Raw genomic sequence first — 104,917 nt, forward strand, 5'->3', positions numbered from 1 at the left:
TATCTAGCAAGAAAGCACTTAAGTCTACGAGTAGCTATGTGTTTGCATTAGCCGGAGCGGCAATATCATGGAAATTCTCAAAATAAACGGTGATAACTCATTCCATGATGGAAGCTGAGTTTGTGGCACTAGATAAATGCGCCGAAGAGGCTGAATATCTACGTCAGTTTATGGAGGATATTCCAAGATGGCCAAAGCCTGTAACTGCAATAGGGATTCACTGTGATAGTCAATCCGCTATTGGCAGAGCATAAAGCACGATGTATAATGGAAAGTCTCGTCATATACGATGACGACACAGTTCCATTGGATAATTGATCTCAACCGGAATTATCACTATTGACTATATACTGTCAAAAGATAATATCGCGGATCCCCTAACCAAAGGGTTATCAAGAGAAGTGGTTGAGAAATCATCGAGAGGGAAAATGGGTTCCCATTGCTTTACATGGCACAACACTTTAGTAGTGTTTAAAAGTGTTAGTAAGGTGTTGCTCCATCTCCTACGTGCGCGTGCAGGGAGGGTGCAAATTGTGGGATTTCGAGGGGTAATCTGAGGCTTGCGAAGCCTTCGGGCTTGCCCGCGTGTGCGACGTGCGGACACGAATGTAGCATAAAATTGGCCCGAATAATCACAGAGTAGTTTTGCTTATTTAATTTCCATTGGGCTCTTAAATAAATAATCATTATTCGGTATTTATTTTTATAAATATGAATTGATTTGACAATTATAATTCAATTCAATTACGGATAATAATTGACTCTTGTAAGGCATATGTCATAGGCCTATTTGTATATTCGAAGACTCAACTTAACTCAAATAAGAATGTAATAAGTAAATAGTGGATCTACCGTCAGAGAGATCTCGCAAAGTAACATCTGTCAGAGGATTCAGAAACAAGGTTCATCTACAGACTTGAGGAGTTAATTCACTGGAAGAAGCTCAAGGAATTGATCAAGCCTCAGTGATACAAATCAACATTGTGGATTTAATCAAGTGACAGAGATCTCGTTATAGTATCATTAATTACAAGGATTTAATCTGAAGAAAATCAAAGTATCAAAGTCAAGACATGAAGAAACGTCACGGAAGTTAGTCACTCATGAACCAGACAGTACATCGAGTGTCAACGTTGAAGTGGTGGAATTGATTCATATATTTCAGTGATTTTCAGAAGATATTCAGAAGAATGGATGCTGCTCAAGATTAGTATTAATTCTCTATTAATTAATTAAGTCATATAATTTAATTAAGAGAATAAATTATATCTGCAAAGATTAATTTATTTTATTAATTGAATTAATTGATTAATTAATTCATAATTAATATTAAGGTTTTTCAGAATTTTTAATTGGTTAAAATCTGTTTTAATTCCAAAAAGACAACTGATTGTATTAGTATGACAATCGGTATGACAATCAATAGTCATACCGAAAGTCATGCTAATTCAGTTGATTGTCTTACCAGAATTATTATTAGATTAAAATCACTTATTAATTCAGCAAAAACAATCTGTTTGAACTACTATGACAATCGGTATGACAATTGATTGTCATACCGAAAGTCTAGCTAGTTCATTCTGATTGTCTTGCCAGTTCTAAACAATAGTCCTACCGATAGTCTTGCTGAGCCAAAGAGATTGTCATGCCAGTTCATTCTATTCGGCTGTTGGATTAAATAGAAGCAGAAGTCATTCATTCATTATTAAATCCAGAACACAGAAGTCAAGAACAAAGCAGAAAAGAAAAACAAGCAGTAATATTTCATTTTTTTCATCTGCAAACTTCAAGATCAAATTTCTAGTTTATAAAGTTAAATCCAAACCACTAGAAATCTTTATCTTGTTCTTGCGTAACAATCTAGCGGATCAAAATCCCTAGAACTTAATCTCAAATCGCTTTTAGCATTTGATTCTAATTATTGCAAAAATAGAAAAAGTTCATGTCGAATTTATTCTAGATTTGTAATAATTAATTTGAGATTAATTCCTTGTAATCGATACAGTTGTTGTAACACCTTTCAAGTTTAATAATATTTTTATTTAACTTAAATTTTATTTCAATTTTTTATTTCGCATTTAATTCGATTATTCGATACTGTTTGTATTCAACCCCCCCTTCTACAAACACATTGGGACCTAACAACTCTCGAATTAAATTTAATTAACGGTTAATTAAATAAGAGAAGTAGTGCACACGTTTCTCTGAGCCTATATATTTTCGCTATAGGATTTAGGGTTAACTCACTCAACCTATACAACCGTCCTCCTAAACACAAACCCCTCCTCTCTCTCTCGGTCGGTGATAGTTTCGTGCTCGTTCAAGCTCGCTGAAGGTGCTCGTTATCCGTAACGCCGCTGCTATCTCGTTTTATCCTGAGAGGCTATCTGCTCGCACATACGGTGAGAGGCGAAATAACTTTAAGGAGACAGTTTTAACTGAACTCGAGGATCTCTCTTCTGTTTATATCTTTTCTTTCTCTTTTTGATTTCGTTTACTCACCCACACGCTTGTTTGATTTATATATATTAATCGCATATTGTATTCACAATATTTGGTTTGAAGATGGTTTAAATGAGTCAAACTATTAATGAAATAATTATTTTTGTCTCGTAATTTTTTTTGAATTCAATTTGATAATAATCAATGGCATTGAGCTATTCGAATTCTTTAAAGAGCCGAACTCTAAATAACTATGTTCGTTAGGTTTGCGAGCTTTATCGAATGATTATTTTTATTTATTTTTTAAATAAAAACACTATATTATATATATTAAATTGAACTTGACTCGAACCGATCTTAATTGGAGTTTTTTTCAATATTTGGTAAAATTAATTTAAATTTTCGAGCCGAACTCGAGAATATCCAACGTTTTACGAGTCGAGTTTCGAAAATGTATTTAGAAGTTCGATAAAAAATTAAGTGCGATTCCAAAAATTTTAATCGAGTTTGAGCAGAGTCTCGTGATGTTCGTCCCGACTCGCACGTACAGGAGAAACTATCTTTTTTCGAAAAAATTAAATAAAAGTTGGGTAGATATAACGATTGGGCCAAAAGCCTGATACAGTGGCAGTGAGGTTTAGCCTTCTAACAGTAATCTTCTTTTCTACGAGGCCTAGTTAAGTTTTGGTAACTTGTGTGTTGGTTTGAGTATATTGAGGGCCTATACATTATGCATTTCGATTAGAACCTTGATAAGAAAAGAGTTTCAGTTGAATATACGAGTTCTGGTGAGGAATAATGAGAAAAGAACAAAATATCAAATTTTGATGACTAGGGAGAATGTTTACTAAAAAAAGCGTACAAACAAACAAGCACACACGCTAATGATACAAATTTGATTATAAATTTGGTAGAAATCTTGTCTCTGTATAAATTTAATCCATTAACTGTTTTTTTGGCAAAATACGAAATCGAAGTTGCATAAATTACAAATGAAAATCAGAACGAAAACGAAAATAATCTATTATGAGATTCCTTTGAAATTTCTTAAAAAATATAACTTTTAACTTAAAGTTAAAAAATGTTATATAAGTAATATTAATATCATAATTTATAAATTATTTAGATGTTTGTATAAATTTATATATAAGTTGGCGATGTGTTTTGGATCATACTTATTAGCTAAAATAAATAAACAAAGAAATTAATATTAACTTAAACAAATAAAAGATAAAATTTGAATTTAAACATAATCATTTTAATATATTGATATAATAGGATAAGATTTTAAATAAATAACTTATTTATGGTTTAAATTGAATAACTAATTTAAAAGTAATATGTGGATAAATACTTATAAGTTATATAAATGTGTTTGGATAATTTTATATAAAAGTCGGAATTTTTAACTTAAATAAAGTAAAATAAATAATTTTTAAATACAATTATCTTAATTACAAATGAAAATCAAAAGGAAAAATTAAATTTTGATTCGGGTTGTGAAAATATTTAATTTGGATTGAGTTTAATTGAGTCGAGTTAAGCCGACTCGTTTAATTAATTGAGTCTAAACCTCTATCCATATTTAATTCGTTTAATATCACGAGTCGAGTCGACTTTAAACGAATAACGAGTCGGGGCTCATTCAATTTTATACTAAATCAGTAGCCGAACTCGAATCATTAATTTCACGCAAGTTTCGTTTAAAGACTACAAGTAGACATGACAATTCGTTCGTGTCGTATACTTTTGTGTCGTGTATTTTCGTGTACTTGAAGGTTAAACACAAAACCGACATGTTTAGAGTTCGTGTATTTTCGTGTTCGTGTACTTCCGTTTCGTGTCGTGTTTTTTTGTGTAAAATCGAATATTAATATTAATTAAAATAAATTAATAAAGAATTAAAAATATAAGATTTTTAGGTAAATTTTTTACAAAATATATTGAAAAAATATATTTACATCAAATATATATACATATTATAAGATTAAGTAATTATTTTAAAAATGAATATGCATATATCTATTATAAATATACATATATACATTATAAATATTAATATTTAATTATAATATTTATTTATGTCGTATATTTCGTGTCGTGTCGTGTACTCGAAGAAAAAATACAAAACCGACACTAAATCTCGGTCGTGTATTTTCGTGTTGTGTACCAAAATGGCAAATATAAATACTGAATTTTCGTGTCGTGTCGTGTAAGTCGTATCGTGTCCAAAATTGTCGGGTCTAACTACAAAGACACATACACGAGTTGTGTATGCGTCTTGTGAAGTATATACCTGACATTAAGAAAACACAAACACGGAAGATTTGAGAATTTAGCATCTCTTTTCCCTCCGATAAAAATTGATGCTATATTTCCATGATAATACAAATAAATTTAATTCAGTGTTGCCGAAATTTTAAAGAAAAATAAGTAATTGAATGTAGGAAGAAATGATTCCCACAAGAACTTGTTTGTTTCATGTACTTGCTCGGAATTTAAAAAATTACTTCTTTTTAACCTGTTCTTAATTTTGAAGAAAAAAATAAACTATACAGGTGGGCAGACGAGTACAAGGAGAGCTAGTTCGTTTAATGTGCTCCTGAATTTTAAAAATTATTTTCGCTGATATGTACCCGACTTTGAAGAAAAATATATAAACTCGGTAACTGGTATACGTGTATAGTATAAAAAATACCTCTTTTATTCGCTTAGAGCATTTTCAACTATTTCGCATTTCAAACTCCCATGTTAAATTTTGAGTAGAATATTTGAAAAATAAGTTCCAAGAATCTCCTAGCTCTTCCTCAAATATTGAGGAGTTCATTTTTCCTCCTATTTTTTAAGAGTCTTTCTTCTTTTCTCTTCTATTTCTTTACTCATACACATCATTTATATTAATATTTTTACTAACATCATATTTCTCTCCCCCAATATGATGAGTACATTTATTAGTAAAATTTAAATTATTAGTAAAATTTAAATTAAAAGACAGGAATAGAAATATTGTCGAATATGATAAGAAACGTCCTATCTTAAATGATTAGGAGGTTATTGAATAATATATTATTTTTAGAGAAAACTCAAGAGCTTGTTCGAATTACTCTTAATTTTTATTTAAAATTTCGTACTCAGGTATATAATAGGATATGTCCCTAAAAAAAAGTATATAATAGGATATCCTCCCCTTTCTTATATGTTTATCGTTTAACTTTGTAGCATTTTGGAATATTGTAACAATATATCTCTAAGTATTTTTTATAAAAAAATCATTTATAAATATTGCCCGAGTAACATATGTTTTTTTTTGCTAATTCCGAGTAATATATGTTCATTCCAAATAATTAGAAGTTAACACCATTTTTGTTGATATTATAAACTAAAAAAAAGAAGATTTTCTTTTTTAAAAACAGTTCATTCATAAAAAGAAGGCAGGTTCACGTGTGCTTGTGCCGACGTTGTGTTTTTATATGAGTGGTGTATTTAAGAAAGACATTGTATCTGGATGGGTCTCCATATATTTTAAACCGAATTTTCCAGAAGCGGCTTCTCAGACCGTGAGGTGTCATCAATAGGTTTGTCAGTCGCTTGGCAGTACTGTAATACAGGGCGGTTCCTTGAATATTGTGCATGTCCTGGTTACAGCAAATACTTACTCCATTTAATATACAGGGTTTCCACTTGATGAGCAAATGGCATTGCTGTCCGCTACATCGACATCCTCTGTTACTTCTCCTCCCAAATAACCCGCCTAAACTTAAAATTTTTCTTATGACTTAAAGTTGCGTTTAAAATTAAAAGCTTAATGTACTACGAATTTTATTATCTCGTATAATTCATGAGTTATTAAAAATAATAATATTGAAAAGAGTAAATCTTACCAAATTCTAGCCAAGCTTTGTATTTTTAAATTTGATGTTATTCCTTCCGTCTCAGTCATTTGTATATAAATGGGGACAAAAAAAAATTATAAAAAATATTATTTTTATTAAGATGGTGGGATGAGAGATAAAGAAAAAAATGTAATTTAATGAAAAAAATTGTGAGATTTGGGTAAAGTGGTGAGACCGATCAATATTTAATATATAAAGTGAGTGTAGTGAGACTGTATGAGAAAGTAATGGATGTAATTAATTTTTATATTAATAATGTTTATTATTTTTGGTAATTTTTGAAATTTATAGAATTGATGAGACATCCAAAAAAGGAAAAAATATAAAAATGTATAAAATTAGATGAGACACCAAAAAGGAAAATTGTATAAAAATAATGGGTACAGATATTTGGCAAGCTTATCGAATTATCATACTTAATAATATATTTTCCCCCTTAATTTTATATAAATTGTAAACATTCTATTCCAATATAATTAGTAATATTTAAAAATTATCTACATGATCCCTAAATTAAATTATGTATTTTAACAAATTCCGAAAATTACCAAATTTTAGCAATTTTTGTGAACAACATCATAACCATACAATTTTAATAAATTAGCAATCAAGATTTACGTTTCTGGGACAACCTCTATCAGAGATGCTCACCCCTTGGCCCCTGCCAAGCACCCATAGTCTTGGAGATCTAATCTCAAAACTTAAACCTTAAATTTCATTTTAAATTTTCTTTAACATGCCTTCAACCTTAAGGTGTTATGCCCTAATGTTTGCTCCATTGGCCTATATATACCAAGTAATTATGTGCGTTGTGTTCATTGTAACACCACATAACAATACTCAATACTCAACAACATACTTATTTCATATTTTGTGTCGCCTATTTGTGTAGTTAGAGGAGAAGAACACTTGCAAACAACAAACAGCAAATCTGCAAGTCCAAGCTAATGTTCATAAAATCCTGTATGCCTCTTTCTTTTCTTATTTTACCAAAATATTTGCATTGTTCATATGGTTTGTTGGATGTGCAGTAACCTATGTTCACTTTTGAGTATGAACTGCGCATTCTTAGAGATTAAGACCACATATATTAAGCATGTTTCACAACTATCTTGCAATATTTATCCATCAACTTCTGCACTTTCATAACCCTTGTCAATACTTGAGCCAACCCAGTTTGGGAAATGAGAAATGATGGATTAATATGCAGCTTAATCAGTTGCAATGCTCAATGGAACTATTTTGTTTAGACTAACAGGCAATTTCAAAGTCTCCCGTATAGTAAGATTTTTAAACTAATCACATTTTCCCAGTTGTAGACTAGTACAAAGACTAATTAGATGTACAATGCCATTTGTTAATAGATCGACTAATTAGATGTACAATACCATCTGTTTGCCTAGATAATTAATGTATAATCCATTTATAACACAAAATACAGACAAGCCCCAATAATTAATAACTTACTAATCCATCTGCAATTACAGAAAGCTGCAATGGTACAAGAAAACTTAGCTGCAAAGGAGTAGGACATGTCGCGATAACAAAAAAGAAAGATATGGACTTGTTCAACCTTGCAAACAACGAGACGGATCATGCAATTGTTGCAAAGAACAGCCAGCAAAATTTGTAAGTCCGTTTAGTCTATAATAATGTTCATAAAATCCTATGTGACTTTTTTTTTGTGCACGACACATAATTTACCATATAGATAGTCCAACTAATACACACATCTTTGCTGTAAATAATAAAGCACCATGATAATTTTGTTATCTCACATACAAAAACTGAAAATCTCACAGAACAATGCATAAATTGAACATTGTATGTATTTTTCAGAATTTGATGTGTGTGAGCATTTGCATTTTCCCCTTCTTCCATAGATCCTTTGGTTTGTTGGAAGGTGCAATTATGACCATGAGCTATATGTTTCTGGTATTTTTTTTTACAAATTTAGCACTCAAATATCATCTAGCAATGGTTCCCCATCAACTATTTGCACTTCTATAACCAACAATACAATAAAAGCTTTAGAAGTAAGATTTTGGAAACAATCACAATTTTAGAGGCGTACATCAATAGATAGGCCTCCTATGACACTTTCGCTCTGCTGCAAGTTGCAAGTTAGGCTTTACTTGTTGCAAGTTAAGCAAAGAAATGACCAAAGGCAAATTAGGCTTTACTTTAACAACTTGAAAGTTGCAAGTAAGATTTTGTCGCCAAAATTTAAAAATAAAGATTAACTACTTCTCTACAATGTTGGGTACAAATTTAATATAACGCAAACATGTTATATGTTATAGCAGAATCGGCCAACTTCGCGAGGTTAGGGGTTCAAAACAAAATCATATTCAGAAACAAAACATATATATACGATTCAGATGCTTTATTATTCAATATATTGTAAAATATGGAAACAAAACAAAGAGAGGTCCACTATTGGAAAAACCAAGTAAACTCTAACTAGAGATAAAACAAACAGTGCCTTATTATTGTTGAGTCCAGGAGAGTTATTATGGAAAATGGACCCATATTGCCAAATAATCTCCTAACAACAGTGTTCAATAAAAATAAAAGCTCTCTCATATCTTCTCTTTTTTTCCAAAATAGAAATTTAAAACGTAAGACCGTATACAGTGCTTAGTCGTGCCAACAATGGACATGTATACGCAGCATAAGGTAAATTGGGTAACACGTTCAAACAACCATATCGAACAATTGCAACATGCTTTCATTGTGTGTGAGATTCAGATCAGATGTCTACCTGCAGGCGGTCCTTGATTGATGGATGTAAAATTCTACTAACAAAGCAACATAAGTGTTTCCTTCCCTGGCGCATGATCTGTCTCATCACCTGCAAGGTTGAAAAAGTCTATATTGTCTTTCTCCTTTGCAGCTATGTTTTCCTGTCCCATTTCAGCTATCTGTAACGGCAAAAAGGTTAGTAAATTATAGAGTACTATTGCTGCTTGTCTGTTTTTCTGTTATATATAGATGACGCAATAATGATCTAGGCAAAAAATTGGCTCTGTATATCTACCTGCTGCATCAGGAGCTCGTTTCCTTCTCTCAGCGACTTCTCCTACAGATGGCAGCTACTAATTATATAAGAATTACTTATGTTGTTTAAGCTTAACATTATGATGTCAATATCCACTTTCTGGTGGCTTGTAGCAGCTTCTGTAGGTACTTGGTTAACGCTGTGTTTTGTTAGCATTTTCTAAAACAATAATTTTAGCTCGGAAATACATAAGATCTACCAACAGGTCAGACACTAGTGCATTAATGTCATAATTGTTACATATAACAGAAAATTCAACCAATTACCACAACACTTACTACCTACACCCTATGTCCCAGTTTAAATGGTCTAACATGGCTTTCATAGAAAAACTTTCTACTTCAAAAATTTATGATTAAGAAAATATATGTTTGTCTATGGAAAAAAAACAGAAAATATATGTTTGCTAATATATTAATTAATAGGATCTTTAATAAATATTATAAATAAGATATGTACAAATTGAATCTGTATACTTTTTTATTATGGTCATCATTTTCGGAACTGTATCGCAATAGAATAAATTGCATGTAACAAGAATTAAATTACTAAACTCAAGTTGAGGAGTGAACTAGGGCTCAGTGTAAGTAAGACGGAAGACGACGGAGAAAGTAGAACACAGGAGTTGTTTTGTGACATATATGGCAGATGCTATGGGTGATTGGTAACATGGGAGAAAAGGATGTTCAACAGTTCAGGCAATTCACTAAATATAGTTTCCTGAATGTTGTATGCCAAGAAGCTTTGGAAGACCATTTGAAACCAACAATATTGAGTAACCTTACTCCTAGTATAAACATATCATATGTAGATCAACCATAAGAGGTACCTTTTCTTGGAGAGTTGTTATTGTTTCCATCATCAGCTGTGTCTGCAAAATAAAATACATAAAATCAAATGATTTAACTAGATCTTTCCATCATTAGATGTACTTGCATTAGTATTCTGTAGGCACATTACACATGTTGAACGTACCCGGAAATGGACCAAGAAATAATACTGTGTTTGCTTGGGGTAAATTAAACTTGGAGGGCATGAAATTAAATTTCTACTTACACAAATGTTTAGAATTTTCATTCTTACTCCATTATATTCCTGCCACCTAAACTAAGACATCTAAGAGCACAATCCACCAATTTGAGAAATGATCCATTTTCTTTTGAACTCATGTCCTTGTAAAAATCATCTTAAAAATGCCTGCAGTCTTTGTTTTCGTTCACTCTTCCCAGGTGCATCCTTTTTTGTCCTTGAATTTTTATTATTATTTAATTAATTTCATTTTCACCAACCAGACATAGCATTTACTCTTTTATAAATGACTCGAGTATTTCCTATCCTATCTAGATATTAAAAAACAGGTGCACCTATGAAGTGACACACCAACACCATAATATGAAATCAGAAGGCCTGATGATAGTGTAAACCCCAAGTGAATCACCAACACCATAGGTTAAACAATCCACCCCAATAAGTGGTGCTACTTTAGGTCTCCTACAATTTTTTTTATTCTAATCTTAAAAATATGACAACAGCCAGCTTGCAAAATTCTCAAGATTAGAAATGCCCGGTTCAACAAAGGCTAATAGTGGAAATAAAAAACTACTAGTTCAGAGACTTAACATTTTAGGAGTATGAACCTAAGCCTTAACATATTAGCTTAGCTAGAAAGTGAATTTAAGGAAATGTAGAAATCGCATATTTAAGGAAGAAGATTTTCAATTACGGTATCATATTGGCCTTTTTTGGATGTTGCGAAGATGGTTAGGAATCTTTCAGAGTGGAATAGAAGAATAGAAGCTCATACATTGACAGAGACCATTGCTGCTCTTGTTTGAACTAGGGCTGTCTCCAGTTCTGTCTCCAATTGCATCAGGTTTGCCACATTTAGCTGGTCTGGATTTATTTCTGCAAGGTCCCTAAAAAATTAACGCCCAAACAATGAGTATAAAATCCACATTTTAACTACCTTTAAACATTCAGGTAAGAGGGGGCTTGCCTTTCAACTCCTTGCAAGAGATCTCCTTCCGCCCGATTACTTGCATATTTTAGATTCTATTATTAATAAACACGCCACATTGTAAAATTTAATGAAAGATGAATTATTGACATTTTAGTATATCAGTCATGTCAATTACCATTTACCACTAAACCCAAGTTACAAATTATTACTCAAAAAGACAAGAATAAGAAGCTGCATAAGGCTAAAGCCATGCTCCATGTCAGCACAAAATACATTAGTAGTAGTGGCAAATCCATCAGTTTATCCTACAACATGTTTTTGGTTCTTAGGGCTACCCGCATCATAAACACGAGAAAGAATGTATAAATATATGTCTAGGACTACCCACAGGTATACGGAAGTACCTAGGGCCTATGTTGCATGGGGACGCCTACTAGGTGCCGTACCGAAGTTTGGGGACGTCCCAGGAGAGGGGACGCCACAGGAACGGCTTAGGGCCCTAAGCCGTTCCAAAAAGTTGGGGATGGCGGGTTGATATTAGGGACATTTCCTGGACTACAATGGCAAATATACTTTTGTGGATGGCAGATTGATATTGGGGACGTTTCATGAACTAAAATGGCAAATATACCCGTCCCCAGTTAAATAAAACATACAAAACCGTAATCTAAGCCGCTTCTAATGAGTTATATGCACATGTTCTTCATATAAACATACAACTCTAACGCTTCTCCGGGAATTCTGAACAATATGAAACAGAGAAGAACAAGATGTAAGATGTTGGTGTGGAGATAATTTGATTCTTTAGGAGATGCTGGATTCTTGGATTTTGCATAATTTTCCTTTGACGAGTCCGAAATGGAGAATGAGTTGATCTCCGACGATTTTAATATTTGAGAATGTTGGATCTATCCTATTTATATAAAAATTTTAATATTTATTAATATATTACTTGCCGTCCCGGTACCCTTTAATTTTAAAATTGCAGTTTCATGCCCCCGTCCCCGTATCGGTAGATGTTCCCGTACCTGTCTCCGTGCAACATAGCCTAGGGCTACCCCAATCATAAATACTAGAAAGAAGGTATACATATGTGAAAGAAAAAATAAGAGAAGAGAAAGCAAAAATAAGAATTTTACCAACGATCCAATACCATTAAAGAGAGAGAAACAAAGAGCTTGTGTGAGGGTTCAAATAAGACAAAATCTAAACCAATGGAAACGAATTAACCAAAATCTATTATTACCCCAAAAAATACAACCAATTCAAAGCAAAAAAAACCATGAGGGGAAAAACAACAATCGCGATTAAAACTCAAAACCATCCAAAGAAAAAATATATAACCGATTTGGAGAAGAAGTCAAGGAGAAACAATAATCGAACACATGTTTTAAATCGAACATGTGTAACTATTAATCAATCCCGAATCGTACCTTGAGCACCCTTTTTCTTTATCATTCGGAAGAGCTCTTTTTTAATAAAAAATACGGCGTCTCTTCTCTTATGCAATTTATGACTCCGGCAGTAAGTTAGCCGGAATAAGAGGTTTCGGCGTATCAGGGCTGCTAAACCATCATAAAGTAAAGAGAAGAGAAAAAAATGGTTTTATAATAATACAACTTGTTGTCAATTAAAATAAAAGAGTGACTTATATAGCCAACAATCAAACAATAACAAAGAAAAACAATCTAACAAAAAAACTACTATAATAACTGAACTATCTAATAAAAAAATATTATACATGTTAACACTAACCAAGTAACCTAGAAAATCTTTCGATCAAGAAGGGACACTTGTGATATACTGGTATTTAGAATTAGATCTAGAGGAAACGCGGGCAATGAAGTAAATTAATAATCTGTATATGGTTACCTCATTTTCATGAATTCCATTGGCTTCCTTTTGGTCTGCATTAGAAACGGCTTGATATTGTTGAAGTATTGCAGTAAAACTGTCGCAGTTTCAAGGAAACTTAATAAATTAACCGAGTATACAAAGAAGTAAAATAAAATTTTCGCAAATAAAATATATAATCTTGTTAATATAGAAGTACAAAGTAAATAAAATGCCTGCCAAGTAATAAATTATTATTCGTTGCTCAAACTGGCGCGAAAGTTCCCATCATGGGTACATGTCGAAGTTTTGGACCTGGCGTAGATGGAAAGATACATACGGTGTGGCCTATAAGAAGTGCATGTGCCCTATCTTAACACGGGCATTAGAGGTTAAATTTGGCGGGGGTATTGGGTGTTTAACTAAATGCAAAAACTGCTGGCAGACAATATTTTTTTTTGTGTTGCGGTTGCGGATTGAATTCATAATAAACGACACTATGCGGGGAAGAATATGGTTGGAAATTATTGTGCCCAACTATTTCAAAAAAATATAATTGTACTTTTTTGTCATCAATTTGTGGCAAATTATTATTATTATTATTATTAATCCATGAACTTAGTTTTTTCGTATTATTGCCGGATATGAGCTTAGCTTAATAAATATATCAGTTGATTCACACAACTAGTTCATTAACCTCCCTTCGGTTATACTGCAATTTTCTCCCTTTACTAGTTCGGGATTATTGTTAAGTTGTAGTTCTTAGTAACTAGCTAAGCATTGTTATGTACAAAATCTATATTAGTTGTGTACATAAAATTTTCATTTTTGTAAAAAAAAAATTAAGTAAATTTTAATTGCAAGTTGAGAAGAAGTTTTATCTAAATTTTTGATAACATATTAATTTAGTAAATAAGTATTTTCTAACAGCTCACCACATTGCACCACACCATATTTTTACGGTTTAATTTATGTGGTTTTAGTATTATGTAGCGGTGACATGCGGTTTCAAAAATTGTCCACACCACCACATATGCATGTTGGTTAGCGATTTTACCATTTTGGGTGGGTTACGATTTTACCAAAAAATCTTACCACTCATAAAGCAATCACCCTTTTACCCACCTTGTTATATTCCTTAACTTTATAACATTTTTTATAAGCTTAATTAACTCCCAAATTTGTCATGTTACAAGTTTCTTACAAAAAAACATTTTTCCATGTTTATATTGCTAGTTATTAGTTAATTTAAGCATTATTATCATGAGGACGACTAGTTGACACGAAGGTACTCACGAGCCGAGAGTCTCCCCGCTTGTCGTCGACTAGTTGACGTGAAGGTTGCCAAAAATCTCGAAACCCGACTAAGAGCCTTCATAACCGTAGTTGTGGTGTATCATGAACCAAATGACAGTACACAAGAACAAATGATATTAAAATCGATGACTTTGCTTGATATTCATAATATTTATGTTTTTGTTTGTTTGGATATGTTTGATATTTGGAAAATTAATGTTATTATGCACTACTTATGCTTATTTTGAACTTATTATTCTATTACTTTTGATTTAAATTATGAAATTGACGTGTTTAGTTATATTATATATAAAATCTAGTATTATATGTATAATGAATTCTTTGTCGACTTTTTACGACTAGTGGGGCTACTTGTCGACTAGTCTTCACGAAGGTACTCAAGCGTCGGGTTTAACCCACGTATGTGGCAAAATACGGGGATCAAACTAAAAGGGTACTGGTATATGTTTGCGTTAATGTTCGAAATGGATGTATTGAGCACCAAATACATTTGTAAAAAGAAATGAAATTCTAACAATTTATATGTGCTTACTACACCTAAAAATTCTATCGTAAACCATAAATATGTGCTTAGTGCATCTCCTAAGATGATCTCCAATATAATTTTGGTTAACTTTTTATATATATGTGTGCATCTCCAATTTCAATGTACTTTGAAGTACCTTTAATCAAAAAAAACCACAATAAGAAGAGTAGAGAGGAAGAATGTGATTACAAATGATACACTGTGTAATTTATTAGTGTGATGCCTCACTGGAGTCACATATACCCTTTTTGTAGTAACATTTTCAATACAATTTGACTTATTAGTAACATTTTCAATACAATGTGACTTATTAGTGTGATGCCCAGTCGCATATACCCTTTTGCAATAACATTTTTAATACTTCTCTCAAATTTTCAATTAAAGAGTTTAAATAGAGATTGTATCATTGCTTTTAAAATAATTGACTTTGTCATAAACTTATTTAATTTTTTACAAATACACATCCTTATGATTATTAATTCTCTCGATATTATTAATGAACTTTTTGTGATATTTGTTAAAATTCAAGAATATATATACTTGCATATTTTTACGATTACTATAGAAGAATTGTTCAGCTTTGGTGGAGTTTTAAAGAATTATTATTAAAAATCATGCAGATAATTCAAACTACAATTATGCATTCATATATATATATATATATATATCATAAACCAACTACTAAATGTCCTTTTAGCTTCCACCGTTCCAAGTAGGAATCAAGCAAGGCATAGGAACCGACTTTGATAGTAATCATGATAGACAACATGTGGTTTTCAATACGTGTCAATTTTATTCAAGTGAAGGGAGAGAGAAAGCTACAAGGATATATTTTATTTGAGTGAAAGGAGAGATAAAACTACAAGGATATCTTATTAGTTAATCGATAGGCAAACGCAAAGTGGTTGTCATATTGAAAATACGAATTTTGTCCACAAAATGTATGAATACACATAAGTATATAGTAAATGGAAATGGGAAATGTAGAAATTAACTAATGTTGCTCTACAAAATATAATAGGAGGATATTGAATGCAAAAAAAAAATGAGCATATGCAATTATTAAAATAATTTTTTTGAAAGAAAAATGGGGATGTTCAATATAAGAAGGGAATACCAAAACAAATAAACATTTTTTCTAGGATTGTTGCTTAGTCAGCTTAGCTTTACGTAATTGTTATTCTCTTCTACATTTGCGCATCATTTTTTTCATAATACTAGAAAAACAAAAGTGACTAAGAGCCTTTGGCCTTCACAAAGATAGAAATCAAATCTCAATTGCCAAGGGTGATATATAGCCTGTTTTAGTAAAGAAGTAAAAAGAATTTATGGCCTAAACTTTGTACATACTAAAATTGTAAACTATAACAAAACAACACTAACCTGTTCTGCATTTTTTCTACACAGGATTTTTTTTACTTTTAGATAAATTGTTGAGATAATAACCATTGAGTAATAAAAAAGAGTGGATAAATTGATAATTTTATGTATTTCCTCTTTGGCATAATCCAAAATTTTGATAAAATTACATGTGACAATATAAGCCTTTAGTTATGTTATGTAGTATATACACAGCATCAAAATTAAAAATTTTGTGGGTGTGAAGTTCACACAAGCTTTAAGGCTTTTTCTTACTAAACACTAAAATTCACATGCAAAGTAATGCCTTCGTGCAGTGCTTCCAGCTCAATTTGATTGTACTAGATTTTTTATTGTACTAGATTGCAAGTAAAACAAAAAAATATCCATATATAGCAATTTCTGGCCTGGATGTAATTCTTTTTTTATTTGTAGCCCCTTTGTAACTCCGCAACTACTTAGCCAAGCAAATATCTGAAATGATGGCCTGGATAATACGAATCCAGGTGAGGCTCCACCTCAATTCAGGACCAAATGAACCTTTTAAAAAGTACAGAGAATAATTCTAAATCTATAATTACAGAAAGGTTTTGTAGCTATCAAATTACATATATAGAATTCACCGAAGACAAACAAAATTAACACATTTTGTAGCTCTTGGGCCAAATTCATTTGTAGTATATAATGTCAATTTTCGATAAAACTAATATTAGTACAAAAAATCCTATAATCGTCAATTTACCGATTAGAGTATCAAACACCACCAATTACAATAATACAGATCTATCAATAGTCGTAATAGCACATATCATAGTCATAATGTTACAAAATTCATCGATTAGAGTAGCGCAAATCACTGGTCATAATAATGCATATCGATAGTAGCACGTATTATGGCACAAACCATTGAATAAAACATAGGTATTAATAACCATAGTAGCACATATCATGGTCATAAATCATAATGGTACAACTACAAAGCATGGAATTATGAATAACTGAATCAACAAAATCGTATGGAAACATATAACTTAGCTATAAGACAAGAAATGTAACAACCAAATAAACAAGTTTACCTATTGGAGTTGGAAAATTGATAGAGTTTGCCAGTGTTGGAGAAAATAAGAGCAGCAACTGGAACGTCACAAAGAATAGAAAGTTGTTTAGCTTTCTTAAAAAGACCACTTCTTCTCTTGGAGAAAGTCACTTGTCGATTGCTCTTGTCTTCGATCCGTTTTATTTCCAGCTTCTTCCTTCCCATCTGAACCTCCACGTTAACCCTGGCCTCCTCCCTTGTTCATATATTCATCCCCCTTCCCCTTTTAATTATTATTATAGATAAGGTTTTAAATAGATGTGCAGAGTAGCTAGGAGTATAATGACTATACACAATTTGCTTACGGAGGCGAATCAACACTTTATACTCCCTCAGTCCCAAAATACAATTATTTTAGACTTAATTTTAGGTGAATAAAAAAAATATATTTCACAAATTATTTTTTAAATTTTCCTATTTTAAATAAAAGTATATATAATAAATTTTAATAAAAATACTTTTAATAAAAATACATGAAATTATGATTTTTATACACCTTCAAATACGCGTAAAAATCAAAAAACTTGTATTTTAGAATGGAAGAAGTATTTATTAAATATCAACACTTTGTTCTTGGAATTGGATATTAACATAATGATAATAGAAATAATCATCATAATAATAAAAATTAAAATTAAAATAATCGTAATGTTAGGAATATTTCTCACAATTCTATGTTTGTATGGCAGTAAAATTAAGGACAAATAGAATGTGATTTTAATTTACATAATCGCGAAAATTTATAACGGAGAAAAAAGATTGGACACGTCCTCAACTCTTATCTTTTGACAACTTTTAAATAACTATACTATCTAGATTAGGTCTGTAATTCTAGGAGTCATCCAGAGTTTCTCAGTAGGAAGTGATTAATGATCATGAGCAGATATTTTGTAAGGCTGGCAATCAGATATTTTGTGCATTAAATTAAAATCATACTTCCTCCATCCCTAAAAACTAGAAACGAGAAACGGTTTTAGTTAATGTTGAACACATTTGCATTTCTCTGTACTTAAAAACGTTTTCTCTTGTGTTGAACACGTTTGTTAATGCACATTTTTAATTGTAAATATCTTTAATTTCGTATTAATATTAAATATAAAAATTTCATTGTATTAAAGTACTCATAAATACGAATTTAACAAAATCACTAATTACCATGTTTAATCTTATAAATTAGACGTACATTAGTAGTGAATTACTTATCATGAACAGTACAAAAAGTCAAAATATAAACATCATTTTAGGACGGAGGGAGTACTGTATACAAAATGACTAATGAGTCGATTCATCAACGGCTCTACGCTATTCATCCAAGGAGCTGGCCAGTTGTGCGGTCCGGACGGGCCGGGCCGGGCTAATTACGGGTTGAGCACGCAAATTATAAACACTGAACCGACACGCGGGATAAGCGAGCCGGGCCGGGCCGGGTTCGAACAGAAAAATAGAGACTCGTAACCGGCACATGACTAGCGAGCCGTGCGGGCCGAATCATACGAGCTTCGCGGGCTGCTGATATTTTTTAAAGGGGCTAGTAAGTGGGAGAGTGACAGGTGTCTCTAATTTTTATCTATGCAAAAGTAGCACACAGACATGCATAATTTATGTTCCTCGATAATTATAATTAGTCCAACTAAAACTTGCATTGTTTTGAAATAATTTTCTTTTGATTTTTGTCTCGATTTTAATTTAAAAAATCAATAGCAGTAATTATATTAAATGAATTTAATTTTAATTGATAAATTCTATTGTTTTGATTTTTTATTACAAGAGGATAACACCTCTTATAAAGTTTAATAATTTAAAAAAAACTTACAATTGTAGTAGGGATTGAATCTTGTGAAAACAAGATACCAATATTTAGAGGTTACAAATAATAAATAAATAGGTGTATGTGTGAACAAGCACCAAACCTGAATACATGTGAATTTAATAATTAATTAGATAAGCACCTAGCAACTCAACAATAACAAGGTGCAACTTAGTGTCGGCTGTGCGGGTTAGGCGGGTAATGTTGTAAATCTCACTAACAAATATATCAACATAGAAGCAAGTGTATAAAGAATTTAGCAAGTTTAGGCCAAGACCACAGTTAACAAAACAAAACATGCAAGTAAACAAAATCAGTAACTGAAATAACGAGGAGAGAAAGAAAGATGTACTCGAAACCATAGCTTTTAACAGTGACTGAAATAAAGGTTCACAGATACAAAATGCCAAGAAAATTGATCACAGCTGAGTCACCGGGCCTTGCTCGAAGTCCTGGCTGCTCTTGAAGAGAATATTGCCCCTACCTGCTGCGTTTGGGATGCGCACAATATCTCCACCAGGATAAAACAGCTCGGAGTTTATGTTAACAGCAGCAACAAAAACTCCACTTCGACCAGCACCTCAGTCGCCGGAAAATATCAGCACTTCAGGACTTTTGGGAGAGAAATGCAGAGAGGTTGAAGAGAAGAGAAGAGAATGTAGTGTATTCTAATACATTCACTTTAACCTCTATTTATAGGAGAGGAGAAAATGAAACTGTCCACACACTTAATGTCTGAATTAAACTGCTTCATTAATAAAAAATCAAAACTAATCAGATTTTGAATTTAAATTATTTGTAACAGCTTTTCACATTAACACCCACATTATTATCAGAACTTAAGTTAAGTTCTGATTTGATTCATCAGTACTTAAGTTTTGATTCTGATATCAGAACTTGTTAAGTTCTGATTTTATTCATCAGTTCTTAAGTTCTGATTCTGATATCAGAACTTGTTACAGATCAGATTATTTGCAGGTTCAATGTTTAGACTAAGCCCACTAACAAAGTGACTTAGCCTATTTCAGTACCCAGCCCAATAATCCAGTCAGCGATAAATAAATTCGAATTAAAATAATTCTCAAATAAATAAAATCCTCGCCCAGGTCGCCTCGCGTACGCGAGACGCCGAGACATTCGCCCAAATCGCCCTTCGACCCGACCCGGTCCGGTCCGGTGCGGTACGTGGCGTGGCGGGGCGGCGGCGCGCATGTGTGTGTGCGCGCGTGAAGCACACAACAACACAATGGACCATCACACACCTTAGTAGTTGTATACTACTCATGTGGGTAATACCATATAAAGCACACAACCCTCTTTATTTATTTCAATGTGGGACAAATATTCTCAAATTTTCCAAGTTTTTCCAAGCTACTTTCAACTCTCATTTCATATGGATTTCATTAAGAAAATTCTTAAAACCATACATGAAAATTTAAGTTTAAATATCATTGAACAATTTCCAATCATTAGATTTTAGGATTACCATCAAGAACATAATTAAATTAAGCTCTAAAATCCTAATTTTCTAACAGGTTCGTGCAACTCAACTCGTATGGATTGTGGCTTGTGCGGGTTCGTGCAGCTCAACCCGTATGGATTGTGGCTTGTGCGGGTTCGTGCGGGCCGGGTTCAGTCCCGAATTTTCAACTTTATATTCGTAACCGGTTCGTAAATGGTTAACGTCTTGTGCGGTTTTGAACCGGCCCGGTTCGAGCCGAATAAAATCGGGTTTTGTACGTGCCGGTCCCGAACGGGCTGTTCAAACCTGCACAAGTGACCGGCTAAGGAAGTAAAAAACACAGATTTTATCTTTTAAAAAAAAAATTGAACTGAGTAGGATTAAAAGCCTGATACAGTGGGAGATGGGTTTAGCCTGCTAAAAGAATAATTTTGTTTGTACTAGGCCCGATTAACTTTGTGAGTTGGAGCTGGGCTGGATTTTTGTGGGCCTCTACATGATGCATAATATGACAATATATGGATTTAATGTTACAATATATACTGTAAGATTTCAAACACACAAAGCAAGCAGGGTTGTATAATTATGGATTTAATCCATTAACAGTTTCTTACACAAACCATATTTATATGTCTTTTGGCAAAATGCGAAATCAAAGTTGCATAAATTACAAACGGAAATCGAAATGAAATCAAAAACAAAAACAATTTATTATGGTTTTTACCAGCAGATACATATATAAGATTAATGCACGCATGCATGCATGTCTGTCTGTCTTCTTGAGATTGACCATTTCATCACAACTGCCATCCTCCCAAGTAATTATTCACACTGGGGCCTGCCACGGCGGCAGCTGCAGCCGCAGTCATTGCCTCATGAGTCTGATATCTGCAAGTTTTCGAATTGATCACATGTTTGTTTTAGCCTATATATAGATGGTCTAATATATTGTGTTTGTGGACACATGTTTATAGAATGGGAAAGATTCACAAGGGAGCTAATTAGCTTACCCCATCTGTAAAGTCGGTTCGCAATCGATGAGAGGATGGTAGAAGGCATCCCCTTGAGGCTGACCATGTGACTGTCTGCCATACCCCATATCTTGTGCATTTCCTTGTGTCCACTGGAATGGGCTCATCTGGTGTCCTTCCATCAACTGCATTTATATTTTTTTAATTGGCCAAACAGATTATTAATATATTTGTAGAGATCGGTGTCATGCTCTTATTTGCTTTCTTATCTCTATCTGAGGCAAGATTAATCTGATTTTGTTTAATCAATGTATGTCTAATTGTCAATATCTATATGTACCTTAGCTTCAAGTCAAGTTATAACTATAACAGCTTTCTAATTGTTAAAAAAAATGAGTGTACAGCAAACCGAGTGTTGACTGGGATAGAATGTAGAATTATAGCAAGCAGTGCAGCATATACTTACCCTTTGTTTCAGGGTCCTATTTGCTTCATTTAGTGCATGTTCCTGAAGATATAACATAGTAAAACCAAAAATTATATTGAGCCTGAAGAAATTCTATCATTAAAATTAATTATGCTTGAAATGTTAGTAGTCCCTCCGGCTCATTTTTAAGTGTCGTGTTTTGACTAAGTTTGAATTTCAATTTAAATGTTGTTTTTAATTTTTCAAGACAAGTACACTTCTTTTTCACCTAAATACCCTCGTTTAATATTAACTTTACACATTTCTAATGATAGTAGGTGTAGATGAAGGATAAAGTTGAAGAATTAAATTACACTAATGATAGAAAAGCCTAATTCCTACATTTCTTAAGATCTGTGCACGGTCAAAAAACGACACTTAAAAAGAAATGGAAGGAGTACCTTCCTTTGAAGATCCGTGAGTGTGTCCAGCATGTATTGGGTCTGCATACGAGGTAGCAGAGCTTACATAATATATACTGTATATATATATAATCTAAAAAACTGGTAAATAATTAAGTTCTATGTTTTTTATAAAGCTGCAATATTATGTACCCGTGTGGATCTTATCTGTTTGAGTGACATGTCAAGTTGCCTCTCTAGCTGCTCCAGCTCCTTGCTGTTTAGAGGACCAAGATCCTCTCCCAGAAGATTTCTTTTGTAATTCAAATACACCAAGTTTTTGAGATAAGTAAATAGAATTGTATCTATGTACTTGATGTGATGAGTAATTATTAGTTAGATCATTAAGAATTACTACCTCTGAGATCTCTGTAGGGCTTCATAACGTGCTTTGAGTTTCAAGTACTCCTGCTGACTAGCTACCTCCTGCTAAACATATATAGAGTGATGCAATATTCAACCTTTAATTTCATAGAAATAAGAAGTAGAGGACCATGTACATATATAGTCGGAGACTTGTAGTCATTGTACTGTTTTGTTTATGCATAACTATTGCTAATGTACATTCTTTATAAAATATCGATTACTCTAAAACAGATATTTACAGCAACAATCAAAGTACAAGGTCCTGGAGACTATATAGACTTTCAATTTCAAACTGCAAGACCTGTCTATCTCATCCACACAAGGTCCCGGCTGGTCGGCTGAAGATACACATTATTTGTTTAAAAGCTGAACGTAGAAGCATCGAACAACTACCAAATACAAAGTGACGCGTACCAATGGAAGGGGGCGCACAAATTTACTTAGCACACAAAAGTATGGCTCAGGACATGTAAATCAAAGTACATAGAGGAGGTCAGGAGTCAGGACTTATGACAAATGCTGTCATTAAATTAATTTTGAGGAAATGATTTCTATCGAAACATGACTCAAGTATTGAATATTATAATTCGGAGGGCATTTTAAAACAAATATAGTGAGCATATACGAAGTTCAGGAGATGATAAAGAATGGATTCAACTCATCAAAATATGCTGCAGGTGACATAAATAGCTAATTAAGATGATCTGTGATTTAGGAAGCTCACCAGCCTATTTTTAGTATAAAAATTACCGACCTTTCTAGTTAATGTCTTATCTGCAATCGATTTATATGCATATTTCTTTCTGAGTGCTAGCATTGTGGTTTGTATAAAACACAGGGCTGTCATCTTCTTTCTTTTTCTCAATTTATATCACCAACTGATTAGGTCTGCATATAATGCTGAGCCACGCTATTCATGAGAAGTATAGACTGTTTAAAATTTTAGAGTTGCCCTGGACCTACTTGTTTTTGGGACTAGCAGCAAAAATACGTATTCAAAACAGTAGCTTAATAGAAACAGAATCAAATTTTGGAACAGATTGGTAAATAAATTTGCTGGGATAAAAATTACCAGTGCTTCCCTTGCAGATACATTTGTCTCTGGTGCTCCATAGTTGCACTTCTGATACCTTTCAAGGGTTTTGAGCATGCTGCTAAAATAATTTACAGATTTGTTTTTAGATGCGCAATAGAATTATATAGATATGTACTACACGGTAAATAAAAACAGAAAAGGCTATAACTAGTATGTTTAATTTACATGAATTATTTAAAAAACAGTCAATCCTTCTATATATTAACAAGCTATACACAAAAAACAGGAACAGCATATTTTAATCTTGCTTCACTCTCCTCCTTCACCATCTACCACTTTTAGAGCAGGCTAATTAAATATTAATAACTACAAAATGATAAAAATGATATATTAGCTATATTTATCATTATTAGTATAACATATTGACATACATAAAAATGATGTCTTTATATGTAGTGAGAAAATATTAGCTTTATTAATAAACTTCTAATGATCAGATATGCCATAATTGTGTGAAAAAATCATTAACTGGCAACATCAAGATGTGGGTAATTCTTGATTTCTTCTTGCTGGTGTTGTGGTTGCTTTTCCATATATCAAATGACCCTTATGACAAGTCTTTTGTCTATTCTTTTTTTAAAAAAATCTCATGGGGGATTAAATTAAGTTAGTCGAGTATATTTCTTGAAAAGACAATTGAGTGTACTATATAGTTTGATATGAAGCAGCTGATATAAACAAGATGTTAATACAAAAGCTATGGTACATCATCTATCTCTTGGATAATTTAAATGACCTGCTCAGTTGCATATACATATCCAACATAAACATTGAGCATTTGAGTTTGAGATGGAAGATTCAATCGGTGCTGTGGAGTACAACTCATAAGATCCAATTATTTTGGTTTTCACCAAGTGGCTGACAGAGATTGATTGACAAATTTGTAAAAAAGAGATAAAAGTAAAATCAAACTCAGCAGAAGATAACTAAGGACAGTCCTTTTAGAAAAATAGATCAGTAATTATTAGAGATGGAGAAACCCTAATATCCACAGTACAAATTGAAGCCCTAGATAAAACAGATGTATGAAAAAGAGGGAGTAAGAGCACTGTATGTCCCTCAAGATTCAAACATAAACTTTGGGATCAAAGAAGGTAATGAATAGTACCTGCATCACAGATCAAATGTCTTTGAAATAAACAAAGTTGAAAAATCACATCTTTTTTTCAAGAACCCTTTAATTAAGTCCAAAAATCAAGATTTTTATTCAAAAAATCTAAGCTTTATGATATTACTGAACCAAAAATGGGTGTATATATATGGGGATAATGTATATTTTGGGTGGAAAGAGTATAAAAAATAAAATTGGAAAATAGGATGTGATATTGCAAATCAGAACAAGAGGGGGATGAACAAAAGGGGGAAAGGTGAATTTAAGACTTAATATGGTTTGTACAAGTATATATAAACAAAACAATTGATTAAAGATGAAAGGAAAGGAAGAAAATATGTTGGAAAGAGTGAGATGAGATCCTAATTACTAGGACAAAACTAAGCAAGGCAGAAAAGCCAGAAAAAACCCTAAAAATTCAATCTTTACTTAAAATATGAACATGTACATGTGTATCAAACCAAACTAAGAAAAACAGGCACAGTAATATTATGTAAAATTCAAAAAAAGAATCAAAACAAGGAGGGGGAATGACATAAATAAATAAAATTATAGGGTGGCATTACTACTGATGTAAGTATTAAAAATGATGTGTGTTCTTTTCCAGGTTTCCTCTTGCAGATCTAACAAAAAAACAAGCACAAAGTTCTAAAAGCACTGAAACATTCATGAAAATGGTAAAAAACCCATCAACTAAAGGAGAGAAAGTAAAAAAAAAATCAAATTTCTTAAAAAATGAAAATCCCCAAGCAATCTGGATCTACAGTCCAAAGGCAAGGAAAGAAAAGAATACCTAGAACTGCTGCAGAACTCATAGAGCTTGCCTCTATTAGAGAAGATGATAAGAGCAACCTCAGCATCACAAAGCACAGAAAGCTCATAAGCTTTCTTCAAAAGCCCACTCCTACGCTTTGCAAATGTTACTTGACGGTTGATTTTGTTCTCTATTCTCTTCAGTTCAACCCTACCTCTACCCATCTCTTCCCTTCTTTTTTATACTAGATTTTATATTATCTTATCTATCTATCTATCTATATTTATATATGTTGTTTCTTCTTTTATATATCACTGCAACATACACTGATGAATAATGATCTTTTATATGTATATTTGTGCTTTGCTTACCTAGCTAGCTCTCTTACTTTTATGTTTTTCTGCTTTCAGCTTTCCATAACCTTGAATCACTCTTTATATGTATAAGGGGGTGAATGTATGTATGTTCATGTACACTTCATATATAGACATCACATTATACTCATTATCAAACTAGTCGTCGTCTGTGTAAGAAAATGGTGATTTTATTCGTGTGTTTGTGAGGTGTAGGTTTAACTAGGTCTCTTTTTCTGATTTTGGACGGCTGAGATTGGATGATGGGATTTTACTCATCGTAGATATTTGCATGTGTGGTGGTTGAAGATGGGGTAAAAAAGTAAACACGGTTGATGATGATTAATCCATTTACTCTACTTTTCTTTTGCAGCTGTCATTTTTCTTTTTCCATTTCTATTTTTGTGTTTCAGCAATTATTCTCCCCGGATTACCGTATTTTTATTTGCACCCAAATTCACCGCACAACTTGTACATTGCAAGATTTTTTCTAGCAGAAATCTAAGGTCCGAGCAAGATTGGATAATTCTAGTATTAAGGAGTTTATCATGTCTCTCCTAGTTTCAGCTGCGTTAGATTATGACTTATTCGAAAATGTTTTTAGATATATTTTCAATTTTAAGACTAAAAGTCATATTAGTAAAAAGAATTGAATTTTATAAACCGTGCATAATCATGTACTCAACATAGAGATGTTTATTTTATTAAAATTGAAGTCCAATAATCAAGAATCACTCGATTTTATATGTTATCATTATTATTTCCGGGTCAAGCATATATTGCCATCAACCAAATTTCATTTTCTTAAAATTGAATACATGTACACATTAAAAGTTGATTCTTGCTTTTAGAGAAATAAAAACTTCAACCACTATGATAATAATCATTTGTTTGTCCATCCTGATTAAATTACATATATTTTATTATAAGAATAGAACATTTACAAAATTATTCGCAAACAAAATTCTGATTTCGGATTTTTTATTTAATTCGGGCGGGTTCGTAAATCTTAGGCTCCGTTGCAGCCCTAATTTATCACATTTAGCCCTTTTCTTGAGTTTAGATGATCAAATATGCATCTATCTTATCAATTCACTGTAATATTTTGTACGGCCTTTAGCAAGTAGAAGTTGAACGATCCTTGTCAGCGTTAATATTCTAATAATATTGATTCTTTTTTTGGGTTTGAATCGTGAAAACAGAAAAAAAATGATGGAAGTTTGTAGCTGATAATGAGAGATGCTGATTCAAGTCTGGAAGCTATAAATTGTTAAATTAGTATGGTTTATGTATTTCCGTGAATTCAATATGTCTGTAGAATTAATGGTATAATTACCAGGGCATTTCTATACTCACTCCTCACTCCTGTTTATGTACAATAATGCATGTATATGTCATCAAATTTACAAACCAAGTAAACATTTATTGATTAATTCCTATATTAACATTAAATATATACTCCCTTTCGTCCCTCCACGTTCTTTATATTGGGGATACAGATCGGTACACATTTTAAAATTTTCGTAAAATATGATTTCTAAAATAATTTTAAATATTTTTTTTATTTTAATTTAAAATATAATATTTAACTTTTTATACAGAAAAAAATAAAAATATATTATAAAAATATATTATAAAATAGTCTTAAAATATGTGTCAAATAATATAAGGAATAAGAAATAAGTAAAAAATATGTAAAGAAATGAGTGTTAGTGTGTGGCCGGTGAACTATTTTAAACACACTAGCCAAATTTACTTTTAAAGTATTTTTATATTGTTAATATCAATATAAGATAGGTTTAAGAAAGTATCTTAGTCCAAAAATGAAATTAAAGAAATACTCTAATTTTAGCCCAACCTTTTTGAATAAAAGGGTCAAAGGGGTTATTTAGAGTACGTATAACATAAAATCTCTGAACACGATGCGGTCAAGTGCAAACAATGTTCAACTGTAAAAGGAAATCTAATTGATTAGTTTTTTTATTCAATCAAACACTTCTAATCCGGTCACCGTTGGTCTCTTTTCGTTATTAAAAATAAATTGGCCGAATTTAACATAAAAATATGTAACATTCCAGTCCACATCGAAAAAATTTGGGACTTCTGTTCAGTTTATAAGGCAAAGTCATACTACTAATTACACCAATAAATTATGATCTTTTGGGGGCTTATGATGGGCTAGTCATTATCCAAGTTGGCTACATTTGGAAGAGTAGGCTTCGGCTTATTTCGGATTCGGAATCGGGACTTGACCCGATTTTCGAAAAGGGCTCGGCATTTGATCCACGTTGTCACAAAATATCTATACTTGTTTGATGGAGCTAGAAGTGTAATCATTCTCGACAAATAAATTTACCAGCAAAATATTTTTTATGATCGTATTTAAATTTTAAAATTAAAATTAGAGAAATGCGAGAGACCCAAAATTAGGTTTAAAAAATAGTTGAAAATTGATATGACATGGATAATGTATTTATTTGAGCTATTTTAATTGATAAAAATGTACAAAAAGTCTATCTTATGAATTATATAATAACCGTTCAGAAAAAGACACGTGATTACCATTAGAGATGACTTATTCATCGGTTTGAGACCTCACAAACAAGTGATGAAGATATTGAGAAATCTGGGTAAGATTACTCTCCAAAAAGTTTAAGAACATTACTTAACTACTGTCGTCAAATGATGAAAATAGGGAATTTAAGAAATATAGTAATAGTTTTCCAAATTCAGAAAAGTATTTTAACATAAAATTAGAAAGAAAAAAGAAGAAGAGATTGATCTGATTTCGAAGGTGACTTGCTTTACATTTCAATTCAACACCATTTTCAGTTCTGCAAACATATATAAAAATGGATACTTAAAACCTTCCTCAGACAAGCAAAATAAACAACATAGCAGAAGAATGTGCATAGTATATAATAGGATAAAGCCGCCATCAACATGCGAAAAGTACATTCATCCAAAATTAGAACTCCTGGTATAAATTTACAGATTTTGAAATAAATTTGATACATTCATCTTGTTTGTGGGTTAATGGGAGCTTTGCAGTTCCGCAAAACTTTGTGTGGCTTTTTTGATTTTTGGGGTTCTAAACCTATGCGCGTTCGACACGTTTCCTTAGTCATGAGTTGATAGACTGTGATGTGATTAGATAGGTGAAATAGGGTTCATCTTTGATGATTTTGGACAGGTTTTTACGCAAGCTAGCTTTACTTTTTTGACATTTGCCTTCACTAATCTGCACACATGTTATGTGGCCTGCCCTAAATTAATCCCAATACAATAATTTTCAGAATTGATTTTAAATTTATATCAGATTTTAAATTATCATCATAACATCGTTTGTTATTTTTTATAAATGAAAATAAAAATAGATTATTTTTTATAAAAAATTAATGTCAGGAATAAAATTACGCACATGTCATATGTTATCTGTGACCATTGAGTTTTTTTTGCAAAAAAATAATATTTTTGAAATTTTTTTTGCAAAATAACAGGCTTTCTGTAATTCGATACAATTGGATGCAAACTCCCCTTGAAATATAAATGTTGGTTGATTCACATATGCAATTACATGCAACCTCAAATTCAATCTGAAAAAACCCGATGCAACTAATTATATATTTGATTGATTTTGATTAAACCATATTTTTGTAAATATTTTCAGGATATAGCAAAATTGCAATTTTTGTAAAAAAAGTTAGACGTTTTTGATAATTTCTTAAAAAATTATAAAATAAGCTCTTTTAAACTTGTGAACTAAACGAGATGGGTTTAGACTAGACGAGACAAGTTGGTTCACAAAATCAGCCGTTTTTAAAAAATTAAAAATTATTCAAATTAAACTAATAAGTAATATAACTAAATTTCAAAATAATTTATATACATGTAAATTTTAAACAAGTTCAAGGCCACCCCTAATTGAGTATACATGAATGACTCTACTCGTTTTAATTAAATAAGTTCAAATTAGTGTTCGAGCTCAGTTCAAATACGAGCTCGATTCAAGCATAACTCATTTAAAATAGTACTTTAAAAGAGTACAAACGCAGGAGTTCGGCTCGAATTACAACCTCGGAGCGAAAAGACTCAAATATGACTATTCATGGAATATAACTTTTCTATTTACCACCAATATAAGTAATAGGATATGACATGATCTTTAACGGTTTAGCGCAAGAAAATGGAGGGTAGCGTTTATACTTAAAATAGGCTGCTTGCACCAACCAAATATTTACATAAATGGTTTTAAAACTAATGAGATTCATATGCAAAACAATGAAATCATAATCAAGCCCTAACAATTCAATTATAGAGTCGACAGCACAAGATTCAGGTCTCCAAAAGTGTGTGCCCGTGTAAACTCCACTAGTTTATAAGCCAGCTAGTGTACCTAAGCAGAAAAGAAAGCCAAACGTATGTGTGTCCAAAGTGTAATATTACTTAATTGTATGCCCGTTAATCACATAAAAATTTAAAATTTACACTCAAATATCAGAGGTGAATTGAGTTCTTATACTTGTCTTCAATTTCTTTTAATTATATAATTTAATATAATTTATTTAATTATTTTAATATGTATTTCATACAAAAAATTTTAAAATTTATTTTTATGCAAATAATAAATTGATATTATTTTTAATCTCGGTCATATACTTCATACCAGTCAATAACTACTAAACTCAGCGCAAGTATTTTAAGAGTGAAAGTGAGTACTCGGATATCCGAACGATACATCAAATACAACCGATTATTTAAATTTCGACGATACAATCATATACAACAGTTTTCAGCTTTTCTAATCTTGTTCCTAAGCATACATAATAAATGGCTAGATATATTATGAAATATATATGGTATACAGTAGTTCTGTAATGGAGTGTAAAACTCTGATAATTTAAATTAAGATCGTGGTTAGTTGTTCTAGTTCATGCATGTAGACAAAGCTAAGCCAGTGCAAGAATTTTCTTTGTGCTGCTGAGTGCTGATAGCTAGAACTTTACCCTTTACATTGGGGGTAGATATTTCAGATTATTGCAAACAGATGCTTTGCTTTGCATTGCACTTGCAGCTAGATCTTGTAAAATGCTAGTAGATCTTTACTTATTTGGTTCCTCAAAACAATTGGTAGTTTTGTAGCGATTAACTATACATAACCACACATATATATACAGCGAACCAGCCAACTTTAACTGAGATATATCAACCGTAATGTTCAATATTTTATTATGAATGTTCTTACCTGACGAATGTTTCATTGCGATAGCAATAATTAACTGTGGATAATTTACCATATATATATATCAATAATCAATGGATTTCATGTATGATACTTTTGTGCAAACGTTACATCTTATAAATTGAAAGGCTAATTTGAAAAAATGAGTGAAAAACACATATTCAAAGGAGTATATTACAACAAAAATGGTGGTGGTAGAACAGGTAAAGCACATGGGGGGTTGCTATAAAAACCCAGGACGATTCTGATATATATGGTCCCTTCTGAGTTCTCTCTGTTAGAGTTTGTAGAAAAGTGGACCCTACTACCACATCCCTTAGATCAACAACTAATTACCAACCCAACTAACTACAATTACTTCTTACATTTTGGGTCCAAATTCCATGTCCAACTTTACGGGTCGTTAATAAATGCCTTTTAATTACTTGTCTAATTGACACTTGACAGTATATAAGCATATTAAGGGGAGTTATTGTATTAATCAGAGTTATATTTATTTTAGGTTAAGATAAACACATTTTAAGATTATTATTATGATCAGGTCATGCAACTCAATTAATGCACGTGTAAGATAATAGACATTGTACGGAATTAACATAGACAAAGTTCTGGGTACTCCTTTACCGTTACGTAAAGAAAAAGAACTTTGTTTTGCAAAAGTTGAGATTTTGAAAGAACTCAATTAACGCAGATGTAATGTATTATAGGCGAAGCTGAATTAATCGAATAATGGTTGTTATAATTAATTAATCAGGGTTTGGTGAAATTGAGTAAATTGTTGAATCTTTGTTTTTAAGTGGAAGGTTTAAGGTTATAATGCAGCTCATCATCCATAGCTTGCTTTAATTTTTACACTAATCCTAGTGTCTAGCCTACTTGTGTGCTTTAAAAGTTTATAACCCAAAAACCATATCTTCAAATAAATATGTACACAAATAGGTTGAACAAATGCGCCGGCAAAGTTTAATGTCTACTCTGTTAAAATGATTCGGTTAAACTCGACATGATTCAATTAAACTCGGTTCGAATTATGTTCGATTTTTCCTGATCGAATTACAGCCCTACTACTGATCGACGGGAGAGCTAGGCAAACTAAAAATGTTTAAGAAAAGAGTTAAGAAAGAAGGGTGTAAAATTTGGGTGAAACATAAATGACATTAGTCTGAGAAAGCAATTGAAGTGTGGAAGGGAGAATTTGAAAAGGAACTAAAAATAGATGAGAATAATTGGAATATAGAAGCAGATGTAATAAAAAATGAACCGAACTGATTGGTAGGGGACCAATGAATAAATATACATCAATTAAAAAATTCGGTTGTGAAATGATGGAATAGAGTTGAATAAGAGGGGGCCAGCCAACAACAGGTCAGATAATTAACCTTAAAAAACATAAGCAGCATCAACGTCAATCAACTTGACACGTGGACCAGTTGCTAAATAAGGAAAGATGTCTTTAAGGTAAGTCACGTCTATAATGGGCCTCAGCCTACTAACTCTCAATATTCAATTCACTACACAGTTCATTCATTTCAGTCCAATCAATGGGGACTATTGCATCTTGCTCTTTACCCAGCAATTTTTGTTTGTGGGACAGGTAATCAATCCCCCACTATCTCCTTCTTTGATTCTCCCTTCTCCTTTCCCTTTTTTCTTTTCATTTTTTGCAATATTTAAGAAAAGAATTATGCAACTTTGGATGATGACTGTGATGTCCATTCTATTATCTATTTGTGTTTTTAATATATAATGTTAAATTTTCTGGTACACAATGTATAAAAGATTTGACAATTAGTTAATATTACTTTACACAAAAAAAAAATGTGAATAATGTTTTGATCTAGTAATTTTATTCTATAAAAGAATTTTTTTGATATAATAATTATAAATATATGATCAAACCTCCAAAACATATATTGGCAGAAAGTCAAATATCATATATTAAAAAATAGAAAAAATGATAATTTTACTCGGCTCACTCTTTACGAGATGTTAATGATTCGAAATTTGTGAAAAACAAAATTGATGTGTGTATTTTTTATAATTTAAAATGAATTACAAAACAAGTATTCAGATTGTCATACAAAACCATATTACAAGTTATATAATCAATTCTAAACTACATTTGACCTTAAACCCACACGAAGAATGATGCAAAAATTGGAAAATCTTATGGAATCCTAATCTTAGTTACAAATTGTGGTGCAATTGGTGTTGCACAATAATACTTGTAGAAAAAAAAGAGAAAATTCAAATTCAAAAGTTACAAGATTTCTTATATTTCCGGCTCACAGCCACAAATCATACCTATTCATTGCTTTATATACACACACATCATACTTGTGAATATATATACACAAAGCGGCTTCATATGTTTTGTTATTTTAAACAATATAGTATTTTTGTCACCAAACTATACATTTCTAGTCTACCACGTACAAAATAAGTTATAGTTGGTCCCAGAATTACTTGCCCAGTGCGAAAACAAAGTAGAAAAGACCCTTTACTTTGGCAACACATCTTGTCACCCTAAATTGACATTTGACAAAGCCTTTCCCTACCATAAAATCATAATCTCATGAGTTCCAATTTTGAAAACTAGAAAATTGCACCCAATTTTGAGATTACAAGACGTAACTTGAAGACCTCCTCTTAATTTAGTTTCGAAATACTAGTACACCCCTCGAGGGAGGGGTCTTTTTCCTACTTAAACAATCGTCATTTTGTGTTTTACAAGGTCCAAACAAAGTTGTAAAAATCGAAAATCGGTGAAGATCGGTCGAACTACCGATTTAGGATTAATTGAAAATCGGAGATTAATCGGAGTAAAAATCGGATGTATTATAATATTAAATTATGTTTAGTATATTATTTTTATCATTATATTATTTATTTATTAACAAATATCTATTTATTATATCATAATTTCTATACTTATTCATATTTAAATTAATATATTATTTTAATTTTAATAAATAATTATATATACTCCAATAAAAAAAAATTCGTAAAAATTAATCGGATTTTAAAGATCGAATCGGTCGGATATTTTGTAAGGGATTAATCGGTTGAATCGGAAATTTATCGGGAATTTTTAGAACACTGGGTTCAAACAGAAATCATGTATAAATAACTATTTTAAGGTGCATTTTAGCTTATATTAAAAATGAATAAAATATTAGGTTAATAATTTAGAAGTAATCGACGTGATGTGATTGTTTGATGAAGACATTACCCATAAGAGTAATATTAGTTAGTACAAAATTTGTGTAAAATTAATTACAAAATGAGATGAACAAATGTTAAAATTTAATTTATTAGTGTATATAAATTTACGCAAAATTTCATATTATTACGAAGAAAATTGTCATTTCTAAAGTATTTGTGAAAATTTTTAGTAACGTTTAACAATTTTTTACTAATAATGATGCAAATGAATAAATGAGCTGGTTGGAAAGCAACTCTAGGGGAAAGATGATGAGTTCCATCTTGTAAATCTGCTCCCTTTCGCTTTCAACCCATCCCCCTCACATTTTATTATCCGTGCCCATTTTTAATTTACTGTCACCCACCACTCCTTTTTTTTATTATTATTATTAAAATTTTAATAATGGAAAACTTACACTTCTTCGGTTTAATTATGGTTCCCTTTTTATAAGAAAAAGGAGAATGGTAACAAAACAATAAAGTTCAAAATAAGATTGTTGAATTTATGATTACGTACATGTAAGCGATTAAATCTCTTTAAATTAATAACTTCAAAATCTGATTTTTATAAATTTAGCGAATTCAAATTATACTGCCTCCACTATGAATATGAAGCAATATTTGTTTTTGTCAAATCAGACATTTCGTCTAGATATAAAAGTGTCAAGTTCTAAAAATGTTGTAGGAATTTGACTGGGCCTTCAGAATCAGGCCTTGGTAGGCTAGTTGAAAACTGTAACTTTCAAGTAAACTTTCAAGTAAATTGTGTTGAAAGACCCCAACAACAGTTAAAATCCATTATCCGTATATTTAGCTCGAAGCAGAAAAAAAATAGGCCCTATTAGGATTGACTTCTTATCGTAGAAATTCAGAATCTAAATATAGTGCAAGAAAAGTCTAGATCTATTGTAGAAGCTAAGTTCTTAATATCCAGAACTTAGATTTGTAGCACAATTAAGTTAATTTTGAATATAGATCAAGAGAGTTTTGATAATTGTTTTATATGTTCTTTATATCAAATTTTCGCCACAAAGATATTTAAATAGTTAAGTTCAAATCAAGCTCAAAAACACCAAAAACTTGATTTACTAAAAGTAACTTGAAAAGGTTGGTAAAATTAAGAAACACGCATTCATCCCCCTCTGTCTGCATTTCATACCTTACGGTATGCATGCACAACATGTATTTGTAATTTAGTATTAGTCTAATTTGAATGACAGATTATGCTGAAAGCCACTTGCAGAGCATCCATCAATCCCATGTTCACAGGCTCCTTCAAAATGCGGTGTCGAAATGTTTCCGTTATTCGAGAAGTTGGAGCCGATGTCAGTAACTAGTTGCCTGGTTTGAGTAAAATGTTGGAATTGGTCTAGTCCACTGAGCTGGGTGTTTTGCATATAGGACTGCGACGGTGGAAAATGGCCAGGGTTAGGGTGCACCATGTGGTTTGAACCGGCAACACTGGTTTCAATTTGTTCTGATGACAGAAGAGAGGAAGCACCACTGGAGTTTGTAGTTCGATGTAACCTACCCTGGAACTCTATCTGGTTCATGCCATGAGCAGAATTGGGTTCAAGAAGCTGTTGACAGAAAGAAGATGTTTCAGGTGCAAGACTGTTGGTGCATCCTAACGATCGAAGTTGGGCATTATAGTTTTGAGCCGCAGATCTAAAGTATACTTTGTGTTTGTCAATGTAGTTAATGTTTGTGCTGGACATCGAATTATCATCCTCAGATTTGACGGCATTAGTCCAAGGTGAGCTACCGGCAGCAGTTGGAACCATTAAGGGATTACTGAATGACAAAATTGTTGAGCCTGGATATCATAAAATAAAAATCTTATTTTCTATGAACGGAACAAGCTTAACTTAACGATTATAAACTATCTTATTGGTTTAATGAATATTGCTTAGGAAGAAATGTTTGGAATTAATCTTCAGTGAAAGATTATTTAGTGAAACAAACACACCTGGCTGATCAGAATGAAAAATTGCAGATGTTTTGTTCAACAATTCTGTTTGAGGCTTCCTTCGCCTCCTGTTGTGGCCATCTAGACGTTTCCTACAGCTTCGCTTTTCCTCGTCAAACTCAACCAAAGAATGAAATCTGAAATATAATATCATGTTAACTGCTTAAAATTTAACGAGAATACTATGATAACGATATATATTTAGCAACCGAACTCTGACATTGCAAATAAGATATAATGTTTGACTGAAGTTTCTACAAGTACTGTTCTTATGCCACTTTCTCAATGATTGTGGGAACACGATGAATGTCTATTGCCTATTGGGTTTACAATGTCTACCCCTCAACTAGAAACCAAGTTCAATTGGCCATACAAAATAAATGTTAGGAGTGCAAATATAATGTTACAACAACCTCCATCAAAAACTGTCTGCACATAATATCATCATGCAAAGGAATATTCATTGAGGAAATCTCTAGCGCCAAAGGGAACTTAAGATGATGCAAAGCAACAGGAATACATATGTTAAGTTGATAAGGGTGGGAGTGAAATCATAAACACAGTATTAATTCTGAACCTGCTGCATTGCTGACAAAAACGCTGTTCTTGACCCTTTATTGTAACTTCCCGGGTCTTTGAGTGGAGTTCACATACTTTATGTCGACGGTGGTAATCTCTGCATCGACTAAGATCGTTGTTGCATCCATCGACTAAGCATGAAACAACTTGTGTCATACTACCAAGTGCCTTAACCTTCTTTGAGGATGATGATTCCATTACATAGGCTATAAGTCCAATCTAACCAATAAATATTCAAGCAATCACAGGAGTTAAAATGATTAGGATTACAACATATATTACATATTAACTATTAGGAAAAAAATTAAGATCTTTAGAAGTCTAGAGTTGAGGCAGCAAGGACCTCCAATTAATCAGGTAAAAAGCAGATCAGTAGTTTCTCCCAAAAGATGACATCTAACATATTCACACATTAAATACAACATAGTTAGTGATTTGTTGATACATATATACGAATCTGTTATTAGAAGCTCAAAACTTACATTTGGAGTACTTGCAACATGGCCGACTCGATGAATTAAAGAATATCCGAAGGAACTAATTATATAGTGCACAGTAGTTTACAAAAAATTAAAAAATTATCTCTAAGATTAAGCACCAGACACCAGTTGATATAACTGATATCACAAACTGAAGTTGTAACAAACAAAGATTTTTACACCATAGAATAACTTTCCCTCCCGTTACTACATCCATTACAAGAAAAGCGCAGATTATTGACCATTAAACTGGTCAGCAATGAGCTTTTTCAAGCGGACATAATGTCAAAACTGACCATAAACGTCCGACCAATACAAAATCATAAAATCAAAAGAAATTAAGTATATAGAACTTGGGGATAATGAATTAATGATGAAGATCCAACAATGGGGATCTATAGTCTACCGACAAAGAAAAAGTTTATCAGTGAATTTGTATATGCATAATCGATACAGGTTACAGACACCCTGAAAGATCAAGACTTTAATCTCCTAGGAACTGAGGCAAGGAAAAGGGAATGCATGCATGATGCAGTGAGTGTAAGATGATATAGCATTAGAAAGCTTACTATTTCAAAAGAGGAGCTGTGTTTATTTCTTGCTCTTTTCAGCTTATTCACAAACACGAGAAATCAAGCACGGTGTGTACAAACGGAGTAAATATAGGTTTGGGCCAAACACATCATAAACATATACTAGTAGTAGTATAACTTTAGTACTAACGATACAACTTAATTAAGTATGATTAAGCTAGCTATAAACAGAATAACACATGTAGGGAAGTGTTAGGATGGCTCGAGAGAGAGAGAGAGAGAGATGGTAAACTTAAAACCAGGGGCGATTTAAGTGAAAGAATTAGCTAGGAAGAGGACTTTATTATTCTCTTCTCACATTCTATTTCTGGACAGCAGCCTTGCCAAAACTGTTGCAAATAGTCTGTACTGCACTTGAAGAGCACTTTCTTATACAAATATTTAAAATAGTACAAAATAATGTGCTTAGTTATGAAATCCACCCCCATTCATCGACAAAAATTGTTCACATGGGTGCCTCGAGGCCCCATCCATATCCAATTGCCCCAGCAAAATTACGAGGACACAAATCGCATATTTTTTTCAAAAAATTTTTGTTCGGTACAAATAAAAATATGTGTTATTTTAAATCCGTGACATACAAAAATTTGAGGCATTTCCTAAACGATGGAAATTGGACAAATACATTACAATTTCATCATCAAAACTCTTTAAACAATAGAAATGATTCGAAATATTCAAATATTACAATCATAACAATCTCGAATAAGTAACCTTTAGTATAATTTTACATTAAGAAGAGGAAACCTCTTTTATTCTTAGTGTTTGTTCCAAGCTAAAAAAACACTCTCTGGGTAACTTGTCATATCACACTTGACAAAGTTACTAATGAAGAGAGGAGAGTCTTGCATACAGTAATATCTTATTAACTGTCCAATCTCTGTTCTTGAATTGCCTTTTTACAGCTCCAACACCAAGTCTGCAATGACATGATTACTTTACAAGTTAGTGTAATTAATTACACATCTCCTTAAAGGAAATGGTTATACTAATGAAGTTAGTTTTATACTTAAAATGGTTGTATAATTATACCCCTCGTTGATTTGTAATGTCCTGGATAATTCATCTAGCTGGATATATAGCCAAAATCTTTATTCGCAATACTTTCCTTTTTGGAAGGAACGAGTATATTTTAGCTACTATGGATCTAGTGACTATACGAAATTAGCCATAACACTTTCCTTGATCTGTATACACGGCTCCTTAAATTAGTTTTGATAATGATTTATGTATTGTGACAGAGAGCCTGACTTTAAGAAAGCATTATACAAGCTTGATTGCATAGGAAATAATGAAGCATGTACTTACAGTCTGCGTCTGTTTTGATCCAGTGCTCCCTGTTCTCATCCGAATCGATTGTATTGAGTGTGCCTTGGGTTGGGTAAATGTGGTTCTTGAATGAGCCTGCGCCTTTCTTTGACAGAGCCCTTCGCGGATAAATCACAATATCACTATCATCTTCCTCCTTCATGATGTTCTTCGGATTATCTTTTTGTAACTTGTTGGATTTTTCTGTTGACACGGAGTTCTCCGGATGGACTTTCCTGTGGAACATGTGTAGAATCTGCATGATCAATTCTTAATATTAGTACAAAATTGTCATTTTTTCTTAAATTTTCGCCATGACATTATGTCTGGTTTGTCTCGGCCATGTAAAATTTATGAAATACTCTATATCAATAAACTTTGCTTGTTTTAGTCTTAAGTAAACTATTCTGATAATTTGCCATACTTTGTTTTTGTGATTTCTAAATTTACTGCAGAAAAAACTCAGTGTTTCAGCACGTTACAATACGACATTTCCTAATGATCCTGGCAATGTAGTAAAATTACCTTGGGCAGCTTCTTGTCAGCTGAAGCAGAATCAGTGGTTCCTCCAGAAGATGCTGTTGAACTCCGAGAAGAAGCATGGATAATTCTTTTCTTCAGTATTTTTTTCATAAGCTGCACAGCAGATTTATCAGATTCCTTATCTGCTTTCTTCTCTCCTCTGTCATGTTTAGCTCCTGGATATTCCTCAGGCATTTTAGTTTTTTCAAACAGCTCCCCGAGTGATGTCCTATTTTCCTTCTTTGGCACTGCTGTTTCTGCCATTCCCACTGCTGTCCCAAAAAGATAGCCCTGAAGTGGACATACTGTTGTTCCGTTTACATTGCTCTCAGTGCCTTCCATGGGTTTGCCACTGAGAGTAATGGTGCTTGCGTGGCTGCTTCGTCCAGCACTTGCATGGCTGTTCCTACCAGATGAGTAGTTACTACCATCATTGTCATCAGCTCGCAGAACCTTTTCCAACTCTTCATTTATTAGCATTAGATCACTCTCTGTTACTTCAGTTTCTTTTTCGGTTATGTTCTCAACAGAGATGGAAAATTTTGGTGTCGATGGATCGGTAATAATTGAGTCAGAACCTAGTGTTCCGATGGCAAGAAAACCATGAAAGAGTTCAGAAAAAGCAGATGGTTCTTCTCCAAAGTCGTCATCCTCTGCTCCTGCTGAGTCTAGGCTGGCAAATGATTTACGAAGATGATTTTCTCGCTGCAGTTTGGTCCTAGAGCAATAACTTTGCTTTGTGTAGTAGTTATGTTGTTCATCAAGTGATGGCTGCCCTGTCAAACAGGAACAAGGTTGCCCTGACTCAGAAAGTGTGAGTAACTAATCGAGACGATTAAGTAAGGCAGCAATTTTTGCTGATTTAGCTGCAGTTAGAGTTTTAATATTCTCCAAGTATCAAATGTTAATAGCTATGTCGTACTTGGTGGCCTACATATATGGTCGCTTCTAATCTACTTAGAGAAAAATAAAGCAATTAATATATTGTTCTGCAATCCTACTCTCTCTAAGTAGTTGCTCATACTTCTAAACTAAAGCATGACATTACTATCATTCTAACTCATGCTTGTAGTTTTACATGAAAAGTTTTGATGTATGGTTACCAATGGAAAACTCCTTGAGCGTTTCCCCACTAGTCTGACGAAGCTTACGATGCATCCAGCCTAATAACTGCAACAATACAATGCAACAATGAAATCAAATTGAGGATAATTGGTCTGAAACAACAGAAGTCCAGAGAGAGTCTTACCTTCATTGTTTTAGTCTTGGCTTGCTGTATGTTTGATCACGTTAATACTGATAAGCAACTGCAGACCCCTTATATATGTAAATTTAAGTAAGTATGCAATTCTAAAAGGCCCAATAGTCATGTCGCATCTAAATTGAGATAGTTCGAGGAAAACATAGAGAAAGCTACAAGGATTGCTGGCTTTTCTACATCAAAAATTATTTTTAACAATTGGGTTGTGGGGTCTGGTTCCTGGAGTTGGTTATTTTATGTCTACCAATTCATGTTCCATGATGGCTGCTACTTTATATCATGATCAGTAATTTATTTATCGTGTTCTTGCTTGGATGCTTGAATTACATTGCAATCTTGATTTAGATAATGAAGTTATGCATCAAGATGCAAAGTGTCACTGATGTCCTTTCTAAGGTGAAACTCAGTTTTGTAATTTAATATTTGATTTCCTGTCATAGCATCTGTTTATGAACATTTGCTTTCTGCAGTGGATAATGATGAATAATCGACACTAACAATTTGATAATTTTAGTATACCATGTAGTTGGTTAGCAGCCCCCGGGCTATCATCCACAAGCAAGTATGGGAAACGTTCAAACCTTGCTGGTTCAGATAGACATGCCAAGATTACAATTTGCACCTATGAGGTAGAACGTATTCCTAGTTCCTTATGTTAGTTCCTTTATGTTCAGTTGTAGAAATGGCAGACGGTGATTAATAAATGTGGAGAAGTACTCACTCTACAAGTTTGCTTTGGCGGCCTAATGGTACCCAACTTTGCCATCAAAGTCCTCTACGTACAAGTTAAGCCAAAGATGATGAGGATTAATAATTAAACAGATTCTAGATCAGCAGTGATGATGCATTTGTAATACGATAACTGTGTCTCTGCAATCACCAATACTAGGATACATATATGTGCAACACCCATGCTAGTATCTCTTGTAGGATGATGTATTGCACATGTGAATAAGACAGTATTCTTCCCATGCTACTATCTCTTGTAGCTTGATGTATTGCACATGTGTATTAGACACTTTTTGCTATCAGCCAGTTAATTGATTTTATTTTCACAGATATTTTTATCTTCTGTTTTCATATATTATTCCCCATCATGAGCAGTTCCTCGTCCCGACTGCAGATACCTACATTGAAGCTATTTCCGCAATTTATAAAGTTCAAGGTAGTTTCATGTTTCTATTAATAATGCATGCATGCAGTAATTTTTCCTGCACATGGGTTGTCAAAATATAGAACTCGAGAATTTGATACTGCTGGATTACAAGATTCAATGGAAATGGAATAAGAAGTCTGTAGCAAATGACCAAATTGAGTATGAACTAATAGTAGCCTCATCTAATTCCTCTCTTTCAAGGTCATTAACTTAAAGTGTAAATTAACAACATTGTATCCTCTTCTAATCTCAAGTTTTCCATGGCTTTACTTGGTTATCTTCCAAACATGATAACTATTTGTTGACTGCTAATGCACTGCAAACCTTTATTAGGATTGAAACATTCTCCAGTGAAATTGGCAAATTTCATATATTTTGATAATCAGTTTTTATATCAGCAAATGATTCATTCTTCTGCTGTTCTTTGCCACTTTTAATCTGGTATGTTGGTGTAAATATATTGTTGGGCCTTCCTCCTTTAGGAAGCCAACAAGGACCTGAATACAAAAAAGGGGATAAATACCTGCTTGTAAAACAAGCTGGGAGACTATGCATTTTTCTATTATCTTCTGTTGATAAAGTCTGAAAGGTGCATCCTACTTTTATCACATGTGATGCTTGTTGAGCTTCTTTGGTGTTTGCTTGTCTTAAGAGAAAATCCTAATCACATTCATCTCCTTTAGATTTCTACCTGATAATTTTGTGAACACTTGTATAACATGTTCACTTCCATAGGAAAAATTTACGGGACTTAGATTTTTTATGTCACCGGCTGTTCTTCTGCAGCCATGGTGTTTAGGTACATGGTCGAACTGTATAATAAGTTGGCCCTAATTGTAAATTTCGAACATGCAATGGTGTAGTCATGTGCTTTCAGCAACTCTGAGCAAGTGGTGAACACATTGCATAAGAATACTAATATAGCTAACAGTCCAGTTTGGTATGATCAGCTCGTGTTCAATTATACGCTTTTCTTATTTGACATCAAGGTCTGCCAGTACCGTGTGAATGTCAGCAGTGTTAAATTTGGTTTTTTCAAATTGGATTATGTGTTGCTTGTGGAACCAGTATGGGATTGGTTTGTCTCAGAGTAATCGGCTCTTATGCCGACATGGCGTAAAGTGGCAATAAACTAGCCTTTCTTTTTCTGGTGAGCCTTGGCTCAATCATATCCATTACTAAGCGGCCTTGTTGATTCTTAAGCACTTTATAATTGATATTAAGACCTACCAACTGCCATTCTAAATCCATGCAAGAAGTCCAAGCATATCGTAAACAAACCCTAGTCTAAATCCAGCAAGTAGACGAGCAATGCCATGATCCACAAAGCTAACTCTTTGGCCAATTTCTCTGTGTCTTTTCTGTCTAAAATTTCAACATCCTTCTCAGGTGGCTAATTTGCATCACATCAACTAAGTATTAGGTATTTTGTTGGCCACAGCTTTCCTCTGAGGTGTTGTCGAATTCATAGCTACACCACACATATGATGTGGTATGTTTTTTGTTGTAGTTTAATCATTTAAAAAGTTGATATCATAGGACCTGAACTCGATCGTGTGTATTTGACAAAGACATAGCTTGTGAATGTGTCCTCCAGGCTTCTGCAGTAACTATGATATGATTTAAACTCGGCCAAGCTAGACTCGACCTGGCCTGATATCGTGTTTAAGTGCTAATTAAGTTCTGAATAAACTCTGTGTTGATAAAGACAAAGGCTTATAGATGCGATTCATTGGAAAGAATGTAAGAAATGAAATATTAGGTTTTGTGGTAACATCATGCTTCATGTCAATTAAGAAGCTTACTCAACTCCATAAGTATTCTGTATTTAGTTATTCTCTCTCATTTTTAGTGCAGTAATTCATTCTAACTTGACAGATTATCATTTGCAAGTTTGATATGGTTTTAAACTTTTGACATTTTCTCTTTTTTACCTCTTCTTTCCTTCTACTTCAAATATCATTTTGCAAACACAATATCATACTTTTTTCATTAAGTTTTCTAGGTATGATTCAGAAGCGTGAAACTGCTGCAGACTAACACCAGGCACAGTATATCTATCCGGTACTCCCTCCGTCCCGAAAAACATAGTCTGTTTCGACTTTTTACACTATTCACTGTTAATTTACATCTAATCTTTAAGATCAAATATAGTCATGAGTGATCACTCATTGGATTCGTATTTATGAGTACTTTAATACAATGAAATTTTTTATATTTAATACTAATACGAAATTAAAGTTATTAATAATTAAAAGTGTGGATTGATAAACGTTTCCAAGACAAATAGAAAATGTTTTAGGGACGGAGGGAGTATGAGGTAGAGCTGGCAATTCGTTCATTTTGTGTACTTTCTTGTTTCGTGTCATGAATGTCTAACCCAAACCCGAACCGTTAAGGATTCGTTTCGTGTCGTGTTCGTGTACCTTCATATTGTGTACGTTTCGTGTCGTATTTCGTGTAATTTAAAAGTAATAATAAAAATAAAGATAAATAAAATATATATTTAAATATTAAGTTTTTACTAGTCGAGTTTTAAGTCAATAAGTCATAAAGACTCAAGTGTAGTCAAATCTTATGAAATTTAAATTTGAATCTATTTTGTACCTATTTTCTGTAAATATTATATGTAAAATATTATTATAAGATATATGTATTCATATAATTTTGATAAATTTATTTAAATATTTATTTATTTCGTGTACTTTCGTTTCTTGTCATGTACCCAAATGTAAACCCAAAACCGACACTAAATTTATCTGTGTACTTTTTTATTCGTGTACTTTCGTGTTCGCGTACCAAAAATGTCAAATCAAACCCTTTATTTTTGTGTCGTTTTCGTATCGTGTTCTCGTGTCTTGTACGAAATTGCCGGCTCTAGTGAGAGCTAATATGCAAGTTTAGTGTGGGACTACTGACTACTCTAATGATTCTGATGATAGTGTCCCAATGCCCAAAACTAAACTTGAGGTGTTTTAGTTGAAGAAAATTCTGAGTATCATATCGGTAAAATAAAAGGAGTGTCCTTACAATAATATGGTCAGACCTTTCAGATTTCCTTTTCTTTGAAGGATGGCATGTCATGAAATGTACTTGTGACTTGGCCAACTGGGAAATGGTTCACTGCAAACTGTTGTTAGCAGCATGTCACAGCTATATATCATAGTAAGTAAAATGATGGATTCCATGTCTATACACCAAAGATCTCATATTGCGGTATTATATCATAATATAATATTCTCCAACAATCATTTGTCATACACTGAATTCATTTATAAGTTGGATCAGCTGTTAATTTAGTTCCTACACTCAGATTTTTTACCTGTGTTGTGGACTAGTGGTCCTATCTACTTATGAGAAGAATGGGTCATGAAGACTAAAGAGCTATTGGATAAGAGTCGGTGTGAGCTTTGACGCTCTTCTCCGACGTATAGATATCATGATCCCATCTTTATGCCCCAAATATAATGTAGTTTTGAATTTAAGAAAGGAGAAGTCTACAGCTACAGTCCAACAAAAACAAAGTGTAACAAGGGTGGGTAAAAAGAAAACTTTTCTGGTGCACAGGCATTTTCAGGGTAAGGTGGCGGATGCCGTTGAGCCCACAAACACCGGGACCACTTTTGGATAGGCATCAAAATTAACCCCACCAAAGTAGTACTAGTACAACAATATCACTTAAAAAAACACAATATCACTGCCCCCCCCCCCCCATTATTATTTACTTATCGGCCCCTCTACTGTTATTTCAAGCGACTGTAGTGTAGTCTACACATAAATACGGTTTTTTTTTATAAATACATAATAAAAATTCCAGTATAAACATACCTTAATACATTATACAATAGCATCATCTGCACTTTACCGGATCTTTGACATGATATCAGATAATTTTTGTTAATGCCCAACACTGAGTACGTATATATTTACTTTGTTCAGAATTAAAAGAGAATGGGAAGCAATGATACGAGGAGCATTATGAAATTTATGATATGTCTCATCTCATTCCAAAAACCAGACACCTTTAGATCAAAGCCAGAATGCTACAATGACAGGGAAGAAGAGGGAAAATTTAATAAACACAAAAAGAATAGTGAGTTCTCTTCTCGCTAAGCCAAGAGCCCAAAGGAATAATGCTCAAGTTCTCTTCTCGAGTTCCTCCTGTATTATTAGGCTACTAGGTCCCTTCATCTCGAGTTCTCGACTTCATGTAAAATCTGGCTTTTAACTCTTCGCTTCTTAATTACTCCCTCCGTCTTTATTTATTTTATTCTAATCGAAAACACAAATATAAGGATAATTTCTAAAAACTTTTAACAAGAATTATCTTAAATAAAAGAACAATTGCACAAATATTAGGGTTAGGGATCATCCCAATTAGTCGAAATATAGTGGTTGGAACTTGGAGGAAGTCTAAAATGACATACTTAAGGTACGAGGAGCATACAAGTCTAAATTTAACAAATTTAACAGAAAATGAGAAGTCTAAAATAAACGAGCGGTAAAAAGAATCACCCCTAAACAACCATCAACACACAACAAGTACAAAAAATCATAGACCTAGACTTATAAATTTCCGTCCCTGCACTCGATGAGAAAATGGTTACTAAAAAACAACTTCATAGGTGTGTGTATCTGTGGGGTTTTCCAAGAGAACATATACCAAAATTTTAAAAAGAGAGTGGCGCTACATTTTAAGCATTGCCTAACATAAATTTTACACATTAATTAAAAAAAACACTAAAGGGGAATCCATTACTTTTACCTTTATACCCCCTTTACTTTTGACCTACGTTACACATTCGGACTCCAAAGACTCCATATTCGACCATTTAACAGCCCCATTATATCCGGCAACACCTTTCTTACTATACCCTTCTGCTCCGCCGCCGCCGCCACCTCATTTTCCGGCACCATCCCTTGTACATCCTCTTCAACCACTTTCACAAACTGCCTCTCAATCTCTTCAATATCCTCCACCGGCGTAATCTCCGGTAACTTTCCGGCATTTTTCCGGCGAGCCATTTTCTCTTTCTTCTTGCTCCGACCAATGTTATTTTTAAAGTTTTCATCGTTGCTCAAGTGTTCTTCAAAAGCTTCAATAGCTTGGTGAATGAGCTCACGGTTAGATGAAGAGTCCCATTTGCACCAGTAACTAGTGTAACAGTTAAAACAGTCACAGTCAAACGCCGCCGTTTTGTGTTGAGTATCATCATGTGTGTTTGTCTTTATGTTGTTTGGGTGGGATGATTTGAGTGACCTAGTTACCATAAAGGCTAAAACTTCACGGTCTTGGAGAGAGAGAACGGAGACGACAAGTAGAATGGCCGCCGGTAAGATGTTGAGAACGGAGAATATGTCGTCCGAGGGAGGTTGGGGTGTGGAGGAGGATGATGATGGAGATGGATAAATTTTGCCTTTGTTTCTGACCTTCATGTTTTGAGGGAGAGACAAAGGAGAGATATTTTGAATTTGTGGCGGAGAGAGTGAGAGAGATTGATGATAATGTATTTGAGAGAGAGAGAGAGAGAGAGATTGTTGTTGTTGGGACTCCAACTTGGGAGAGTGATGAGTGGTGACTGGTGACCTAAGTGGAGATCGTTTTAAAATTTCCTTGAGATGCACGTCAGGATGAGGTCTCATCCCTAGAGGTCACTAAACCACTAGTTAAACTGTTGGGCTTGTAACCCCTACTTTTGACGTGAGTTTAACACTAAATTGTATTTTGTGTAAGAAATACATTATTCTCGTATTTTAGTTCAACTCATGTATATCAAATTTTATATTATTCTTATATTATATTTATAGTTTTATTGTTAACAGTACAAATAATAATAAAATTAATAGGATATAAATGTAATAATTTTGTTTTAAGCGATTAACATAAGGATATCATTGAATTAAACTACTCTAAAAATTTTATATAACACTAAAGTTGATATAATTTTTAGTGTAACAACAAAATGATATAAAAGTATAAATTTGAAATTGGGTCATCTCACTATTCAACTGCTCCCTGGATCTTTTTATCAGATGAATTATAAATATGATTTGTACCTTGAAATATTTTATTTGTTATACAAATTCAATTTTTTTTGAAAAACAGATATGAGGCTCAACTCATCTAATCCCGTTACATATAATATTTATATATATATATATATAATGTAGTACTCATAAAATAAATTTAACTGTATGTAGCCAAACTTACAGTTGCTTCAGTTTCTCTGCACACGACAATATTTCAATCTCAACCCCTGCCCCAATAATCACACTATTCTTATCCACCACAGATTAAGATTAGTTATAATCACATTCCAAAACTATTCTCATCCTACAAGTTTATAATTAATGAACTATTAAGACACCACCATACCACACTATGTTGAGAACTCATAATCGAAGGGACAAGTACTATCATTAGCAGCAGCATAGAATTTGACTATTAATGTCTTTGCCCAATCCAGAGGAATTTGGCAATCAGAATCCCAAGTGCTAACCATTATTCATGAAACACATTCTAACTTCCTTCCATTAAAACACTGATTACGCCATTAGTTTTTAATCATTAATCAGTTGCTTTTTTCATCGCTCAACATCGAAATACAAAAATACCAACTTTGAAAATTGGGTGTGGCCCCATATAGATATATTAGTAGCCAAGCATACGAGGCTTCTAATTCCTCACCCCTGTTAGCTAGAATAAGGGGAAGGATAGCACAAGTAATGTGATTCAATTTCAAACCGTCGGTAGCTCTCCGCAATCGCTGATGACAACCTTCAACCTAGGACGATCTCCCCTGTCTGTCTCCTGGGACTCAATCAGCTTAACAACGTCCATGCCTTCTATTACTTGGCCGAACACCACGTGCTTCTTATCTAACCACGGTGTCTGTCAACAATCGGATACAAACATCAATGAAACGACATTCAAAATGATGCTAGTCACATCACTCTGTCTACTACCAATTATTTAGTATGTATCATGAAAACACTGCAGCTGTAAAATATCCAGTCAAAATTGTACCTGTTCAGTGCAAATGAAGAATTGGCTACCATTCGTATTGGGCCCTGCATTTGCCATACTAACTATTCCAGGTCCAGTATGAGTCACTGCAAATTTCAATATGTAAGAGAACTATTAAGTTGATATACAGGCTTCTCTATCTTCCCTAAGCTCAACCCCATCCCTAGTAAGCTAATTACATGTAACTGGCGAGGAGATGCTTCGATAGATAAGGGCTTAATTGCTTTATTGCATCTCGATTCAGAACCATAAGCAGAGTGAAGTAACGGTAAATTACAGCAGCATATACAATGAAGTCATTATCAATCTATTAAAGAGCAAAGCCTACTAGAAAAGTTTTACAATAGCATTCCTGGGTGGCAAACCTATGCTCCCACCATAAGCAATAATAATAACTTGTAAACTAATTTGAAAGTGATCTTAAACTTCTACCATAATGAACTTACGCAAGGAGGGCAAACTTACATTGGAAGTTTTCATCTTTAAAAGTACGGCCATATATGCTCTTTCCACCAGTTCCCTGAAATAAAATGGTCAAAAGCGAGGATTACTTGGCATTCATTGCAGGCAGCTTACGTTTATAGAAATTATTAAGAAATATTACACATCAATATATCCATACTTCGTGGATGTTGGTATAGGGAAGGAAGACACTGACAACAAATTTACCAGCTAGAGCATTGTTGTTATACTTGCAATGTCAAAAGAAAAAGAGAGAAAAAATCCTCTCAGAAGTATATATGTGGCCAAGCATTGCGATACTTAAAGCTTGCCACCCCAGTAGTATAGTCTTAGTGCAAATCCATGTATAATGATTCATATTTACTTATAATTCATTTACCTCCTATGGCTTATGGTCTGGTTATTGACAATTGACTTAAAAGTGTTTTTTCCAACAATGCAGTTTAAGGTAGAGTATCATCTCAGTGATGAAAAATGTCAGATTTAAATTTCCTATATAATGGAAGAATGGATAACCTACATTTCCTTTATCAAAATCTCCTCCCTGAATCATAAACTTCTGAATGACGCGATGAAATGCAGATCCTTTGTAGCCAAAGCCCTTCTCACCTAATCAAGATAGTTGAACTTGAGATATGTATAAGGAAACGATTTCATCAAACAATAAAAGAAAACAATTGACTGAGAAATATTGTAAACAACCTGTGCACAGAGCACGGAAATTCTCTGCTGTTTTTGGCACATCATTGCCAAACAATCCAATCACAATTCTCCCAACAGGCTTTCCTTCTGGATTTCCAATGCTGATATCAAAGAACACTTTCTGGGTTACAGTAGATTGCAGTTCTGGTTCCTGAAATGCACAAAATACACAATTTCATGAAATAAAGCATTTACAACATTTCTAGAACCAAACTCAACTATCTCTTCGGAACAAACAACATTTTTTTGAAATACATAAAAAGGGGGGGGGGGAGTAGGCTAATTTATGAAGAAAGAGTCCGCCTTGGCAGGCGGAAAACAGTAAAAAATTCATACTCATGAGCATCAAGGGTCAGAAAGAAAATAAAGATTGAACATTTGTTACATTTGTAGTTGGGCAATTCCAATAGTGAGTAGAGCTAAACAAGTGTAATGTTATAACACAATCAAGAAACACCAAATTGGGGTAGCAGCAGAAGACAATAAACAGAGGCAATACAGTAAGGGAGAAGGGCGTAAAAAACCTGAGCCATAGCGCGAACAGAGGCAACAAGTGGAGTGGGGTTTGAGAGTGACAAAGTGAGAGGAGCAGCAGCAGCAGCACAGAAAGAAGAGGAGCCAGAGAAGAAGGATGAGGTTGGAAAAGAGACCACATTCTTGGTGGGCTTAGTTGGCAAGAGGCTTCTTGGTTGAGCAGCACACCCAACATTCGACTATAACAAGCAATAACAACAAGAATGGTAATAAGATTAATAAAGAAACAACACAAAGCAAGTAAAGGGGATTTTTGAAGAAAAATACCAAAGCAGAGAAATGAAGTGATGCCGCCATCTGAAGATGAGAAACAAAATTCAACGGACGACGGAGACGATAAGAAGAAGATAGTCAGTTCCTTTCTCTTGTTCTTTTATCTGGGACTGGATTGGATACCTGCTTACAAATTAATGGGTACCCTAGGCCTCGGCACATATTAAGCCCAGAAAACAAATGTGTAAATAAATTTTTCACACATAATTAGGCCCAATCACTATGTTTGTCCACCTTTAAATTATAATGCAAAAGGTGGGTACAAGTACAACAAGACCTACTTTTAATAATAATATGATTTGAGTTAGATTTTTATATTCAACTTCCTTAAATACGATTAACATTTCACATCCTTAATAATAAATGAATATAATTTTCTGCTTGAACGTTACATCTAAATACAATATTATATGAAAAATGTTAAAGATTCCAAATTTTTACACTAAAAAATTCTTCAAATCTGATGTGTTTGACAACCATCCTAATAATAAGAGACTCCGCCTGAATTTATATGCGACCACGAATTAAAATCAATCATGTATCAGTCACGTCACTTGATAAATTTTTTGAAAAAAATATTTGGGATACCTAGATATGTCATTTGATATACTTATATTTTTTGGGGAAAATATAACCATGTTTTATTTAGTTAAGTTTGATATACTTGACGATATTCAAGTTGGTACTCTTGAAGAACTCTCGATAAGTATAATAAGTATTGTATCAAAAAATTGCACTTAAAAAATTGCACTTAAAAAATTGCACTAAGCCTACCTTCTTTATCTTCACAATATCATTGTACGCATAGGTAATAATATTCTATATTTTTCGCAAAGAACAAAGATTCACCAAACTGAATAATTAAAATTATCAGATATATTTACATTGGTTCAAGTAATTATCAACTGTACACACTATCAAAAAAAAGTTATTATCAACTCTAAATGGTATTGTGTAGAAATTTGTGCCTGACATAACTCGATTATGCTTTATGCACCCAGCTTCGCCAAAATGCTCAACTTTTCACAGGATCTATGGTCTGTTGGTCTGTTCTGTGTCCCAAAATGTAAAATTGACAGGAAAACAAACTACAAAGAACACATGAATGTGATTTTTGTATGACAAAATGAAACATCTGATCATGCTTGCTCTATATATGATGATCCAATTATGCATTTTGATTCTGTAATCGACGGATTAACTATCTTTTTCTGGACATAGACATGGACATAGCATGCTGACCTTCAAAAAGTTCCTCTATCAATGTCTCAATATCTTCTGGCTGATACTTTATATACTTGTCCGCATTTGATCTTGAGCCTTCCAAAATATGCCTATATCTTCCAAAAAATGATCTGTACGCTGGAGTTACTATTGCTGCTATGGAAACCCTCAGCTCTGACAGAAGCTGCTCGTCCGACACTATCCACATACTCTGTGTCTTATGTATTTCATCAAACATGTTATTGAAATTTTTGAACTTTTCTTTTAATATCGTTTTTGAGACCCTACCATTCCCTTGTTGTAGCCCCTCAAGGTTTATACATTGCAATAGCCTATTCCACGTATCTCGTTGATAACTCTTGTGATAATGTCTTACAACAGTTGATCTTTTCCTGCACCATGTATCGCCCATTACAAGGTGGATCTCTTCCGTCCCCTTCACCTTCTGCAGTATGTATCTCCCGTTGTTCATTAGAAATATGTAACACAGAGATTGGTCTTTATAGAGTTTTGATTTGGCCTCTAGGTTCGCGTCCAATAGATCCATGACTTCCACCAACTTTTGAGAGAATGGTGATGGATTGGCCGATGATTCTTCAGTCCCGGATTTGGTGTTCTTTTGGAATATCTGCTTGAGAGTGTCACTGTATTCGCAGGCGTATTTTAGATAGTTCATCACATAACGTGTCAGGGGGTGCACAGCACCTCCGGGGACGGGGGATTTTGCAACATCGTTCTTAATGGAGTTCTCGAGATCAGTGAAGCTGTTGACGGCTGCCTTGCTAATTCTATCTTCAGCACTCTCAATCTCGGACTTAAGCTCGTTCTGAGAGTCACATTTAGTATCACACGGAGGGCTGATGGCAGGAACAAGATCGCGAAGAGTCTCGTACATGTCAAGGAATTTAAATAGCTTCTCGGTGGAGCTTTTGGTGATAGCTACAGCCTCGGAGAAATCAAGGAGTTGAGTCAAGATGGTTCTTGCAAGGTTTGTAAAAAGGCTTCGACTAATGCATGGATAGTCAGCAAACACAGAATCTACTAGTTTACGTTCTCTTGGGAAGAGAACAGTGGAGCAGTGCTTTACCACTCTGGTCCAGCGTGCAATTTCACCTTCCAGTGAGTCCCAAGTCATTTTATGTATGTGCTCAATGTTATATTTTTCATATCCTAGCTTTTCTAGTTCGTCCTTGAACACGTTACGCCTTTCGAGTGTGTAAACTTGCTGGCATTCAGTTTCATAGCCTGAACAAACCATGGTGTAAGCCAGCATCTTTAGCTTTTCCATCTGCCCTAATTCCTCGATTTGATCATCCTTGGACTCGGAAATCAAGCAGCAATCATTTTTGCAATCTTCTAGGAGATTCCAGAACGCGTCTTCTATGAACATCATCGCTTTTTGTAAAACTGAGCTTGTCCGATTCAGTGATGGGGCAGTGTCTTTGGAGGAAAATTCAGTAAATGCATTGGTTAATTTGTATATCTGCTTGACGGCTGCTATAAAAGATTCTTCCTCTCCTTGCGTTGTGGTCATTCCAAACCTATGGCCAGAAGAAGTAGTATACATGGCAATTCGAGATTCGACGATTTTGGATAAGGCCTCAACGGACTCGGGGACATCTGGAGGAGGAGCAGAAGCATTGCAGAGATAATCGATGAATAGGTCAATTTCGGAAGAAAGTTGATGGACATTGCTAGTAAAAACCTCAGTATCATCGTGATTATTATTATTATTATGATCATGTGATTCTTGGGGTTTATCATCCGGTTGAAAAGCAATAATGTTAGGGGAATGGGGAGAAGTTTTAGGGCTGATGGCAAAATCGGTTTTTTTGTAGCCATTAATGCGAGTAAAACTACCAAACTTGACAGGCTGATGGTTCTTGTCCATTTTTGGTTGAGGGTTAATTAATTAAACATGCATGCATGTCAAGGAAGAAGGGTGGGAGGAAGAAGAAGAATCAAAACAAGTAGATGATGAAACAATGGGATAGGAGGTTAATGAAGTTTTGATATTCTGTGGCTGTCTGTCAATGTAAATATGTTATTACATTTGATAATTTGTTTGTGGTGTTGATCTAGCGATGACCCGGATGTTTCTGTTTGCTTCTGGTATCTATTGCAAATGCAAGCTAGACGGGGCATTAGAATAAATTTTATATTTTTATCCTAACACATTTTAATATCGGTGGACTTTAATATTGGTGGACTTTCTGCATTCACCACAATTACATCAATCAAAATATTATGAACTTATAAATTTTAGTATTTAACACGTGCAAATGAATACAAATCAACAAACCCTATTATTTAACATATCAAAGGTCAATAACTTGTTGATGACTATAAACTTATAAATTTAACCCTATTATTTAACACATCAAAGGTCAATAACTTGTTGATGACTATAAATTTATAAATTTTAGTATTTAACACGTGCACATAAACACAAACCAACAAACCATATTATTTAACACATCAAAGGTCAATAACTTGTTGATGACTAGAACTAGATTAAATTAGAGATCGAGATTTTATACTCTTTATTACTCCCTCCAATTGCATGATATTTTTTGTACCGATTAACAATTACAAATATATAAATATAATCAAGACTAATATCAATAACAAATATTTAAATTAAACAAATGAGGTAGGAGGACTCGAATCCGACTCCCTCCCTAAACCGAGTTCTGATACCATATTAAATAACCAGTCGAACTAAAATCTTAAGGTGGTAGTGGATATCCCGAACATGATCTTATATTATTAATGTTCCTCCTTAATTGTACTCTATTTTTTGTTATGATTGACAACGATAAATAGGATAGTGTCGGAGTTTTCTCTACCACGTTAAAGTTTTAGATGGCCTCATTACTTAACATAGTATCAGAATTCGATTTAGAGAGTGACTGGAGTTTAAGTCTCACTCACCCCCATTTATTTAATTTAAATATTGGTTGTTGACATTAATATTAATATTGGTTGTATTTGTTAGCGGAAAATATCTTACCATTGAGGAAATATGTTAAAAAGTATAAAATTTTGTTCGGATCTTAATTTACCACTTTAAAATTTTAACGTGAGCGGTTACTTGACAACTATCAACTCTAATTAAGTTTTGAAAATAATATATTAAATCATTAACCAACATTTGGGAACATTTCAAACGCCTCTGGGCACTTCATTATTTTTTTTGAATTATATCATTGGTTAATTTGGACATTTTTAGTCTCCAAGTTATCCTTTCAATAATTTCCACTCACATGTCCATAAATAGGGTTTTCCCCCTCAATCCACTCCCAAACTCACGATTTACATATTAGGACAATAAAAATATCATACTTTTTCTAATTAAAAATCTTAGACTGGGTCATTTGAATTTGAATTTAATTAAAATAAACTTGATTGCTAGCTTATTGGATATGCATGATTGCTAATATGTTACTTGTTAAGATTGTCAAAAAGGCAAAAAGTGAATATCAATAATAGTTAGTTTACGTGATATTTATAATTTAATTTAGGAATGAAATAAGCAATTTTTAGAGATTGTTAATTATTCAAGTAGAATGTTGATAAATTAAAATAAAATGAAGTAAAAATAAAATACTAATAAATATAATTTGACAAGATTGGCAGTTATTTTAAGTTTTTAACAATCCCCTATCAGAGATGCTAATGAATAAGTATGTACCACAAGATTTATTCATTAAACATATCATTAAGACGGAATAATATTGACAAGAAAAATTTCAGTTTTACAAGAATATTTTTACATGTGCAGGATTCAGTGACCAGCTTAAAACAATTATAAGGTGGGGGAATGATCTGTATAAGGTTAAGAAAAATGTAAAACGTGAATGCAGGGAAGAAAGGGAGAGCTGTGTAAGATGTGAGGGGGGGGAGCAAAGCCGGCTGTCACAAAGTCTACTAGCCTACTTGAGTTGAGTACTTTGATAATATTTACATATTTTTTTATTATTTTATTACTTACATTTTTTATTTATATATAATACTATAATAGGGGTTGTAAATCTTGCAAGTGCCTCCCAATCTCAATCATCTTCTTCTTCTTCTTGTTCATGTAATAAACCTTATCTTCTACCTCGCCTGATCACTTAGCTCCCTCCTCCTCCTCCTCCTCTTTACAACAACACTCCTACAGTTTAATAATATATTTTATACCACAAGAAATAATCCTTGGACCCCTTTTAATATATTTGCCAGATTATTTGGGTTGATACAAGGGTGTTTATATTTTCCAAACATTAGAAATTTGGTAATCGGTTCGGGACATGTGGTGCTACTAAGAAGAGGGGGAGATGGGTTGTTTTCCGTGCTTTGATTCAAAAGAAGAAGAAACATTAAATCCTCAAAAACAATCATCAAATGATCGTAAAGATACTCATCCCAGTTCCACTAACATTTCTAGATTAGCTTCTGGTTAGTTACCCCCCTCTTTGTTGTTTATATATTCATTTATCTCATCTGCTTATGAGATTCATTATTTCAGACTTGGGGTTGACTCAGTTGATTCTTGAGATGTATTTAGTTATATTTCATTTTTTAATTAAAGATTGTATTTTTAAAACCTTGAGGTCTGGATCTTTACCGTTTATTATGTTGAAACTTGCAGGAGCAGATAGGTATAAGTCTAGAAGCAATGTTGGTGTAAAGAGGGAACAACAGCCTGGTCTCAAGGAACTAGCGGATGCTCAAATTGCAGCTCAAACTTTTACTTTCCGTGAGCTTGCTGCTGCAACAAATAATTTTAGGCCAGAGTCCTTCATAGGGGAAGGAGGATTTGGACGTGTTTACAAAGGGAGGCTTCAAACCACGGGTCAGGTAAATTCCTTTTCTTTTTTGGGTATGTTTTTTGGGTAACATTTTATGCCATCAATAGGCTGCCTGTATGCATTAGATCACATACTTGTTGTCACTCGAAATATCGTAAGAGAAGAAAGCAATTCAATCTGATTTACTACCCTTAACTCATATGATTAGACATATATACTAATTCTTTTCTCTGCTACTTGATGTTTTCTTTAACCAGCTGGATTTACTTTCTGTATTTCCGCTTGTACTGTTCACTTTGTTAGTAATGAAAACATCAGATTCATAATGAGTAATCTGTGCTCTTATACTCTTCTCTTTGTCATCTCATTGAATAACAACTACAAGATAATCTGTTACAAGAGATATCATCTCAGAATTCAGAGTGTAAAGGCGTATTGATACATATTAAAATGCTTTAGTCCTAAGTTTCATTTGAAGTGAGCGACATAAGCAATTTAGTAACCAACTTAGATGCCTTTCTATTATGTGCTAAACTTTAAGAAGATGATATATATTCTTTCTGAACTTTATACCTGTGATCCCATAAAGAAGTTGATCCGCTTATCTCATATGAATATCACTTTAAACCAATTTATTAATTGAGATGCGATCATAAATAGCGACTTTGGAAAGTGCAGATACTTTCAAGTTCCTTTGGAACAGATACCAACCATTCTGATCATATGTTACATCTCTACTACTTTAGATTTATTCGCATTATGATTTCGTTCATGTCTTGCCAGTATGTTCTTCTTAGGCTTTATAGTAAAGGTTATTGCATTTGATGTGGATCTTACTATTTTTCTTTTTGTGCTGGTTACATGTAGGGCTGAAAACAAATATTAGTAAATCGGGTTGAACTGAATCTGATATCAAAAAACAAACAGAATATCGCATTGAATCCCACCACTCTCATATTCGTCCATATTAGAGTATTTGAATAATTGAAGAGTACTCGAATCATGATTGTCACGTCGATAAGTCGAGTCGGGTCGATGGAGGTTTAGCTTGTCGACTAGTCGAATAGTCGTAGACTAGTTGCTGATTAGTCGAAAAATTAATAATAAATTAAAAATTAAATAAATAATATATATCTTATATATACGTGGTTCCCGCAGCAAAAGCCTAACAATCCTAAACTCATATGTATATCAATCACATAATAGATATGTTACACACAAACATATCTTATATCCTTTCTATATGCTCACATTGATAAGCTGGCTATATAACAGATTATACTACATGTATGTTAATTTTTAATCAATTTTTACGGACAAAAACACACCCACATAAAGATACATTAGTTGAAATTAGCATGTTAATTGTTGCTAATATTGAGCATGTTTTTAGAATTTTTTATTTTTTTATTTTTTCATTTTAAATTGTGATTGGAATTTGCACTAGTCGACCGATTAGTCGAAAATTCGCAAGTCGAGCTCTCCAGTCGAATTTCTCAAACCGACTAGACTAGTCGACCGCCGTGACAACAATGACTTGAATAAGTATTTAAGTAAATATTTTTTTTAACTCCAACTCGTTAGTATTATCAGTTATTTTCCTATAATATACTCCCTCGTCCTACTTATTTTGACCACATTTACTAATGTACTTTTCCTAAAAGGTTTGGTGACAGTCAGTGTTAAAGGTTATTTACCCCTTGCCCCCTTTTCTTACTTCGTTACGAAAAATGTGAATTTTTTGTCAATAAACAAATTAAAGAGTACAGAGTGAGTGTTATTATGTACTGAAAATACTCTTTAACATAAATCATTATAATTTGATCTAACAAGCATTCAAAACTACAAACTCATATGAACCCAAATAAATGCGAGTAGTAGTGTACGAACTCATACAAACTCAAGTTGAAAATGTGGAAGTAAAAGAAATAATTCACAGATGAACTAAGTGCAAGTGAGTAACAATGAATGAACTTGACTAGAGCCTTAGCACGTTGATATTCATATCCAACTCTATTGCACCCCGAACCAGTAGTAGTCTGTAAGTTGATAATTTCTGAGTCTTATATAAAAAATAAAATTAATAAAAGTTGCCCACACAACTAAGCAAGTACAACAATTGTTATGCTACACCTTAACTTGTACAGTAAGGTTTATCTGATAATTTAAGACATCTGGGGTTGGTGCATAACAAAATATGGAGGTCATGTTATATATATATATCAATTCTAGATATTAATGTCAGATAGAATACAGTTAATCCTGATATTCACCACCAAAATTATATACACACAACTTGGAACGATCCGATAATCACTGTATTCGTTAAATTTTGGAAAAAGGCCACCTTCACATGAATGTGAACCTCGGTGCTTCATCTTATACCGATCAGCAATGTGCAGTTCAGTCATTTTTACCTCGAAATTGATCACTTCTGAGAGAACTGTAATTCTGCTGAACAGGTTGTAGCTGTAAAACAATTGGATAGAGATGGGCTTCAGGGTAACAGAGAATTCCTTGTTGAAGTGCTGATGCTTAGCCTTCTGCACCACTCCAACCTTGTCAATTTAATTGGGTACTGTGCTGATGGGGATCAACGGCTTCTTGTGTACGAGTTTATGCCATTGGGATCACTGGAAGACCACCTTCATGGTAGTACTTTAGACATTTATTAATTTTGTTTTTTCCAATTTTCTCTTATAAGCATGTTAAAGGGAATAAGTACTTCAATATATCAAATTAAGGATGATATAGATTTACTTTAAAGAAAAAGTATGCATGGAGTTTGTGTTTAGCACTTCAAATGCAAATATGTACTATATACATATAAGATATCACACAAGTAAAAGCATGTCTGTTATGTTGGCATATTGCAGTTTTTTCAGTGTTCAATGTCATTGTACAGTTTTTTCACTGTTTGTGGGGTGGACACTTGAATCTCTATAATCTTGTACTGTAGTAGATTAGAGGATATCCAGTATAATTAAGTGCACATAAATCCTAATATCATGAGAGTTTTGTGCCCTGTAGTAAATTTCGAATAAGAAAAAAAAGTAAAGCACACACTTCTATGTCTTAGTCCACCTACTGTTCAGTAATTCTATATATTGGATGATATAATGCCGTTTCCTGTTTCACCCTAAGAATTGATATAAAGGGGGGGTTTGAATTTTGCATATGCTTGTTTAAAAACATTACAGTGCTCCGCCGTCTACTGTGTGTGAACAGATTATTTCACTCCAGAATATGTATGATCAGGCTGCCTTCTAGCTAAACCTTAATTCACATATCCTAATCTTTTGTGCAGATCTTCCACCAGATAAAGAACCTCTAGACTGGAATATACGAATGAAGATTGCAGCAGGTGCAGCCAAAGGTTTAGAGTTTCTCCATGACAAGGCAAGCCCTCCAGTCATCTATAGGGACTTCAAATCATCCAATATATTATTAGAGGAAGGATTTCACCCAAAGCTTTCCGACTTTGGACTCGCAAAACTTGGCCCTACTGGTGACAAGTCTCATGTTTCCACCAGGGTGATGGGAACCTATGGTTACTGTGCTCCTGAGTATGCCATGACTGGTCAATTGACAGTGAAGTCTGATGTCTATAGTTTTGGCGTAGTATTCTTAGAGCTTATAACGGGACGTAAAGCCATTGACAGTACTCAACCACAAGGACAACAGAACCTTGTCACATGGGTAATCCATATAGTCTACTCATTGTAGTTACCTAATAGAGCTCTTGGTGCTGGAGGATGTTAACTTGTTCTCGATGTTATGTATCTGCAGGCAAGACCACTGTTCAACGACCGCAGAAAGTTTGCAAAATTAGCTGACCCAAGGCTTCAAGGTCAATATCCAATGCGAGGGCTATACCAGGCTCTAGCTGTAGCATCCATGTGTATCCAAGAACAGGCCGCTGCCCGTCCTCTGATTGGGGATGTTGTTACTGCCTTATCTTATCTTGCGAACCAGGCATATGACCCTGGCTCAGCTCCTGGACATGGTTACAGGTTAAATGGAGATAGAGAAGAGAAATATAACAGAGGCAGTGGAAGATTCTTAAGGAATGATATTGGCGGAGGATCAGGCCTCAAATGGGACTTGGAAGGTTCTGAGAAGGATGACTCGCCCAAAGAAACTGCAAGGATGCAAAACCGGGACTTGGAAAGAGAAAGAGCTGTTGCAGAGGCTAAAATGTGGGGAGAGAATTTAAGAGAAAAAAGAAGACAACAGGACAGTTTTGATGCTAATAATGAGTAGAATCCAATTGTACAATGAAAGGCGCTAATTGTAACTTTTATCTAAACTTTTTATTTTGATAAACCAGGGGGAGAAAGAATGCCCAGAAGCAAAGGTTGTGTACTTATCCAATACTCTTTTTGTCTTCATTTGTAGAAAGTTGGTTGGTTTTATTTTCACAGTAAACCTAAGCAAGTACAAACTCGAGTTACAGAAGTTAAGTTGGTTGCAGTAAATTAAATTTAGTGTAACTTGTGTATTCCTTCCTTCCCTCCCAAATGAAAACACTCCTCGTACATTTGGCCTGGGGAAGGAATTTAAGAAAAATGATAAAGTAGCGGTGAAAAGTTAAAAAAGTGAATAAAGTAATGGAACGATTATTATTATATGCATAAAGTAGGTATGGTGGAGAGAGATACAATGTAGTTATTTTAAAAATTATAAAAAAAATTACTATTTTTAGAAAATTTTGAAATTTAAATTATTGGAAGGAACATCTAAAAAAGAAAATGTAAATAAATGGCAGGATAGAGAAAGTAACAGATTATAGAATGAACAAAAAATTTCTTCATGTAGCCTTAAGTTGAAGTCGCTCCATCTTCTTCAAGTTCATCATTCTTCATCACTACCGCCATGTAGGTTTCGTTCCCCTTCTTGAACCCCTTCGATAGTTGCATATCCGACAATGTCTTCACCTCATTGGGGCCTTCTATTGTGCGGATCATGCAAGGAACCCCTTCTTTCATAATATATATTGAGTTATAATAGGGCATCGGGATAGCATTCACGTACCTTAGGAAGTCCATACCCAACACACCCTTGTAGTCATCCATTGGGGCCGCCGAGAAGACTACCTTCCCTTTCCAAGTGCTAACTCGACGCCAAGTGTTATCCCCTCCAAAGGCTTGGCCTTAGCATTAACGGTTTTGAGCCACCCACTTGCGCCAGAGATCTTCAAGCCAGCCCTCTTGGCCTCCTCCAAGGTAATGAAGTTATGAGTCGCTCCCGTGTCTACCATGGCCTGGGCCTTATTCCCATTCACAAGTGCCTCCACATACATGATCCCCTTGCTTCCTTGTGATTTTGGCACCGGTTTTGCCTCTATGGCGTTGAGTAAGCGAATCGATCCAATATGCCCCGCATCGGATGTTTGATCAGTAATTTTCTCCTGTTGCTCCATCATAGATGAAAGGGAGCCAAGTTTCGGGAAATCTTTCATGGTGTGAGGACCTTTGAAAACGAAACATCCCCCTTCCGGCACAAAATTCTTCTTCTTTTCCTCATAAACTTCCTTTTTGGCAAATGGCTTGTACCTATCTTATTTGTCCTTGTCAACTTTAGGGACTTTGTCTCCCCCACCTTTTCCAAAAGTAGTAGGCCTAGTGTTGGACTTGGGTTTGGATGATTCTCCTTTTTGAAACTCCGTCAAACACTCAGCTACAACAATAGTTTCATCCACATTCTTGACATTCCGACGTTGTAGCCCTTGGCCCATGATTGAAGTCCATCCGTGAAGTAGAATAGTAAGTCTTCACTCGTCATGATCGGGATTTGTAGCATAAGAGTAGTGAATTCCCTCACATATTCACTAATGGTGCCCCTATGATGTAGTTCACTTAGCTTCTTCCGGACCTCATACACCACATTCACTGGATAAAATTGGCGTTTGAGCTCCTTCTTGAAGTCCTCAAAAGTGTTAATGGTGCATATGTTTTTCTCAATGTCGGCCCGCTCTCTACGCCATCACAAAGTAACAATATCTGAAAGATAACGAGTAGCCATACGTACCTTTGTTTGCTCATTCGAGACTTTTATGCCCTCAAAATATTGCTTAAAATCCCACAAGAAGTTCTCTACTTCCTTAACATCCCTATTTCTTTCGAATGGCTTCGGCTTCGGGATCTCGATCTTTGGTGTCTCCTTAGTCACCACACCCCCATTATAAATTTCGGTCTTAATTATTAAGAGTTGATCCTTGATCTCATTGATTGCCTCTTCCATTCTAATATCCACAGTATTCAAGCGTTTCTCATGGACCTTGCCTTGATCTTGAAGCTTCGGGATATCATTCGTCATCCCTTCAAGATCTAACCTTGTCTCCTCCGCCTCCTCAAACATATGATGCTCAAGTGTTTCAAAGTTATAGGTCATTTGCTCAATACGTGGGATTAGATCACTCATAGTTTTTTCAAGAGTAGAAACTTTTTCTTCAAGTTGATCAAGGTTAAGACGAGACTTACTTGAATCTCGAGACTTTTTGTCCTTATCATTGCGTGAAATAGCATCCCTTTCTTGATCATTGACATTGCTAGCATCAGTGACTTCATCCACTCCACTTCCCCTGATGTCTTCCTTCAAAGTTACGCCCTTCGCAACTTTTGTCTCTGATACCACGTTATCATGGACTTAAAACTCACTTTAGTTCAACCGTGACGACACTTAGCTCTTTCTCCCCTGAGAACTATTAAGTAAGCCTTTCACAAGAATGCTTAAAGTATTTGAAAAATTAAAGGATTTTGTTATTACTAAGAGTACAAGTGTTTACAACAGAGAGATTTTGCAACTTCTTGAATAATCCTCCAAATGAGGGGACCTCCTCTATTTATAATAAAGAACCTTTTACAATATTCTTCCACTAAGGAAAAGAAGGGTCTCGGGTTTTTCATCTAAAATATCTATTCAAAATATATTTTAAGTACATTTCACATGTTTTTAGAACTTTCTATATATATAAGAGATTATTATAATATTCTAGATTATTTTAGAAAATTCCGCAATAAAAAATGACATGAACAGGTTCAAATTAAGCGGTACGCTCTCTCTTTTGAATAATCGGGAACATTTGAATTCTATTATAATTCAAATTACATTTATATTCGAGTCTTCTTTTGTCAGCTACAATTTGTATATGAGTATATAAAAATTGCGTGTTCCGCCTGCGGGGGAAGGCTTTTGTGTTTTGTTTTGGTTTTTCCATCTTGTCCGCTTATATATACAAATTTTCCTTATTTTTAAAGAGTAACTTGTCTGATTATAATGAATTAAGAGAACAGGCATGGCAGCCCCAAGGGACATTCACATTTCAGATATTGATCCTTATAATCTCAATGAAGATGTTGTAGATAACATTGTTGCAGCTGCATTAGCTTCCTCAGGTGATCATTGTAATTCAATCTCCTTTGCGTGTCGGTGTCTATATTCTATCATAATAATTTTTATTTGTATCATTGTATGTGCAGGTTGTAAAACTGAGAAGAAAGAAGGGTGTGGAAGCAAGAATGCGATAATTGCAACTAAAGCAAGAAGACAAAAGATGATGGTGATTGGACACAGGGGAAGCGGTATGAATTTGTTGCAGTCGTCTAATAATCGGATGAAATTCATCAAGGAAAATTCCATTCTTGCTTTGAATGCTGCCGGAAATTTCAATCTTCATTTCATCGAATTCGATGTGCAGGTCATCTCTCATGTTATTCAATCTCTCTCTCCTTTATCTTTACTTTTAAGTTTTAACCAGCTACATGGTTTGATGTGTGTTACATGCTCCGGCTAGCAGAAAATCTTTCTGGGGTGTCCGGAAAATTTATCGTGCCAAACTTTCAAGTGAATTTTTTTTATCTCCTAGTGTTTGATTGTTGTATACATATTTTCCTCCAGTTTAGGTCTTCCTCTTTTTAGTTTCACACGTCATAATATGTTTATTTCCTGCATTTCCTTTCCTTGCGGATAAACATTAAACAAATTTAGAAGCTGGGAACAAAACTATAAACCGGTTTAATTTGCAGGTCACCAAAGATGACTGTCCAGTCATATTCCATGATGACTTCATCTTTACTAAAAACAAGCAGGTTATTTACCCAATTGACTTGCTTTTCTTTTTTAAAACTTGATGGCTATAATTCTATGTTCATGTATATTGTTTTGGCCAATTCAGGGTGAAATAACAGAGGAAAGAGTGACGAATCTCACTTTAGCTGAGTTTCTTTCCTATGGACCCCAAAGGGAGCCAGCAAATGTAACAAGGTTTTTCTGACTTCAGAATCAGTATTAATACATTTCTTAGTTTGTCTTGTGTTCTGAAAACAGGTCAGTAAGCCTCTGTTCAGAAAGATAAAAGATGGCAGAATCTTTGAGTGGAAGGTCCAAACTGATGACCATCTTTGTACATTGCAACAAGTGTTTCAGAATGTTAATCATTCTCTGGGGTTCAATATTGAACTCAAGTTTGACAACAACATAGTCTACAAACAACACCAACTCGTTCGTGTTATTCAACTAGTTCTCCAGGTTTACCAGATGAATCCCATGTCTAGCCTAATGTTGATCTCTGAAACTAATTTTTGAGTTTATTGTCAGTAATGTCGTTTGTACCCAGAACTCACTCTTATATGTACGGGCCAGGTGGTTTTCAGGTCTGCCAAAAACAGGCCTATAATATTCTCAAGTTTCCAACCTGATGCTGCCCTGTTGTTGAGGAAACTCCAAAGTTCCTACCCTGTAAGTATAGATAAATTCCCGTAACTTTTGAATTTTAGAAGCTAAAATTTCTGAATACAAGTTATTCTAGGTGTTCTTTATCACTAATGGGGGATCTGAAATTTATGCTGATACGAGGAGGAACTCTCTGGATGAGGCCATAAAGTTATGCAGGGAACACAACTTAAATGGTATTGTTTCAGAGGTCACAGCCATCTTAAGAAATCCAGGAGCAATAGCTGAAATCAAGGATCAAACAAAGCTCCATCTCATAACCTATGGTCAACTAAAGTAATATCCTTTCCCTCTCTATAGATGAAATGCTTCTTGAATCCATACACTAGTAACATTATGCATAAATAATCGGAAACCTTGACCAAATTGTTGCAGTAATGTGCCAAAGGTGGTTTACACGCAACAGCTGATGGGCGTGGATGGTGTGATTGTTGACTTAGTTGAGGACATCACCGCGGCAGTTTCAGAATTTAGCAACTCAGTTGAGGAGAGTGAAGGAAACTTGATGGAAGATATAATACAACAAAAAATACAACCAGATTGCTCTGAACAAGAAAGTCCATCCCTTTTCAAACTCACTGCACGTATTTAATTCAACTTCAATAGGCCAATGCTAACATGAGTGTGTAGAGTTATGGTACAGATACCAGGTCGGATGCATATAACAGGATAGCCGAGCAGTTAAATATAGCCCATGCAAGTATGCAACTGCAAAAACTTATGTTTAGACTCACCATGGTCCGAAATGAAGACAGCAAAGTGCAAAATGTTACAAAAGAGCATACTATTGTGAGGAATATGCAGACCAACCAGTTATAGTTATTGATCATTTATGTTGTATCTTACTAAAACTCCATTAATCCAAATTGAGAGAAAAATGAATAATTTCTTGCATTAAACAGATACACAGCAACTGTATTCTTGACCAAAGCCAAGAAATCCAAAATAAACATTTCTTAAAGATATCAGATTCATGATATTAATTACATTAGCTCACAGAACATAACAAGCAGCTCTATCACATGTCTTTTGGAACAAGTTTACCTTCCATTGCCAAGGTAGAAATATGAAAGAACAGTGAGTTTGATCTTTTATTTACAAGTATCACTCTACGGTCTTGGTTCTCATAAAAGCTGAGGCGACGGTCTAATGTGATTACCAGTAGTCACCACACGAACATTCCCCTGATTTGAAGTGATGAAATCTATTGGAATCTCTAACAATGATTTCACGTCCTGTGATGCCTGATACATGCTTTGCAAATTCATGGCAATCTGTACAAGCCCTTAGATTCTTAAAAATCACAATAGCTGTGTCACTTGGAACTGAGATAAGGCCATAAGCTATTGCAAGTCTCTCGCTGTGGTCAAGAAGTTGCTCTTTCCGCTCCAACAAATCGTTGCCTACATCGTCCTCACTTAGTATTACATGTTCATTTTTTGTTGGAAACTTCAGTTCATTTAATTTCGAGTATATCGCTTCTGTTTGAGGATGGTATTTATCACCCACGATGAAGCGGTGTACTTGTCCCTTGATGGTAATCCAACTACAACCAACCTCCTTCCGTAGGTCCCTCTCAGCCATCCTCCTCCTAACATCTGCTGCTTCATTCCATTTTCCAGATGAAACATATAAGTTAAACATGAGGACATAAGCAGTGATGTCTTGTGGGTCTAGTCGAAGAAGCTCCTCCGCTGCAATTTTTCCAAGCTCAAAATTGCGGTGAACAGAGCACCCACCCAGTAAACTTTTCCAACTCATTGCATCAGGCTGAAATGGCATAGAATTTATCAGTTCATATGCCTTGTCTAGTAGGCCTGCACGAGCATAAATGTCAATCATACAATCATAGTGATCAACAGTGGGCTCTACGGCATATGCGCTGCTCATAGCTTTTAGATACTGCTCAGCTTCTCTGACTAAACCTGAATGACTACAAGCAGTCAAAACTGCTATAAATGTAACAGCATTTGGCCCAACCCCACAAGCTTGCATTCTTCTAAAAAATCTAAGAGCTTCGGAAGCATGACCATGGTATGCACAACCAGCAATTATAGCAGTCCAGGCCACAACATCAGGCTCATCTATTGATTCAAAGACCTGATAAGCGTAATCTAACCTGCCACACTTTGCATACATAGTTACCATAGCACTTTCTCCATGTAGATATGAAATTAAACCTCTTTTTATTGCATCTACATGTGCTTGGGTGCCTAAACTAAAATCTGCAACAGCAGAGCAACATTGCAGTATGCTGGTATACATGAATGAATTTAAAAGAACGGCATTATTCCTTCTTAGAGATGTAAAAGTTCTAATGCATTCCCCAAACTCACCAATTCGACAATAACCTGAGATCAAAGCATGCCAGGAAACATCATTTGGCTCGATTATCCTTAGAAATGCTTTACTGGCAGATTCCATACTTGCACATTTAGCATAGAAGTCTACGAGAGGAGTTCCCACTGATACATTTGGTTCCAACCCAAGTTTCACAATATAAGCATGAATCTGCTGTCCCATTTCCATGTCCTCCAGCTGTGCGCACACTTTAAGAGTAATCGAGAACACAAACTCATCTAACTGAACACCAGCCTCCAGCATTGTAGAAAACAACCTAAAAGCATCATAATTGTTGCCACCTTGAACATAAGCTACCATCAAGCCAGTCATAGCTACAACATTCTTTTCATGCATCCGATCAATGAGCGATTCAGCTCCTTCCAAAAACCCACACTTTGCATACATGTTGGCAATTGCCGTGGCCATAGAATCATCATCAACATATCCGGCTCTAATCACATGAGAATGTAATTGTTTGGCAAGTTGCAAATAAGCGGGATTTGATAAAGACTTAAAGAGCGGGAAATATATGTGTGGATGTAAAAGTAGTCCCGATGATTGCATATTTGCAAAAAACATCAAGGCATTCCTGAAATCTCCTTGTTTGGCAAATGCAGATATAATAGTATCCCAGGAGGTAAAAGTCTTGTCAGGCATTTTATCAAATAAGTAATGTGCATAAGAAAGGCTTCCACAATCACAAAAAACTCTCAAAATACAATCAAAAAGAAACGCAGGAATGTTAGTATTATTCTTGTGCATGTTAGCTGTGAGATGAGCATCAAACAACTTGGCATAGTGTGAGGATTTAGAAAGAGCGCATGATTCGAAAAGCGATAAATAGGAACCATAAGTAACGCTAAGGCCAGCTTGGTCCATTTGATTGAGAAAGTGATGAGCTTCATTGAGCTTGCCTTGTTTAGAAAGAGAAACTAAATGCATGTTTTCAAGATCAGCAGCAGCTTTCTGAAAATTGTTGTTGTTGATGTTGGTTTTGAGAGAGACCCAAGAAGGGATAATCATGGCATTGTTAGTTTTGAGCTTGCCCTTGTTTAGAGATGCTGATACCATCAACACATGTTGTGAAGGATTTAACGATAAACCCCAGCCGCTCATTTCTCTAAAACGACTAACAATTTGGAAATTTTTACACTTCTATTACGACCTGCAGGCTGCAGCTTTTCTCCTACGGCTTGCTCCCTTCTCACCGCATCATTCTTGTTTGATTCGGTATTAACTAAAATATTGGTCAGTAAAGTTTGGATAGCTCAATTTATTAACAGTTTATCCTCCTGTCGGAACAGGTCCCGGATTCGATCGTCGTTCACCCTGGAGAATTTATGAGAAAAGATAATTATAAAAAAAAATTAAATTATTCATATTCATTTTATATTTTATTAAATATATTTTTATATTATTACAAAAATGGGGATCTTGTATATAAAAATAAATTTCATTGTACGATTATTTACGTTTTCTTTCAAGAAAACATTATATTTTATTAAAATAAATCAAGATCCGCCACAGCTTCCAACTACCCCGTTTGTATGATTATTTATCTCTTCTTTCAAAAAAACACCATTTACATTTGAAGGGCTCGTAAGAGATTTATATTTGCACTTTTCACTACTAACATTATGGTTTACATAAAGTTCGATAATATCTTATAATATTATAAGAAAATGGTAAAAATTATTGTAATAGAACTATAAAAGTTGCCAACAACAATCCTAGAAAAGAAGTCATGAAAGGAGAAAACGAACAATTCAAATTTAAAATACTTCTAGATCAATTTAAGCACTGACGTGCATTACAAAAATCCAATCCAAAATGATGAATGACCTCAATTGTTTACCACCACATGAACGGGTAAAAAAGTTCAACACCCTTAAATGGAAATAACAAACACAGATAACGATAAACAAGTTTCTTACAGGCAAATAGGTAAAGAAAAGGAAGGATAGCTGAATAAACTAATTCAACTTTCAACCAATTTCTTTTTCTTGCCTCTAGTTTGAACTCCAGTTGGCGGATTTGATGAACAAGTTGTATCTGCATCATTCTTTTCAGGTTCAGATCCCTTGAGTTTCCTGCCTATTGGACTTGCTTGTACATTGGTGCAGATAGTTGTTTCAGGAGCATCTCTAGCCCCGCCCTTACAATTCTTCTGAGTATTATTGGGATGAATTGAAACTTCAGGAATGGTGTCATCATTTCCTAGATTTTTCCTCTTGTTATTCTTGTGGGTTTGAGGTTTACTTGGACTTTTGGTGGGGCTTTGATTCTCAATTTCATCACATTTTGGAATTTCACTATCAATATTATAGATTTCCTTATCTTTGATTAGCCCATCAGTTGCATCATTTTCCTCAGCCGATTGAGAATGTTTTTCCTCAGCATCAACAATTTCTTCATCCAAATCTACATTTTCCTCATCTCCGTCTATTTCTTTGCTTTGGCGCTTGAGTGAATCTATCACATGCATCAGCTCTCTATTAACCTGCAAACAAAATAACTCACTAGCTTCAAGCAATGTACAACTTTAGCATCAAGACACTCATACTAAAGCAATCACATGCAAATCCTAGATCGTGAAATGTTTATAGAAGCATTGGTAAGATAACCCCTATGCTATCTAGACTTGTAACTTGTACGGATCCACCTCAAATTCATACATGAGTTAGTTCCAATAATTCCCATGAGATATATTTAACTATAATAAACAACATTCTAATTTTAGTAGGCACAAAGAGTTAGTAAAAATTTCCTTCTGTTTAAAATTAATGAAATGGGTAAAACATAATTGATTACATTTAGTATAAATATATACATCATTTTTTCTATTAACATGAATTTCAATAAAAAAATAATTAATTATCTATCGCCAACATATATATCATAATTAATGGAATATTTTGGGTAAACATAGTTCATATATAGATTAATATTAATATATAGGGCTGTTTGGAGGAGCAAATTTGTTCTCCACTTTGTTTTTATGGTTATTACTTGTAATTAATACCAAATACAATGACATTTATGAAACTACACAATATATGCACACAAACTCAGAAGTACCTGCGGAGACCGGAGGAAATCAGAGATGTCAGCTGAACATGATGGACATTTCATAATATTCTTCTGTGCTCTTAACGTTCGTCTACCTTCACAAACCCTCTGCCTTATGAAAGTTTGACCAGCAAAGGCACCCTCCAAACATGACTTGCAGAAGTTATGGGCACAAGGAGTAGTAAGTGGCATGACCATTATCTTCTTGCAGAGCAAACAACTGAATTCTGCACAATGTATTGTCACAAATATGATAACCAAGAAAATAACACAAATTCAATGATATTAGTATTAAGACCAAGAATTAGTAGTTTGTGTGGCATGTACATAACTTTTTTTGAGACTGAAACAGAGTGAACACTCGTGACAAACTAAACCCAAATACTATAAGATAGCACATGAAAAAGCCAACCGATGTGCTGAAATGAATTAAAATATAACATGGGCCTATTAAATTGTTAAAGTAGAATAACTCTATTTGAAATATGATAATTATATTTACTTTATCAGTCTTATTCTTATATGCTTTGTTTTGATTGTTAATTGATTTTCACTTCCAAAAATTCTTTCAAAAATTTTGCCGAATTCTTTTATCTATGTTCGATATATGTAAATTCTAACAGCAGGTGTGGAAGAAATGCATGTGTCTCGGCATGGGCGGATCTAGTAAGGGGCACCGGGGGACACGTGTCCCCCCTAAAATCAAAATTTACGTTTTTTCGCCATTAATTTTTTTAAACATATATGAAAGTGCCCCATAAAATTTAAAATCATAAGAGCGTTTTTTCAAAATTTCCTTGGTGTCCCCCTAAAAATATATTTCTGGATCCGCCCATGTGTCTCGGACAATAATTGTTCACAAGACCATACCTTTTAGAAGTCTCTCTCTTATAGTCTTTGTTTGCTTCGAATGCCTAATTTTTTTGGTGCCCTTTCCATCCACCACAGCTTGTTTTCTACTCTCTGGGGGTGGTTTCGACCACTTCCAAATGCCAGCTTGGCTCTGCGTAGATTTTTTTTTTAAGCTATGTTTATCATAATTATGCATTTAATAAGGACTTGTATCCATATTTAGAAGAAACGCAGTGATATAATAAATCTCCAATGCATGTAAGATAGCAAATGAATTATGATAGAAGATGTAGGATTAAAAGAATTTGCATTATCTTACATCAAAATCCCAGCAAGGAGTTCCTTTTCTTTCTGTAATGTCAGTTGCTCTCTTTAACTCTTCAATATCTGGCAATGGCCTGGGATGGTCCCCATGATCATCACTGCATGTTTAAAAATGTTACTATATCAATAGGCATAAAATCAAAGGAAGAACCACAAAAAGAAAGAAGATAATAGTGCTTCAAATAGAAAATATTGCAAACCTTGTCCACGGGGCTGGATCATTATCACATCGAACAAACAAATATCGGCAAACCTTAAAACCCTGATATATTATATATTAACTGTCAGATGCTATATTTGGCAAGACCAAGACATACATTATCATCTATCCATGTGGATATATAAAAATACACTAGAAGTCTTACTTGGATTCCAGGTTTTCGCCAGCATTTTTCTATCCTGTAAATCCCATCATATCGAACTCCGCTTTCTGGTGCATAAGAAGAACGTTTCTCCTTATGCGATCTGCTCAATAAAAGAATTAGAATAAGAAATGAGTAGATCAACAGTACTCTAGAAGACCAGGAGTTCTAATTTATAAGTTTAAATTACAGTAAACATCCTGTATACTAGCTCACCTTACAACACGGACAGGATAACCTTTTCGACAGCTGACTCGAAGAGACTCATTTTGCTTCTCAAACTTCTGATCAAATGATTGTGTCTTGTTTGTCCGCTTATTTCCACTTAAATCTCTCCCACCACTGTAAAAACAACAAAAATAACAAAGTTGAACAAGAAGGCAGAAGGATGTCAACCTAGATTATGCAAGACAATTTCAACTTTAAGACTAAATAATTTAAAAGAAAGAGTTGAATATAGGTAAAAGAGAGTGTCCAAAATGAAGTATGCAAAAAGCCAGGTCGGCTATCAAATAATCAAAGCTCCTATGAGGCAACAGGCCACCAAACTGTAAGAACTTAAAACAAAGTTAAAAGTATCAAACAAATTCAAGATTAAGGGTAAGTTGTTTGAGCAATTATCTCAACTAAGGGCAATATTTGAGCAGCATGCCAACTGGAAAAATAGAAGCAAACAAAGCTGCATTGTCATGTGCACGAGTTTGCATACAAGACAGTGCATGGCAGTAGATTACTTGTGCCTATAACAGGCAAACTAGCAAGGAGCCATGGTTGACACGTCCGAAAGTCAGGTCGAGTAGATAGAGGTACAACTTTTCAACTAGTCGTAGACTACTCACTAACTAGTGGAGAAATTAATAATAATAAATTACATAATCCATAATCATATGTAAGTAATATATATGCAGTTTCCTATATCAAAAGTCCAACATTCAAATATGTATATTAATTACAAAATAGACATGTTAATTACAAACATCTCTTTTTCTAATCCCTTTCCGTATACACACATACACATATATCAGTTTTAATCAATTTATACACACATAAAGAAAGACACATACAAGTTTCAGTTCAATGAACAACAAAAGGAGTCTTGAATATACTACAGTAGGATTTTAGAAAATATTTTTTTTATAATGACCGGCTTGTGCACTAGTTGTCCGACTAGCCCATAAGTCATTCCAAGTCAATCGACTAGTCAATAATTTGCAAGTCAACATTTCTAGTTGATCTTTTGAATCCAACTATTTGACTCGTCGAGCGCCATGACAACAAAGCTAGGAGCTAAAATACATATTTTCAATTTTTAAACATAATTATAAAGAAGAAATCATAAAATTATTCCTTTGGTTTTGAATATTACTCAGGGGAACAAAGGAGAGTAAAATAAACAGTCATGTTCAAAGAAACAAAACAGATATTCACAACACAGTAAAAAAAAAAAGTAGTACCAAGTTGAAGAAAACAACAGACCTTCCGGTATAAAGAAACCACTCCCCATGATCTTCATCGTCCTCATAACCACCGGAGAGTGCTACAGATTGAGCTCCGTAATATGATTGGCCAGATATCCCTGCAACATGCGGAAGATGAGCTCCCCACTGTCTACATTCCAAGCGATCTACCCAGGTCTCTCCAACCAAAACACCCTGGTTTCTCTGGGGATCATTTTCAGCTAAAATGGGTCCAAAATGATCTGGAGGCACAGTGACAAATATCTTTCCGCTGCAAGCATTTGCTTTTCCAGATTTAATTGCACGCTCTGTGGTGTATGCTTGATCAGGTCGATCTTGATTATGAATAAACTGGCAAACCTTTGGGTGAAGCTTAGAGGTGTCATCGTTTGACATTTTTGCCATTCTAATAGCAACAACCAGGGAGGAATTAATACGAGGATTGCTTGCCATCTTGGGTGGAATTGGAAGACGGCAATTAACACATGTTCGCTTCCCTTGACCAACCCACTTCTGGAAGCACTTGAGACAGAAATTGTGACCGCAAGGTGTCTGGCGGGGGGGAAGCAAATTCAAGTAAATTAAGTTATGATATCATCATCTATAATTAGTAACGAACTAGTAATAATACAAAAACAGGAAGGCATTAAGAAGCAAATTGAACAATTAAAATAGTACAAAAGGAAATGATTATAAATATATATATACGACAGAAATGATAGTGAAAGGGGGGGAGGGGAGAGTACCGTAATGGGTCTGTCAGGAAGCTGCATACAAAAGGAACAAATAAAACCCTGAAGAATGTGATTATTAGGGTTGGAAGATTGTGGGGGGTTTGAAACTTGGGAACCGGAAAGGAGTTGTTGTCTTTTGATGGCCTTATCTTGGTCGGTCAAAGAGGAATCACTCTCAATAGCCCTAATTGACGCAATCAGATCAGATCTGGCAGTAGGAGCAATTGGAATTGGAACTGGATTATCACAATCAGGACAATCCCAGCCATCAGCAGCGGATGCAGCATCTAGGGTGGTTCCGGATAGGCAAGGGAGATGCCAGGGAGTAACGCAAGTCTTACAATTGATTATCTCCTCTGTGGCTGCCTTGATCTTGCAAACCATACAATTACCATCGCCATCGCAGGGAAGAAGCTGTTGCGCCATTACAGAAGGAGAAGATACTTAGTTTAGGTTACTGATACGATTGGTTGCTCAAGCCCTAAATCAAATGAAATGATACGATTAGTTTAGTCTAGTACCCCCTTTATATAATATCACGAGGAGGGAGCAGTGCGCGGCGATTTTTGAGATTTTAGAATTTTGGTTTTGAAATTTCCCTCTTTCCGTTTTGGCCTCCCCCTCTTTCAAAACAATTTAACCTACATACTTTACTCTCCTGTTCATTTTATCTTTTATTCCAACAAATTCAACGGACTGCATTTTTTATCAAAATTATATTTTAAATAATTGATTTTTCATCAAGCTCCTTCACACTGTGTCAGTGTTTTTTTATATAATAGACCAAGATTGGGATCAGATTATTTCATTTCTAAGGGATCGTTTGGTTAGAGGCATTCCGGTATCAAGTATGGACTTCGTTCATTCCAATTCCATGCCTCATATTTGGTTCATAATTTTTTCCCTTCAAACCCATTTCTCATACCCCAAGGTATGAGTTTTTGATACCTAAGAGAAGAGGTGGTATGAGGAAAGGAGTACGAGGAATCAATTTTATTTATAGTATTTCAACTTTATTTAAGCAATCAAATGTAAATGTTTAATACAAAAATAATTTAATGAACTAAAATTTATTAAAATGATAATTAAAACAATATTTAAATTAATTAAAATTAATAACTTAAAAAGTATTTTTAATCTAAAATATTCATTCCAACACTCAAACAAACACATGATATCATAAATAATACATCAACCTCATACCACATTAACCTGATTCCTCATTTCAACCTCATACCACTTCTCGAACCAAACGACCCCTAAATCTTTCCAAAAATGGGGGAAAGAATTTGAATATAAATATACAATATTTTATTTTCAAATTTTAATGTATATCATATTTTTCTTCTTTTATCTTAAAAAAAATATTAGAAGCCCTTTGGAAAAAAATTAGTACGGAAAGAAAATAACAGAAGAAATATTTTGGAAGAAGATTATTATTATATATATGTATTACCTAGATTCGTCGATAAAATTTCAATAAATCCGTCGTGGGTAATGGTTTTTTTTGGCAACAAATTGAAATTGCATTACTGATTCAAATCATCGATCATTACATGTAAAAAATTTGACGGGATATTCCTATGACACCAAACACGTTCAGCTAATGAACTAGAATTTCTGGCTATAAAGTGAGTCAACTTGTTCGTGTACCGTTTAACAAAAGTTAACGTAACATTATATTTTTTAAATTATCTAACAACCTCGTATAATCGTCTACCAACCTACCCATATATGATAAATTGACAGATGAGCAGCATATTGTCGGCACCACCATTAAGCTATTTGTCTCCGCCTCAACTAATGTATTCTTTAGCCAGCTTAATACTTCCCTAACACCAAAGACTTCTGCTAAGACTGGGTCAATATCCTCTTGCTTGCATACTGACTTAGCCTTTATTAAACCGCCTATATGGTCTCTAACAATTAAGGAATAATTGTACCTACTAGGATCCGTAAACAATGCATCGTCAATATTGATCTTAATCGTACCTTCCGGTGGTCTTGCCATCTGATGTTGGAACTGATGACAGCGCTGCTGACATCACACAAGTCAAAGTTGCATTAGTCAACCATTATTGTAATGACTAGTTAGTTATTGACAGATTAGTAAGTTATTGTTGTGTATATGTTGTCTACTTGATGATTTCATGAACAAAATACCTTAGTAGATTTTACATAGTGAAATAATGTAGCACTCGACGGATAAGATTTATAGTCCCGACGGATGACTCATTATAGTCCCGACGGATGATGACTTATTATCCATCAAGTGAGTAGCTTATGTAACAATAAGTCTGTAGCACATTTCTGCATTCACCATTGTATAGATTTTGTAAGTAGTATTCAAGTCATGTTGACTTTAACTAGATATGCAGAATAGGTTGATTAATTGTACATAGATGATGTCTTGTAATTCTGCATAAATAAAATGAAGTCAAGTGTCAGTTTGCTACCCGACGGATGACCTACAATGAAGTCGACGGATGATCAAATAGACAACTCGACGGATGATCATGAACCCGACGGATAAAGAATTCAAATATCTATTGACAGTGACAACACAGTCACATGCGTCGAGTGGATGCAAATGGAATGTGGTAGCCCATTCAACTGGGTTTTCGAGAACAAAGAAGCATTACCACTTTCATGCTATTATGAAGATATTCAAATATGCTGGAATAAAGTGATGAAGTAGCATTGTAATAGATTAGATAGTTTTTATTTTATTATCTTATCTTATTACTTTATAATCTTGGTGATATATAAACCAAGTAGTAGCATCTAAAACAATATAGTTATAAGCAAGAAAGCAGAGAAACATTTGTAAGCAGGATTCTTAGCATTTCTCTGTAGTCTTAGAAGTTCAATTGTTGTAAGCAGTTGTGAGCATTTCTGCACACAGGGTTCTCTCGATATATAATATATATCTCTGGTGGAATCATTCAAATCCACCAGAAAGTTTTTAAAGACTCTTGTTTTTAATTACTTGTGTCTTGATTCACTTAAGTTTTTATTCCGCATTGTGCTGATCAATACACTTATATTTACATTCGAGTTAGAACATTTTTAAGTCAAGAAAAAGTTTCAAGAATTCTATTCAACCCCCCTTCTGTAATTCTTGTCATATTGTTAAGGGACTAACAGTTATGGAATGTAATAGACCTGTATATATACCTAGGCATAGTCTCCGGATTACTTACTCATCAAGTTTTGTAATAAACTCTTCATTGTGTATACATTTTGCATCTTTACATAACTTCATCCTCTTCATCAAGCTAGGTCAGGTATCACATGGTATCAGAGCATATGAAGATCTGTTCATGGCGTAGTCATTTCAATTGATTAATTCCGCGTTTTTCTTCAATGTTCTCAGGTTCCGGTACATTTTTCCAGCTAATTTCTTGATCTCTCTCTGTAATCTTGATAGATCTCTTTTCTCCGTAATGGCATAATCTCTCTTCAATGTCAATCTCTTTGCAATCTCGATTTACATTACTGAATTAATCACATTATGTTCAATTTCATCTATGAATTGTTAGTATACATATAGAGATTGTTTATATTTGTTCGATCTTCTCTATGAGTTTTTTTTATTCTTGTTCAAAAACTCCTGATTGTGATTTTTTTATCATATTTCCTTCATTTCTTAAGTAATTCACATAGAAATCACTTATTCATAAGTCACAAATCTTCTTGTTATTGATCTAATCTTCTTCCGATTGATTTCAAACACTTCGTCAAGTTACTCAATGGCAGAATCTTCTAATACAAACATCGAACATCATAATAATAGAGATAATCATGATAATACTCATACTCAGTTCAATCAAGATAATCCGTTGCATTTTCAGTCATGTGATAGCCCTGGGATGAAACTAGTTAGTGAACCTTTTGATGGCACTGGTTTTAGCAACTGGAAGAGGTCCATAACAATTGCACTTTCTGCAAGAAACAAACTAGGTTTTGTCGATGGTACTATTCCTAAACCTATCACTGTTTCACCTATTTCAAGAGTTGGTTGAGATGCAACGACATGGTGATTTCGTGGCTTCTTGGTGCCTTATCAAAAACAATAGGCAGGAGCGTTATATACTCTAACTCTGCTCATGAAATATGGTTGGAATCGGAAGAGAGATATGGAGTCTCCAGTGGTGCACAATTATTTGGTCTCCATAAGGAACTTGCTGAAATTTCTCAAGGAAGTAACAATATTACTGACTATTTCACTAAGATGAAAATGTCGTGGGACGATATTGATGCATTATGTTTGATCCCAGTATGTTCTTGTGGAGCTTCTCAGAAACTATCCAAATTTCAACAAGACCAGAGAGTTATCCAGTTTCTCATGGGGTTGAATGACAGTTTCAACATTATTAGAGGATCGATTTTGATGCGTTCACCTCTCCCATCCATTGGTCAGGTATACAGCCTCTTACTCCAAGAAAAAACTCAGAGGGAAATTCATACAACAAGGCATTTGTTGCCTGAATCTGCATCTCTCAATGCATCTAGACCTTATATTGCTGGAAATTCTAATCAAGGTAGCACTAATAGGTCTCAGTTTGATTCAAAGAAGTTATTCTGTAACTACTGCAAGAAATCAGGGCATCTCATTGACAAATGTTTCAAGTTGCATGGATTTACACCAGATTTTAAGTTAACAAAGCCGAAGAGGATGGCATCTCATGTTGAATCATCTGAACAGTCTAATGCTTCCAATCAAAATGGATCTGTTACTCATCAAAGTGCATCAAATCTCAACAATGGACTCACTCCTCAGATATGTTCTCAACTTATGCAACTTCTGAAATCATCTCAACCATTGTCTGAAAACACCAGTACACCTGATACTTTTTCTTCTGCTAACTTTGCTGGTACGCTTACCACCTTATCTTCAGTTGTTTGTTTTTCTAATTCCACAAATGCTAGCTGGATACTAGACAGTGGAGCAAGTGACCATATGTGTTTTTAGGAAAATTTATTTTCTTCTTTATCACAATCTATTACGATATATATGCCTAATGGTCAAGTACTGAGCATTGATTCTGTTGATACTGTTCCTGTCACTCCTGACATCACACTCACAAATGTTCTATTTGTTCCACATTTCAAGTATAATTTGCTTTCTGTTAGCAAGTTAATTCAATCTCTTAACTATAGTGTCATGTTTACTCATAATAAATGTTATATACAGGGCCCTTCTCCGAGGAAGACACTGGAAATTGGTGAATCTCAGAGAGACATGTACGTGTTGCATTCAACAACTCCTTCTTCAGCTGATACTAAGTGCTTATCCAGTATTTCTCTCACTTCTGTCAATACCTCAGCTCTTCTTTGGCACTCCAGACTGGGCCATCTGTCTTTGTCAAAATTGAACAAAATTTGTAATATAGACAATAATAGTCTCTCTGTTATTTCTGCTTGTGATGTATGTGCTAAAGCAAGACAACATAAACTTCCTTTTCCTCGAAGTACTATATGTTCTAGTGCTAAATTTGAATTGATTCATGTCGATCTTTGGGGTCCATATTCAATCCCTACTTACAGTAAATGCAAATATTTTATTACTATTGTAGATGATTTCATGCGTACTACCTGGACTCATCTACTTAGTTGTAAAAACAATGTTTTTGATCTTATCAAACAGTTTTTGGCCTTAGTTTCTACTCAATTCAGTTGTACAGTAAAAAAGGTTCGCACTGATAATGCTTTAGAACTAGGTCTTAGTAAAGATGCCACACATTTTTTCTTATCCAAAGGCATTCTCCATCAGACTTCCTGCCCACACACACCACAACAAAATGGTGTGGTGGAACGGAATCATAAACACTTGTTGGAAACATCTCGTGCCCTGTTATTCCAATCAAATTTACCTAAACATTTTTGGGGGGACTATGTACTCACAACAACCTACCTGATAAATCATTTTCCTTCTAAGGTTCTCAAAGGTTGTTCACCTTATGAGAAGCTTTTTGGAACAACTCCCTCTTATCTTAATCTCAAACCATTTGGTTGTTTGAGCTATGTATCTACCACTAAACCTTACCGAGATAAGTTTTCTCCAAGGGCAATTCCCTGCGTATTTCTGGGTTATCCGTATGGTAAAAAAGGTTATAAGTTTCTCAGGCTTGATACCAAAACAACCTTACTTTCTCGTGATGTTGTTTTTCACGAGTCAATTTTTCCATATGTCACACAAATTTCTGGAAATTTTATTCCTTTACCTGTTCCAGATCATGATTTACCTTCTACCAGTTCAGATATCACTATATCTACTCATGAAAATCCTGAGAATTCTCCTATCATGCTTCATGTTCATGATCATAGTATACCTGATGTAATTCCAGTCATAAAATCTTATCGTAATGTGAAATTACCAACATATTTGAATGACTATATTCATACTTATCAACCTCCTACTTGTAGTACAACTTGTTTTTGTACTCTTACATCCGACTGTACACCTTCAAATTCATACTCAACCCAGGCTTATTGTCATTCTTCCTCCGTTATTTCACCATCTTATGTGCTACCACCATCAGAACATTCTTCATATACAAAAGCAGTGAAATATTCCTAGAATGGAAAAAGGCTATTGAAGCTGAGTTTACGGCATTGGGAACTAATAATACTTGGTCACTTGTCAAATTACCTCAAGGAAAGAAACCAGTTTCTTGTAAATGGGTATTTTAAAGTCAAACAAAATTCTGATGGGACGATTGAACGCTATAAAGCTAGATTGGTCGTTCGTGGTTACACTCAAAAGGAAGGAGTGGATTATACTGAAACGTTTTCTCCAGTCGTTAAAATGACAACTATTAGATGCCTTGTTGCTACTGCAGTTAAGAAAGGCTGGCAAATGAGTCACTTGGACGTCAATAACGCGTTTCTTCACGGAGACCTGTATGAAGACGTGTATATGACTCCACCTTCAGATTTACATCTTTCTGATCCCACCTTATTCTGCAAATTGGACAAGTCGTTGTATGGTTTAAAACAAGCTTCTCGAAACTGGAACACTAAACTTAAATCTACATTGCTCACAAAAGGCTACAGGGTCTCAGAAAATGATTCTTCTTTATTTTACAAGAAACATGATAATTTGGTGCTTTACTTAGCAGTGTATGTTGATGATATTCTGATTGTTGGCAATGATGCCAAGGAGACGGTCTCTATCAAAGCTTATTTAGATGATGTTTTTAAAATCAAAGACCTGGGAAAATTACATTATTTTCCGGGACTTGAATTTGTTGAAGTACCAACTGGTATGATTGTTTCTCAACGGAAATTTACCATGGATCTTCTATCTGAGTTTGGTTGCACAAATACTGCACTTGTTTCTACACCTTTGGATCTTACTGTTAAGCTTTTTCCTGATCAAGGAGAACTATTTCCACACCCTGCTGATTATAGACGTCTTATTGGCAAGTTAAATTTTTTAACTAACACTCGTCCAGACTTATCTTTCTGCGTACAACATTTAAGTCAGTTCATGTCCACACCTCGAGTACCTCACCAGGAAGATGGTCTCCATGTTCTCAGATATATCTATCATCATTCCAGTCAAGGTTTATTATTCACTAAAGATACATCTTTTCAAGTCGAAGCTTTTTGTGATGCCGACTGGACTGCGTGTCCGAATACTCGCAAGTCTGTTAGTGTTTTTGTAGTTCTGCTGGGTGGCAGTTTACTTTCTTGGAAATATAAGAAGCAGCATACCGTTTCACTATCTTCAGCAGATGTTGAATATCGTTCTTTGCGACGATTAACTTCATAATTGGCGTGGCTTTCTCGCCTCTTACATGAACTGGATGTTCCCAATATAACTCCTATTTCTGTGAAATGTGACAATCAAGCATCCATTTACATTGCTCGAAACCCGGTCTATCATGAATGAACAAAAAATATAGAGTCAGACTGTCATTTTGTTCGCACTAAACTGAGTTCTAGTCTGATTTCTTTGTCATCTACTCCTTCTCGAACTCAACTAGCAGATGTTCTTACTAAGCCACTGACTGGATTACAACATCATCATCTTCTTGGCAAGTTGGGTGTGCATTCTACACCTTCCAACTTGAGGGGGGTGTTGGAACTGATGACAATGCTGCTGACATCACACAAGTCAAAGCTGCGTTAGTCAACCATTATTGTAATGATTAGTTAGTTATTGACAGATTAGTAAGTTATGGAATGTAATAGACCTGTATATATACCTATGCATAGTCTCCAGATTACTTACTCGTTAAGTTTTGTAACAAACTCTTCATTGTGTATACATTTTGCATCTTTACATAACTTCATCTTCTTCATCAAGTTAGGTCAGGTCTCACATTTGACTGAGTCACAAATCCAAGAAAAGTGTCAAATGACAATGTCATTTTGATTCCTTCATAGAGCCCAACAGGTCATGATCAGTTTTTCCAGATTTGCTTTTGTACATCTATGTATTACCATTTTTAGCCACTGAATGAGTGTACTGTTGTGATGATTGTGAATTATGTATCCAGTGAGCTGCCAACATTGTGCTGCAAGAGGACAAGTTTTCAGTGTATGAAGCACCGTCTCCTGTTCCAAGTTGCATACAGGATAAAGAGGCTGCATCTATACAGTAATAATCTTTGAATACGATAAATAATTATTTTAATTTTTCACTGGATTGTCTTATTTTTTTTTTCATACATACTATTAGAGCGGTATTAGATAACTTTAGTGGTGAAAGCTTGTTTTTTATCGTACAGTTCGATTTTTAACTTAGCCCGAGAATTTTTAGATTAGATATTTATTGAAAGCAATATGATACTAATTAATAAAAAAAAATCCAAACTATATCATTATAACAAAAATATTTGAAATTGTTGATAGGGATATGCATAGGGTCACTTCGGGGTCGGGGATTACTATCCCCGCTCCTGATCCCAGAACACACCTTGAATGTGAAACAAGAATTCTTTTCATTATCGATCTCCACCAGAACGGGATTTCTACGGGGACGGGGAATAATAAAAAATAAGAATTTTGTATTTTTAGTATATAAAAAAAATAATATAATAATCCGTAATATATAAAAACATTGATACTATCTCATATTTTTAATATTAAATCATAATAAAACTAATTTATAATGTAAATGAATGGCAAATTTAAAATATATATTACATTATAATGTTAAAGCAAAGATTGGAAGGTAAAGAAGGGGGTGTATTACAAAAGCTGAGGCCGCTATTCTCCCGCGAGAGCTAAACACAGAAGGCAAATACAATCGTAATATTGTACTTGTTGTCCTAATACAATACAAGTATCATTTACAAAACCAGACAAGGAAGCTCGAACTAGCGGAGGGTGGTTGGTTGGTAATAAGGCTACACCCCTACAAATGGCCCTTTCAGTTGTTGTCGGATTTCACCCTGCATCTTCTTCCATCACCACACACTCACAACAACCTCCTTCAACATCAATGGTACAATCTTGTAATCCGATTTTCATTATTATTTATAATTGCAAATTGTTTATTTTATATCTCGATTCTACCTTGTATTTCCCCTTTCTTAAATTATCGACTCAGCAGCAGTAGCCTCTCATACTCTTAAATTCAATTCCCAAACCCCCCTTGTTGTGAATAATGCCTCCTCTCATTTTCAGCTCCGGCACCAACTACTAAGACCTACAATACATTCCAGAATGCCCATTTCACAGGGTTAGCACCATTTGTTTTTCTTTTTTCTCTCTCTTTATTAAATTACATTTTCTAATTTGTCCAGATACTTAACCTGCTCCCTCCATTTATCCTTTTTCTTATGCTGTGTTTAACTAGAACAAAGTGGCCCTTTTATATCACTTCCTTTAGTTGATCGAAGGACAGCTGTTATGTCATCTATCGGGTTGTTAGTATCCACGCTGTTTAATAATATTTCTGATGTTCATGGTGCCGCTCACGCTTCTGAATTTGCTGACAGTAAGTTTAACCACTCTTATTATTTTTTCTGCGAGACTGTTTAACTTTGTATGAGAAAGGGACAGGGAATGTGTATATTGTATCCTCACTTGTCTATTGTATCCTCACTCAACGGTTTTTATTTTAACTAAAAAGAGACCCAATCACTACACTAGGGTCGTATAAGTTTAAATATGTCTGTCACTAATAACTAGTAAAGCATTGGTCCGTGGAATTTATTTCATAAGTTCTGTGGAGTACTTTTTAATGATGATTATTGTCTTCCTTTTGATTAACAGTGCCGGCTTTGAAGGGGAAGGATTATGGCAAGACCAAGATGCGATATCCCGACTATGTTGAAACAAATTCCGGACTCCAGTACAAGGTCACTTGCTATATTTTTATATATAATAAGTATAAACTTGCACAACACATGATCAAGTGATTTGGTTTTAGTTTCAATCTGTCTGAAGAATGCAGGATTTGCGAGTAGGAAATGGAACCACGCCAAAGAAAGGGGATATGGTAGTGGTATGCCACGTTTCCACAGTTTTTTCGTATGTATGTAAATTTCATAGTTGAAGTAGGAGTATTTCACAAGACAGTAGTTTTCTTGATATTTCGGCATGTCTGCCTTTTTTAATTTTGTGAAAGTTTTAGAACATTGACCGACCATAATGTGAACATGTCTTTCAAAATAAGTAGATAGCAATCTAGAAACTGCTTCTTTAAGAATTGAAGAGTTCAATATGCGCCGTGTTGTGGATTTTAGATGTCATTCTTAAAGATACACTTTAAGGGTGATTAGGAGTTCAGGCAATTATGAGGAGGTGACTATAAAGGAGTCCATACAAACGAAGAACCCTGCATTTTTTTTTAATAAAAATAACTATTACCTTCTTAACGACAAAAATAAAAATGGATGGAAGCTATATATTACTACCCGGCTGAACTTCATATCTGGTGCCATCACTTGAGTTCAGGCAATTATGAGGAGGTGACTATAAAACAGATGGTGATAGGCAACTTTTAAACTATAAAAAGATGACTATAAAAGTAACTATAACCTTCTTAACGACAAAAACAAAAATGGATTGAAACTATGTATTATACCCGGTCTGAACTTAATTTCTGGTGCAGCCACCTAGTTTAGGTAACTATAAAAGAGATGCTGATAAGCAATTAGTGAAAAAAACGTTATTAACAAAGGGATAATGAAAAAGGTGAATATCTTATTTACTATGTAGTGTGTACTCTGTCCATGCTTATTTCAGGCGACTGAAAATAAGCAAAATGAAAATAGAGAGAAATAAATGCAAAGCATTCTGTAAGTGTTGATACTTTTCAGGTTGACTGGGATGGTTATACCATAGGGTATTATGGTCGTATATTTGAAGCGCGCAACAGGACTAAGGGTGGTTCCTTTGAGGTATCACAAGCTTAATACAAAAACGTTTATCTGCTATCCAAACGCGACAAGTAATGTTTATATTTCTGCAGGGAGATGACAAAGCCTTTTACAAATTCAAGTTGGGTTCGCATGAGGTGAGTATCTTTTTTACCATTATAGAGATGTGTTCTAAATTATTAAGCTTCAAGCAGGTGAAACAAATAGTACACATGAAGTATCTCTCTGTTGAAAGCAGTAGACAAAGTTTTGGATTTTCTGCAATGCTATATGTTGGAATTTGTATATTTACCGCTAAAACCCAAGTCAATTAACATGCACTAATATTTTTGTTACTTCCATACAATTGCAGATCAATCTAAGTTTATAATTTGATATCCCCAGGTGATTCCAGCTTTTGAGGAAGCTGTTTCAGGCATGTCTTTGGGTGGCATTAGAAGGTGCTGTACACACCCACAAGTACACTAATGTGCTTATTGACATCCGTATATGCTAGTTGATTATGGGATTTAATGCATATATATATATATATATATATATATATATGTAACGGTTATGACCCCAGCCACCCATGGATGACAACCACCTCCATCAATGTTGCATTGCGGGAGGTGGTTCCTCCAGCAATATATTTATATATGATGTCTATGATCTCAGACATGTACTTTTCGAGAAGAGGCTAAGAGCTATTAAATCTCTAAAGTTGGTAAAGTTAATGCATTAGTTGAACGTTGAATGTATAGGATATCAGTCATATACACATGTTTGCCTATGGATGTAAGTTGAACGTTGAATGTATAGGATATCAGTCATATACACATGTTTGCCTATGGATGTAAGTTGAACATTGAATGTATAGGATATCAGTCATATACACATGTTTGCCTATGGATGTAAGTTGAACGTTGAATGTATAGGATCTCAGCCATATACACATGTTTGCCTATGGATATCACCGTTCTTAATTTAAAACTGTGCAGGATCATAGTGCCTCCAGAACTGGGATATCCTGAAAATGACTACAACAAGAGTGGTCCAAGACCAACAACATTTTCGGTACTAAAGTCTTTCCTTGCTTGATTTTTGTAAAATTTCCTTGAAGTGCCTAGTTTGATTATGTTTAACAGGGCCAACGAGCTCTGGATTTCGTGCTGAGGAACCAAGGGTTGATAGATAAAACACTTTTGTTTGATATTGAGCTCATAAAAGTTGCAACAAGCTGAATTATACCTATTTCAGGGTGCCAGCTGATTCTGTAGTGGTGTTGTCACCCTGTAATGTATCCTGGAAAGGCATAATCTATGCAAAGAGGTTGGTCAAGTTACTAGAGTTCTTTAAATGTAAAAGCAGGTTAAGTAAGTATCATACCAAAATTTCGTACTATGCTGATTTTAATGTAATCTGAAATAAGGTCTCATTCAGAATGTTCAGTCTTATTTCTAAATGAAAATTTTCATGTGTGGCTACTGTAAAAATCACGATAAATTAATATTTTAGATGCAAATATTTGGTTCAGACAATGTATATTTAACCTTGACTAATTAAAATCTTGATAAATTAGTAAAATCTGCCAATATTATTAAATTTATACAGATTTTACAGTATTTATATTTTTCATTCGTAACATCAACTAGAGTGAAAAATACTCATTTTGAGAATGCATACCGATTTTTATTCATTTTTCCTATCAATCTTTCACTCATTTTTTCCTAAAATTTCATTGTTTCTCAACAATTTTCATCGACTCATTCCAATTCGTTATCCTCAGCCAACAACAACATAGAAATCCAAAAATAAATAAATAAATTTATTAATATTTATTTTATTTTTGATATATGCATGTGTTATTCCGCAAGAATGCACCATCACAAAGTACTTTGTGGACATAAAATATTAACTTCACTGTAAATTTAACACAACTTGTAGTCGTGGACATTACAAAAGGTACTAGAAATACAACTCATTCATTAACATGCTAACCATACTATAAGTATAAACTACAAACCTTCAGTATTTCTTAACCTACAAACCTTTAGTATTTCTTAACCGAGGGTCCGAGAGTCGAGACCAATGCTTTTCTCGTCATGCATGACAATCATAAAATAAAAGGTCAGTACAATACATAGACCATGACTCAATGGTAAGATTTAGTACTCTTACCACATCTTCTTGGCCCAGTACACCAGTTCACTTGAGGTTAAAACTTAAAGAATTCTCTAAAGTATACAATGCAACAAGTTTGTACACTTTTTGCATTCAGCTGTGTAAAGGGGTTCACAGTTTACTTCCATATCTCACATAAAATATGTCAACACATTAGACATAATTTACAAAATGTCTGCTCAACTAAATATACTTTAACCCTGAGATGTATTGCTGTCTGGAAATCAGATATTGCACCAGGGCATATATAATTCCAAGAAGGCCCAATAGCTTTATCTTTAATACATCTGTCAAGATCACAGATGGTAGATTAAGGGGTATTGTTAACAGCGGCGTAGGATCAGTATGCTTTGTGTAGCTCCACACAAACCGATTAAAGAGGATTTGGCTAGGAAATGTAAGAATAAGAAGAGCCACATTCTTTACTGCAAAAAACCAATCTGGCCCTCCTATTTCAAGTCCCCAGCCCGCATTTCCATGCCATATATCTTCATATATGCTATATAAGGCAGTCAATGCCAAATAAGCAGATATAACAACTGTAACCGGAAAATATCGCTGCTTATCCCCAAAACCTGCAACAAAATCTGAATCCTGGTTAAGCAGAAGCAGAATTGGTGCCAAGAAGAATATAGCACGATTTGAGCCATCCGTAAGATTGACGTTTAAGATCAGGCATATAGCGAAGCACATGACTGTAGCAACATTGCCAACTGCTGGCATCCATGATCCCTCAGCAGACATCCTTTTAATTGTAAATGATGGCACAGTAGAGGCCCTACGCTGCTGCATTAACCTCAGTTTGGGGGGCAATATAGCAGAGCTGCTTTGACCAGATTGACCATGTCTAAGACCACTCCTTTCTAATACCTTTTCTCGCATCAGTGACGCCAACTCAAACTTTATTTCTAGTGCAATAAGCATAAAAATTGCTGCATACAAACCAAGAAGAGATGTCCTTGCCCCCTCAACCGCTAGTAATGTTGTGAGCTTGCTTTCATCCTCTCCCACATCCCCAACCCCACTCTCTGCAAGGAGACTCTTGATTCTGACCTGGCCTTCCAAAAGATACGTCACAGGGAATAGTGCCACAAGTAATGCAAAAACCCAGGGCAATACCTTGGTGCTAGAGGCAGATGGAAAATGGGTGAAGACCACAAAAACAGAGGCACAGACCATGGTGACAACAATAAGTGCATGCAGGATGGCTGCTTGCAGAAAATATTCTGCAGATATATATATGCCAAGGGCAATTCCCATTGAAATTGAATAGAAACTCCTCAACTCGACAATGTACTTGATAGGAATGATGGAGGTGACTGCCGCTATAGTAAGAAGGATTGCAGCAATAAGCAGCCATGATGGCCACGTAGGTTTAGATGCCATGAAACCGTAGATAGAAATGTCATCAGTAGAAAGACGAGCAGCTTTGATTACTTCAGAATGGTATGTCCATGAAAATGCAATTGGCGGCTGAATCAATATAAACAGAAGACCTGTTGCTACTACCAGCACCAAACATCTTTTAGCCAGCTGCATAGAATGAAGAACTTTTTAGCTATCCCGTGAACACACACACACAAAAATATATATATAAACGATGGCCGAGAATGAAGTACAAAAACGTTTTGTTTACCATGGCATGAGAGAAGTGAAGAGCTACTATGGGTAGACATGCCAATCCTGTGAGAAGAATGGAGAAGCCCAAAAGTAAACCATCAGATGGAGGTCTACCATACCACCACTGAAGAGCTTCAAAAATTGTCTCACGACAAAACCAGACTGCTAAAGCAACAACACAGGCATGTATATACCCTTGCAAAGGTTTCATTTTAGAAGATGCTCTCGATTTTTCCCTGAAAATTTAGTGAGAGAAGAACATTACATATATATATATATATATAGAATATCACTTATTAGTTGAAATTTGCAGGATCATGACATATATGGATAAAGGACTTGACAATGTTCAGTACATACTTGTATAGAAGCAATGGCGGAGAAACTGCCAATAAAAGAACAGCCGACACCCACAAGACAGATTTGGATGTCATGAAAAGCATGGACAACTTTGAAGTATACAAGCAGGTCAAAATCCAAACAGCTTTTGTACCAATCCGTTGATCCAGTGAAAGCCTCCTTACCAGAGCCAAACCCACAAAAGTCGTCAATACAATCATGTAGCTTGGATACATCACATCATCCTCCAACCCATAATAGTATATGCTAGAGTAACTAAAAAGGCGATTCTCAATGTAGCAAAGAAGTATAGCATGGCTCATCAACCCAGCCTCGGTCAAGAAGTGAAGTTTAGTAGGAAGAAGAGCTATACCAGGAATAACCATTGCCAGAATAACACTGGCAACAATGAGCTTGCAAAAGAATCTCAAGGACATGCCTGCCAGCCATATATTGAGATCCCAGAAATTATGCAGCACAAACCATGTAATTACCAGACTCCCAAGGGCAACAAAGATAAAATATGACGGTAGACTCTTTTTGGTTAAAAAACGAGCCAAATAAAATCCAGCAACTGTAGGAATTGGAAGGAACTGCAAAAAGAGACGCAAATAATCAAAAGATGCCTACAGAAAAACATTGAAATGCATTACACTAAATGTAGTCGAAAACAGAACTGTTTAAAAAATTGGCAATTTAAAAAAAATGGCTACACATTCAGTATTACTTTGCAAAAATCTTTGGTTGTTTTCAGCTGTCAAGCTCTGTTGAATGCTAAAAGCTAAATCTGTAACATAAGAAGCTATCACTACAAATTCAAAAGAGCAGTGCATTTGGTTCAATTTCATTCAGCCTACAAACCTAATCAGTTAATTTAGTGATCATGGTACCTATCCTAACGTGCACTATCTAGGGTTCTCTAATTGACAATTTAAATTTAAAGAAGTAAATAGAAATCCAGAAGTTATTATGTCAATATTCCTTTTTGGATCTTGACTGTACAAACTACAAAGTATTGCACTATTGATTCAAGGAGTAGCGATTGACCGTAAAAGACATAATGAACTAATACAAATGGGATTTGAACGAAGTTAATACAGATGCGAATATATTTATTGATCGTATACCTAGAGAGAGTGTTTTTCTACTAATACTTTTTAATGGAGATAGCCTTGCAGTTCTACGAGAACTAGTTCAGAGATTTGGACGCTTTTCAACTTACTGTCCAAAAAGACAAGATTTCTTTAGATAAAAATCCTAGAATTCTTACACGTAAGATAAGATGTGAACACAGTCATCTGGACTAAATAATGAATATGTTGGCAAACAAGACTGTGGAACAGAAGTGCTTGAATATGCCCCATCTCTAACACATGACGAGGAAATCAATTAATATTAGTGACAGACAGTACTTCCAGAACCACATATATCGTAACAAACTAACATGCATTATCATAGCCATTGACACAGGCAGGTCTCCTTATGTTGTTCATTAACTAAGACAGAGCTAGCTATCACCCTCATCTGAATAGAGGTACAGGTTAAAGTTTGTCGTATTCAGTTGGGCAAGGGCAACATAGTTTTTCTGACCGCAGAGTGCCTTATTGGGGACACGGTAATGAAGCTCGAGCAACATGCTCGGTCATTTATCTTTAAGCAAATAAATACTGACAATAAAAATCAATCATCTCCTAGTTCGCGGATGGAATTCATTGTGGAAAAGGATAACTGATTAAAGACAGTCCAAACAAGATATTCGAACTTGGATCAACATGACATGTCAAGGAAGCCCATGTGAGTAGCCTAATTTTTATTAATAGCTATTTAATCAATAATAATATATTAGTCCTTTATAAATTAGTAATTAACTAATTATCTAAACTAGAATAACAATGGATCATGTATTACATTATTTACATGTAATTTTCCAGGTATCTTTTCAATACACCTAAATTTATGCTTTAGACCTAGTATAATTGAGGTATATATCAGGTTGCTACTTGAGTTATTTGGTCTCATTCTGGAAACAGGTCAACACATATCATTTGCCATGCCCAGGTAAATAATCGTTGTTTAAGATGAAGATAGATAAAGCAGAAGTTGCATATTCAGAGGTTCCAAGGTTCATCTTACCCTTGGAATTGCTATCCATATTCTAAAATCAACCCACCTTTTCACCTTTATTATGAGCCCATAACAACAATACTTACGAAACTGAGAAGGTTTGTACAAATTTCCATGTAATTCTAGTTATTCTCTAGTAAAATTAGTAGGTAAATGGAAAAGTTGCTTAATAATATATAACGAAATTGTACTGCTCTAGAAAAAGGTATACTTGTGTATATATTATGGTGACACGTGACTATTGACAATCCCTCCCCCTAACTGTACAACTATCTATCTTTACTTATGTTCTTTACCCTAATTACTCATAATTTATTCTTTATTTTGTTCACCATGTCCACTTCACCTAATTTATACTGGAAACTATGGTCTTTTTATCATCTCATTAAATCTACTTTATATTAATCATTCCTTGTTTTGCCATCGCATCTCTTTACTCTGCAAATCTATCCTCTAAATTTAAGTGCATCTCCTTTGTAATTCCCTTTTGATTCATTTAGTCCTATAATTATGATACAAGGTTTATTACTCAAGATTTTAGATCTTAGTTTCGAACCAGTGAGACTAGCCTAGATATGTTGCACCTTCACGTCATCATATAACATTTACCTACTCGCAATTCACCACAGCTAAAAGATATCAATTCCCTTTCATCAAATAATTTAATCTAGAACTCAAATTTTAAGATTGTGTTTAAATTGAATTCAAACTCAGAAAATTGCTCAAGCATCAACTACAATTGTTCAAATCAAGTTAAATCTACAATTTAACGCATGTTTAACACATTTTAGCTTCTAGAAAGGGTTCGCATGAGTACATCGTTTGTTTTTTGTACATTATCCGGAATACAAGCACATGTCAGTAACATGTTTAACATAACTTTTTATGGCAAATCTCCATACAGTTCACTTCAAGCTCTTTAAGCATTTTGCCTTGAGCTGATTTGGTAGATCTGAAACTTGTACAGACGGACGTATGTATAATTCAGATTTCAGACAAAAAAAAACCACAAATCATTTCCATAATTTTGTTCCCTGTAAGTGTATAGCAACTTAAAGCTACAAGGTGCAGACACTTTATTTAAACCTTGATAACTTGTATGGTTATAATTGTTCCGTAACTACTCGTGAACCCAGGTTTTACTAGGACTAGACTTTTGGCAGATAAAAGTGAAAAAGATGCTCCAATAGGCTTTTCGGATTAAACAGGGAATAGACTTATAAGGCAAGAACAAACTCCAGTCAAAACCGATTACAACAATCTTGTGTTTGGTTGGGGTGAATGTGATTATAAGGGAATGTAATGAAATGTGTACTACATTATGGGTAAATTTTTCATTTTTTATTCCTTTTTCCATTGCATCCCAAGCAAATAAAGGTCTAAACTAGAGTTCAAACCTACCAATTTGAACAAGTATGTTCCATTCTCCTTCCTACTCATTTCCTTACGAACTTCAATATAGAAACTCTGCACTCCGTATTTTTTATTTTCTTTTCCCTCTTACATCCTTTCTTTCTTCCTAATTTTGTTAACAATTTTTCATTTCCATCCCTTCCCCTTCTATTCTCGCCATGTCCAACCAAACAAAACATAAATATTTAGCAAGTACAATCACAGTTGTGAAAAGTGCGCTTGAGCTGCAAAGCACAAACCATTTTTAATAAGCAGGAAATACTAAACACATTATACTATGCTTTTGCTAAAATTGGTATACTGTGACGTGGTGCAATGAAGAATTTTTTTGATAAAAGAATGAACAGACATCAATGTAATTTGCCTTTAAGTTTTAATTGTTATATTGAAAACACTATCCCCGCAAAGATTTAGATAAAGTTTTGTGTGGAATACTAAAGAAGGGACACCAGTACCAACATCCAAGCTTCAGTAGGGAAGGGAAGACAAAAAGAAACAACGTGAACTAGGAAAAGGAAAAAAAGTACCACAGCTCTACTATCAATTTCTTTGTTATTTTTTAGTGCATAGGATTAGATTTTAGAATTAGACATTGCACTTAAAATTTTAAAGTGGATAATATGATTTGATCAAAAAAAAATTGTCAAGATGATTTGATAAATTCTAAATGTAACTCAACACAGTTTTTACTTTTAACAACCATGGGTCGTTTTGTTCATAAAATTTTAACCTAATTAATAGAAATCAAAATGTTATTAATATGGGTTGCTGTTTGGTTGGGAGGTTTATATAGTTGGGACGAAAGTTAATCCCCCCGTGAAATTGCCGATCAATCATATTCACATTCCAGTCAACAATCCAAACATCTCCGATCCGTATGGCAAAGGACATGACTGAAGGGAGAATCAGGAGGGATCTTTAGTGATCCAACTGAAGAAGAGGCAGGGAGCTTAAACAGAAAACAAGACAGGAAATTAAGGAATTTGGCAACCAAATAACCACATGACCTGAAGCATCCCATCCTACCTTAAAAAGGCAATGATGCCGGGGATCGGGTAACAGATTGCTAACTTTGTTGACCACTATTTCATATTCAGAAAGTTAGACAACTAGACAAGTACTTGTTGCATCACCAATTTTAACAGCAATCGTCAAACCATTGTACAGGTGTTATACATGCCTGATGCCTCTAATGGCAAGCATAATTCATCATGTAGGACAAGGCGGGAAAAGGGTTAACCAAGGGGATAAAGGCCTATATCCTCAGAGAATCAGCAAGAACACATTATAAGTCCGCAGGTTCAGTTCATATAATTCAACTCTATTCACTAATGAGAAGTTAGTTACTTGCTGTAGTATAAATACTAGTTGTACTGTTATATTACTTAAAACACCAAAAACAGTAGTAAAACAGCTCAGGATCTAACCAAATCCTGATTGTGACGGGTGAAAGGCATAAAAAAGGTCCTCAACTCATGTACATGAATAAAGCGGTCGTTTCGTACGCGCATCACAGATGCCAAAAAAGGTTGAAAATAATAAGAAAATAAAGACTGACCCGTTGGGCTTTACCCAATCCAGTGATCCGATCCACTGAGTTAACAATATAAGAAGGTTGGAAAACCTTAATAATCTACGAGGACTGCCTCCAAAGTTAAACAAAGGTTGAACTATGATTCAGACACGGACGTGGATGTTGAAATAGAGGAAGAAAGTATTCCTATCATCAAGAAGTTGGTAATTGTGGTGAACCATCTGTTGCACATTAAAGTGGAAGCCTTAAGGGGATGGAAGTGTTGTTAATTATGATTTTGATGTTTGATAAATACATCTGACTTGCCACTGCCTAGTTGAATTTGCTAGTTATTGTTTTACTTTATTTTATTACTGCCCCACGTCCCCCACTTTGTTGAAAGTGTATGCTTCAACTTTTAAGACCTGACACGTGACTTGTTGGCATCGTAAGTACTTATGTCTTCATTGTAAGTACTCATGCCTTCATTTTATAGTGTTTGTGTTATAATTACTTAGTAATCAGAATATTAGATTAATATCTAATATATATCATATATTTACAAACTACTATCTTATATATATATATATATATGAATGTTTTGGGTGCCATAAGGACGCAGAATCCCATATTGTTTGTGAAGGTCCTCGGGCACCCTTGTTAATTAGAAAAATGTATTATCTAATTAAAAAATAACCTCGAATATAGATTAACTCTAGACACATTGAAACATTTAATTATCATTATTCATTTTAGCTATATTGTAATAGAATGATAGTTGTCAATCAGATTAGTTTTCTTAATCAAATACTCTTATAGAGATACAATTTTTTTTACGTTAATCACTATAAATGATAAATAATTGATGAATCTAAAAATTAATTGGCGTTTCCTACAGAGATGGGTCTTATCTTGTCCTCGACCATTTTATTAACCTCATCCTAGAGTAATGAAATTTAATTTCCATGACTTAATTTTACCTGCACAAGAACAACATTCATCTTTTAAAATTTGTCTATGTAAACATCTTCTCTATCCTAAAATCTATCGACTTCCCTGATTTATATCAGGTCTTCATTCATGAGGGATATCACCAGGTCATGATATAACATCAAATAACACAAAACATACTATTCAAATAGAGCTTGGTCAATGTAGTATGTAGATAAGATTGGGGGAAAGACCAATTCCCTATCAGGTCCATACTGCGTTGAATTTTATCTAGAATGTCATCTAAAGAATATAAAACTTCATTACAGTGCTGGGTAAGATAAAATAAATATTAAGAGCAGGCAATACGTGTGACAAAGCGATTCAATAACAGAAAAAGGAAAAACAAGACATATAACCAAGAAAACGTATTTGATATATAAAGGAATGAAAATTTGAATGCAAGTGCTATATGACTTTCGAAGCTGCCTTTGTAAATGAAAATTACCAGTATGGGGAAGCCAACAACAATTGCTCCAGAAGCACTGACCAAGACTGCCAAACCAGTAAAGACAATTGAACTGAGAGCACCGGATATAATACCAAGGGCACAAGCAGCAGCACCAGCAGCCCCGCCTAACATGGTAACGGTGACGAGAAAGTAGCTGAATGGCGGGGGAATGTGGAGGTAGTGAGCGAAAGAACGAAAGACAACTCTAATCTCCAAGCATATGACAACCACCACCAAAGCTACAGCACCATTGACCAACCTTATACTCTGGATCTGGTGGTCGTTTTTAGTGAGCCACCAGAGAGCACCCCTAGTGGAAGCATAGAGTTGAAACAAAAAAGGAATGAAGAAAAGAAGGCACAAATCAGAAATTGAGGAGGCAGAAGAGAACAAAACGGAGTGACGAGAAGCAACATGAAAAAGGAGAGGGGAGAAGAGGAGATGCAATGTGTGAAGGCAGCATTCGAGATCAGTTAGGATTAAGTTATCCGTGGGAACTTGACCGCCATGGTATAAAATCTCCTGCTTGAGCTTAAAAGACGAGACACGGGGAATGGAGAAAAGCCAATAAAAGAGACAGGAGAAACACATAAGATAGTAGGAGGAAGAAGCGTTTGGGGACATACCAACAGCGGAAACAGTAGCCCAGGTAAAGAGAGCAGAAGCAACGAAAGGAATGCAGGCAAAGAGAAGACGCTCAAGAGCAAGGACAATAGTAGGGTACTCAATCTGAATCCACTTAAACTGAACAGAAGCCCAAACACCAAGCAAGAAATTAGAAAAAGCACATAAAAAGAGAGCAATAACAGTAAGAGGAACGGAATGATTAAAAGTGAGATACAAAGAGGAAGTAGAAGAAAAAAAGAAAGCGATCTGAGCGGAAACAAGAGTAAACCAGACAGCGAAAAAGGAAGCAGACTTAAAGTTGAGTGAATCAAGGATGTAAACAAGCATGAGACCGAGAATTAAAGCAGCAAGCACGGGAGTTCCGCCAAGGTCTAAAAGGAAAGCAGCACAGGGGACGAGAGCGAATGCGATTCTCCCATTGTGTACAAAAGAAGACGGAGAGTAGCGAGATGAAGATGCTGACGAAGAAGAAGAAGATGATGCCTTGGTAGCACGAGTACGACTAACAGTGTTGTTAGAGTAATTAGGGTTTGGTGAGGTGGGAAAGGTGATGGAGGTGGAGATGTAGGGTGGGCGATGAGAACGAGGTTGGAGCTCCGGCGGTAACATTTGACTAGCACTAGTAGAAGCAGCAACAAACTGTCGGATCTACACTACACTGCAGCCCTCCCCTTCCTTCTCAGGCCAAATCAATTTCCTCTCCTGTTTTACCCAATCCAGCCCCTTCTTCCTCCCCCACTCTTCATTTTTAGTCCTCCTGCGTCGGCCCACCAAATTACAACTGTTTCTTCTTTTGGGCCTTCCTTCTCTTTTCTTTTAAACACTTTCAATCCAATTACATCCATCTAGTTTTCATTTTTCTTTAAATTATTTTTGCACTTTCGAACCCATCCAAATAACCGACCATAAATGTTTAAATTATTTATTAAAAAATGAAAATCGATAATAGATACTAATCGGTTTAGGTATCGATTAGGTATTAATCGGCAAATCGGGGATTAATCGGAACAAAAATCGGATATATTTAAATATTTAAATAATATTTAATATAATTATCTTATTTATTATAAAATATATAATTCAAAAATAATTTATAAATATTAATCGAATTTCAAAAAAATAGATTGCCCAAATATTTTTAAGAATTATTCGGGACTTTTTTTAAAAATCGGAGATTTTTTTTAACTGCTTGAAAGACAAAATGTTTTTTTTTTTTTTGCCACTATTCTACAAATTCTTTTATTTAAATCGGCTAACCCTAGTTTGATTTCAGATGGTTATACTCTAATTTGAATAAATTTAATTCCTTCGGTGTAAATGATGTTAATCTACTATAATTACATTTTATAAGAAAAATTATATTTTGAGTCACATTTTAGATGTAATATAATTTCGAAAACTAACAAGTGCATGTTGGTATTTTTTATAAGGCCGTAAATTTTCATATTTGGATTTAATATATTTTTTAATATAATTTATGAAAAAATCAGAGCAAAATTGCATATACAATATTTTATATTTATTGCTTATTTGTATAAATGTTATTTTAATTTTAATTGACAAGTGCTGTGTGAATTTTCTTGTCATGTTCAGACCGAATATAAACTCGGGATTTAGTGAGTTTAAAAAAAATTAGATTATTTATCTGTGAACCTAAATATAGGCTCAGTGTTATTCCCACTGGACTAACAATGAGATTTACAGAAGGGGGTTGAATATAAATCTCAAAACTTTTTCAAATTTTGAGCAGTTTCTAAGACTAGGTGTTTTAATGAACAAATGTGTGTGAATTGCTTGAAGCTAATACAGACAGGTTTATATTCAAATACAAATGTAAAGAACACAAAGAACTTAAAAACTTTTCCGGTGGATTTGTTAATCCACCAGATATGTGTTATTTCAGAAAATCTGTGATTCAAATAATTAAATCACAGTTGCTTCCTAGTACAAACTAGATGATTTTCTCTCTGGATTTTTCTAAACAGCTCTGGAAAATTCACCATCTAATTACTAGTTGCTACTTGGTTTATACGTCACCAAGTTTACAAGTGAAGACAAAACTGTACAATACAATTAAAAGATTCTTCACATGTTTCTTCTTCATTTCTCTATCCAATGCAATTTAGGTTTAACTGTGAATCTTTGAATACTTCCTTGTTTGCACCATAATGGAAATACTGCATTTTCTTGATTCCTCCTAGAGGCTACCACATTCCAGTTTGTCTCTGTCAACCCATGTGCATCTGTCAGCTTATGAATTGTCACGATCAACTGTTATTGAACTATGCATCCGTTGAAACTTTCATCCGTTGATAATTTATCCGTTGAAACTTTATCCGTTGATGCATTAGCAGTTGAAGCTTTATCCGTTGAAGCACTCACCCGTTGATGGATGTTATCCGTTGAAACTTTAGAGACATCCGTTGAAGCTTTGTTTCTCATCCATTAAAGGTCTTTAATATCAGTTGATACTACTTCACTTATACAAAATTACAAGACATGAAATATTTACAATTAGCCCTCCTATTTGCATATCCACTAGTAGTCAACATGACTGATAATTTCCCACAACATCTAAGAATTACAACTTAAATACAGAGAATGAAATGTGCTACAATACTAAACTTATTTCTAAGTAAAGCTACTCCTTCAACGGATAGCCAGAATGGTCTTATCCGTTGAGACTACAAACACTAGATTTCTACTTAAGTGTTTTGTTTAACTTATCATCAAACTAATACACATATTCCTAACAATCTCCCCCTATTTATGTCTACTAGAACTGTAGGCATAAACTTGGGTTTAACTTGATGATAACAAAACACTTAACAAACATATGAACTGAAATAAAGTAGAAATTCAAAAGTGCTGCAAAAGTGTGTATAATGAGATAAAATTGAAGAGTTACATTGTTTCCAACGGTGCTCCTTTAGCCTGAGCAGATTAATTTATTTTCCTTTGATCCCTTATTTTCTTCCCTAGCCTCCTATCATTCTCCTATATTTGGAGTTGGAGTTGTCTGTAGAATTCAGTTTCATCTTCTTCATTGATGTCCAACTTAGATTGCATATCCTTGAGAGTTTCATTACTGGCAATCTTGAGATGATCTTCAAGTCTGAAAAATCTTCTGACTCCTTTATTATCTCTGAACTCCATCAACCAATGAGGTGATTTATGAACTGTAATTCCTCTATCTAGGATGAGTAATGTTCTAGGCAAGGCATTGGGCTCCCACCAAGTTTTCCTTATGCTGACAATCTTGTTAAGAATCTTAGTTTTTGGCAGTCCTGGTAAAGCCAGAATCCTTTTTTATAGCTGAGTAGACTCTAACCAAGGTAGAATAGCCTTCATTCAGAATTCTGTAAATAGGCCAAGTCCTTTCCCCACTTCCTTTATATTTAAAACCAATCTTTATGGAAGCTGTATGTAGCCATCTATTCCCCTTACTTCCTCCAGCTCATCCAAATAGAGTTCAATGTCTGTAAATTCCTTTATGTCACAAATGTGAACATAATCATCCTTTGAGGCTTGTGGCTTAGGCTTTTGAGTGAATTTGATTGAGGTTAGAGGAGGTGTTGATTTGATTTTTCTTTTCTGTTTTTTTGATGGCGGAGAAGTGGTTAAGAAAGTGGGCAATTTGATGGTGTCCCGATCAATTGGTTCCTCCTTAGGAGTGATTGTTTCACCATGGATGTTTATGAAGGGGTCAGGCACAATGGGTTCAGGAATAGAAGGTAGTGGTTTAGATTTTGATTGGGTTTCTTCAGTTTCATCTACAATCTTCCTTTTTGCACTGGCCTTCTTTCTGTTCCCTTTCTACCATTCCTTTCTTTCCTTACTTCTTTCTTTCACATCATCACTGAGCATGTCCCCCATACATACATCTTCACCCTTGTCTTCAATTTCTTTTTTTCTTCAGCTTGACTTGACTTTAGTTGTTTTTCAAGTTTTGCTTGTGCTCTTTTGTCAGCCTTTAGCTTTTTAGCTTCTTCCTGCAACCTTCTGGCTTCTTCCCTTTTGGCTATTGAGAATTTGGGATGTCCTTGTATCACACAGATACTCTTTCCCTCTTTAAAGATAGTAGCCATGTTCATTCTTTCAACCACATCCTTGGTCTCCTTGTGCTTTATGATATTACCACCCAAAACCTTGTCTTCATCAGGCTTTGGAAGAGGAAAATCCACTCCTTTCAACTGAGCAAGACTTAGAGGGTTCTTTGTAGAGTCCTTATTGGATCTGTTGTTGGGCTTGAGAACCATAGGTTTCAGATTTTTGGAAGAAGTCTCTCCAACATTATTCCTCCTTACTGGCTTGAGCTCCATAATGATTGGCTCCACCTTTTTGCTATGCTTCACAGATTGTGATTTTGAAGTTGTAGAACCAAAAATTTATTGCATCCTTTCATCAATCCTCCTCCTTTCCTCTTTGACTTTTATCTCAGCTGCTGCTATCTGGATTAGATCAATTCCATCAAGCTTTCCTTTGATTTGAAGTGTTGGAGAAGTGGTGATGGCAGGAACTAGCACTTTAGATATTTGAACTTTTGTTGATGACTCTCCTTCCCCTTCCCTTTTATTCTCCCCCTTTTTGTTATCATCAAGGGTAGGGGTCAAGCCTTGTGATTTTGCCAGCTGCAATAGTAAACTTGTTTCTATTTAAGTGTTTTGTTTAACTTATCATCAAACTAATACACATATTCCTAACACTCAGGGCTTATAAAACTAACATGGGACTTTATGTTTATGTAAGGGGACCTTATGAGTCGAAAAATGGGACTCCATGTGATCGGGTCTTTAGTTAAAATACATACTATAAAGCTCATAAACTAACTCAAACTTAATATTAAAACTACATTCATGTGTATATATAAGCATATTATATGATATATTATAGGAGGCTACTCTAATAGAAACCATTTTATAATATAAATTAGAAACCAAATAATTTTTTTAAAAAAAATATTTCGAAACATAACACGTATCGTATGCAAATCGATCGTTGAGAGATGGAGAAAAATATAGTGAAGTCGAATTTAAAAAAAAACTTACCGTTTGACGGAAAAAATCAAATTAAAAACAGAGGGAAAAATCTAAAATTGGGTGTGGGATGCTGTAGATTAGTTGTGTGTTGTGATTTTAGGGGACCATTAGATTAGATTGATCTAATGGCTTAAAATTAGTTTCTAGTTTCTATTTTTATTTTGGTTTCTATTTGATAATCTCCCATATATTATATATTAATATTTGAGTAATAATTTATTAATATTCAATAATAACTAGACTTAAATATATATTACTTCATTCGTACCACAATACTTTTACCATTTTGACTTTTGTCACTATTCACGTTAAACGATTGACTATTAATTTGCGGTTAATCTATAAGATCAAATATAGTCACGAGTGATCTTGTTGTATTCGTGTTTACGAGTACTTTAATACAGTGAAGTTTTTATATTTAATACTAATACAAAATTAAAGATATTAATAATAAAAAATGTGCATTAACAAACGTGTCCGACACAAATGAGAAAAATATTTAGGGATAAAGGGAGTATATCATGGATATACATACACTACTTTAATGTGTGATATATGGGAAACATGAATTACAGTATTAGTTGTGGTTTGACTTCACGAAATGACATCTATAAAAACAAGGCTATAGTAAAATCTCTATACATAAATACCCTATAAATTAATAACATTTTTAAAATAATAATTTTCTCTAATACCGACTTTAATTAGTTCAAAAATTGATCAATTTTGATAAAATAATAAAATAATATTTTTTCGTCAAATTCTTATATCAATATATAGTCCCGTAAATTCATAAATTAATAATTACAAAAAAATTATATTACAATTATATAAGATATGCATGTATTATTCTCTATTTTTCGTAAAGTATAAATACTTCTGAAACTTATTTGTAATTGCTTATTACTTGGGTTGCTGTTTTGGAACACCATTAAATGTTTTAATCTTGTTTATTACATCCTAAAATACTTGAGGTATTATCTTCCAACGCGATTAAAAAGTTGTCAAGTGTTTTCGATATATTAAGTATTTTTTAAGCATGAAGTGTTATCAAGGTGATTGGTTAACAAAGATTTGAAATTCGCGGCCGAAATCTAGATATATAACCGTGGTCGGTGATCGGGAAAATCACCGAAATGCGTTGATTTGTACTTAAAAAAGCGACCGAAATTATTAGGGTTTATATTTGTGTTCTCAGGGTTCTCAAACAGGTACCCTCACAATGTGGCTATTTACCTCCTTTTATACAAGATTAGGCAGGACGTAGTTCTCGGGGTAAAAAAAACCCTACACGGATTTGACTTTTCATCCCGTGACCTAATAAGATTCGTCGAACCAACTTTCTATAATTACTCGAACATTGATTTGCTTTAGGAGTGCCTAACGATATGGACGGGTCACGAAAGGCCCAAAAATCGGTTACAATTTCGGAACTTCATGAATAAGAAAAGTCTCTGACCAGTGGATATCCCATATGTTACTCAATATTCGTCGATCTTATCCGCATGTATTATCAAGACTGATCCCAGATGCTCAAGCGCATCATTGCCCCCGATAAAGATAACCTATCAGACCAGAGGATAATTGATCCCAAACGTATAAGTGTAAAGTGCGAGATAATCTTAAAGTCCGCCGACGAGGACAATTGGTCGAATGCAGAGACAAGACTGGAGTTGTTGCGGCGCCTGGGGCTGCTGCGCATGCGGGGGCGCGTTTGTGGTTGTTGGGCGCGCGCTGACGCTGAGAGCTCCAACGACATATTCTTCGAAACTTGGTTTACTCATTACTCGTTGACGATTCGACCCATTACCTTTACT

General features: G+C 34.3%; 14 protein-coding genes and 1 long non-coding RNA gene across 29 annotated transcripts; 5 read left to right on the forward strand and 10 right to left on the reverse strand.

Annotated features, from left to right (window-relative positions):
• Positions 1 to 8,761: 8,761 nt before the first annotated feature.
• On the reverse strand, positions 8,762 to 17,765 carry LOC141677277 (MADS-box protein FLOWERING LOCUS C-like). 9 transcript variants are annotated; one of them, XM_074483132.1, is made up of 8 exons: positions 17,468 to 17,765; positions 16,799 to 16,878; positions 13,229 to 13,307; positions 11,393 to 11,431; positions 11,201 to 11,301; positions 10,226 to 10,267; positions 9,376 to 9,417; positions 8,762 to 9,259 (listed from the first exon to the last, which is right to left on the reverse strand). In XM_074483132.1, exons 1-8 carry the CDS (start codon positions 17,650 to 17,652, stop codon positions 9,252 to 9,254), a joined length of 576 nt encoding a protein of 191 aa, XP_074339233.1. In that variant the 5' UTR covers positions 17,653 to 17,765; the 3' UTR covers positions 8,762 to 9,251. The 9 variants fall into 9 exon arrangements, 7 of the variants coding, with proteins under 7 accessions (XP_074339233.1, XP_074339230.1, XP_074339236.1 ...); XM_074483129.1 differs by having other exon boundaries at positions 11,201 to 11,312; XR_012557374.1 differs by having other exon boundaries at positions 9,237 to 9,259; positions 11,120 to 11,301.
• On the forward strand, positions 9,139 to 9,511 carry LOC141677278 (uncharacterized). The gene is made up of 2 exons (XR_012557376.1): positions 9,139 to 9,275; positions 9,350 to 9,511. It is a non-coding gene; the product is annotated as an uncharacterized LOC141677278 (long non-coding RNA).
• Positions 17,766 to 21,331: 3,566 nt separating the features above from the next.
• LOC141677900 (agamous-like MADS-box protein MADS4) lies at positions 21,332 to 26,406 on the reverse strand. 4 transcript variants are annotated; one of them, XM_074484012.1, is made up of 8 exons: positions 25,961 to 26,406; positions 24,033 to 24,114; positions 22,953 to 23,023; positions 22,748 to 22,847; positions 22,595 to 22,636; positions 22,194 to 22,235; positions 21,767 to 21,912; positions 21,332 to 21,644 (listed from the first exon to the last, which is right to left on the reverse strand). In XM_074484012.1, exons 1-8 carry the CDS (start codon positions 26,143 to 26,145, stop codon positions 21,554 to 21,556), a joined length of 759 nt encoding a protein of 252 aa, XP_074340113.1. In that variant the 5' UTR covers positions 26,146 to 26,406; the 3' UTR covers positions 21,332 to 21,553. The 4 variants fall into 4 exon arrangements, with proteins under 4 accessions (XP_074340113.1, XP_074340115.1, XP_074340114.1 ...); XM_074484014.1 differs by having other exon boundaries at positions 24,033 to 24,111; positions 25,961 to 26,405; XM_074484013.1 differs by having other exon boundaries at positions 22,953 to 23,020; positions 25,961 to 26,405.
• Positions 26,407 to 35,783: 9,377 nt separating this feature from the next.
• Positions 35,784 to 38,822, reverse strand: LOC141678432 (uncharacterized). Of its 4 annotated transcripts, none has more exons than XM_074484750.1 (5): positions 38,317 to 38,822; positions 37,612 to 37,664; positions 37,267 to 37,487; positions 36,690 to 36,826; positions 35,784 to 36,536 (listed from the first exon to the last, which is right to left on the reverse strand). In XM_074484750.1, exons 3-5 carry the CDS (start codon positions 37,464 to 37,466, stop codon positions 35,920 to 35,922), a joined length of 954 nt encoding a protein of 317 aa, XP_074340851.1. In that variant the 5' UTR covers positions 37,467 to 37,487; positions 37,612 to 37,664; positions 38,317 to 38,822; the 3' UTR covers positions 35,784 to 35,919. The 4 variants fall into 4 exon arrangements, with proteins under 4 accessions (XP_074340851.1, XP_074340852.1, XP_074340849.1 ...); XM_074484751.1 differs by lacking the exon at positions 38,317 to 38,822 and adding an exon at positions 37,751 to 38,285; XM_074484748.1 differs by lacking the exon at positions 37,612 to 37,664 and having other exon boundaries at positions 38,317 to 38,820.
• Positions 38,823 to 38,972: 150 nt separating this feature from the next.
• On the reverse strand, positions 38,973 to 41,549 carry LOC141678430 (protein LAZY 1-like). Its single transcript, XM_074484747.1, has 5 exons — positions 41,420 to 41,549; positions 41,274 to 41,340; positions 40,174 to 40,946; positions 39,649 to 39,904; positions 38,973 to 39,259 (listed from the first exon to the last, which is right to left on the reverse strand). Exons 1-5 carry the CDS (start codon positions 41,423 to 41,425, stop codon positions 39,240 to 39,242), a joined length of 1,122 nt encoding a protein of 373 aa, XP_074340848.1. The 5' UTR covers positions 41,426 to 41,549; the 3' UTR covers positions 38,973 to 39,239.
• Positions 41,550 to 47,352: 5,803 nt separating this feature from the next.
• LOC141678046 (uncharacterized) lies at positions 47,353 to 48,193 on the reverse strand. The gene has a single exon (XM_074484232.1). It carries the CDS (start codon positions 48,021 to 48,023, stop codon positions 47,382 to 47,384), a length of 642 nt encoding a protein of 213 aa, XP_074340333.1. The 5' UTR covers positions 48,024 to 48,193; the 3' UTR covers positions 47,353 to 47,381.
• A 790-nt stretch (positions 48,194 to 48,983) lies between these two features.
• LOC141678271 (uncharacterized) lies at positions 48,984 to 51,738 on the reverse strand. The gene is made up of 7 exons (XM_074484550.1): positions 51,580 to 51,738; positions 51,303 to 51,491; positions 50,779 to 50,929; positions 50,597 to 50,685; positions 50,080 to 50,134; positions 49,615 to 49,700; positions 48,984 to 49,479 (listed from the first exon to the last, which is right to left on the reverse strand). The coding sequence occupies exons 1-7, from the start codon at positions 51,607 to 51,609 to the stop codon at positions 49,327 to 49,329; spliced, it is 753 nt and encodes a 250-aa protein (XP_074340651.1). The 5' UTR covers positions 51,610 to 51,738; the 3' UTR covers positions 48,984 to 49,326.
• A 691-nt stretch (positions 51,739 to 52,429) lies between these two features.
• On the reverse strand, positions 52,430 to 54,803 carry LOC141678680 (exocyst complex component EXO70C1-like). Its single transcript, XM_074485037.1, has one exon. It carries the CDS (start codon positions 54,698 to 54,700, stop codon positions 52,787 to 52,789), a length of 1,914 nt encoding a protein of 637 aa, XP_074341138.1. The 5' UTR covers positions 54,701 to 54,803; the 3' UTR covers positions 52,430 to 52,786.
• A 1,887-nt stretch (positions 54,804 to 56,690) lies between these two features.
• LOC141677893 (serine/threonine-protein kinase PBS1-like) lies at positions 56,691 to 61,972 on the forward strand. Its single transcript, XM_074484005.1, has 5 exons — positions 56,691 to 57,252; positions 57,446 to 57,654; positions 60,068 to 60,257; positions 60,913 to 61,304; positions 61,395 to 61,972. Exons 1-5 carry the CDS (start codon positions 57,132 to 57,134, stop codon positions 61,866 to 61,868), a joined length of 1,386 nt encoding a protein of 461 aa, XP_074340106.1. The 5' UTR covers positions 56,691 to 57,131; the 3' UTR covers positions 61,869 to 61,972.
• Positions 61,973 to 64,777: 2,805 nt separating this feature from the next.
• On the forward strand, positions 64,778 to 67,231 carry LOC141677894 (glycerophosphodiester phosphodiesterase GDPD3-like). The gene is made up of 8 exons (XM_074484006.1): positions 64,778 to 65,002; positions 65,087 to 65,304; positions 65,633 to 65,695; positions 65,782 to 65,862; positions 65,934 to 66,134; positions 66,249 to 66,344; positions 66,415 to 66,614; positions 66,714 to 67,231. The coding sequence occupies exons 1-8, from the start codon at positions 64,903 to 64,905 to the stop codon at positions 66,928 to 66,930; spliced, it is 1,176 nt and encodes a 391-aa protein (XP_074340107.1). The 5' UTR covers positions 64,778 to 64,902; the 3' UTR covers positions 66,931 to 67,231.
• Positions 67,232 to 67,243: 12 nt separating this feature from the next.
• LOC141677891 (pentatricopeptide repeat-containing protein At5g13270, chloroplastic) lies at positions 67,244 to 69,913 on the reverse strand. Its single transcript, XM_074484004.1, has one exon. The coding sequence runs from the start codon at positions 69,795 to 69,797 to the stop codon at positions 67,494 to 67,496; it is 2,304 nt and encodes a 767-aa protein (XP_074340105.1). The 5' UTR covers positions 69,798 to 69,913; the 3' UTR covers positions 67,244 to 67,493.
• Positions 69,914 to 70,432: 519 nt separating this feature from the next.
• LOC141678142 (E3 ubiquitin-protein ligase ORTHRUS 2-like) lies at positions 70,433 to 76,109 on the reverse strand. Its single transcript, XM_074484388.1, has 9 exons — positions 75,492 to 76,109; positions 74,765 to 75,297; positions 73,505 to 73,630; positions 73,292 to 73,391; positions 73,127 to 73,188; positions 72,922 to 73,024; positions 72,621 to 72,753; positions 71,760 to 71,977; positions 70,433 to 71,181 (listed from the first exon to the last, which is right to left on the reverse strand). The coding sequence occupies exons 1-9, from the start codon at positions 75,903 to 75,905 to the stop codon at positions 70,660 to 70,662; spliced, it is 2,211 nt and encodes a 736-aa protein (XP_074340489.1). The 5' UTR covers positions 75,906 to 76,109; the 3' UTR covers positions 70,433 to 70,659.
• A 3,406-nt stretch (positions 76,110 to 79,515) lies between these two features.
• LOC141680950 (uncharacterized) lies at positions 79,516 to 80,454 on the forward strand. The gene has a single exon (XM_074487024.1). The coding sequence runs from the start codon at positions 79,516 to 79,518 to the stop codon at positions 80,452 to 80,454; it is 939 nt and encodes a 312-aa protein (XP_074343125.1).
• Positions 80,455 to 84,671: 4,217 nt separating this feature from the next.
• LOC141678523 (peptidyl-prolyl cis-trans isomerase FKBP19, chloroplastic) lies at positions 84,672 to 88,277 on the forward strand. Its single transcript, XM_074484872.1, has 10 exons — positions 84,672 to 84,939; positions 85,122 to 85,176; positions 85,294 to 85,434; positions 85,713 to 85,798; positions 85,894 to 85,944; positions 86,762 to 86,842; positions 86,914 to 86,958; positions 87,206 to 87,261; positions 87,802 to 87,877; positions 87,949 to 88,277. The coding sequence occupies exons 1-10, from the start codon at positions 84,856 to 84,858 to the stop codon at positions 88,042 to 88,044; spliced, it is 771 nt and encodes a 256-aa protein (XP_074340973.1). The 5' UTR covers positions 84,672 to 84,855; the 3' UTR covers positions 88,045 to 88,277.
• Positions 88,278 to 88,814: 537 nt separating this feature from the next.
• On the reverse strand, positions 88,815 to 98,839 carry LOC141678856 (uncharacterized). Its single transcript, XM_074485263.1, has 4 exons — positions 97,432 to 98,839; positions 90,965 to 91,536; positions 90,621 to 90,840; positions 88,815 to 90,517 (listed from the first exon to the last, which is right to left on the reverse strand). The coding sequence occupies exons 1-4, from the start codon at positions 98,668 to 98,670 to the stop codon at positions 89,168 to 89,170; spliced, it is 3,381 nt and encodes a 1,126-aa protein (XP_074341364.1). The 5' UTR covers positions 98,671 to 98,839; the 3' UTR covers positions 88,815 to 89,167.
• Between the last annotated feature and the right edge of the window lie 6,078 nt (positions 98,840 to 104,917).

The sequence above is a fragment of the Apium graveolens genome, chromosome 8, assembly GCF_009905375.1.
Source record: "Apium graveolens cultivar Ventura chromosome 8, ASM990537v1, whole genome shotgun sequence".
Classification (NCBI taxonomy): Eukaryota; Viridiplantae; Streptophyta; class Magnoliopsida; order Apiales; family Apiaceae; genus Apium; species Apium graveolens.

Bases quoted from the DNA above. Each gene is read 5' to 3' on its own strand.
- LOC141678142 (XM_074484388.1), bottom strand. From the start codon at position 75,905: ATGGCGCAACAGCTTCTTCCCTGCGATGGCGATGGTAATTGTATGGTT. The intron at 73,631-74,764 runs GTCTGTTGTTTT...TTGTTTTTACAG, and splicing joins TGGTTTCTTTATACCGGAAG to TGGTGGGAGAGATTTAAGTG. The intron at 72,754-72,921 runs GTAAGATAATGC...AAATCTACGCAG, and splicing joins CTCCTTGCTGGGATTTTGAT to AGCCAAGCTGGCATTTGGAA.
- LOC141678856 (XM_074485263.1), bottom strand. From the start codon at position 98,670: ATGTTACCGCCGGAGCTCCAACCTCGTTCTCATCGCCCACCCTACATC. The intron at 90,841-90,964 runs GTATGTACTGAA...CTAAATTTTCAG, and splicing joins CCGCCATTGCTTCTATACAA to GGAAAAATCGAGAGCATCTT. The intron at 90,518-90,620 runs GTAAACAAAACG...CATTCTATGCAG, and splicing joins TTCACTTCTCTCATGCCATG to CTGGCTAAAAGATGTTTGGT.
- LOC141678430 (XM_074484747.1), bottom strand. The intron at 40,947-41,273 runs GTAACCATACAT...CCTGTTTGACAG, and splicing joins GCTCAAGGAGTTTTCCATTG to GGCAGCCATCACTTGATGAA. The intron at 39,905-40,173 runs GTAATTTTACTA...TTGATCATGCAG, and splicing joins CTGACAAGAAGCTGCCCAAG to ATTCTACACATGTTCCACAG.
- LOC141677893 (XM_074484005.1), top strand. From the start codon at position 57,132: ATGGGTTGTTTTCCGTGCTTTGATTCAAAAGAAGAAGAAACATTAAAT. The intron at 57,253-57,445 runs GTTAGTTACCCC...TGAAACTTGCAG, and splicing joins CATTTCTAGATTAGCTTCTG to GAGCAGATAGGTATAAGTCT. The intron at 60,258-60,912 runs GTAGTACTTTAG...TCTTTTGTGCAG, and splicing joins ACTGGAAGACCACCTTCATG to ATCTTCCACCAGATAAAGAA.
- LOC141678680 (XM_074485037.1), bottom strand. From the start codon at position 54,700: ATGGACAAGAACCATCAGCCTGTCAAGTTTGGTAGTTTTACTCGCATT.
- LOC141678046 (XM_074484232.1), bottom strand. From the start codon at position 48,023: ATGAAGGTCAGAAACAAAGGCAAAATTTATCCATCTCCATCATCATCC.
- LOC141677894 (XM_074484006.1), top strand. From the start codon at position 64,903: ATGGCAGCCCCAAGGGACATTCACATTTCAGATATTGATCCTTATAAT. The intron at 65,696-65,781 runs GTTATTTACCCA...TGGCCAATTCAG, and splicing joins TCTTTACTAAAAACAAGCAG to GGTGAAATAACAGAGGAAAG. The intron at 66,615-66,713 runs GTAATATCCTTT...AAATTGTTGCAG, and splicing joins ATAACCTATGGTCAACTAAA to TAATGTGCCAAAGGTGGTTT.
- LOC141680950 (XM_074487024.1), top strand. From the start codon at position 79,516: ATGGTGATTTCGTGGCTTCTTGGTGCCTTATCAAAAACAATAGGCAGG.
- LOC141678523 (XM_074484872.1), top strand. From the start codon at position 84,856: ATGGCCCTTTCAGTTGTTGTCGGATTTCACCCTGCATCTTCTTCCATC. The intron at 85,435-85,712 runs GTAAGTTTAACC...TTTGATTAACAG, and splicing joins CGCTTCTGAATTTGCTGACA to TGCCGGCTTTGAAGGGGAAG. The intron at 85,799-85,893 runs GTCACTTGCTAT...TGAAGAATGCAG, and splicing joins ATTCCGGACTCCAGTACAAG to GATTTGCGAGTAGGAAATGG.
- LOC141677891 (XM_074484004.1), bottom strand. From the start codon at position 69,797: ATGAGCGGCTGGGGTTTATCGTTAAATCCTTCACAACATGTGTTGATG.
- LOC141678271 (XM_074484550.1), bottom strand. From the start codon at position 51,609: ATGGCGGCATCACTTCATTTCTCTGCTTTG. The intron at 50,930-51,302 runs GTTTTTTACGCC...TGTGCATTTCAG, and splicing joins CTGTTCGCGCTATGGCTCAG to GAACCAGAACTGCAATCTAC. The intron at 49,701-50,079 runs GTAAGTTTGCCC...TGAAATTTGCAG, and splicing joins TAAAGATGAAAACTTCCAAT to TGACTCATACTGGACCTGGA.
- LOC141677277 (XM_074483129.1), bottom strand. From the start codon at position 17,652: ATGGGAAGGAAGAAGCTGGAAATAAAACGGATCGAAGACAAGAGCAAT. The intron at 16,879-17,467 runs GTAAACTTGTTT...CGTATTATCCAG, and splicing joins CAATTTTCCAACTCCAATAG to GCCATCATTTCAGATATTTG. The intron at 11,313-11,392 runs GCAAGCCCCCTC...TTAATTTTTTAG, and splicing joins CTCTTGCAAGGAGTTGAAAG to GGACCTTGCAGAAATAAATC.
- LOC141678432 (XM_074484750.1), bottom strand. From the start codon at position 37,466: ATGGAATCATCATCCTCAAAGAAGGTTAAGGCACTTGGTAGTATGACA. The intron at 36,827-37,266 runs GTTCAGAATTAA...ATTATATTTCAG, and splicing joins TTTTGTCAGCAATGCAGCAG to ATTTCATTCTTTGGTTGAGT. The intron at 36,537-36,689 runs GTGTGTTTGTTT...TATGATATCCAG, and splicing joins TTTTCATTCTGATCAGCCAG to GCTCAACAATTTTGTCATTC.
- LOC141677900 (XM_074484012.1), bottom strand. From the start codon at position 26,145: ATGGGTAGAGGTAGGGTTGAACTGAAGAGAATAGAGAACAAAATCAAC. The intron at 24,115-25,960 runs GTATTCTTTTCT...AAATTATTTTAG, and splicing joins GAGTTCTGCAGCAGTTCTAG to CAGCATGCTCAAAACCCTTG. The intron at 22,236-22,594 runs GTACTCCTTCCA...TTATATCTTCAG, and splicing joins TCACGGATCTTCAAAGGAAG to GAACATGCACTAAATGAAGC.